The 124,502-nt window shown below is 43.2% G+C and overlaps 4 protein-coding genes across 9 annotated transcripts; 2 read left to right on the forward strand and 2 right to left on the reverse strand.

The window, feature by feature from the left end:
- Positions 1–15,274: 15,274 nt before the first annotated feature.
- On the forward strand, positions 15,275–71,793 carry MILR1 (mast cell immunoglobulin like receptor 1). 5 transcript variants are annotated; one of them, XM_074388856.1, is made up of 10 exons: positions 15,275–15,482; positions 15,573–15,614; positions 20,819–21,088; positions 30,125–30,406; positions 32,359–32,481; positions 37,141–37,230; positions 38,118–38,174; positions 38,261–38,329; positions 45,289–45,312; positions 45,467–45,622. In XM_074388856.1, the coding sequence occupies exons 1-10, from the start codon at positions 15,428–15,430 to the stop codon at positions 45,550–45,552; spliced, it is 1,098 nt and encodes a 365-aa protein (XP_074244957.1). In that variant the 5' UTR covers positions 15,275–15,427; the 3' UTR covers positions 45,553–45,622. The 5 variants fall into 5 exon arrangements, with proteins under 5 accessions (XP_074244957.1, XP_074244954.1, XP_074244955.1 ...); XM_074388853.1 differs by lacking the exons at positions 45,289–45,312; positions 45,467–45,622 and adding exons at positions 39,858–39,938; positions 63,290–71,793 and having other exon boundaries at positions 15,278–15,482; XM_074388854.1 differs by lacking the exons at positions 45,289–45,312; positions 45,467–45,622 and adding exons at positions 39,858–39,938; positions 63,344–71,793 and having other exon boundaries at positions 15,278–15,482.
- POLG2 (DNA polymerase gamma 2, accessory subunit) lies at positions 46,974–67,810 on the reverse strand. 2 transcript variants are annotated; one of them, XM_003942467.4, is made up of 8 exons: positions 67,249–67,810; positions 63,761–63,887; positions 63,533–63,638; positions 61,546–61,719; positions 58,290–58,430; positions 55,047–55,127; positions 52,469–52,569; positions 46,974–50,484 (listed from the first exon to the last, which is right to left on the reverse strand). In XM_003942467.4, the coding sequence occupies exons 1-8, from the start codon at positions 67,808–67,810 to the stop codon at positions 50,319–50,321; spliced, it is 1,458 nt and encodes a 485-aa protein (XP_003942516.1). In that variant the 3' UTR covers positions 46,974–50,318. The 2 variants fall into 2 exon arrangements, with proteins under 2 accessions (XP_003942516.1, XP_010328616.1); XM_010330314.2 differs by lacking the exon at positions 58,290–58,430.
- DDX5 (DEAD-box helicase 5) lies at positions 70,465–77,170 on the reverse strand. The gene is made up of 13 exons (XM_003942464.4): positions 76,940–77,170; positions 75,560–75,725; positions 75,078–75,174; positions 74,842–74,975; positions 74,659–74,724; positions 74,273–74,414; positions 74,029–74,189; positions 73,768–73,940; positions 73,285–73,395; positions 73,001–73,062; positions 72,850–72,909; positions 71,381–71,605; positions 70,465–71,174 (listed from the first exon to the last, which is right to left on the reverse strand). Exons 1-13 carry the CDS (start codon positions 76,981–76,983, stop codon positions 70,771–70,773), a joined length of 1,845 nt encoding a protein of 614 aa, XP_003942513.1. The 5' UTR covers positions 76,984–77,170; the 3' UTR covers positions 70,465–70,770.
- A 441-nt stretch (positions 77,171–77,611) lies between these two features.
- CEP95 (centrosomal protein 95) lies at positions 77,612–118,214 on the forward strand. Its single transcript, XM_003942463.3, has 20 exons — positions 77,612–77,967; positions 78,801–78,929; positions 80,431–80,538; positions 84,105–84,215; positions 87,179–87,284; positions 89,972–90,087; positions 92,644–92,769; positions 93,967–94,157; positions 97,053–97,165; positions 97,354–97,483; positions 98,702–98,852; positions 101,366–101,505; positions 103,855–103,947; positions 104,691–104,823; positions 105,971–106,140; positions 106,257–106,331; positions 107,694–107,846; positions 109,637–109,783; positions 117,307–117,378; positions 117,877–118,214. Exons 1-20 carry the CDS (start codon positions 77,949–77,951, stop codon positions 118,051–118,053), a joined length of 2,460 nt encoding a protein of 819 aa, XP_003942512.2. The 5' UTR covers positions 77,612–77,948; the 3' UTR covers positions 118,054–118,214.
- Positions 118,215–124,502: the final 6,288 nt, after the last annotated feature.

A 124,502-nucleotide genomic window follows, 5' to 3' on the forward strand; every position in this document is an offset into this window, starting at 1 on the left:
GTTTTGACTGGTTTCTTTGCTGCATCCTCTTTTATCACTAGGGTCTCTGTGACCTGTATCTTCTGCTGATCTGTTATGTGACAAAAAATGCCCCACCTGGGAAGGCAGTCCAGCAGGTCTCAGCCTCATTTCACCCAGCTGCTATTCAAAAGGGAGTTGCTGCGGTTCCAAAACCTCTGACGCATTTGCTAAATGGTTTAATGCCATACATTCCTTCTTTAACGTGATAATTGTTCAACTTATCTGCTTTGGAGCAACTAGATAAGTTAGCCGTGCCCTTTGGCTATGCTGAGAAGAGTCAGACCTTATCTGTATTTCTTGGTTGGAGCCCTAGGCTCCACACCTGGTACATACGTAAAATCACTTACTTGTCAGGATTTTCACCAAAAATGAAAGTTACTAAAAGTTAATATTGTAACAGATGTAGTTGAGACTAATAGAGAAACAGTTGTACATGCAAGGTATATAAGGAAAGTAGAATGTGGTTTCGGTAGAGAAGATATGGGAATGTGGGTTTTTTGGTCTAATTTAGAGAGTTAAAGGATTGTTTTAAGTTTGATAGGATAAAGCTAAAGATTTGAGCAAGTTGTGAAAGATTTGTGAAAGATTAATCTTATAAAGGAAATTCTGTGTGTGAACATATTGGCTAAAGTTAAAGGAGTATTATTCAGTTTTTCCATAAACTGAACATTGAAAGAATAAAAGCATAACAGGGTTTTCTTAGGGCATTGATTTGGCCCTTTTGTTTTTTGTTTTTTGTTTTTTTGAGACAAAGTCTCATTCCGTCACCCAGACTGGAGTGCAGTGGTGTGATCTTGGCTCACTGTAACCTCCACCTCCCAGGTTCAAGCAATTCTCATGCCTCAGCCTCCTGAGTAGGTGGGATTACAACTGTGCACCACCATGCCCAGCTAATTTTTGTATTTCTAATAGAGATGGGGTTTCACCATGTTGGCCAGGCTGGTCTTAAACTCCTGACCTCAAGTCTCCCTACTCCCAACTGCCTACCCCAGTCTCCCAAAATGCTGTGATTATAAACGTGAGCCATTGTGCCCCGCTGATTTGATCTTTAACAGAAAATTGTAAAGGGTTATAAAAGGTTTATGAGAGGCTGGGTGTGGTGGCTCACTCCTGTAATCCCAGCACTTTGGGAGGTCGAGGAGTTCGAGACGAGCCTGGCCAACATGGCAAAATCCTGTCTCTACTAAAAAATACAAAAATTACCTGGGTATGGTGGCAGGCACCTGTAATCCCAGCTACTTGGGAGGCTGAGACAGGAGAATTGCTTGAACTCTGGGAGGTGGAGGTTTCAGTGAGCTGAGATTGTGCCATTGTACTCTAGCCTGGGAGACAGGGCAAGACTCTGTCTCAAAAAACAAACAAAAAAAAGTTTATGAGAATCTTACCTTATGATCAAACTAATTAAAATTAAATAAATTCGTCTATAGGTTTTATAAAGAATTGGGTTTGACACTAACAGTACATTAATGCAAAGGTGAAATTTGGCTTTCTCTCTTGAACAAAATTTTCATGTAATATTAAAAGACAGTGAAAGATTTTTGCTTGCCTTTTGAATAAACTACCAGAATAAGAAGGGAAATAAAAAAGACCCTTTTTTTTTTTTTTTTTTTTTGGAAAGATATGGCTTCCTCTAACAATGAGTAAAGGTTCTTGCCTTTTTAAAATCTTTGAGCCGGGCGCGGTGGCTCAAGCCTGTAATCCCAGCACTTTGGGAGGCCGAGGCGGGTGGATCACGAGGTCAAGAGATCGAGACCATCCTGGTCAACATGGTGAAACCCCGTCTCTACTAAAAATACAAAAAATTAGCTGGGCATGGTGGCGCGTGCCTGTCATCCCAGCTACTCAGGAGGCTGAGGCAGGAGAATTGCCTGAACCCAGGAGGCGGAGGTTGCGGTGAGCCGAGATCACGCCATTGCACTCCAGCCGGGGTAACAAGAGCGAAACTCCATCTCAAAAAATAAAATAAAATAAAATAAAATAAAATAAAATAAAATATTTGAGTTATTCTTTTGGCTAAGTAAATGACTTGTGGTGACCTAGGATTTTATTTTATAATATCAGTGTTTTAAATCTTTGATATTTGACAAATTTTCCAAAATCAAATTCTAAATTATGTCTTTTTCTGACTTGATTAATCCTTTTAGATATTAAGTCCTGTAAAATCCAAAAATGACATATTTGGACCAGGTGCAGTGGCTCATGCCTGTAATTCCAGCACTTTGGGAGGTCAAGGCAGGTGGATCACTTCAGGCCAATAGTTTGGTACCAGCCTGGCTAACATGGCAAAATTCCATCTCTACTAAAAATACAAAAATTAGCCAGGCATGGTGGCACGTGTCTGTAGTCCCAGATACTCAGGAGGCTGAGGCACAAGAATCACTGGAACTTGGGAGGTAAAAATTGCAGTGAGCCGAGATTGCATCACTGCATTCCAGCCTGGGGCACAGAGTGAGACTGCCTCACTTCACTCCAGCCTGGGGGACAGAGTGCGACTGTCTCAAAAAAAAAAAAAAAAAAAAAAAAAAAGGCCGGGCGCAGTGGCTCACGCCTATAATCCCAGCACTTTGGGAGGCCAAGGCGGGTGGATCACGAGGTCAAGAGATCAAGATTATCCTGGTCAACATGGTGAAACCCTGTCTTTACTAAAAATACAAAAATTACCTGGGCATGGTGGTGCATGCCTGTAATCCCAGCTACTTGGGAGGCTGAGGCAGGAGAATTGCTTGAACCCAGGATGCGGAGGTTGCGGTGAGCTGAGATTGCGCCATTGCACTCCAGCCTGGATAACAAGAGTGTAACTCCACCTTAAAAAAAAAAAAGACATATTTGGTCTATTTGGCATATTTAAATCATACTAGAAGCATTGTCAAATATGAAGTGGTGTTTGCCTTTCCTTGGAATTCATTTGCATATGTATGTTTTTGATACATAGTGCAAAATTACGGGAAATTCCTATAGTTCTGATATGAGTTAGTATAAGTTATGAGTAATGTGGGAAGTAAAAAAGTTCCTCTTTAAAGTTTTCTTTCTTGTTAAAAAATAAGTGTGCTATAAGCCCTATCCTATGTAGCTGTTAAACACGCCATGCTTACAGGCACATAATATATTCTATGTCCTCGTAATTTAACCCAGATATCTGTGCTGGACGTGCTCACAGGCATGCCCCAGCTCTCTATTGCTTTTACCTGTTTAGAAAAGTTTTAAGTTGTTAGCCAATCGGGCTTTAGTTTAGACTGTGAGGTCTGGTTCCTGCCAACAAAAATCAAACATAGCAATAAGGACACCCCAAATGAGTAAGGATAAATGTGTCTGTTTTCCTTTGTTCATTGTACTCTTGTGGCAAGATGGCTAGTGAGAGCACCCTTCCTGCAGTCCAGAAAGTAAAAATTGCATTACTAAAAAAATGCTTTGTCTCAGTGCTTCTTCTTTGCAGCACCAAGCATCTATTTCCAACAAGTAATAACTATAATCTTTATGCAAAATTGTTACATAACACTGAAGTGACCAAATTTTGTTGTCAATTGTGTCTTTGAATGTGGCTGCCCTAAGACCTTTTGTCATCCACAGACAATTGTTGTCTTGTTTTGATCCTGTTCAAAGGACATTTTATCATTAGCTATAGGACTCTGACTCTTAAATCCAGGTCTCTGATAACTTTTGAAAGTGCGCCATTAAAGCAGAGAGGAAAACATTTCCAGGACTCTCTTGGAAAACTAATGTGTTAATAAATACCAAGCAAAACTGGAATTAATTGCATAGAATAAATTAACAAAAGACCAAAATAATCTTCTTATGACTTTCTGCTTAAAACATTGCCGATCCTTTCCGTTTTGCTTTTCAGAGTCAAGAAAACTCTTCTTTTGAAATATTTACAGCTTTTAACAATTGAGTAAAGTATATTCCTATGAGAAAAATCTGGAACATATAACTTTTTACCTGATTTTTTAAGAATCTGGAAAGTATTTGTGTGTATTCATGAGTAGTTTGTTTGTTTTGAGACAACGGCCTTTCTCTGTCATCCAGATTGAAGTCCAGTGGCTTGATCATAATGATCACAGCTCACTACAGCCTCAGCCCCACGGGCTCAAGTGATCCACTCACCTCAGCCTCCCACATAGCTGGGGCTACAGCTGTGTGCCACCATACCCAGCTAATTTTATTTTTTGTAGAGATGAGGTCTCACTATGTTGTCCAGGCTGGTTTCAAACTCCTAGGCACAAGCGATCCTCCCACATCAGCTTCCCAATGTGCTGGGATTGCAGGTGTGAGCCACCATGTCTGGCCTAGTATTCTTAATTTATGGCAATATAATTATTTGCGTAAATGCAATAGGAATCTGTTTTTCTTTTCTTTTCTTTCTTTCTTTTTCTTTTTTATTTGAGACAGAGTCTCGCTCTGTCATCAGGCTGGAGTGCAGCCAAACCAACATGGTGAAACCCCATCTCCACCAAAAATACCAAAATTATCTGGGTGTGGTGGAGGGCACCTGTAATCCCAGCTAGTCAGGAGGCTGAGGCAGGAGAATCACTTGAACCCAGGAGGTGGAGGTTGCAGTGAGCTGAAATCACGCCACTACACTCCAGCCTGGGCAACAAGAGTGAAACTCTGTCTCAAAAAAAAAAAAAAAAAAGGCCGGGCGCGGTGGCTCAAGCCTGTAATCCCAGCACTTTGGGAGGCCGAGGCGGGTGGATCACGAGGTCGAGAGATCGAGACCATCCTGGTCAACATGGTGAAACCCCGTCTCTACTAAAAATACCAAAAAAATAAATAAATAAATAAATTAGCTGGGCATGGTGGCGCGTGCCTGTAATCCCAGCTACTCAGGAGGCTGAGGCAGGAGAATTGCTTGAACCCGGGAGGCGGAGGTTGCGGTGAGCCGAGATCGTGCCATTGCACTCCAGCCTGGGTAACAAGAGCGAAACTCTGTCTCAAAAAAAAAAAAAAAAAAAAAAAAAAAAAAGAGAGATCGAGACCATCCTGGTCAACATGGTGAAACCCCGTCTCTACTAAAAATACAAAAAAATAGCTGGACATGGTGGCACGTGCCCGTAATCCCAGCTACTCGGGAGGCTGAGGCAGGAGAATTGCTTGAACCCAGGAGGAGGAGGTTGCGGTGAGCCGAGAGCATACCATTGCACTCCAGCCTGGGTAACAAAAGTGAAACTCCGTCTCAAAAAAAAAAAAAAAAAAAATTAGCCAGGCATTGTGGTGGGCACCTGTAATCCCAGCTACTTGGGAGGCTGAGGCAGGAGAGTCACTTGATCCTGGAAGGTAGAGGTTGAAGTGAGCCAAGATTGTGCCACTGTACTTCAGGCTAGGTGACAAAACAAGACTCCATCTCAAAAAAGGAAAGAAGTTTAATTAAGTTGCACTTCCTCATGGCTGGAAGGCCTCAGGAAGCTTGACAATCATGGCAGAAGTGGAAGAGAGTACCTTTTTCACAAGGTGGCAGGGGTTGGGAGTAACCACCATACACTTTTGAACCATCAGATCTTGTAAGAACTAACTATCACAAGTACAGCATGGGAGAAAACATCTCCATGATCCAATCACCTCCCACCAGGTCCCTCCCCTGACACTTGAGTATTACAATTCAAGATGAGATTTGGGTGGGGACACAGAGCCAAACCATATCATTCTGCCCTCAGCCTCTCCCAAATCTCAAGTCCTTCTCACATTTCAAAACATAATCAGGCCAGGCATGGTAGCTTGTGCCTGTAATCCCAGCAATCTTGGAGGCTGAGGCAGGTGGATAACTTGAGATCAGGAGTTCGAGACCAGCCTGACCAACACAGTGAAACCCTCTCTCTACTAAAAATACAAAAATTAGCCAGGTGGTCGGGCACGGTGGTTCACACCTATAATCCTAGCACTTTGGGAGGCTGAGGCGGGTGGATCACAAGGTCAAGATATTGAGACCATCCTGGTCAACATAGTGAAATCCCAACTCTACTAAAAAAAGTACAAAAATTAGCTGGGCATCATGGCACATGTGTGTAGTCCCAGCTACTCGGGAGGCTGAGGCAGGAGAATTGCCTGAAACTAGGAGACGGAGGTTGTGGTGAGCCGAGATCACGCCATTGCACTCCAGCCTGGGTAATAAGAGCAAAATTCTGTCTCAAAAAAAAAAAGAAAAAGAAAAAGAAAAAAATTAGCCAGGCATGGTGGCATGCACCTGTAGTCCCAGCTACTCAGGAGATTGAGGCAGGAGAATCGTTTGAACCCAGGAGGTGGAGGCTGCAGTGAGCCGAGATTGCACCACTGCACTCCATCCTGGGCAACAGAGTGAGACGCTGTCTCAAAAAAACAAAAACAAAAACAAAAAAACTCACAATCATGCCTTCCCAACAGTCTGCCAAAGTCCTAACTCATTCCAGTATTAACCCAAAAGTTCAAGTCAAAAGTCTCATCTGAGACAAGGCAAGTCCCTTTTGTCTACGAGCCTGTAAAATCAAAAGCAAGGTTTTTACTTCCAGCATACAATGGGGATACAGGTATTTAGAATGGGTAAATGCTCCCATTCCAAATGGGAGAAATTGGCCAAAACGGAGAGGCTACAGGCCCCATGCAAGTCCAAAACCAACAGGGCAGTCATTAAATCTTAAAGCTCCAAAACAATTTTCTTTGACTCCATGTTTCACATCCAGGGAATGCTGATGCAAGAGGTGGACTCCCAAGGCCTTGGGCAGCTCCACCCCCGTGGGTCTGCCAGGTACAGTCCCAGAACTGCTTTCACAGGTTGGCATTGAGTGCCAACAGTTTTTCCAGGCACATAGTGCAAGCTGTCAGTGGATCTATTCTATAGTCTGGAAGATGGTGGCTCTCTTCTCACAGCTCCACTAGGCGGTGCCCCAATGGGGACTCTGTGTGGGGGCCACCAAGCCCAGTTAATTTTTTCAATTCTTTTTTTTAGATATGGGGTTTCACTCTGTTGCCCAAGCTGATCTCAAACTCCTGGGCTCAGGTGATGCTCCTACCTCCTACTCAGCCTCCCAAAGTGCTTGGATTACAGGCATGAGCCACCACGTCTGGCTTATTAATATTATGCCACTTTTGACAAATCCCTTTTTTAGGACCTTGCTAAAGCACTCTTAGCAATGTTTGCTAACAGTTGTAAGCAGTAGTTCCACAATTTCATCTCTTGTCTTTGGGTCAGATCTGCGGTCAGTAAACTTCCTCCTTGCAGCAGAGACTTTCAGATATGTCAGCTTTTCTGAAAGGCCCCCGGTTCCTCCCAGGCACGGTAGATCTCAGGGACCCTGTCCCTCCCTCTCCCCAGGTAAGCGTGGAGGACACACTGGTAGGGAAAGTGTCAAAACTGTCATGCTTGCAAAACCTCCAAATCCCTTTAGCCGAAATTCTAGCACTGAGAGTTATCCCACCAGAGAGTAAATCTGCGGGTTTCTTTCCATCCCTGCTTCTTTGGTGAGAGAAATTGCCACTGATGTCACAGTATGAAAAGCACCATGTCGCCAGGCGTAGTGGCTCTCGCTTGTAATCCCAGCACTTTGAGAGGCCGAGGCGGGTGGATTACCTGAGGTCAGCAGTTCAAGACCAACCTGGCCAACAGGGTGAAACCCTGTCTCAAACAAAAAAAAAAAAAGCACAATGTCTTCTCTTTAGAAGGAAAGTGCCTGAGGTGTAATTTTGACTGTCAGAGGGAATAAAGGCCTTTTGTGAACTGAGGGTTCCAGATGATTTGCTGCCAGGCAGTGGTGACCAGATAGGGAGGAAGTAGGGTGAGAGTGGCAGACCCCTGGTGGTGGTAGGGTGTGGGCCCTGGAGTGGTTGACCGCTATGGGTGGGGCCTGGGGAGCCTGGAGTGAGTCAACCCTGGATGGGGAGGATGTCCTAGGAGAATCTGTACGTGGGCAGGGAACTGGCTTCCACACAGAGATGACATCTGTCTCTCTATCTCTTTTTTTTTTTTTAGACAGGGTCTCACTCTGTTGCCCAGTCTGAAGTGCAATGGCATGATCTCAGCTCACTGCAACCTCTGCCTCCCAGGTTCAAGCAATTCTCATGCCTCAGCCTTCCGAGTAGCTGAGATTACAGGCACCTGCCACCATCCCCGTCTAATTTTTTTGTATTATTTAGTAGAGACAGGGTTTTACCAGGTTGGTCAGGCTGATCTCGAACTCCCGAGCTCAAGTGATCCACCTGCCTCAGCCTCTCAAAGTGCTGATATTACAGGTGTGAGCCATGGCACCCAGCCCATAATAAGAATATTAATGTGAAAATAAATAATTGAAAGAAGAGTTAGAATAAGAAAACAAAAATAAAATTCTGCTCTCCAGATATGGCTATTGTTAACATTTTGAGAAAATATCCTTCCAGATAGTTTTCCCCCTCCCCCAACTCCCCTTCCCTTTTTAATTTAGAGACAAGGTCTCACTATGTTGCCCAGGCTGGTCTTGAACTCCTGGGTTCAAGTGATCTACCCACCTCAGCCTCCCAAAGTTCTGGTAATACAGGCATGAGCCACTGTGCCCGGCCTCCAGATAGTTTTTCTATGTATATAAATTACGCACTTTCTTGTTTAGAAAAACGATTTATGATATTACAACTGTTAATAATAGTTTTTCTCTTTCCTTAAGTATGATTTTCTTACCACATCATGAAATGTTCTTCTACATCACCATGAAAAAAAATTTTTTTTTGAGATAGGATCTTTCAAAAGTGCAGTTCTGAATCAAGGGAGCCTTGAGGTCTTGTTATTATGGTAAGCCCTCCAGTGCCAGGAGAACAGAGGTAGGAGTAAACTTAGATCAGCCTTTGAAATAGAATGTGTGAGGCTGGGCGTAGTGGCTCATGCCTAAGGTGGGTGGATCACTTGAGATCAGGAGTTTGAGACCAGCCTGGCCAAAACCATGAAACCCCGTTTCTAGTACTAAGTTTTAAAAATTAGTTGGGCGTGGTGGCATGTGCCTGTAATCCCAGCTACCTGAGAACTTGGGAATCGAAGGTTGCAGTCAGCCAAGATCGTGTCACTGCAACTATTACTCAAGCTTAAAAATACTGGAAGTTGCCAATATGATTTTTCATTTCCAAAGTCTTATCTGCTATTTGTACTGGATCTGAGAGAAAAACTATTTCTGCTGGGCTCAGTGGCTCAGGCCTATAATCTCAGCACTTTGGGAGGCTGAGGTGGGCGGATCACCTGAGGTTAGAAGTTTGAGACAAGCCTGACCAATATTGTGAAACCCCGTCTTGAAAAAAAAAAAAAGAAAAGAAAAACCATTTCCACAGGTCTATATGAAAATGTGGGGCCAGGCACGCTGGCTCACACCCATAATCCTAGCACCTTGGGAGGCTGAGGAGGGCAGATCACCTGAGGTCAGAGTTCAAGACCAGCCTGGCCAATATGGTGAAACCCCGTCTCTACTAAAAATACAAAATTTAGCCGGGTGTGGTGGCACACACCTGTAATCCCAGCTACTCTGAAGCCTCAGACAGGAGAATTGCTTGAACCCAGGAAGCAGAGGTGGCAGTAAGCCGAGATAGTGCCACTGCACTCCAACCTGGGGGACAGAGTGAGACTGTCTCAAAAAAAAAAAAAAAAAAAAAGAGAAAATGTGGGTGTGGGGAAATGATCCTATGGTTGTCTGCTCTTTTCCAGCTGGCTATCAGTAGTAGCTGAAAAGTGACAGGATGCTGATCAAAAACATCTCAGATGTGAATAAAAGAAAAAGTTGATGATCGAGTTTTGTGTGTGTATCTGATAGTTCACCCATCCAAACTTCTTTAAAATGCCGTAAAACTAGGCTGGGCATGGTGGCTCACACCTATAATCCCAGCACTTTGGGAGGCCAAGGCGGGTGGATCACGAGGTCAAGAGATTGAGACCATCCTGGTCAACATGATGAAACCCCGTCTCTACTAAAAATACAAAAATTAGCTGGGCATGGTGGTGTACTCCTGTAGTCCTAGCTACTCGGGAGGCTGAGGCAGGAGAATTGCTTGAACCTAGGAGGCAGAGTTTGCAGTGAGCTGAGATCACGCCGTTGCACTCCAGCCTGGATAACAAGAGCGAAACTCTGTCTCAAAAAAAAAAAAAATGCTGTAAAACTGTTGTAGTAAGGGCTGGGCATGGTGGCTCATGCCTGTAATCCCAGCACTTTGGAAGGCCAACCAGGAGGACTGCTTGAGCCCAGGAGTTCAAAACCAGCCTGGGCAACATAAACTTCGTCTCGACATAAACATCAAAAAACTAGCAGTGTATGGTGGTTTGTGCCTGTAGTCCCATCTACTAGAGAGGCTGAAGTGGAAGGATAGGTTGATTCTGGTCAGTGAGCCAAGATGGTGCCACTGCACTCCAGTTTGGGAGACAGAGCGAGACCCAATGTCAAACCCACTCCCCCAAACCCCCCCCACACACATGTACACACACACAGATGTATACACACACACACACACGCTGTAGCCACAAAAAGGCAATATAGAAGAAAATACCATTAATACAGCAGGAAGGATTTATAATTAGAAAGTTCCACACAGGGCCAGGCATGGTGGCTCACGCTTGTAATCCCAGCACTTTGGGAGGCCAAGGTGGGCAGATCACAAGGTCAAGAGTTTGAGACCAGCCTGACCAACATAGTGAAGCCCTGTCTCTACTAAAAATACCAAAAAATGAGCCAGATGGGGTGGTATGTGCCTGTAATCCCAGCTACTCAGAAGGCTGAGGCAGGAGAATGGCTTGAACCCAGGAGACAAAGGTTGCAGTGAGCCAAGATCGTGCCATTGCACTCCAGCCTGGGCAACAGAGCAAGACTCCATCTCAAAAAAAAAAAAAAAAAAAAAAAAAAAAGAAAGAAAGAAAGAAAGAAAGAAAGTTCCCCACAGTTATTCATCAATTATATGCTGCACCATCATTGGCATGATCAGGCTTAATCAACCGACATCTTTTACGCTATCTGCTGTGAAACAGAGAGGTCGATAAGAAAGTCCTTGCTGCTCTTCTCAGAATTTCTTCTTGTCTTTCGTGGCTGAATTCCTTTCCCTAACATTCATTTTCAGAATTAGATAGTAGAACTCTTTGGGGGAAGAAGTGGGAGCAGTGAAAGTTGTCACATCACTTATTATTGAACACTTAGCATTGTTTTCTATTGCTAATTATTATTATTTTTTTAATTTTTTTTTTTTATATGTAAAGACGGGGTTTCACCATGTTGGTCAGGCTGGTCTTGAACTCTTTTTTTTTTTTTTTTTTTTTTGAGACGGAGTTTCGCTCTTGTTACCCAGGCTGGAGTGCAATGGCGCGATCTCGGCTCACCGCAACCTCTGCCTCCTGGGTTCAGGCAATTCTCCTGCCTCAGCCTCCTGAGTAGCTGGAATTACAGGCACGCGCCACCATGCCCAGCTAATTTTTTGTATTTTTAGTAGAGACGGGGTTTCACCATGTTGACCAGGATGGTCTCGATCTCTCGACCTCGTGATCCACCCGCCTCGGCCTCCCAAAGTGCTGGGATTACAGGCTTGAGCCACCGCGCCCGGCCGTGGTCTTGAACTCTTAACCTCAGGTGATCCGCCCACCTTGGCCTCCAAAGTGCTTGGATTACAGGCGTGAGCCACTACGCCTAGCCTAATTTTTTTCCCTTTTTTTGAGACAGAATCTCACTTTGTCACCCTGAGATTCTGTCTCAAAAAAGGTTGGAATACAGTGGTGTGGCTCACTGAAACCTCCGCCTCCCAGATTCAAGTGATTCTCCAGCCTCAGCCTCCCAAGTAGCTGGGATTATAGTGCCCACCACCACAGCTGGCTAACTTTTGTATTTTCAGTAGAAACAGGGTTTCACCATGTTGGCCAGGCTGGTCTCAAACTCCTGACCTGAGGCGATCCACCTGCTTCGGCCTCCCAAAGTGGTGGGATTATAGGCATGAACCACCATGCTCAGCCTATTGTTAATATTTTGAATAAACTTCAATGAACATTCATGCAACCACACTTTTGCAGTTACCCATAATGGATTAAGAGGATTTTAAAAGTGGAACTGGTGGTATGTTAGCGATTTCCACAAACCCTTACCGGGCAGTGGGCCTGCTTAGGCAGCAGAATTTTCTTTTCTTTTCTTTTCTTTTTTGAGACTGAGTCTCACTGAGTAGCCCAGGCTGGAGTGCAGTGGCATGATCTCGGCTCACTGCAACTTCCACCTCCCGGTTCAAGCGATTCTCTTGCCTCAGCCTCTTGAGTAGCTGGGATTACAGGAGCATGCCACCATACTTGGATAATTTTTGTATTTTTAGTAGAGAGGAGGTTTCAATTTGTTGGTCAGGGTGGTCTTGAACTCCTGACCTCAGGTGATCTGCCCACATCGACCTTCCAAAGTGCTGGGATTACAGGTGTGAGCCACCATGCCCAGCCAACAGCAGAACTTTCTAAGTGCTCAGGGTTCTTGGAGATGGCTGAGAATGGGCTTCTCCCGTGTTTGGGTGGAAGAGGATGCTAGCTGGGTGACCCCGAGTCAATAAGGAGGGATTTGGTTACACCTTGGGACCTAAGGCACAGAGATGAATGTCCCAGCTCAAGGCTGCCCCCTGCCATTCCACTCCATGCTTCCTCTCTTCGTAGACCTGTCAACTCTTGCACCTGTCAACTAGCTGTCTTGCCCACCTAGCCCTACAGTCAGGCTTTCTATCCCTTTGGTGATCTCCACTCCATCAAGAAGTGGCTCTGGGCTGGGGGTGGCGGCTCACGCCTGCAATCCAGGCACTTTGGAGGCCAAGGCGGGCAGATCACCTGAGGTTTGGAGTTCAAGACCAGCCTGACCAACATGGTGAAACCCCGTAAAAAAAAAAAAAAAAAAGTGGCTCTGTACATTCTGTTTCAATTGACTTCTTTTTTTTTTTTTTTTTGGAATGGAATCTCCATCTATCACCCAGGCTGGAGTGCAGTGATGCAATCTCAGCTCACTGCAACCACCTCCCAGGTTCAAGTGATTCTCCTGCCTTACCCCCCACTGAGTATGGGTTTCGCCATATTGGCCAGGCTGGTCTCGAACTCCCGACCTCAGGTGATCTGCCCACCTCGGTCTCCCTAAGTGCTAGGATTACAGGCACCAGCCACCACACCTGGCCTGCACATTCTATTTTTATTTATTTATTTATTTATTTATTTATTTATTTATTTATTTTTTGAGACAGAGTTTCGCTCTTGTTACCCAGGCTGGAGTGCAATGGCTCGATCTCAGCTCACCGCAACCTCTGCCTCCTGGGCTCAGGCAATTCTCCTGCCTCAGCCTCCTAAGTAGCTGGGATGACAGGCACGCGCCACCACGCCCAGCTAGTTTTTTGTATTTTTTTTTTTAGTAGAGACGGGGTTTCACCATGTTGACCAGGATGGTCTCGATCTCTCGACCTCGTGATCCACCCGTCTCGGCCTCCCAAAGTGCTGGGATTACAGGCTTGAGCCACCGCGCCCGGCTATTTTTGTTTATTTTTTACTTTTTAAAATTTACTGCCAAGGTCACCAGAAAGCATGTTCTATTTTAAAGGCTGATCTAAGTTAATTCCTACCTCAGTTCTCCTGGCACTGGAGGGCTCCCCGTAATAACAAGTCCTGAAGTCTCCCTTGATTCAGAAATCACTGAGGCAGCAGCACCTGGTACTAATCTTTCTCAGACTTACTGTGCCTAAGAATTGCTCGAGGCAATTCATGTTAAAAAAGAAAAAATTGCCAGTCGCGGTGGCTCACGCCTGTAATCCCAGCACTTTGGGAGGCCAAGGAGGGTGAATCACGAGGTGAAGAGATCGAGACCATCTTGGTCAACATGGTGAAACCCCGTCTCTACTAAAAATACAAAAAACTAGCTGGGCATGGTGGTGTGTGCCTGTAATCCCAGCTACTCAGGAGGCTAAGGCAGGAGAATTGCCTGAACTCAGGAGGCGGAGGTCGCGGTGAGCCGAGATCACGCCATTGCACTCCAGCCTGGGTAACAAGAGCGAAACTCCGCCTCAAAAAAAAAAAAAAGAAAAAGAAAAAGAAAAAAGAAAAAATCAGAGTCCCAGACTTCAAATCCAGTAAGTCTGGAATGGGGTCTAGGAATCAGCATTTAACAAAAGCAGGCATTTTTGGCCAGGCATATTTGCTCACACTTGGAATCCCAGCACTTTGGGAGGCTGAGGCAGAAGGACCACTTGAGTTCAGGAGTTTAACACCAGCCTGGGCAACATAGTAAGACCCCTGTCTCTACAGATAAAAATAATTAGCCAGGTGTGGTGGTGCACACCTGTGGTCCCAGCTATTCAGGAGGTTGAGGTGGGAGGATCACTTGAGCCTCGGAGTTTGAGGCTGCAATGAGCTAGGATTGCAACATTCTACTCCAACCTGGGTGACAGAGTGAGGCAAGTCTTAAAAAAAAAAAAAAAAAAAAAAAAAAAGCAGGCATTTTTGGTATAATATTTGTATGTATCTGCTTAAGACAGTTTGCTTCCAAAGACAAAATCAAACTTCCACCCAACTCCTTTTGGCATAGACTGAGTTCAGAGCGAGGAGATCAGATGAGTTTACACAGACAATGTAACAGTCAGGTTATTTTTTCTTTTTAGATGGAGTTTTGTTCTTGTTGCCCAGGCTGGAGTGCAGTGGCGAGATCTCGCCTCACTGCAACCTCCTGCCCAGGTTGAAGCGATTCTCCTGTCTCAGCCTCCCGAGTAGCTGGGATTACAGGCATGCACCACCATGCCTGGCTAATTTTATATATATATATATATTTTTTTTTTTTTTTTTTTTTTTTTTTTTTGAGACGGGGTTTCGCTCTTGTTACCCAGGCTGGAGTGCAATGGCACGATCTCGGCTCACCGCAACCTCCGCCCCCTGGGTTCAAGCAATTCTCCTGCCTCAGCCTCCTGAGTAGCTGGGATTACAGGCACGCGCCACCATGCCCAGCTAATTTTTGTATTTTTAGTAGAGACGGGGTTTCACCATGTTGACCAGGATGGTCTCGATCTCTCGACCTCGTGATCCACCCGCCTCGGCCTCCCAAAGTGCTGGGATTACAGGCTTGAGCCACCGCGCCCGGCGCTAATTTTATATTTTTAGTAGAGGCAGGGTTTCTCCAAGTTAGTCAGGCTGGTCTCAAACTCCCGACCTCAGGTGATTCGCCTGCGTTGGCCTCCCAAAGTGCTGGGATTACAGGTGTGAGCCACCAGCCCTGCCAACAGTCAGATTTATCTCCTTTTCTTTTTCCCAGCCAGTGTGAGGGAGAGGTAATCTACAAAATCTCTCTCTTCTTACAGGAACTCATAGAGGAAGACAGATTGGCCCAGCGAACCAATCATAATACGAAAAGGTCATCCAAACCCTCTGATTTCCTTAACTTGTCTAAGAAAAAGAGGAAGTTCTCTGAGTGACTCACCACTGTGGTGCTACTATGCCTTTTCAACCCTGTGCTGGACTTCATCTCGGAGAATGTGGAGCCATTTGAACAAGCTCCTCTTCTGGGCCATGCTTTCTTCTGTCACACGTAAGCCCCACTTAGCACTTTGAGGCTTGAACCTCCAAGCCAACACGTCACGTGGAAAGTGAGCTTTATCCTGTTCCTTTTCTCTTTCAGGTAAAACAGCTGTGTTGGATTGTAAGGCAATGAAAACAAATGGTAAGTGTCAGTTACTTCTTTCTTACTGAAACTATTTTCATTGAAGTGGGGAGACAGTCTGATTGCAACATGAGCATACGTTCAAAAGTGTTTCTGAGGTTTTACATGAACAACCAAAGAATAGTCTTTTCTTTTTCTTTTCTTTTTTTTTTTTTTTTTTTGAGATGGAGTTTCACTCTTGTTATCCAGGCTGGAGTGCAATGGCACAATCTCGGCTCATCGCAACTTCCGCCTCCTGGGTTCAGGCAATTCTTCTGCCTCAACCTCCTGAGTAGCTGAGATTACAGGCAAGTGCCACCATGCCCAGCTAATGCTTTGTATTTTTAGTAGAGACGGGGTTTCAACATGTTGACCAGGATGGTGTCGATCTCTTGACCTCGTGATCCATCTGCCTTGGCCTCCCAAAGTGCTGGGATTACAGGCATGAGCCACCACGCCCAGCTAATTTTTGTATTTTTATTAGAGACCGGGTTTCACCATATCAGCCAGGCTGGTCTCGAACTCCTGACCTTGTGATCCGCCTACCTCGACCTCCCAAAGTGCTGGGATTACAGGTGTGAGCCACAGTGCCCAATTGAAATTGTTTTCACAATGAAAGTTTTCTAACTTTTCTTGTTGTTTTGTGATTGTTGTATTTTAATTAGAAAACCAACACAGGGTGGGCGTGGTGCCTCAGGACTGTAATCCCAGCACTTTGGGAGGCTAATTGGGTAGGATTGCTTGAGCTTAAGAGTTTGAGGCCAGCCTGGACAACATAGTGATACCTCGTTTCTTAAAAAAAAAAAAAAAAAAAAAAAGACAGAAAAAATTATTGTGAAATAATTCAAGCAACACTAGAAATATACATTGGGAGGTGGTCTAGCTCTGGTTTTACTAGTTACCAGCCAGCAGCTTGAGCACATGACATACCCACTTTGACCTTAATTTCTTCCATCTGTGAAGTGGGTTAATAAAAGCACCTACCTGGTAGGGTAGTATGCAGATCAAATGAGACAATCCCTGCCCGTCGACACAGTGGCAGTCATATGGTAAACCATCCAAAAGTGACAGCCAAGGTGGTGGTTGTTACTGTCTAAAATGTAAACATGCTGTTATAGCCTCTTCCAATCCTTCTCTCCTCCCTACTTCCAAAACCAGCCGCTCCCAATAGTCATTTTGTATTTGGTATCATAGTAAATAAACTCACCTGTGACTTTCTTTTAACTTAATATATTATAGACATCTTTTCCAAGGAGTAGATATTGATTTAGCTCACCTTTTTCCTTCCTTCTTTCTTTTTCTTTTTCTTTTTTTTTTTTTTTTTTTTGAGACGGAGTTTTACTCTCGTTGCCCAGGCTGGAGTATAGAGGCACAATCTCAGCTCACTGCAACCTCCGCCTCTTGGGTTCAGTGGGATCCTCCTGCTTCAGCCTCCCGAGTACCTGGGATTACAGGCACGTGCCACCATGCCTGGCTAATTTTTGTGTTTTTTTTTGTTTTTTTTTTTTGGTAGAGACAGGGTTTCACCATGTTGGCCAGGCTGTTCTCAAACTCCTGACCTCATGATTTACCCACCTTGGACTCCCAAAGTGCTGGGGTTACAGGCATGAGGCACCACACCCAGCCTTAGCTCATCTTTTTCAATAGCTGCATGGTATTTTATGACTCAGCCATGATTCATTTAACCATGCTTATTTATCGTTTCACTTTTGGGGGACAATATAAACAATGCTACAATAAACATCCTTGTACAAAAATAAAAAATAAAAATATAAGAAAAATAAAAATAAAAGAACAAACATCCTTGTACAAAACATCCTTTGTGGATGCATGAGAGCTTGAGAGCATCTCTGTAGAATGAAATTCTAGAAGTGAAATTGCAAGGTCAGACGGCATACATGTTTAAATTGTTACAGACCTTGCTAAGTTGCCCTCCCAGCAAGGCTGATCATATCCTATTTGTCACCAACGGTGGGTGAGTTTCCCTACCTTCCTCTCCAGTTGTGGACATAATCACTTTTACTTTTTAAATTTTATTTAGGGTTTTTTTTTCTTTTTCTTTTTTTATTTTTTATTTTTGAGACAGAGTCTCACTGTGTCGCCCAGGCTGGAGTGCACTAGTGGCCTGAGCTTGGCTCACTGAAACCTCCATCTCCCTCCCAGATTCAAACCATTCTCCTGCCTCAGCCTCCCAAGTAGCTGGGACTATAGGGGCCCATCACCATGCTCAGCTAATTTTTGTATTTTTTTTTTTTTTGAGACAGAGTTTTGCTCTTGTTACCCAGGCTGGAGTGCAATGGCGCGATCTCGGCTCACCGCAACCTCCGCCTCCTGGGTTCAGGCAATTCTCCTGCCTCAGCCTCCTGAGTAGCTGGGATTACAGGCACGCGCCACCATGCCCAGCTAATTTTTTTGTATTTTTAGTAGAGACGGGGTTTCACCATGTTGACCAGGATGGTCTTGATCTCTTGCCCTCGTGATCCGCCCGCCTCGGCCTCCCAAAGTGCTGGGATTACAGGCTTGAGCCACCGCGCCCGGCCTAATTTTTGTATTTTTAGTAGAGATAGGGTTTCACTATGTCAGCCAGGCTGGTCTTGAACTCCTGACCTCATGATCCACCCACCTCGGCCTCTCAAAGTGCTGGGATTACAGGCTTCAGCCACAACACCCAGCCTGGGTGTTTTTTTGTTTGTTTGGTTTTTTTTTTTTTATTTGAAACAAGTCTCTGCTCTGTTGCCCAGGCTAGTGCTATCTGGACTCTCCACAGTCTCGACCTTCCAAGCTCAACTGGTCCTCCCACCTCAGCCTCCCAAGTAGTGCCATACAGGTACCTTGCCACTATGCCCAGCTAACTTTTGTATTTTTAGTAGAGACAGGGTTTTGCTCTTTCCCAGGCTGGTCTTGGACTCAAGAGATCTGCCTGCCTCAGCCTCCCAAATTGCTGGAATTACAGGTGTGAGCCACTGTGCCTGGCCAATCATTTAAAAAATTTGTGCAGTGCTGGGCGTGGTGGTTCATACCTGTAATCCCAGCACTTTGGGAGGCCGAGGCAGGCAGATCACCTCAAGGTTGGAGATTGAGACCATCCTGGCTTACATAGTGAAACCCCATCTCTACTTTAAAAAAAAATTAGCCAGGCGTGTGTCGTGGCACGTGCCTGTAGTCTCAGCTACTTGGGAGGCTGAGGCAGGAGAATCACTTGAACTCAGGAGGCAGAGGTTGCAGTGAGCCTAGATCAAGCCATTGCACTCCAGCCTGGGTGACAAAGTGAGACTCCCTCTCAAAAAAAAAAAAAAAAAAAAAAAAAATTTGTGCCAATCTGATAAGTGAAAGATGGTATCTCAGTGTTGTTTTGATTTGCAGTTGCCTCATCGCTTGTGAAGTTGAACATCTTTTTCATGTGTATTGGCCACAAAAGCTCTAGAATTCCTATATAAAAAAAACTTAGGGATGGCTATTTGGTTGGAAAGGTAGTTTAGGTCTTAAAGTTGAGTTTATGTGGCAGGGCACAGTGACTCATATCTTAATCCCAGCACTTTGTGGGGCTGAGGCAGGCAGTCACTTGAGGTCAGGAGTTCAAACCAGCCTGGCCAACATGGTGAAACCCTGTCTCTACCAAAACTGCAAAAATTATGGGCCTATAGTCTCAGATACTCAGGAGGCTGAGGCTGGAGAATCAATTGGGCCTGGAAGATTGACATTGTGGTGAGTCAAGATTTTGCCACTGCATTCCAGCCTGGACAACAGAGTGAGACTGTCTCAAAAAAAAAAAAAAAAAGTTGAGTTTATATAAGACTGAGAAAATGTTAATTGTCCAGATCAAAGACTGGGAGGAAAGTTTATGGCATTTTTTTTTTTAAACAAGTTTATGACTTTTTTTTTTTTTTTTTTTGAGACGGAATTTCACTCTTGTTACCCAGGCTGTAGTGCAGTGGCGTGATCTCGGCTCACCGCAACCTCTGCATCCTGGGTTCAAGTGATTCTCCTGCCTCAGCCTCCCGAGTAGCTAGGACTACAGGCGTGCGCCACCATGCCCGGCTAATTTTTGTATTTTTAGTAGAGACGGGGTTTCACCATGTTGACCAGGATGGTCTCGATCTCTTGACCTTGTGATCCACCTGCCTCAGCCTCCCAAAGTGCTGGGATTACAGGCTTGAGCCACTGCGCCCGGTCTTTGTTCTGTTTTGTTTTTTAAAAATTAGAGATGAGGTCTCACTATGTTGCCCAGGCTGTTCTCGAACTCCTGAGCTCAAGTAATCTGCCCACCTTGGCCTCCCAAAGTGCTGGGATTACAGGCGTGAGCCACTGCCCAGCTTCAAGCACTGTTTAGTGAGCATCTGCATCTCTTCCTCTGGGAATGACTTGTTCATCCTATTTGCCCATTTATTTTGGGGTTTGTCCTTTTTTCCTTGGTTTGTAGTTGATTTATATGCATAAAAGGAATCTTCTGCTTCTATTTATGTCTTAAACATTTTCTTCTAAGCTGTCACTTGAATTTTAATTTTGTCATGGTGAAGTTTTTAATTTTAAGATAGTCAACGTTTTCAATCTTTTCTTTATAGCTTCTAATTTTTGTGTCTTACATGGAAGATCAAACCTTACCTGATATACACAAATCTTTTCCTGTATTTCTCTTAATTCTTTCATAGTTTAAAATATATATATATAAAAAATAGATTTTCTTTTCTTTTTTTCTTTTTTTGAGACCGGGTCTTGCTTTGTCGGCCAGGCTGGAGCACAATGAAGAGCTGATCTTGGCTCACTGCCACCTCTGTCTCCCAGTTTCCAGCGATTCTCCTGCCTCAGCCTCCTGAGTAGCTGAGAATATAGGCACAGGCTCTAGGCCCAGCCAATTTTTTTGTAGGGTTTTTTTTTTGGTTTTGTTTTAGAGACAGAGTCTTGCTCTGTAACCTAGGCCGGAGTGCAGTAGCACAATCTTGGCTCACTGCAACCTCCGCCTCCCGGGTCCTGGTTCAAGCAATTGCCCTGTCTCAGCCTCCCAAGTAACTGGGATAACAGGTGCCCACCATCACGCGCGGCTAATTTTGTATTTTTAGTAGAGACAGGGTTTCTCCATGTTGGTCAGGCTGGTCTCAAACTCCCGATCTCAGGTTATCTGCCCGCCTCAGCCTCCCAAAGTTCTGGGATTACAGGCATGAGCCACTGCACCCAGCCCTAACCAGGATTTTAACAAGGACTTTTTTGTGTATTATTTTGTTTTTCAGAATTTCCTTCTCCATGTTTGGACTCAGAGACTAATGTGGTCATGAAGGGTCAAAATGTATCTGTGTTTTGTTCCCATAAGAACAAATCACTGCAGATCACCTATTCATTGTTTCGAAGTAAGACACACCTGGGAACCCAGGATGGAAAAGCTAAACCCGTGATTTTTAATCTAAGCATCACAGGACCCCATGAGTCAGGCCCCTACAAATGCAAAGCACAAGTTTACAACTGTTCAAAATACAGTCCTGACTTCAACTTCATAATTGCCGGTAAGTAGAGCATCTGTTCCTTAGAGCCCCTATAATTTATGGGGTCCTTTCTTGTTCTAGGAGGGGCTCTCCATGCCCCTTATCAACACTTGCTCAAGAACCTGGAAAGTATGTCACTGCGATCTTTTTTTTTTTTTTTTTTTGTGACAGAGTTTCGCTCTTGTTACCCAGGCTGGAGTGCAATGGCGCGATCTCGGCTCACCGCAACCTCCGCCTCCTGGGTTCAAGCAATTCTCCTGCCTCAGCCTCCTGAGTAGCTGGGATTACAGGCACACGCCACCATGCCCAGCTAATTTTTTGTATTTTTAGTAGAGACGGGGTTTCACCTTGTTGACCAGGATGGTCTCGATCTCTCGACCTTGTGATCCACCCGCCTCGGCCTCCCAAAGTGCTGGGATTACAGGCTTGAGCCACCGCGCCCGGCCGTCACTGCGATCTTTATTCTTTTTTTATTTTTTATTTGTAGACCTGGTCAACAGGAAATGTCTTTTTTTTAATTTTTGAGACCTCCATTGTTTTTTTTTTTTTTTTTTTTTTTTTTGGAGACAGAGTCTCACTCTGTTTCCCAGGCTGTAGTGCAGTGGCACAATCTTGGTTCACTGCCACCTCTGCCTCTGAGGTTCAAGGCATTTTCCTGCCTCAGCCTCCTGAGTAGCTGGGATTACAGGCGCCCACCACCACATCTGGCTAATTTTTAAATTTTTACTAGAGACAAGGTTTCACCATGTTGGCCAGGCTGGTCTTGAACTCCTAACCTCAGGTGATCCGCTCGCCTCAGCCTCCCAAAGTGCTGGGATTACAGGCATGAGCCATCATGCCCAGTGAAATCTCTATTCTCAATAATTCCTTTTCACCTTCTCTTTCAAAGACTTTGATTTTGTCAGATAATAGTCATATCTTTAGGCAAAAGTCATGTATCTCGACAATAATTGTTGAGTTTTTTCTTTTTTTTTTTTTTTTTGAGACGGAGTTTCGCTCTTGTTAACCAGGCTGGAGTGCAATGGCGCGATCTCGGCTCACCGCAACCTCCGCCTCCTGGGTTCAGGCAATTCTCCTGCCTCAGCCTCCTGAGGAGCTGGGATTACAGGCACACGCCACCATGCCCAGCTGATTTTTTGTATTTTTAGTAGAGACGGGGTTTCACCATGTCGACCAGGATGGTCTCGAACTCTCGACCTCGTGATCCACCCGCCTCGGCCTCCCAAAGTGCTGGGATTACAGGCTTGAGCCACCGCGCCCGGCAATTGTTGAGTTTTTTCTAGAAGCTTTATTCTATGATTCCCATTATGTAGGCAAAAATCACTTTTCTTTTTTCCTTGAAGCTTTGGGCCCCATGGAGAGGGTCTTCAACGCCCCAGGCCTTTCCCACCCTTCCTTAGTGGCCCCATCCGCCAGCACTCTCCCTGCCCAGCCAGGTCTCACTACTTCTGTGTTTTTCTCTCCCATTTTCCCACCCAAGCCTGTTACTGCCTAGTATTTAGGGCCTCATCCATGAAGGTGACCTTGATAATGAACTCCTGGGATAAGAGAGAAGGCTTCTAGGTAATACATGTATGTTATACCTTGAGTCTTCTAAGCACAGGGACTGTGACTTCCCGATAACTCTTTCTTTTTTTTTTTTTTTTTTGAGATGGAGTTTCCCTCTTTGTACTTAGGCTGGAGTGCAATGGTGAGATCTCGGCTCACCGCAACCTCCGCCTCCTGGGTTCAGGCAATTCTCCTGCCTCAGCCTCCTGAGTAGCTGGGATTACAGGCATGCGCCACCATGCCCAGATGATTTTTTGTATTTTTAGTAGAGACGGGATTTCACCATGTTAACCAGGATGGTCTCGATCTCTTGACCTCGTGATCCACCCGCCTCGGCCTCCCAAAGTACTGGGACTACAGGCGTGAGCCACTGCGCCTGGCCCCGATAACTCTTGAGTGGTTCTCTAGGTCTATGCTATCCAGTATGATAGCCACCAGCCACATGTGACTTTTTATATGTTATTTATTTTGTTTTATTTTCTTTATTTCTTTATTATTATTATTTTTTGAGATGGAGTCTCATTCTGTCACCCAGGCTGGAGTGCAGGGGTATGATCTCAGCTCACTGCAACCTCCATCTTTTGGGTTCAAGCAATTCTCCCACCTCAGCCTCCCAAGTAGCTGGGATTACAGGCATGCACCACCATGCCTGGCTAATTTTTATGTTTTTAGTAGAGATGGGGTTTCACCATGTTAACGAGGCTGGTCATGAACTCCTGACCTCAGGTGATTCATCCACCTAAGCCTTCCGAAGTGCTGGAATTACAGGAATGAGCCACCGGGCCTGACCAAAATTTATTTAATAGCCTCACTATGCCGCCCAGAGGCTACTCACAGGCAATTGAAGCCCACTGCAGCCTCAAACTCCTGTTCTTAAAAGATCCTCTCACCTCAGCATTTTGAATAGCTGGGATTATAAGCACATGCCATTGTGGCTTGCACATTTAAAATCAAATTAATTAAAATTAGATGAAATAAAAAATTTCACTCTGCAGTCTCATTAGTTACATTTCGAGGCTTCAGTAGCCACACCTGTAGCTGGTGGTGGCCACGTTGGACAACACAGATGTAGAGCATTCCCATGATCACAGAAAGTTCTACTGGGTGCCATTGATGTAGCGCAGTGATTCTTAGCTTTTTAGGTTATAACTGTCTTAATAATCTAATGATAGCAATGAATACCTTTGCCAGAAGAATGCTCACAAAACCACAGATACAAATTTCTGCATAAGGTTTTAGAAGGTGCTACGGACTCCAGGTTAGAACCAATTAGCCTGGCCAGGTGCAGGCTCACGTGTAATCCCAGCACTTTGGGAGGACAATGCAGGAGGATCACCTGAGCCCAGGAGTTTGAGATCAGCCTGGGCACTATATGGAGACTGCGTCTCTACAAAAAGTTAAAAAAAAAAAAAAAAAAGCCAAGCGTGGTGACGTACCTATACTGCCAACTACTCGGGAGGCTGAGGTGGGAAGATCGCTTCAGCTCAGGAGTTCAAGGCTGCAGTGCACCATGATTGCAGTGCACTGCACTCCAACCTGGGTAACAGAGAGAGACCCTGTCTCAAAAAAAAAAAAAAAAAGACCCAATGATCTTTGGACATAAACTAAGTATATTCCTTGTGAAAGGAAAATGAAGAAGGAGGGAGAAATCCCTGCCAACATAGTACTAGAATACCATGAATAAATGAGGGCAGAAACACAGCTGATAGCATTCCCTAGCGGTCAGACCTGCTGCGCTGGGCAGTAAGCCCATCTGCACATGTTTTCTGTGCACGACCTTCTTGCAATTTGTTAGAGTAATGACACAGTCTAGTAATAAAACTATCTTGGTAGATTATAAAACTGTATCCTCTTCAGTTAGGTCAGATCAATAGGCACGACTGAGTGCCTACTCCGTGCAAGCAATTGTACTACTGAGTTTTAAATGAGGCCTAAAACATAGTCTTGTCCCCAATAAAGATTGAACGTATGAGCCATAAACACAAATTCATTAATTGCTGATTCCCTCAACAAATGTTTAAAGAAAACACAGGCCCAGCTGCGGTGGCTCATGCCTGTAATCCCAGCACTTTGGGAGGTTTTGGCGGGCGGATCACTTGAGAACAGTAGTTCAAGACCAGCCTGGCCAACATGGTCAAACCCCCTCTCTACTAAAAATACAAAAATTAGCCAGGCATGGTGGTGAGGATCTGTAATCCTTAGCTACCTGGGAGGCAGAGGAAGAAGAATTGCTTGAACCTGGGAGGCGGAGGTTGCAGTGAGCCGAGATGGCGCCATTGCGCTCCAGCCTGGGGGAGAGAGAGAGAGGCTCATAAAATAAGAAAATATTTTTTTGAGAGAGACTCATAAAAATTAAACAGATGTGCCAATCCCTGTATTGGTTCTTGCCCTGGTGGGGCATACAGTCCAGTGTTTGCAGACAACAAACCCAAGTACACAAACAAGCACATCACAAACTGTGTTGAGTGTTGCAAAGGAAAAGAAACTGGCACAGAGATGGAGAAAAGTAGATGGGGGAGGGACCTGCTCAGATGGGGTACTTAGGGAAAGCCTTGCAAGCGGAGGGCTTTAAGTAGATCCCTGGAGGATGAGGAGTTAGCTCTATGAAGAGACAGGATAAAGCGGGGCTTTAGTCAAGGGAGTGCAGCATGCTCAGGGGCTCCATCTTGGGAAAGAACTTGGCTGGTTCCATGAACTATATGGAGGCCTGTGTGGCTGACTGGATGAAGGGAGTCTGACCTCAGATGAGACTGGAGGGAGAGGCCGGTCAAGTCAGGCAGGGCCTGGGGCCACAGGAGGCGTTTTAGACTCTTCCATGAGCAGTGGGCAGGCAGGGGAGTGCCAGTACCCAATTAATCATCCTCAAGTCAGTTCATTCAGCAAGCATGCAGGGCAAGTTGGAGATGGGTTGGGAGGCTCTTGCAAGTATCCAGGAGAGAAATGATGGAGAGGTAGGGACAGATGTGGAAGGACTGAAGAAATATTTTAGAGAAAGAACCGACAGAACTTGCTGACTGGTTAGATTTGGAATCACAGGCAGTGAAGGTGGAGAAAGAATCGAGAATGGCTTCCAGATGCCTAGATGTCTAGCTTGATCGACCCGTGAAGACTGGTACTATCTACTGTGATGGGGAAACATGGAAGGACAAGATTTTATTTATGTATTGGTTTTGAGATGGGATCTCCCTCTATTGCCCAGGCTGAAGTGCAGTGGTACGACCCTAGCTCTCTGCAGCCTCAAACTGGAGTCAAGTGACCCTCCCACCTCAGGCTCCCAAGTAGCTGGAACTACAGGTGTGCACCACCACACCTGGCTAATTTTTGTATTTTTAGTAGAGATGGGGATTCACCATGTCGGCCAGGCTGATCTCGAACTCCTGACCCCAGGTGATCCTCCCACTTTGGTCTCCCAAAGTGCCGGAATTACAAGTGTGAGCCACCACATTCAGCCCTGAACAGGATTTTAAAATGGTGTTTCTCTGTCTTCCTAGTGATTGATTCATGAACTAGCATATGAACTAGAGTTCAGTTTCAAACGGTTACATCTAAGGTGACCATGAGACACCTAAGTAGATCATGTAGTAAGAGGTAGTAAAAGTAGCATGCGGATGGGACCAAGGGCTAGAGGCTACAGAGAAGGAGAAAGCGCTTCTCCCTGGAGGATTCAGGAAAGGCCTTCTGGGGAAGGTGGCAGAGAGGACTCCTTGAAATTTGAGAAATATAACTGATTTATTGAAGAGCTGTAACTCACTGAAGCTTCCTTCCTCAGACCATCATGACTCTGTGATGACGTACCACTCCTCCTACGAACTCTCAGGGAAGTCTACATCTTTCTAATCTCTTTATATCAATCCTTGGTCCAGTTGAAATCATCCCATCTCAGAGAGGAGTCTATGCTCTCTGCTTCCTCATGAATGTTTCAACTCCTTCTTCCTGATAATTACAGGAGATAGATTTCAGTTCAATAGGAAGAAACTCCTATTGGTGCTATGCTCTCTCGCTGTCTTTTCTTTCTTTTTTTTTTTTCTTTTAGAGACAGTGTCTTGTTCTGTTGCCCAAGCTGGAGTGCAGTGCTGTGATCACAGCTCATGGCAGGAGACTTGAACTTCCTGGGCTCGAGCAATCCTCCTGCCTCAGCCTCCCAAGTAGCTGAGACTACAGATACATGTCACTACACTCAGCCATTTTCTTTTTCTTTTCTTTTTTTTTTTTTTGAGACAGAGTCTCACACTGTTGCCAAGTGCCAGACTGGAGTGCAGTGGCGTGATCTCAGCTTACTGTAACCTCCACCTCCCAGATTCAAGCAATTCTCCTGCCTCAGCCTCCCGAATAGCTGGGACCACAGGCGCATGCCACCATGCCCAGCTAATTTTTGTATTTTTTTTAGTAGAGACGGGGTTTCACCATGGCCTCAATCTCTTGACCTCGTGATCCACCCACCTCCGCCTCCCAAAGTGCTGGGATTACAGGTGTGCAACACCGTGCCTGTCCTCTATACTCAGCCATTTTTTTGTTTGTTTTGCAGAGACAGAGGGGTGTCACTACATTGTCCAGGCTGATCTTCAACTCCTTGCCTCAAGTGATCCTCCAGCCTCTGCCTCCCAGAATGCTGGGATTACAGGCATGAGCCACAGTGCTCAGCCTCCATTGGTGCCATTCTCCAACAAAATTGCCCTCTGAGGCCACCATCACTAGGTGCCATTCTGTGAAGGATATTGTGACAGGGGTTACTGTTCACGGGGGAGATGGAGCAAGGAGATTCTAAATTATTTTCTTTTTTTGAAATGGAGTTTCGCTCTTGTTACCCAGGCTGGAGTGCAATGGCGCGATCTCCGCTCACTGCAACCTCCGCCTCCTGGGTTCAGGCAATTCTCCTGCCTCAGCCTCCTGAGTAGCTGGGATTATAGGCACGCACCACCATGCTCAGCTAATTTTTTGTATTTTTAGTAGAGACGGGGTTTCACCATGTTGACCAGGATGGTCTCGGTCTCTTGACCTCGTGATCCACCCGCCTCAGCCTCCCAAAGTGCTGGGATTACAAGCTTGAGCCACCGCACCCGGCCTAAATTATTTTCTTTCATGTAATAATACCATGGTCCTATACTGTATTGTTTCCATACCAAATTGAATATTGTTAAACTGCACCTCAGCACTTTAGCACTTTGGGAGGCTAAGGTGGGCAGATCACTTGAGTTCAGAAGCTGAAAGCTGCAGTGGGCTATGATAATGCTGTGGCACTCCAGCCTGGGCGACAGAGCAAGTTGCTGTCTCTAAAAAAAAAAAAGAATTTTAGTAGTCCGGGCTAGGTGGCTCACACCTGTAATCCCAGTACTTGGGAGGCCAAGGCAGGAGGATTGTATGAAGTCAGGAGTTGGAAACCAGCCTGGGCAACACGGCAAAACCTCATCTCTACAAAACATACAAAAAAGTAGACAGGTATGGTGACACATGGCTGTAGTCTCAGCTATTTGGGAGGCTGTGTTAGGAGGATTGCTTGAGCTGGGGGTGGTTTTTGGTGGTTTTAGGGGGAGCTGAGGTTGCAGTGAGCCATGATCACACCATTGCACTCCAGTCTAAAAGAGAGAGTAAGAACCTGTTTCAATTTTTTTTTTTTTTTTAGATGAAGTCTCGCCCTGTCACCCAGGCTGGAGTGCAGTGGCGCAACCTTGGTGCCCTGCAACCTCCGCCTCCCAGGTTCAAGCGATTCTCCTGCCTCAGCCTCCCAGTAGCTGGGATTATAGGCGCTTACCACCATGCCCAGCTAATTTTTATATTTTTAATAGAGACTGAGTTTCACCATGTTGGCCAGGCTGGTCTCGAATTCCTGACCTCAGGTGGTCTGCTCGCCTCATCCTCCCAAAGTGCTGGGATAACAGGTGTGAGCCATGGAGCCTGGCCAAAAAAAAAAAAAAAAATTAAAGAAAGTAAATTAAAAAATTTTTTTTTTTTTAGGTGTGGACTCTTGAAGTCAGTCTGACTCTACCATTTACTAGCTGTGTGACCTTAGGCAAATTTCTCAGTCTCTCTGAAGCACAGTTGTTTCATCTATGGAATGGTCATGATACTATCTACACTGCAGGCTGTCATGAAGGTCAAATGAGGTCATGTGAATGGCATGCCTGGCACATGATAGATAATCAACAACTTCCTTTCCTACAACACTATCTTATTAATATGTTCTATAATAAAACATAGCTGTTTTTTTTTTCTGTTAGGTCATAGCATATTCTCTGTTGAGAGTTTCTCTTGAATCTATTTAGCAGGGTTACTTTCTGCTCTTTGGAGGAAGTGAAAGGTAATTGTGCAGCTGAGTTCTATAAATAAAAGTACAGTTAGAGAAAATGGTATTTTTGGAGCTGGGTGTGGTAGCTCACATCTGAAATCCCAGTTCTTTGGGAGGCTGAGGTGAGAAAATCACTTGAAGCTGAGTTTGAGACCAGCCCAGGCAACATAGTGAGACCCTGTTTCTACAAAACATTTGAAAATTAGCCAGCGGTGTGCCCTTGTAGTCCCAGCTACTGGGGAGGCTGAGGCAGGAGGATCGCTTGAGCCTAGGAGTTTGAGATTACAATGAGCTATAATTGTGCCACTGCATTCCAGCATGGTTGACAGAGCAAGACCCTCCCTATCTCTAAATAAATAAATAAATTGAAAATAAAATGATATTTTTGGATTTTAAAAAACCCACTGTAAATTTACAAGGATTGAGAATAAAAGCACTTCTTGGGCTGGTGGGATAGCTCATGCCTATAATCCCAGCACTTTGGGAAGCCGAGGTGGGAGGATCACTTGAGGGCAGGTAATACTGCATGTCTGTAAAAAATAAATATTAAAACCACTTCTAGGCTGGGCTCGGTGGCTCACGCCTATAATCCCAGCGCTTTGGGAGGCCAAGGTGGGCAGATCACGAGGTCAAGAGGTTGAGACCATCCTGGCCAACATGGTGAAACCCGTCTCTACTAAAAATACAAAAATTGGCCGGGCATGGTGGCACGTGCCTGTGGTCCCAGCTACTCGGGAGGCTGAGGTGGGAGAATCGCTTGCACCCAGGAGGCGGAGCCTGCAGTGAGCCGAGTTTTCCAACCTGGCGACAGAGCAAGACTCCGTCTCAAAAAACAAAACAAAACAAAACAAAAAAACCACTTCTTAACTTCACACTTAGAATTGGATCATTGACAAAATTATATTCATTATTAACAATAAATAGATTGTGAATTCTAGGAAAAGCAAGCTTGCACCCCAGTTCCTCAAAGCAGAGAGATGCCCTCCACTCTCTGGCTTTCTCAGTACTGGGCTGAGAAACTCGGCTAACCCCACATTGTGCAGGGTTAGCCACATACCCAGTGGCCTTTCCCAGTGGGCCCTGAGCTTCTTGACTTCTTGGGAAGCGGGGGGTCATTCATCTTGGTTGCACAGCCGGAAATGGAGGAAGGGTTCCACCCGTGTTTGTGGTCCGAGTGAGTGCACCCAATCTGTTTATCCTTTTCACATTCAATTTCATTCTTCTAGACCCAGTGACTGCCCCAGTGCTGAACATTACGGTCATTCAAACAGAAACAGACCAACATATAACATTACTCTGCCTCTCGGTCAGCGGCTCACTGCCCATCAATTACACTTTCTTTGAAAAACATGCTGCCATATCGCCAGTTATTTCCAAGTACAACAGGGAGCCTGCTGAATTTAACTTAACCAGGAAGAACCCTGGAGAAGAAGAGTATAGGTGTGGAGCTAAAAACAGATTGCCTAACTATACAGCATACAGTCAACCTGTCGTCATGCCTTCAACAGGTAAGAGTGACTGAGTTCTTTCAACCAGGTCTGAACTCGCTTCCAGAAACTGCAGGTACTCCTCTGCCCACTCATTCCCCACCTTGAGCCCAGGAGTTCGAGACCAGCCCAGGCAACATGGCAGAACCCCTGTCTCTACAGAAAATTCAAAAAAATTAGCTGAGGGTGGTGGTGCACGCCTGTGGTCTCGGCTACTTGGAGGATGAAGTAGGAGGATTGCTTGAGCCTGGGAGGTCGAGGCTGCAGTGAGCTGTGATCATCATGCCCTGCACTTCAGCCTGTGCAACAGAGTGAAACCCTGTCTCAAAGAAAAAATAAAAAGAAAAGGGGAGGGGAGAGGAGGGGGAGGAAGGGGATGGAAGGGGAGGGCAGGGGAGCTAGGTTAGCAAAGGCAGAAGGCACACTCAGCCACATCCTCAGAATAGAGTCCACGCCCTGGTGTTCAGGGAGGGAGCCTGCTGGAGTGGGCACTTGGCTATGAGTCACAGCCCTTCCGTTTACTGGCTGTGTGATCTTAGGAAAGTCATTTCACCTCCCTGAGCCTTACACACCTCATCTTGATGTTGGCCAGGCGTGACGGCTCACACCTGTAATCCCAGTACTTTGGGAGGCCAAGGCGAATAGATCACTTGAAATCAAGAGTTCGAGACCATGCTGGCCAACATAGTGAAACCCCATCTTTACTAAAAATACAAAAATTAGCTGGGTATGGTGGCACGTGCCTGAAATCCCAGCTACCTGGGAGGCTGAACCAGGAAGTCTGAGGTTGCAGTGAGCCAAGATCGCGCCACAGCACTCCAACCTGGTTACAGAGCGAGAATCAGTCTCAAAAAAAAGGAGTGGTGCCAATGAGATAAATAAGACAACACAGGCAAAGTGCCTAACACAGCATCTGGCCTGCAGCTAAAACACAACAACTGGCAGTTGTTTGGGTGACACGAAACCTACCAGCAGGGCTCAGGGCTTTGCCCAGGAAACACCCCGGCCTTTCTGGTGCTGATGAGCCCAGCGATGTTGTTGGTAATCGTTCTGTTAAATGCTGTGTTGCTTTCCTCTTCTTTGAATACCCCCTGCGGAAGATGTGCTTGGTCATGACTTTTTACACTTGATTACTTTATTTTATTATTTATTTATTTTTTGAGATGATGTCTCACTCTGTCACCCAAGCTGGAGTGCAATGGCACAATCTCGGCTCACTGCTACCTCCGCCTCCCAGGTACAAGAGATTCTCATGCCTCAGCCTCCCTAGTAGCTGAGATTACAGGCATGCACCACCATGCCCAGCTATTTTTTTGTGTTTTTAGTAGAGATGGGGTTTCACCATGTTGGCCAAACTGGTCTCAAACTCCTCACCTGAGGTGATCTGCCCAGCTCGGCCTCCCAAAGTGCTGGGATTATAGGCTTGAGCCACTGCGTCTGGCCTATTTTTATTTATTTATTAACTTATTTATTTGTTGAGACAGGCTCTGGCTCTGTCATTCAGGCTGGAGTGCAGTGGCACAATCATAGCTCACTGCAGCCTCCACCTCCTGGGCTCAAGCAATCCTCCTGCATCAGCCTCCTGAGTAGCTGGGATCACAGGCACATGCCATCACGCTTGGCTAATTTTTATTTATTTATTTATTTATTTTGTAGAGAGACAGGGCCTCACTATGTTGCCCACACTGGTCTCAAACTCCTGGCCTCAGGCGATCCTCCCACCTTGATCTCCAAAAGTGCTGGGATTACAGGTGTGAGCCACCACGCCCAGCCAATAACTTTATTGACTAATAAGCCAAGAACTTTATTGACTAATAAGTCCCATGAGTTGCAGCTGTCATGACCGTTTGGGAACCTGGGTGCATAGTACATTGGTTAACTTGGGAGACATTGCCTTTTCTAGAACACTTACCTGCTTACTGTCATTGGAAAAGAAAGTGCTATGGTCACCAGTGAATGCTGTCTTCTTCCAGGCGGGGACAGCTGTCCTTTCTGTCTGAAACTACTGCTTCCGGGGTTATTACTGCTGCTGCTGGTGATAATGGTGGTGATAATCCTAATTCTGGCTTTTTGGATACTACCCAAATACAAAGCAAGTAAGTTCTTTTAGTCACTTTACCACCGTTTTCCCATGGGTTTGGGATACAGACAGCAGGGCAGAGGGTGAGGAGGAAGGGAAAATGGGATCAGAAACAGAATGGGGAGAAAATGAAAATAGGAGGAAAAGATGAGAAAAGGGAGCAGGAATGGAATGGACTTCCTGAACGGTTCATGCAAAGGATAATTCTTCTTTCTCTAGGGAAAGCCTTTTCTGATTGAGAGCAAGCAGAGCTGGCTTCATAGGTGTGCAGCCTGTGAAGTCACACAGGCCCCTGCGCCAAGAAGAATTCCACATTTGGGTTAAAAAAAAAATTTTTTTTTGAGACAGTTTTGCTCGTTTCCCAAGCTGAAGTGCAGTGGTGCACTCTTGGCTCACTGCCACTTCTGTCTCCCAGGTTCAAGCGATTCTCCTGCCTCAGCCTCCCAAGAAGCTAGGATTACAGGTGCCCACCACCATGCCCAGCTAATTTTTTGTATTTTTAGTAGATACAAGGTTTCACTGTGTTGGCCAGGCTGATCTCGAACTCCTGACCTCTGGTGATCTGCTGCCTCAGCTTCCCAAAGTGCTGGGATTACAGACGTGAACCACCGCACCCGGCCTTCCTCATTTGGTTTAATGCTCTGCTGTTACCATCTTGAAATTATTTAATTTTTTTTTTTTAAGAGACAGAGTTCCACTATATTACCCAGGCTGATCTCAAACTCCTAGGCTCAAGCGATCCTCCCATCTCAGCTACCCAAAGTGTTAGGATGCATGAGCCACTATGACTAGCCACCACCTTGAAATTAAATTCTTTCCTTTTTTTTTGAGACAAAATCTCACTCTATTGCCCAGGCTGGAGTGCAGTGGCACGATCTTGGCTCACTGCAACCTCTGCCTCCTGGGTTCAAGCGATTCTCCTGCCTCAACCTCCCACGTAGCTGGGAAGACAGCCGTGTGCCACCACGCTTGTCTAATTTTTTCTTCTTTTTTTTTTTTTTTGAGATGGAGTTTCGCTCTTGTTACCCAGGCTGGAGTGCAATGGCGCGATCTCGGCTCACCGCAACCTCCGCCTCCTGGGTTCAGGCAATTCTCCTGCCTCAGCCTCCGGAGTAGCTGGGATTACAGGCACGTGCCACCATGCCCAGCTAATTTTTTGTATATTTTTTTTTAATAGAGACGGGGTTTCACCATGTTGACCAGGATGGTCTCGATCTCTCGACCTCGTGATCCACCCGCCTCGGCCTCCCAAAGTGCTGGGATTACAGGCTTGAGCCACCGCGCCTGGCTTGTTTGTTGTTTTAATACGGAGTTTTGCTGTTGTTGCCCAGGCTGGAGTGCAATGGAGTGATCTTGGCTCACCGCAACCTCCGCCTCCTGGGTTCAAGTGATTCTCCTGCCTCAGCCTCCTGAATAGCTGGGATTACAAGCATGCACCACCATACCTGGCTAGTTTTTGTATTTTTAGTAGAGACAGGAGCTGGGCGCGGTGGCTCATGCCTGTAATCCCAGCACTTTGGGAGACCTAGGCGGGTAGATCACCTAAGTCAGGAGTTCGAGACCAGCCTGACCAACATGGAGAAACCCCATCTCTATTAAAAATACAAAAAATTAGCTGGGCATGGTGATACGTGTCTGTAATCCAGCTACGTGGGAGGCTGAGGCAGGAGAATCGCTTGAACCTGGGAGGCGGAGGTTGCAGTGAGCCAAGATTGCGCCATTGCATTCCAGCCTGGGCAACAAGAGTGAAACTCTGCCAAAAAAAAAAAAAAAAAAAAAAAAAAAAAAAAAAAAAAAAAGAAGAAGAAGAAACGGGGTTTCTCCATGTTGTTCAGGCTGGTCTTCAACTCCCGACCTCAGGTGATCCACCCGCCTCAGTCTTCCAAAGTGTTGGGATTACAGGCGTGAGCCGCTGAACCCGGCCAAGAACTTGTATTCTTAATTTAAACACAAGTTGAAGTAAGCCACGTGAACAAGTGTTTGTTTCATGCTGGGTGCTGCACGTGGCGCGGCTGCTCCTGACTGCAAGTGCCTCAAGCCAGAGCTTTGCCTTGCGTGACTCAGTGTCCTCACTGGATCTGCCACGTAGGGGAAGCTCAGTGCACGAGGACTAACAAGCGTCATCCCATTAGCACAAAAGACACCTTCGAAAGATTTACAATTGTTTGAGGCTGGAAGTATTAAAAAATATTAGGTTGGTGCATAAGTAATGGCAGTTTTTGCCATGACTTTTATGGCAAAACCCGCAATTACATTTTTTGTTGTTGTTTTTGAGATGGAGTCTTGCTTCGTCGCCCAGGCTGGGGTGCAGTGGTGCAATCTCGGCTTATGGCAGCCTGTGTGTCACAGGTTCAAGTGATTCTCCTGCCTCAGACTCCTGAGTAGCTGGGATTACAGGCGCCCACCACCATGTATTTTTAGTAAGGACAGGGTTTTATGATGTTGGTCAGGCTGGTCTTGAACTCCTGATCTCAGGTGATCTGCTCACTTCAGCCTCCCAAAGTGCTGGGATTACAGGCCTGAGCCTGTGTGCCTGGCCCACAATTACTTTTGCACCAACCCAATATATATACATATAAAAATATATATATACATATGTGTATATGTATATTCTTTGTATGTTTCTATGCTTTCTAGATTTTCAACATAAAACTATAATCTATTCTGCTTTACGATTTTTTAAAAAGTTTACTAAACACGCCAGATTCAAAAAAACAAAAACAGAAACCAAAAAGCATCATTTCTCCCTTCCCCACCTTAAGTGCTACATCCAGCAGAAAACTTGTCAATGTTATTAGAAGCCTCAGTTACAGCCTTTTTTAAAAATGCTTTTTAGAGAAGGGGTCTCACTATGTTGCCTAGTCTGGCCTTGAACTCCTGGGCTCAGGCAGTTCTCCCACCTCAGCCTCCCAAAGTTCTGGCATCACAGTATTTTTTTTTTTTTTTTTTAATTACAATTTTTTTTTTTTTTTAGAGACAAAGTCTCACCATATTCCCCAGGCTGGCCTTGAATTTCTGGCCTCAAATAATCCTCTCACCTCGGCTTCCCAAAGCACTGGAATTACAGGCATGAGCCACTGCACCCTGGCCCACGTCTCCTGCCTTAAAAGCATGTTTCCCCTTCCTATAAATAGCCCAGGTTCTTGCAAAAGTGGCATTAATATTCTTTTTTTTTTTTTTTTAAATGGAGTTTTGCTCTTGTTACCCAGGCTGGAGTGCAATGGCGCAGTCTCGGCTCACCCCAACCTCCGCCTCCCGGGTTCAAGAAATTCTCCAGCCTCAGCCTCCTGAGTAGCTGGGACTACAGGCATGCGCCACCATGCCCAGCTGATTTTTTTTTTGTATTTTTAGTAGAGACGGGGTTTCACCATGTTGACCAGGGTGGTCTCGATCTCTTGACCTCGTGATCCACCCACCTCGGCCTCCCAAAGTGCTGGGATTACAGGCTTGAGCCACCGCGCCCAGCGGCATTAATATTCTTGATTACTGGCTAAAGCTACAATAGAATTCAGCAGGCCAGTCTTAGTGGCTCATGTCTGTAATCCCAGCACTTTGGGAGGCCAAGGTGGGTGGATCATGAGGGCAGGAGTTTGAGACCAGCCAGGCCAACATGGTAAAACTCTATCTCTACTAAAAATACAAAAATTAGCTGGGCGTGGTGGTACATACCTTTGTCCTTGCTACTCAAGAGGCTGAGGCAGGAGAATCACTTGAACCTGGGAGCGAGAGGTTGCAGTGAGCTGAGATCGTGCCAATGCCCTCCAGCCTTGGGTGACAGAGCTAGTCTCTGTCTCAAAAAAAAAAAAAAAAAAAAAGAATTCAGTGAGGCTGGCCAGGCACAGTGGCTCACGCCTGTAAATCCAGCACTTTGGGAGACTGGGGCAGGCTGATCACCTGAGGTCAGGAGTTCAAAACCAGCCCAGCCAACATGGTGAAACCCTACCTCTACTAAAAATACAAAAGATTAACGAGGTGTGATAGTAGGCGCCTGTAATCCCAGCTACTCAGGAGGCTGAGGCAGGAGCATCACTTGAACCCAAGAGGTGGAGGTTGCAGTGAGTGGAGATTACACCATTGCACTCCAGCCTGGGCAACAGAGCAAGACTCCGTCTTAAAAAAAAAAAATTAGCCAGACATGGTGGCGCACACCTGTAATCTCAGCTACTTTGGACGCTGAGGAAGGAGAATCACTTGAACCCAGGAGGCAGAGGTTGCAATAAGCCAAGATTTCGATGGCGCCACTGCACTCCAGCCAGGGTGACAGAACAAGACTCTGCTTCAAAAAAAAAAAAAAAAAAAACAAAAAAAAACAAAAAACCGAGAGCATAAATTCAGTAGGCCATTTACGCTCTCTTGAAGATATTACAAAGCTTCCACAAACTGTTCTCTCAGCAAAGGAAAGAAAATAAGTCTGGCTAGTTCAGGCATTATCTGATAGGCAAAGCATATTCCTCTGAAAGCCAGGATAAGAAATCAGAAGAGCCCCTGGCTTGGAGAAGCCGTGTCTAGACTCCCTGTTGAGTCTATAGTTTTCTTCATCAGACAACAGTTTGGGCCATAGGAGCATGTTACTCTTTGTTTCAGAACTTTGGGGGAATTCTGCTCCTTGGCTGAAGAGATAAGAAAAATGTGGCTGAATTGGTTTAATTTAATGATTCTGTGCCAATTTATGCAGGAAACGCTATGAGAAATAATTTGGCCAGGGACTGTGGAGCTGCACCCATGGAAGCTGGAATCTATGCAAATATCCATCAAAAACAAGAGAGTAAGAGAACTTTGTTGCATGTTTTGGGTGGTTTCAGGTTTTTGTCCTTTTTATTTTGTTAAGGGTGTATAGACATACGGGGCGATGGCAGGGTGGAGCAAAAGGGATAGAGTTCAATGTCTATTGATGCCCAGTCCCACTTTCTAGGGGTAATAACCAGTCTTTTTAGTCCTTTCACAGATATTCTCTGTATATAATAAAATAAACAAATGGTAGCGATTGTAGCATATCGTAGGTATGACTTTCTACACCTGGATTTTTTTTTTTCACTTATCTTGGAGATTTTTCACATCTGTTCAGAATGATCCGCACCGTGTCCCACAGTCTTTCGTGGTCACCTCCCAAAGCAGGCATCGCGCATTCCTTCACAGTAAACAAGACCCAGGGCTTTGGCTGATGTATTAGTACATTCTCATGCTACTATAAGGACATACCTGAGATGGGGCAATTTATAAAAGAAAGAGGTTTGACTCACTGTTACACAGGGATGAGGAGGCTGCAGGAAACTTACAATCATGATGGAAGGGGAAGCAAACACATCCTTCTTCACAAGGCAGCAGGAGAGAAGAATGAGAGCCGAGTGAAGGGGGAAACCCCTTATAAAACCATTAGCTCTTGGGAGAACTAACTCACTATCACTAGAACAGTATGATGGAAAACACCCCTATGATTTAATTATCTCCATCCAGTCCCTCCCATGAGATGTGGGGATTATGGGGACTACAATTCAAGATATGATTTGGGTGGAGACACAGCCAAACCCCGTCATCAGCTGACAATGGAACAATCCCAGTCAACACAGCCACATCGCAGGTGCAGTGCTGAGCAATTTACCCACCTTGTCTAACACAAACCAACCCCCAATTTATGTCATTCTCATTTTACAGAGAAGGAATCTGTACCAGAAGTGGGATCCAGACTGTGTGTTTCCACAGCCCAAGATGGTGAGCACGTTTTGCAGCGTCTTTCACACTGCCTTCATGTGGTCAGATAACTGCCCAGTAACTCCTATTTCTTAACTTTTGCCCAGGGGCTGGACACTCCCAGGAGCTACAGTATGCCACCCCCGTGTTCCAGGAGGTGGCACCAAGACAGCAAGGTGAGCCACAAGTTGGGATAAGAGGTGCTGGTGAAATGAGACAGGTGGTCCCTGTGATGTCACCATACTCAGGGGCTTCAGGAGCTCGAGAATGGGGTGGATGGCAGCAACACAGGCACACTACAAGGAACCAATGGCAACCAGCACCCAGCTCCTAAAAAATCTCATCAGGGGATGGAGGCTGGGGAAGAGGGAAGGATGTGGTGGTGCAATGTCATGGAAAAAGTCCAGAGGAGGATGCAGGATCATGAGTCAAACATTTCCCTCCCTCCCTCCCTCCTTCCTTCCTTCCCTCCTTTTTTTCTTTCTTTTTTTTTTTTTTTTTTTTTTTTTTTTTGAGACGGAGTTTCGCTCTTGTTACCCAGGCTGGAGTGCAATGGCGTGATCTCAGCTCACCACAACCTCCGCCTCCTGGGTTCAGGCAATTCTCCTGCCTCAGCCTCCTGAGTAGCTGGGATTACAGGCACACGCCACCATGCCCAGCTAATTTTTTTTTGCACTTTTAGTAGAGATGGGGTTTCACCATGTTGACCAGGATGGCCTCGATCTCTCGACCTCGTGATCCACCCGCCTCGGCCTCCCAAAGTGCTGGGATTACAGGCTTGAGCCACCGCGCCCGGCTTTTCTTTCTCTTTCTTTCTTTCTCTCTCTGTCCTTCCCTCCCTCCCTTCCTCCCTCTCACTTTCCTTCCTTTCTTTCTTCTTTCTTTTCCTTCTTTCCTTCCTGCCTTTTTTGTTTTTTGTTTTTTTTTTAATTTTTTTTTTGAGACGGGGTTTCGCTCTTGTTACCCAGGCTGGAGCGCAATGGCGTGATCTCGGCTCACCGCAACCTCCGCCTCCTGGGTTCAAGCAATTCTCCTGCCTCAGCCTCCTGAGTAGCTGGGATTACAGGCACGTGCCACCACGCCCAGCTAATTTTTTGTATTTTTAGTAGAGATGGGGTTTCACCATGTTGACCATGATGGTCTCGATCTCTTGACCTCGTGATCCACCTGCCTTGGCCTCCCAAAGTGCTGGGATTACAGGCTTGAGCCACCGCGCCTGGCCTTTTTTTTTTTTTTGAGACATGGTCTCACTCTGTCACCTAGGCTGGAGTGAAGTGGCCCAGTCTTAGCTCACTGCACCCTCTACCTCTTGGGCTTAAGCAATCCTTCCACCTCAGCCTCCCAGGTAGCTGGACTACAGGTGTGCACCACAATGTCTAATATATATATATTTTTTGGTAGAGACAGGTATTTTGCTATATTGCCCAAGCTGGTCTTGAACTCCTGGGCTCAGCCAATCTTCCTGTCTCAGCCTCTCAAAGTGTTGGGATTACAGGGATGAGGCACTGTGCCCAGCTAACATTTTCAAGAATAAATTATTTAACACAGTCCAGGAAAAAAGTAGTTAATACCTGGTTCTGTCAGTCCACTACTAGAAGTAGTTAATACCTGGTTCTGTCAGTCCAGCTACTAGAAGTAGGATTTTTCAAAACAGCCTCTTTGGTCACATATCCTAAGTGAATTATTTTCCCTCTTATATTTCAGAAGCCTGTGATTATTATAAACCTGGATATGTCTATGCTGAACTCACCTTCTGAAATTTACAGAAACAAACTACATCTCAGGGTAAGATGCTTTTTATGAGGTTGATTTCCATGAAAAAGAAAAGCAAACTTGAGGCCGAGGCAGGTGGATCATGTGAGGTCAGGAGTTCAAGACCAGCCTGGCCAACATGGCAAAACCCCCATCTCTACTTAAAATACAAAAATTAGCTGGCCATGATGGCACACGTGTGTAGTCCCAGCTACTCGGGAGGCTGAGGCAGGAGAATCTCTTGAGCCTGGGAGGCAGAGGTTGCAGTGAGCCAAGGTCATGCCACTGCACTCCAGCGTAGGGGACAAGAGCTAGACTTCATCTCAAAAAAAAGAAAAAAATTTTGATGTTCTTTGATGTTCATGATTTAGGTACCCCTCCAGACTTAGCTAACGCTGAAGTTGTGCCTTTGGCTGGTCATGTTTACCTTTCCTGGTCATGTTCCAGGGAGAGAACCCCCTCAGAGTTGAGTTGTGGGGAGGGAGAATATTTTAGTCCTCTAGGGCTGCTGCCACAAATGACCATACACTGGTGGCTTAGAGCAACCGTTTCACAATTCTGGAGGCCAGAAGTCCAAAACCAAGGTGAGTATAGAGCCATGCTCCCTCCAAAAGCTCTGGGGAGGACCTTCCTTGCCTCTCCCAGCTTCTGTGGCTCTAGGAATTGCTTGTGGCTGCTTCAGTTCACCTTCTTTCTGCCTCTGTCTCCACATTGTTGTTTTTTTTTTTTTTTTTGAGACGGAGTTTCGCTCTTGTTACCCAGGCTGGAGTGCAACGGCGCAATCTCAGCTCACTGCAACCTCCGCCTCCTGGGATCAGGCAATTCTCCTGCCTCAGCCTCCTGAGTAGCTGGGACTACAGGCACACGCCACCATGCCCAGCTAATTTTTTGTATTTTTAGTACAGACGGAGTTTCACCATGTTGACCAGGATGGTCTCGATCTCTTGACCTCGTGATCCACCCGCCTCGGCCTCCCAAAGTGCTGGGATTACAGGCTTGAGCCACCGCGCCCGGCCCTCCACATGATTTTTTCTGTTCTCTCTTGTCTCTCTCTCTCTCTCTTTTTTTTTTTTTTTTATTGAGGTGGAGGCTCACTCTGTGGCCCAGGCTGGAGTGCACTGGCACAGCTCACTGCAACCTTCGCCTCCCGGGTTCAAGTTATTCTTGTGCCTCAGCCTCCCAAGTAGCTGGAATTAAAGGCACCTGCCACCATGCCCAGCTAATTTTTGTATTTTCAGTAGATACAGGGTTTCACCATGTTGGCCAGGCTGATCTCAAACTTCTGACCTCAAGTGATCCACTGCCTGGGCCTCCCAAAATGCTGGAATTACAGGAATGAGCCATCATGCCAGCAATATGAATGCTTTTAATGCCATCGAATTACACACCTAAAATTGGTTTAAAAGGCACATGTCCTTCAGCAAGAGGGCTTGCAAGCATTGCAAGTTTCATATTCTCTCTCTCTCTCTCTCTCTTTTTTCCTTTTTTGAGACAGAGTTTCGCTCTTCTTGCCCAGGCCTGGAGTGCAATGGTGCTATCTTGGCTCACTGCAACCTCCACCTTCCAGGTTCAAGCAATTCTTCTGCCTCAGCCTCCTGAGGAGCTGGGATTACAGGTGTCTGCCACTGCACCCAGCTAATTTTTGTATTTTTAGTAGACACAGGGTTTCACTCTGTTGGTCAGGATGTCTTGAACTCCTTACCTCGTCATCCGCTGGCCTCAGCCTCCCCAAGTGCTGGGATTACAGGCATGAGCCGCTCCACCGGCTGAGTTTCATATTCTCAAATGTCCACATCCCAAGGCCCACCCCGTCCCTTTCAGTGTCAGAAGTCAGTAGAGCAGAACTGCTAGATGTACTCATTCCATCTCCTCCATGGTTGTGCCACCCTTGTTTAAATTGTACTTTAAGTTCTGGGTATATGTGCAGATCTTGCAGGATTGTTGCATATGTACACACATGCCATGGTGGTTTGTGGCCTCCATACCCCCCCCCGTCACCACATCAGGTATTTCTGCCAGTGTTATCCCTTCCTAACCTCCCCATCCCCCGCTGTCCCTCCCCTAGTCCCCCATCCCCTAACAGACCCCAGTGTGTGACGTTCCCCTTCCTGTGCCCATGGGTTCTCATTGTTCAACACTGCCTATGAGTGAGAACATGGCGGTGTTTGGTTTTCTGTTCTTGTGTCAGTTTGCTGAGAATGGTGGTTTCCAGATTCATTCATGTCCCTTCAAAGGACGTGAACTCAGATCCTAGAACTGGCTTTCAGCGCAGCCTTCCAGCTGCCTGTGAGAAACGAGGGTGGCTTAAACCTGGCCCTCAGGTTCCACAGCTTGCCCTGCACCCGGTAGCCTCTCATTTTCTCCTCACAAAGCTTCTAACACAGTTAAGAGAAGCCAGCTGACTCCGCAGTCCACATCATCAGGATTGCCTCAAACCTTTCAAGTGCCAGAATGCTGGTGTCTGTGAGTGCCCCACTTCTTCCTAAACCTCCTTCCCCATGGCGAGAGAAGGTCTTAGGAATTGCAGAGCTGTGGCGTCCTAAGGGTTCTCACCGCCTACCTATCACCAGCCAGGGAGTCCTTGTTGCCACATTCCGGAGGGGGTGGTTTTGTTCTCTGAGGCTGCTCTCTAGGGCCTTCTGGTCCCTTGTCTTATCCTGGGTTAGACCTGAAAGCAGAGCCTGAAATAAGGCCTTCTGCAAAAATCATTTATGTAGGAAGCAGGCCCAATGCGCCACAGGAAAAGCCAGTAGCAGGGAGTTTTGCTGAGGTGGGCACTGTGGTGGGCAGCTGGCTGTGAGCCCACTGGAATCTTCTGAAGAGCCCAAGAGCCTCTTCTCAGTATTGCCTACTTGAGGATCGACAGTGAGAGGCATGTATCCATTGGTGTCCAGCCCTCATAGGTTGAGGGTCACCCCAGGAAGTGACACCTCACCCACTTCTAGACCAGCATGTGGGTATTCCAAGCAGGCCTCCATCAGTGTCTCACCCCAGGCTCTGTAAACACAGTGCACAGAGAGTAGGCCTCAGATGCAGCTGGGTCAGAGGGAAGGCCCGGGGATATGACGCAGGACACAGAGGTGGCTGATGTACCACCTGTCAACAGTTCCACTATCGCAACTATAACAATGACACTAATAGGGCTGGGTGTGGTGGCTCACACCTATAATCCCAATGCTCTGGGACACCAAGGCAGAAGGATTGCTTGAGCCCAGGAGTTCAAGACCAGCCTGGGCAACATGGCAAAACCCTGTCTCTACAAACAATGCAGAAATTAGCCAGGCGTGGCTGTCACTAAAATTAGCATGTCTGTAAGTGCAGCTACTCAGGAGGCTGAGGTGGGAGGACAGCTTGAGCCTGGGAGGTCGAGCCTGCAGTGAACCTTGATTGTACCACTGCACTCCAGCCTGAGCAAGGGAGTGAAGCTCTGTTTCAATAGATAAGTAAATACATTAATTAATTAATTTAAAATGACAATAATAATATCTGATATGTGTTGAGCTTATAGCATGTTCCAGGTATTATTATTATTATTATTTTGGAGTTTTGCTCTTGTTGCCCAGGCTGTAGTGCAATGGCACAATCTCAACTAACCACAACCTCCCAGGTTCAAGCGATTCTCCTGCCTCAGAATCCCGAGAAGCTGGGATTACAGGCATGCACCACCACACCCAGCTAATTTTTGTATTTTAGTAGAGACAGGGTTTCTCCATGTTGGTCAGGCTGGTCTCGAACTCCCGACCTCAAGTGATCTGCCCACCTCAGCCTCCCAAAGTGCTGGAATTACAGGAATGAGCCAGTGCACCTGGCCTCCTGGTACTATTATTAAGTGCTTTGTGTACCTGTCCTCATGTAGCCCCACAATACCTCTTTGGAGCAGGTACTCTTATTTCCCTCTTTTCATACAAAAAGAAACTGATGCACAAGGTCACTCAGCTAATACCTGATGGAAACAGGAAAGGGACTCAGGTCTGAGTGACACCAGAGCCCACACTTCTTTTCTTTTCTTTTCTTTTCTTTTTTTTTTTTTTTTTTGAGACGGGCTCACTCTCTTGCTCAGGTTGGAGTTCAGTGATGAGATCACAGCTCACTGCAGCCTTAACCTTCCAGGTTCAAGCAATTCTCCCACCTCAGCCTCCTGAGTAACTGGGGTAACAGATGCAACCCACCACACCTGGCTAATTTTTGTATTTTTGTAGAGACAGGATTTTGCCATGTTGGCCAGGCTAGGCTCAAGCTAATCCTCCCACCTCAGCTTTAAGCCCAGGCTTAAGCTACTGGGCTCAAGTAATCGTCCCATCTCAGCCTCCCAAAATGTTGGGATTACAGGTCTGAGCCACCATGCTGGGCTAAGCCCACATTTCCAGGCGCTACCTCATTAACGTTCCAAGACAGACACCTGGATATTGAGGTCAGGGCTTGCGAACCTGATCATTGGATCAGAAAAGTCATCAGGTAAAAATCATCAAGATCAGCAAGGATTCCTGGACCTGTGGCCCACACACACTCACTTAAGATGCCCCTGTGTCAAGGGGCAAAGCCAAGGGAAGGAAAGTGGGAGAGAGATCAGCCAGGCAGGCAGCAGGAAGCACCGTCATGCGTTGATTAATGACAAAGATAGGTTCTGATAAATGTGTGTCATTAGGCAATTTCACTGTGTAAACATCAGTGTATTTGCACAAACCTAGTAGCATCCACTACTCCACACCTAGGCTATATGGTGTAACCTATTGCTTCTAGCCTACAAACCTGCAAGGCTTGTTACTGTACTGAATACTGGAGGCAATTGCAACACAATGGTTTTTTTGTATTTAAACATAGAAAGGGGGCTACTGTCACATATGCGGTTTGTGGTTGACTGTAACATTGCTATGCAGTGCATGACTGCATCTGAAAAATGTATGCAGAGGAGGAATGGGCATTTGGGCAATGGTTATGAACAAGGAGGTGGATTGTGTGAGTTTCGGGCCTGTGGGCAGGAGTCATGATTGTGTGAGACCAGGGGACATCCAGGCAGGGACAATGTTGGAAATAGATGCTCAGTGCCACAATGAAAAATTAGCATTGAGACAAAGGATTTTTCAGCAATGCAATTTTTACTTCCTGGACTGCAGGAAGGGTACTCTCGCTAGCCATCTTGCCACAAGAGTACAATGAACAAAGGAAAAAACATATTTCTTTCTTTTTCTTATTTTTTTGAGATGGAGTTTTGCTCTTTTTGCCCAGACTGAAGTGTAATGGTGGGATCTCGGCTCACTGCAACCTCCACCTCCAAGGTTCAAGTGATTCTCCTGCTTCAGCCTCCCAAGTAGCTGGGACTACAGGCACGTGCCACCATGCCCAGTTAATTTTTTTTTTTTTTTTTTGTATTTTTTTAGTAGAGATGGGGTTTCACTATGTTGGCCAGGCTGGTCTTGAACTCCTGACCTCGTGATCCGCCCGCCTTGGCCTCCCAAAGTGTTGGGATTACAGGCGTGAGCCACTGCACCTGGCCCGACATATTCTTTCTTTCTTTCTTTCTTTCTTTTTTTTTGAGACGAAGTTTCGCTCTTGTTACCCAGGCTGGAGTGCAATGGCGCGATCTCGGCTCACCGCAACCTCCGCCTTCTGGGCTCAGGCAATTCTCCTGCCTCAGCCTCCTGAGTAGCTGGGATTACAGGCATGCGCCACCACGCCCAGCTAATGTTTTTGTATTTTTAGTAGAGACGGGGTTTCACCATGTTGACCAGGATGGTCTCGATCTCTCGACCTCGTGATCCACCTGCCTCGGCCTCCCAAAGTGCTGGCATTACAGGCTTGAGCCACCGCGCCCGGCCAAGTTACGCTTATTTTTTGTTTTTGTTTTTTTGTGTTTTTTTTTTCCTTTTTGTGGAGAACGGGGTCTCGCTATATTGCCCAGGCAGGTCTCGAACTCCTGGGCTCAAGCTATCCTCCCGCCTCTGCCTCCCTAAGAGCTGGGATTACAGGCGTGAGCCACAGCGCCCGGCGAGTGTTTCTTTACTTTCTGGCCCAACAACATATTCCAGGTTCATCTTGTCCTTGTCCTCATCCGGCTCTGGAGTCAGCTGTATTTCCAGGGAGCTCTGGTTCCTTTAGGAAGAGCCCTGTATTTAGAAACAGAGGCTGAGCTCTAGCTGTGACCATGGCGCTTAGGGTGTTCGTGTTTCTAGACCCTTCCAACTATCAGAGGTTAGGAATGCGTTTATACATACATTAACATCTATACCTATTTCCATCTCTACAGCTATCTGTATGTGCCTCAGCCTCCCCAGTAGCTGGGGTTACAGGCACCTACCACCACACCCGGCTAATTTTTGGATTTTTGGTAGAGACGGGGTTTTACCACGTTGGCCAGGCTGGTCTTGAACTCCAGACCTCAGATGATCTGCCTGCCTCAGCCTCCCAAAGTGCTGGGATTACAGGTGTGAGCCACTGCGCCAGCCAGTTTATGGAATTTGATTAATCCCCTTGCATATAATAAATCTCCATGCAGACCCCCTTCTCACCCCATTTGGACTCAGATCCGGATATTCCCTACATGAATGTGCTCCTATGCAGAGCCCCACACTCTCAGACTCCGACACCTGAGCCACCCTCCCCCCTCCCCCAGCATTTCTCCACCCTGCTCAGGCTCTAACACCCCACCTTTGTTAGCCCTCCCACCCAGAGGCCCTTCCTGACACCCACTCAGGGCTCCATCACCACCCTCCTCCCTCATTCAGATAGCCCCCCTCCCAGACTGCCCCTCCATGAGAATATCCCATTTGCCCCACCTTGGTGAGGACACCTGCCCCAGCCCATGTCCCCACCCCCACCTGCAGGACACTCCTTGCCCCTCATGGGCTCCAGCACCACATGCTGGACGGACTCATCACCTTGTGGACACCCAACCTCCTGCTCTGGGACCCACCCCTAGGTGGACTCCCTCTTCATCCCAGAAGGGCTGGTCGCCCAGCTCCCTGGCCTTGTGGCTTCCCACTCCACTTTATCCCCGTGCAGAGGCTCAGCCCCACCCAGTGGCCTTTGGGTTGAACTGTCCAGGAAGGGCGGAAGAAGAGGATCTGCTGAGTTTCATTTCTTTTTTTTTTTTAGTTTCATTTCAATAGCCACATTTTTCATGTCAAGAAGTTTCACTTTGGTTATTTTGCAAATCTACACATTCTTTAAATTTTTCATGGTGAAATAGAGTTCATGTTATCTGAAAACACATTAAAAGTATGCATATAGGCTGAGCGCAGTGGTTTTTGCCTGTAATCCCAATTTGGTAATCCCTTGGTTCTTGCCTGTAATCCCTTGCTTTGGGTGGCTTAGGCAGGAGGATCACTTGAGCCCAGGAGTTTGATACCAGCTTGGACAACACAACAAGATCCTGTCTCTACAAAAATTTTTTTAAAAATTAGCCAGGTTGGCTGGGTGCGGTGGCTCAAGCCTGTAATCCCAGCACTTTGGGAGGCTGAGGCGGGTGGATCATGAGGTCAAGAGATCGAGACCATCCTGGTCAACATGGTGAAACCGCGTCTCTTTTACTAAAAATACAAAAAATTAGCTGGGCATGGTGGTGCGTGCCTGTAATCCCAGCTACTCAGGAGGCTGAGACAGGAGAATTGCCTGAACCCAGGAGGCGGAGGTTGCAGTGAGCCGAGATTGTGCCATTGCACTCCAGCCTGGGTAACAAGAGCGAAACTCAGTCACAAAAAAAAAAAGTGAGACATTTTGTCTAAAAAAAAAAAAAAAAAGAATCCAGCATTTATCCTACCTTTCCCATACCTCTAGATAAGCAAATACTCAGTGAGAAGTTTTCCTATAGAAGTACTCTAGCAAACAAAGAAGACAGACAGAATCAGAATATCACCACTTTACAATCTTTAATGAACTCACCAATTGAGGTATTAATCAATGGTTGCTGGCAACCCTAAAAGAGAAACAACCAGACAATACTACCACCACCATGGCTGGATAATTTTTGTATTTTTAGTAGAAATGGAGTTTCACCATGTTGGCCAGGCTGGTCTTGAACTCCTGACCTCAAGTGATCTACCCCCATCAGCCTCCCAAAGTGCTGGGATTATAAGCATGAGCCACTGTGTTTGGCCAAGACACTACCGTGTCTTAATCTTCCTAATGAAAGTATACAACAATCTATGAAATAAGCTTGCCAAAAAAATTAAACTTGAAGCTAATCAAGCCACTGCATTCAACTACCATTCTACAAGAAATACAGAAAGGAACACGTTAAACTCTACTACAAAGATGCAATAAGCAAAATCCAGACAGTGGAAAACCCCGCAATAAATAACAAGTTTCTTAAAGAGAGAGACTGTGATTTTATAGAATAAGAAAGGCTAAAAGACCTAACTAATCTCAATGTATGGACCTTATTTGGATCCTGATGAAAACAAACAGTACAAAACTTTATGAATTTATGAGACAACTGGAAATTAAGTGACTATTTGATAGTAAAGAGTTTTTGTTTTTATTATGAAAATTCTCAAAATGGCACATACTATGAACCCTGCGGTCTATGTGCTAATCACCTAGCTTCAACAACTCAATGCTATTCTTACTTCATCTCCTACCACTTACAAGTCTTTTTATTTTTTTTATTTTTTTATTTTTTATTTATTTATTTTTCATGTTAATTTACTGAGCAAAGATTTCTCACGTTTTCCTTTATTAGACTGATGTCAAGATAGATTTCTTATTGGTAGCTTAGCTGTGCTATGGCTATATACTATGTTGCATTACCTGCCTAAGTCATTATTCTCAGTTGCTGAAAAAGTAGCAAGTCTTTTTAAACACAAGAATTATAAAGCAAGTCTCAGATACCATATAATTTCACCCCAAAATACTTATGTATCTGTCAGACAAGGATTTTTTTAAAAAGAAAAATATAAACATACTATTATCACACCCAAGAAAATTGTCAATAATTCCTTGGTATCATCTAGTGTTAATTCTTTTGAATGTGATAATAGTGTTGTGGTTATTAACAAAATATCCTTAAATATTTGCGGATGAAATGGTTATCTGCTATCTGCCTTGAAATCAAATGGAAGGAGGCCAGGTGAGGTGGTTCACGCCTATAATCCCAGTATTTTGGGAAGCTGAGACAGGAGGATCACTTGAGCCCAGGAGTTTGAGACCAGCCTGGGCCACATAATGAGACCTTGTCTCTTAATTAATAAACTTAAATAAATAACTGAAATAATATGGAAGGGTGGTATTAGATGAGGTGGGACTGGCCAAAGGTTGATTGTTATTGCTAGGTGATCAGTACATAGGATTAATACTATTAATTATATGTCTGTTTTTAAAATTCTCCATAATGAAAAAACAAGCACAAAATAATCAAAACAAGCCTAGGTGCAGTGGCTCACAACTGTTATCCCAACACTTTGGGAGGTCAATGCAGGAGGACTGCTTGAGGCTCAGAAAAAAAATTAAAATTAAAAAAGAAAAACCTACCAAGTCAAGTCAATTAAGACAAATTAGCCAAACTTTTGAAATATTTTACAGGCATGATCAGTTGGAATTTTTGTCAAGTTGTTAATAATGGGATATTTTATACAATCATATCAACACATAAAAGTTTAAAGATTTCTTATAAACATAGATATAAGACAGTAAGTAAACAATAATGTCAACTATTGCAGTTTACTTCCTGTCTTATATCTAACATACATTTTAGTTTGCTTTTCAAAAATCCACAAATGTCTAGTTTTAAGTTTTAGGTTAATTTTTGATATCCAACAGTATAGATGTGGCAGATTCCATAAAGACCTGATAACGAAGCCCATTTCTGAGAGAGTAAGACACTATTGCAGCCTCAAGGGATAAATTGTGTTTGATCTAAATCAGATCATTTTCATTCCCTTGGATAATGATCTGTCTAGAATTTATCATGTGATTTAGTTCTGACCAATAAGATGTAAAGACATCTTCCCAGTGGGATATCTGGAAAAGCTTTTACCTTTCTAATTTAAAAGGCAAGAGTCTTGGCTGACTAGCTCTTATCTCTTTAACTCTTCTCCTAACTAGAATGATAAGAAGGCTGGAAATACAGCAGCCATCTACCATCCTGAAGCAACAACTGTAAATGCCAGCGTACTAAAGATGGCAGAACAGAAATACTATTAACTATAGAAATGGTGATACTAGCTTTGGACAGTCTACCGTCCAGATTTCTTGTGTATGAGAAAAACAAACTCCAATTTGCTTAATCCAATAGATTTTTGTTTCTTGTAGCTGAATATTTTCCTGATACAATGAAAGACATCAAAAATATAAACACTTAATGAAAGCAAGCACCACAAATGTCCACTTCATAAGTGCAAAGGGGCTAGAAAAAAATCTAAGTGAACCTAAGACAACCAAATTAGGAAAGAAGAATATTTATTATACAAATATAAAAACCTATACATTCTTAGCCGATGATATATACTTGAACAAAAAGTCTTTTAATTTGGATATATGCATCATTTCCTTCATTGTGGTGTCTCTACTTCTCAGATGTATTAATCCATTCTCCAAAGTAGTTTCAGTAATCAAAACTGTGAAGAGGATACTCATTTCATCATACCTAAGAAAAAGTATTTAAACAGACACATGAGCACAAACATAAATGATAAATTATCCCACATTGCCAGCTATAATTCAGTGTCCATGCCCTCTCACGAGTCATAAACTCAGTCAGGGTGCTTCAGGGCTGGACAAAAAAACCCCGACATTTTTAAAGTTTCTGAATCATATTCAAAGTAAAATTTTCAGACAGTTTCTAACTTGTTGCTAGAGCTGAAAAGTCATAAAAGAAAATAAAATCTGAGAAATAAACAGCCATACCTCAACATATCATTTTGGGGTGATATCACAGATGAACCTCAAAATAACCTCAGCTTTTTGGTTCTTGGATGCAGTCTAAGAACAATTATTTTAGATCAACATCTCTTACAATTAACAGTATTATTAAAAAGATGCAGTTTGGTATAACAAATTATACCAAAATCATGCTTCATTTATAACTGAGTATGCTAACTTACAGCTTCTAGTTCAGCAATAACCAAACAGACAGATGCACAGCTGACCTTCTGTATACTTGCCAAGGCACACTATCTCATTACTGTTTATTTCCTTTGTAGGACTCCATCAGAAACCTTTTATATCTTTGTTTACTCGTTTATTGTCTATTTTGTCCTACTAGAATATATGCTTAAGAAGAGTAGGAAATTTTTCTATCTTGTTCACTACTATATCAAAGTGCATAAAACAGAGTAGGGGTTTAATATTTTCATTAAAATATCCTGGTACAATAAAACCTTTACCATATAAAGAACAACTGAAACTTGATAATGTCCACATGGCTCAAAGGATAAGATTTTAGAACCTGAGAGGACAAGAAAGTTCAAGTGCTGCCCCTTCATTTTATACATAATAAAACCATTAGATACTCTAATTATAGAAAATTACTTTTCTTTGGACATTATATGGAAGGTGTATTTTTTTTTTTTTTTTTGAGATGCGGTCTCGCTTTGTTGCCAAGGCTGGAATACAGTGGCTTGATCTCAGCTCACTGCAACCTCCACCTCCTGGGTTCAAGCAATTCTCCTGCCTCAGCCTCCCAAGTAGCTAGGACTACAGGCACAAGCCACCACACCTGGCTAACTTTTTGTATTTTTAGTAGAGACGTGGTTTCACCACGTTGGCCAGGCTGGTTTTGAACTCCTAACCTCAGGTAATCTGCCCACCTTGGCCCTCCCAAAGTGCTGGGATTACAGACGTAAGCCACTGTGCCCAGCCTGGAAGGTGTATTTTAGCAAGTTTTCAGATAACTGAAGATCAAAACACAAAGCTTCACAACTTTTAACCCAAAAGATATGTATTCAACACAAAAAGTTTAAAAAAATAACAAGAATGGACTACTTCATTTTAAAACAACAGTTAATGAAATGGCATGGGATAAGACTAGACACAGAGAGCTCAATTAGAAGATTATTTTAAAAATCCAGGCAAGAGATATTGGTGACTCTAACGGGTAGTGGCAGCGAAGACAGACAGCATTTGGTGATGGACTGGATGTGGAGAATAAGGAAGAGGGAGGAGTTACGGATGATAGCCAGTTTCTGTCCTGAGCAATTGCGTGAAAAGAAGTGCCAATCCCTAAGAAACTAGAATAGACTATCCCTCCAGAATAGAATTCCCCTCCACTCAGTCTCAGAATGGACCACAATGCCAGCAAGGAAAGGCATTCCACTCATGTGCTTTCAGTCTTGATTCAACACATGCTCTCTACGTACATACTTTCATCCATAAGTGGATAAGCTGAGGTATACATACTTCATGACATTAAGTATTGGAAGTACACATAGCATGTGCTCAAACATACTTGCTGAATACTGTTCACTGCTGTAGCAATTAACTAAGTACACATAGTTCTGTAAAAGGGAAAGTGAGGAATAATTTTAAGTTATATTTTATATTTATATTTAGAAGAAATTTGTTTCTGTTATCAGAAAGAAACATAATGAAAAACTCTGGGTACATTTTTTTAATGAAAATACAATTCTTACTTTGAATAAAGTTGTTCCAATGAGACTTGCATCGTTTCCAAATAACCAGGCCACACAGAAATCCCACTTTCTAGTAATTCATTAAACAGCCCTTGACAAACCTAGAAAGAAATAGAAAAACTTCAATATGAAAGAAATAACGATAGCTAGAGTGACTGTCCTATTTTTGTGAAGCCACAGATCACCCTCTTCAATCTCTAAAATGGGTATGTTTAATTATGTGATATTAATGTTTATAACTTCCATATCATATACTTTATAAATCATATACTTCTGAAAATGAAAAAATTAAGCACTGCAAAGCTGAGTACTAACTGCTAATCTTCTGAGAAATTTGTATACCAAATAAGAATTTTTATTACCCTTGGTATCATTCAAAACACAAACAAATTACAACAGATTCTATCAGAAAAAAAGCAGGAGATCCAAAGGGCTGTATGAACTCAGAGCCCTCATCTGAGACGTGAGACCTGAGCCCCAGGTATACCACCAAGTCAGGATGAGGCAGAAGAGCCAGGAAAGAAAAAGGATGAGGAAAAGGAGAGCAGGACTCCAGAAGTCAGCCAAGAAAAATGTTCCAAGAAGAGACTGATTGACCAAATTAATTGGAATGCTGGAGACAAAGGCTTAACTGGAAACTTTACTGTTTTCTTAACAAGCAATGGCTGCGCACGGTGGCTCAAGCCTGTAATCCCAGCACTTTGGGAGGCTGAGGTGGGTGGATCACGAGGTCAGGAGATTGAGATCATCCTGGCCAACATGGTGAAACCCTGTCTCTACTAAAAATACAAAAAAAATTTAGCTGGGTGTGGTGGTGTGCGCCTATAGTCCCAGCTACCCAGGAGGCTAGGCAGGAGAATTGCTTGAACCCAGGAGGCGGAGGTTGCAGTGAGCCGAGATCGTGCTACTGCACTCCAGCCTGGCACCTGGTGACAGAGCAAGGCTCTGTCTCAAAAAAACAAACAACAAAGACAAAACAAAAAACAAGCAATAGGGAAGCAAAACAAAGCAAAATGTAAAACCCCTTTAACAGTCAAGCACTGACACTCCAGAGCAGGGTTCCGTACCCTGGCACTGCTGACACAGGGTGTTTAGCAGCATTCCTGGCCTCCATGAGAGGCCCACAGCACCCTCCAACTCCATGACAACCACAAATCTCTCCAGATATTACTAAACACTGAGCTATAGCACCCTAGGAGCTTCCTAGCTATAAGGGTATCGGAGACACTGCCATACCCTGGGAGGAAATGTGGGACATGAGCCATTATCTTCTTCTTTGAGTTCACTATCTCCTATCTTCCCAGACCTCTCCAAAGGAGCCAGGGTCAGAAAGCTGGGGGACTCTCAGAGTCTGTTTTTAGTGTCTGCATTCAGGTCTGGGCTAGGTCTGAATTACCCAGACAGAAATGATGACTGCTGAAGGAGTCTCTGGAATGAAATGAAAGCCATTCCCCTTGGCCTTTCTTAAGAGTAATAATTAGAACAAATTAGAAAAATCAAAACAAAATTATAGATCTCGAATATTTGAATATAGTCAGTTACCAAAAGTGTTTAAGTTCAAAGGGGAAAGGCTGGGCATGGTGGCTCACACCTGTAATACCAGGACATTGGGAGGTTGAGGTGGTCAGATCACTTGAGGTCAGGAGTTTGAGACCCACCTGGCCAACATGGTAAAACCCTCTACTAAAAATATAAAAAAATTAGCCAGGTGTGTTGGTGGTGATGTGTGCCTGTAATCCCATCTACTCATGAGGCTGAGGCAGGAGAACTGCTTCAACCCAGGAGGTGGAGTTTTCAGTGAGCCAAGATCGTGCCACTGCACTCCAGCCTGGGTGACAGAGCAAGACTCTGTCTCAGACAAGAAAAAAGTTCAAAAGGGAAAGAAATAATTCGCTAGCATCTGTACAAATATTTTCATTACTATGTATACTCAGCTCACTAATAAAATGAAACTATGAATGGGCATGAATAGCAAAGCCACTGCATTCAGCTTAACACACTTCAAATTATATATAATCACAGTACTTACTCACAGTTCATTATTTAATTAAAGCCTTTTTTTTTTCCCTCCTCTTGAGACAAGGTCTTGCTCTGTCACCCAGGCTGGAGAGCAGTGGTGCAATCTCAGCTCACTGCAACCTCCGCCTCCCAGGTTCAAATGATTCTTGTGCCTGCCTCCTGAATAGCTGGAATTACAGGCACACACCACCATACCCAGCTAATGTTTGTATTTTTTGGTAGAGACCAGGTTTCGCCATGTTGGCCAGGCAAATCAAAACATTTTAAAAAGGAAATGAATCAAAATAAAATTTTAAATGGCAAGCTATCAAGTTTACTTAGAGTAATGGTTAGGTTGAACATCCTTAATCAGAAAATCCAAAATCCAAAATGCTCCAAAACCTGAAACTTTTTGAGTTCAAAGGAAATGCTCATTAGAGAAGTTAAGATTTTGAATTTGGGGATCAGAGATGCAAATATACCCAAAAAATCCGAGATCCAAAACAGTCCTGGTCCAAAGCCTTTCAGGTAATTGTCAATCTGTAATTAAAATCATGACATTTAAACTCATTTAACTCACCTGTCTTAGTTCCAATGTAGGGCCTCTTCCTACATCCAAAGCAACCTTAATAGGGACTAAAGAAGGGTGAAGTTTAAGTACCTAAGGCATTTAATAGGGGAAGAAAGGAAAAGGTGAAAAAGCATTTTGTTTAAAAAAACACAAGTTTAAATGTAACACAAATATTAACAACACAGTTTCTTTTTTTTTTTTTTTGGGAGACGGAGTTTCGCTCTTGTTACCCAGGCTGGAGTGCAATGGCTCGATCTCGGCTCACCGCAACCTCCGCCTCCTGGGCTCAGGCAATTCTCCTGCCTCAGCCTCCTAAGTAGCTTGAGCCACCGCGCCCGGCAACAACACAGTTTCTTAACAGTTTCAATTTTCTGTGTGAAAATAGAAGTTAGCTGAGGTCATAAAAACACCATATAGTAACATATTCAGCTGCCCCCAGATTTCTCCAGTTAGATGTTTGGCAGAAAGAAATTAATTTGGCCGGGCATGATGGTGCACACCTGTAATTCCAGCACTTTGGGAGGCTGAAACAAGTGGATTCCTTGAGCTCAGCAATCCCAGACCAGCCTGGGCAACATGGTGAAACTTTGTCGATACCCAAAAAATTTAAAAAAATATTGGCTGGGTGTGGCATATGCCTGTAATCCCAGCTACTCAGGAGACTGAGGTGGGAAGAATGTTTGACCCAGGAGATTGAGGGTACAGTGAGCCAAGATCATGCCATTGCACTCCAGTCTGGGCAACAGAGTGATATCCTGTCTCAAACAAAAAAAAAAGAAAGAAAGAAAGAAAGAAATTAACTTGAGACCCCCTCCCATTTTCTGACAACTCCCTCAGTCAAAATACTTTTTCCAAACATCACTTTGGATCCTACCAGCCTTAGCCACGAGGCTTAGCATTTTGACTTTTTTTCTCTTCTCAAAACCTACTGCTCTTCTCTTTTTACATATATTTTTTGAATTAAAATATTTTTAAACTTATTTTGTTTGCTTTTTTTTTTGAGACAGTGTCTGGCTCTGTTGCCCAGGCTAGAATGCTCCACTTACTGCCTCACTGCAACCCTCATATCTGGGCTCAATCCATCCTCCCACCTCAGCCTCCTAGGTAGCAGGGACTACAGGTTCATGCCACCATGCCTGGCTAGTTTTAGTATTTTTTTGTAGAGACGGAGTTTTGCCATGTTGCCCAGATAGACTGGTCTCGAACTCCTGTCCTGAATGATCCACCCACCTTGGCCTCCCAAAGTGCTGGGAATACAGGTGTGAGCCATTCTGCCCAGCCTCCTCTTCTCATTCATTAATCCATCCAACGAACATTTTAATGCCTCTGATACCAGAACAGTTCTGGGTGCTAGGGGCAAAAAATCTCTGCCTCTCATGGCAGTAAATAATACATGTGAAGGTGGTAGGTGCCAAAAAAGGAAGAAGATGGGAGATACTGGCAAGGGACAGGCTGGCTAAAGTTAGTAAGATGGTTAGAGAAGGTTCTCTCCCTGAGGTGACACTTGATCGAACACTCGAAAGGAGGTGGGGGGACAAGATGTGGGTGATGGAGAAAGAGCACTCTAGGCAATGGAGAATACAAATGACAGGGCTCTGAGCTGGCAGCATCCCTGGCATGTTCTAGAAACAGCAAGGTCATTGCTGCTGGAACAGACTGAGTGAGGTGGAGAACAGCAGATCAAAAAGAGGGCTTCCGTTTTTCCTGAGATGAGAAGGCTTCCTGGAGTGTTCTGAGCAGAGGAGTAACATAACATGTACCTTTTAACAGGGCCACTCTATTGGGGGAGGAGGGATGGTGGTGGCTTATAGCAGGGTGGTAGTAGCTGACAGGCTAGGAAGTGGTCAGACTCAGGATATGTTTTGAAGTTAGAGTCAAACAGGATTTGCTGATGGTTTGGAAGTTGAGTACAAAAAAAAGAAAGGATCCCTTTATTGCTGTATACCATTTCTAAACCCCATCCCTGAGAACAATTATATAATCAGACTTCTCTATAGCTATTGCAGGCTAAATGAACACTGTATAATAAATCACATAAATAAGCAGAGTGGTTTCCTACAAACTCATGGTTCCCAATCCCAGCTGAAAACTCAACATTACTTGTTAAAACTTTTGATTTGGGGCCAGCTGTGGTGGCTCACACCTGTAATCCCAGCACTTTGGGAGGCTAAGACAAGCAGATCACAAGGTCAAGAGATTAAGACCATCCTGGCCAACATGGTGAAACCCCAGCTCTACTAAAAAATACAAAAATTAGCGTGGTGACGTGTGCCTGTAGTCCCAGCTACTCAGGAAGCTGAGGCAGGAGAATCGCTTGAACCTAGGAGGCAGAGGTTGCAGTGAGCTGGAATCGAGCCACTGTACTCCAGCCTGGCAACAGAGTGAGACTCCGTTTCAAAAAAAAGAAAACCACAAACTTTTGATTTGGGGCAGCTTCCTTTTATGTTCAAAGGGTGTATGACTATTTCCCACTCATGCCATTTAAACCCCACTCATCCACATTTAAAGTAATAATAGTCTTCTAACTCCCTGAGAAAATAGAGGGTATCAAAATATCCTTTAAAGGCCAAAAAGTCCCAGTAGCCTTTTTATATCTCACTATCCTTTTCTTCTTCCCTGATGTTTCAAAAAACTCCTTTTCAAGACAAATTCCTCTACTTGGGCTCTTGATCCCATCCTGACCCCTCCTGTTTCCTTCACCTTGCCCCTTAAGTCCTTTATTTTCTCTCCTATAACTTCAACTTCTCTCTCTTGATTTTCTTTGACTCATAAACATGCTCCAACTGCATGTTCATGCACTAAAACCAGCCTTTCTAGGCCCACAGCTAGCTCCTCTGATCCAGGGACCAGCCATGTGGAACAAGACCAGAAGCCAGATTCCGGGGTGGCAGAGAGGTCAACAGCACAGGTCTCCCTGATCCGGGTCTTTCTTCCTCCTATGTACCAATGCTTTGGCTTCTGATACAAACGGAAGCCACCAATGGAAAGGTTCAGGGGCTAGAAGTCATAGAGACGTCTGTCTGTTCACGATTAAACAGAAATGCCTTTGGGATTACTCACTAGGGATGCCTTGTTCTATTCTGTGAGAACCTGATTCTTACTTCTGTGGCCAGATTCTAAAAAAACTGAGAAATACTTACACTACATGCACTAAATTTATTATTCAGAGTTTATGTTAGAAACCAAGCATACTAACATTAAAAAAAGAAAAAAGAAATTAGTTTCTTAAGTCTATCTCGGAAATATCAGCACCTTTCTCTGAAGATTTTTCTTTCTTGTAAAGGAATTCTCCGTCAGCTGGAGAGAATCATAGAGGTAGGCCAGCACACCTCGGTCTAGATTCCCACTTACAGACAGAACACAAGGAACCACATTTTTTCGTCCATCTCGGCCCTTCGTAGAAAAGCGGAAGAAAAATAATCATTTCAAAGGACTTTCTTTTTTTTTGTTTTTTTTTTGTTTTTTTTGAGACGGAGTTTCGCTCGTTACCCAGGCTGGAGTGCAATGGCGCGATCTCGGCTCACCGCAACCTCCGCCTCCTGGGGTCAGGCAATTCTCCTGCCTCAGCCTCCTGAGTAGCTGGGATTACAGGCACGAGCCACCATGCCCAGCTAATTTTTTGTATTTTTAGTAGAGACGGGGTTTCACCACGTTGACCAGGATGGTCTCGATCTCTCGACCTCGTGATCCACCCGCCTCGGCCTCCCAAAGTGCTGGGATTACAGGCTTGAGCCACCGCGCCCGGCCGGACTTTCTTAAAAGTACCTATTTTAGACTTACAAAATCAGAATACAAAAGTAGTATTTCATTTTACAAAGCACTCACTCTGTGCCAGGCCTGTGCTAGGCATTGGGCCCACAAAGACGATCAAGATGTATTCTCTGCTCTCAGTGAGCTCAGGGTTTAATCAGTGAGGCTCAAATGTGAATTTTCAAAGTATAGTGCTTGGTTGGGCTCTATCCCAGAGATTCTGAACGAACTCAACTGGAGTGGGACCTAGGCATCAAGTTTTTCCACCGGCCTAGGAACTATTTTTTAAATTATAATTATATAATTTAAAGTATTAGTTAATTAATACTAATTCTCTAGCTGAGAACTAGTATTTAGAAAGGTAACACTTTTAAGTAAAAATTGCTGACTATTGATAAAAGTTCTAAAGAGGCCTTAGGGAAAAAAATGGTGTGCTTTAGGGAAAGGGGTCTGGAGTATAATTTTCTGAAATGTAAAGTTATTTTCATTAAAAATATCTTTTAAAAACTTACTTTTTGCATTAAAGCCATAATTATGAAAATAAACTACACCATAGTACATGATATAAATTATTGATAAACAGACTTCTCCTCTAAACCTGATGAGAAATTATTTCCAATTTCTTAAAAATTTCAGTTGTAGAAATTTTTAAAGTTTTGGATAAAAACAGTTGCACTTTCTTCTTTCTTTTTTTGTAAATCATTGTTAACCTGGATATTCATGTAATTTTTTTAATACTGAAAAAAAAATCACCTTTGGCTAGAGTTGCAGAGCCAAAAAAAGAAAAAAAAAACCCCACACATTTAAATCCTCAACCTCTATTATTCAACCAGTCTTCATTAATACATATATGTTCAAGCACTCATTAATACATATATGTACTGACATTTTAAACCTATTTGAACTGCATAGGATACTTTAAAGATTCACAAGAATTTGCTTTCAAAGGCAGTAAACTTTCTGATATCTGGGACTCTATTCTACCAGTTTTATTTCGCACAGTTATAGAACTGATATTTAAAAAGATACACTGGGCTAGGAGCAGTGGCTCACACCTATAATCCCAGCACTTTGGGAGGCCAAGGCGGACGAATCACTTGAGGTCCAGAGTTCGAGACCAGCTTGGCCAACGTAGTGACACCCCATCTTTACTAAAAATACACAAGTTAGCCGGGCGTGGTGGTACATGCCTGCAGTCCCAGCTACTCAGGAGGTTGAGGCATGATAATTACTTGAACCCAGAAGGTGGAGGTTGCAGTGAGCAGGGAGCAGAGATCGTGCCACTATACTCCAGCCTGGGTGACGGAGCAAGACTCCATCTCAAACAAAAAAAAAAAAAAGAGAAATTTGAGTACTGAAAGATTCTGTGGTATGATTTAAATCAAAGTCTAAATCTGAATCTTTAAGTATGAAGATGCTTTAGGCCGGGCATAGTGGCTCACTCCTGTAAGTTCAGCACTTTGTGAGGCCAAGGGAAGGGGATCACTTGAACCCAGGAGTTCGAGACCAGCCTTGGTAACATGGCAAGATCCCATCCCTATTTAAAAAAAAAAAAAAAAAAAAAGAGAGAGAGATTGCTTTAATGTTTTCTAATTTTTTGAAAACTGGACATCCATCAATGTCAAGACATCTGGTGGCAACTCTAAGTATCTGATTTCTCACATCATCCAGAACAAATTTTTTCTATCCTGTTTTTCAGCCTTTATTGGTCTGCTTCACAGTTCTCTAAAACTTTATTTGGACATTAACCGTAAAATCAACTAAAAACATACACAAAATAGCTTAAGAGGCGGAGTGCAGTGGCTCACGCCTATAATCCCAGTATTTTGGAAGGATGAGGCAGGAGGATCGCGTGAGCCCAGGCAACACAATGTGACCTTGTCTCTACAAAAATTAAACAATTAGTTGGGTGTAGTGATACACACTTGTAGTCCTAGCTACTTGGGAGGCTAAGGCAGGAGGATCAAGAGTCTGAGGTTGCAGTGAGCTATCACCACACCACTGTATTTCAGCCTGAGTGACAGAGTGAGATCCTGTATCAAAAAAAAAACTTAAAAAAAAATCACCATTTGGCAAACCTCATAGTAATAACTGATCTGGGCAAGAATCATTGATGGATGCTGCAACTAGCAAGGCAAAATTTGGTGAGAAATTATCTGCATCATCTTAAAGTGTCTGCCCACAACTTATTACTAGCTAATTAATAAGTACAAAATATTTATTCACTCTACATTGGAGAAATCTGGTATACACCATCTTAACTAAGAGATAAAAGTTAGCATCACCAGTAACACTCTAATATGATGCACTGAGAGCATCACTTCTGCAGTGCTCCCAGCAAAAATACGTAAGTCATGTGCAAACGGCAGACAGATCCCAACCAAGGGATGTCCTGCAGACTAACTAGACTGTACTCTTCAAAAATGTCAAGGTCATGCAAGACAAGAGGAATTGTTCATCTGAAGGAGAGTAAAGGCACATGACAACTACATCAAAGATATGATCTTGGACCTACAGAGGTTATCATTAAGATAATCACTTAAATGTATAGGGCTCTGTGGTAACAGTGGATTACTGTTAATTTCCTGATTTTGATGGCTGTATTGTAGTTACATAGGTGAGTGTCTCTGCACCTGAGAAATACACAATGAAGTAAGAAGGGGTAATGAGGCACCATGTTTGCACCTTATTCTCAAATGGTTCAGAAATTATAGAGAATCTGGGTAAAAAATACATAGGAGCTTGCGGTAAAACATACATGTAATTTAGACACATTGCCAGGATACAAGCGTAAAAGTTCACGATCTCCTAGGTTCCACAGGGTTTCTATTGGCTCCTTTCCCCAGGGAAAATTGTAGTAAAGTTTGTTTCCTTTCCGGCCTTCTTCATCCTGACAGTCACTGCTGCTGAAGTTAGATGGACTCACAGCAAACTGGAAAAGAAAATTTATGTTTGTCTTAACATATTTAAATAACTGCTAATTTAACTCTACTTTCATAATTATCTGTAAGAATTTAAATCATCTGATACTTTTTATGCAGCAAATGTGTGAAACTAGTCAAGTCCCAAATACAAATGTTTAAATTTAGTTTATTTTTTTGAGATGGAGTCTCACTGTTGCCTAGGCTGGAGTGCAGTGGCTATTCACAGGTGCAGTCATAGCTCACCGCTGCCTCCTACTGCTAGCCTCAAGCAATCCTCCTGCCTCAGGATTCAGAGCAGCTGGGACCACACAGGTTGCTGAAATTTAATTTTTAAAAAGTGAAAATACTGGCTGGGTGCAGTGGCTCACACCTGTTGTCCCAGCTCTTTGGGAGGCCAAGGCAGGCAGATCACCTGAGCTTAGGCCTTCAAGACCAGCCTGGGCAAGAGAGCAAGACTTCATCTCTACAAATAATAAAAGAAGCTGCAGTGAGCTGGGATCATGCGACTGCACTCCAGCCTGGGCAACAGAGTGAGACTATGTCTTTAAAAAATATAAACAAAAGCCGGGCACGGTGGCTCAAGCCTGTAATCCCAGCACTTTGGGAGGCCGAGGCGGGTGGATCACGAGGTCGAGAGATCGAGACCATCCTGGTCAACATGGTGAAACCCCGTCTCTACTAAAAATACAAAAAAATTAGCTGGGCATGGTGGCACGTGCCTGTAATCCCAGCTACTCAGGAGGCTGAGGCAGGAGAATTGCCTGAACCCAGGAGGCGGAGGTTGTGGTGAGCCGAGATCGCGCCATTGCACTCCAGCCTGGGTAACAAGAGCGAAAACTCCGCCTAAAAAAATAAAATAAAATAAAATAAAATAAAATAAAATAAAATAAAATAAAAAGTGAAAATACTGAGTATATTGCTTAAAATATTGTTTTTTAGTCTGAAAGAACTGTTGATGTTATCTAGTCTTTGTATAGCCAATGAATAAGAGGGGAAGTTAATCATAAACTAAAATGGGATAAAGAAGAAAGTATCATGCAGTCTCATTCTTATCCTTCTGGGAAGTTCTTAATTACTTGTGATTATTTCACACAGTTTAAATGGGTATTTGGGAATTTTTGAGTCGGGAAAAGGTAACTTAACACATGGCAAGACAAAAATGCTTACTTCGACTCTTTTCTCTTCAGTGTACTAAAACTTGATTATCAATTACAGAACCATTTTGATTAATATGGAAAGTTCATGGAGGTAGGCAGCAAAAGCTGAAGCTGTAACAATGGTTAAGGGTCAAACTCTACATCAGCAAGGAATGTTAGGCGAGGGCTTAGAATTTTACCTAATACAGAAAGGCTAATTAACAAACACATCCGAGCCCAACAAATGTTTTTGCCAAAGTAACTTCGTAATCTGGAACAATGAAAATCATGACAAAGAGTTTTTTATTTGTGTAACATATTGATAGCTATATACATCAAACAAAATTTCATGTATGTCATAAGAATTACCATTGACACATTAAGACTATCTATTAACTATTAAATTTTTTTTCTTGAGATGGAGTCTCTCTCTGTCACCCAGGCTGGACTGCCTGCTGTGACGCGATCTTGGCTCACTGCAACCTCCACCTCCCAGGTTCAAGCGATTCTCCCGCCTCAGCCTCTCGAATAGCTGGGACTACAGGCGCATGCCACCACACCCGAGATGGGGTTTCACCTCCTGACCTCGTGATCCTCCCACCTCGGCCCCCCAAAGTGCTGGGATAACAGGTGTGAACCACTGCTACAGTCTGAACTATTAAATTAAAGGTGATTATTGTAGTACCTTTCTCCACCACTGGAGTCGATGACGTAACCAGAAATCAAGCCACTGGTTTGAAGCTCTCACAGGAGTAAACCATACTAATGAAGCCTCAGTCTTCTCACCAATTCTTTAGATATCAAAAATATCAGAAAGTTAGCTTATCTGAAAAATATATAATCTATCCCAAGTGGAAATGACTAGTTCTTGACTATTTAAATACAAGGCCAAGTTATTTGTCACTTTTTGTACCTTTTACCACCATTCAGTATCTGCTTAGTGTCAAAAACAGGATGAAAACACACTCCAATCTGAGCAAGGCCATAAGGTAGCCTCTTGTTTACCAGATCCAGGCAATTCACATAGTGTTCCAAGGCACCTGTCAAAAGATTAATCAATTATTGTATACATCTAGTCCATAAACCCAAATCATTTTTGTCAATAGACAAATTAACAGGAGTAATAATGTTAATACAGCAGTACAGGTAGCATGGAGCTACAAAGACAGATCTTGGCTGGACGCAATGGCTCACGCCTGTAATCCCAGCATTTTGGGAGGTTGAGGCCAGAGGACTGCTTGAACTCAGGAGTTTTAACACCAGCCTAGGCAATGTGGCAAAACCCCATCTCTAAAAATATACAAAAATAAGCCAGGCATGGTGGTGTGTGCCTTGTAGTCCCAGCTACTTGGAAAGCTGGGAGGTGGGAGGAACACTTTAGCCTAGGAGGCTGAGGCTGCAGTGAGCTGTGATAGTGCTGCTGCACTCCAGCCTGGACAACAGAGTGAGACCCTGTCTCAAGAAAAAAAAAAAAAAAAAAAAAAAAGACAGATCTTATTGAGCACCACATAATTCTAGGTAGTTTCACCCCAACTGTTTAGAAGATTTTCAAATCAACGAGAAAGTTAAAAAAAAAAATACCCTTTACCTAGATTCATCAATTATCAACATTTTGCCACATTTTCTTTTTGTTCACTCCCAAATACTGCAGCATGCTTCTCCTAAAAATAAAAATATTTCCTATATACTGTTATAACACCATAAAAAGTTAACCATGATACCACAATATAATCTAACATATGGCTAACATTTTATTTGTTCCAATTTTCACCTAAATATCTTTTACTGTTCTCTTTCTTTCCAATGAATATTCATGTACTACATTCTGAGTAGGTGTCTGTCATCTCTTTCAATCTAGAACATTTCCCCTGCCTCCTTTCCCCCTTAATTTTGCTATTAATGACATTGACTTTTGAGTCCAAGTTAGTCATAGATTATCCCACATTTGGGATTTTTCTGATTGTTTCCTTGTGATTTATTTTGGGCTAATCATTTTTAGCAAAATACTATTTGATGTGTGTATCTTATTGTATCATAGCAGAAGGAAAATGTTATCAAATTATGCAACTACTGATGACACCAAATTTGATTACTTGGTTAAAGTAGTAAATATCCACTCCCTAATAATATCCTGCTCCCCAACAGTACTTCAGCCAATATTTTAGAATCCACTGATGATTGTTGCTTGAATCAATTATATCAGGGATTGTAATATCATGAAATGGTGAATTTTCTATTGTGTCTTTCCTTCTACATTTATTGCATAGCTTCTGTAAAAACATAAGCTTTCTCTGTCTCTTCCCCCCACCATCGCTAGCCTCAATTATGTTTTTTTTTTTTTTTTTTTTTTTGAGACGGAGTTTCGCTCTTGTTACCCAGGCTGGAGTGCAATGGCGCGATCTCGGCTCACCGCAACCTCCGCCTCCTGGGCTCAGGTAATTCTCCTGCTTCAGCCTCCTGAGTAGCTGGGACTACAGGCACGCGCCACCATGCCCAGCTAATTTTTTGTATTTTTAGTAGAGACAGGGTTTCACCATCTTGGCCAGGATGGTCTCGATCTCTTGACCTCGTGATCCACCCGCCTTGGCCTCCCAAAGTGCTGGGATTACAGGCTTGAGCCACCGCGCCCGGCCGCCTCAATTATGTTTTTGATGAATCCTATTGACTGTTAGATTTTAGTCAATTGTGTTATAATCCATTACCATTAATATTTACCTTACTGTTCAATTTGTCCTAAACGTAGACAGTGACAGCCCTCCTCAAGACAGCATCTGTGACCCTTTAATATGACCCATTAGTCTTCAAGCAATTCTTTGCTTTTGGTTTTTTGTTTTTTTTGAGACAGAGTTTCGCTATTGTTACCCAGGCTGGAGTGCAATGGCGTGATCTCGGCTCACCGCAACCTCCGCCTCCTGGGTTCAAGCGATTCTCCTGCCTCAGCCTCCTGAGTAGCTGGGATTACAGGCACGTGCCACCATGCCCAGCTAATTTTTTGTATTTTTAGTAGAGACGGGGTTTCACCATGTTGACCAGGATGGTGTCGGTCTCTTGACCTCGTGATCCACCCGCATCGGCCTCCCAACGTGCTGGGATTACAGGCTTGAGCCACCGCGCCCGGCCCAATTCTTTGCTTTTTAGTAACATAAAGTGTTTCCAACTCACCTTGGACTTTCCCTAACCCCAGACCTGGAATCAGCCATTTCTACCCGTACTGTTTCATCTTAGACACCAAAATCTGGGAACTAGGTGTACTCATTGCTACTGAGGGTCATTGCTTCTAGGCCCTTTCAATGAAGAAAGTTAGGAAATACATTATTTTTAGAAACATGAAGCTGGGCACCATGGCTCACACCTGTAATCCCAGCGCTTTGGGAGGCCAAGACGGGTGGATTGCTTGAGCCCAGGAGTTCAAGACCAGCCTGAACAACATGGCAAAACCTCATCTCTACAAAACATACAAAAATTAGCCGGGTGTGGTGGCATGCGCCTGTAGTCCCAGCTACTTGGAAGGCTAAGATGGGAGGTTCACTGGAGCCCGGGAGATAGAGGCTGCAGTAAGCCATGATCACACCACTGCACTCAAGTCTGGGTGACAGAGTGAGACCCTGTCTCAAAAACAAAAACACGAGTTTATGCTGATATTCAATTTTAACTCACCAATTCATATTTAACATACCTTCTTTTACATTTATTATCTCTTCTTTTACAATGAAAATCTTGGTTCCTAATAACACTAACCCAATTTTTTTTTTTGAGTCAGAGTTTTGCTCTTGTTGCCCAGACTGGAGTGCAGTGGTGGGATCTCACCTCACTTGCAACGTCCCCCTGTCGGGTTCAAGTGAATCTCCTGCCTCGGCCTACCAAGTAGCTGAGGATTACAGGCGCTCACCATCACACCCGGCTAATTTTTGTGTTTTTAGTAGAGACGGGGTTTCACCAGGTTGGCCAAGACTGTTCTCTAACTCCTGACCTCAGGTGATCTGTCCGCCTAAGCTTCCCAAAGGGCTGGGAACAGGGGTGAGCCACGGCGCCCGGCCTTGATTTATTCTATAATATACATGAAATGGTTTCGGAATTATAACTCCAACATTTCTACTTAGAATAAATCTAAGAAAAGTTCAAAATGTCTTTGTAGTTCCTTATGCACTTACACTACATGGCAATAAATGACAGCGCTGTGTTCAAAAGCTGCCCCGTGAAATTGAGGGCCTTCCCAGATTCTTTGAGGACCAGTTTTCTCCAGGGTAGAGTACTGTTAATATACTCGACTACTTCAAAAACAGGAGAACTAGCTAACTTCCTTTGCATGGCAATAAAGGACCAGCTGCAATCCCCAAGACCCAGCAAGAGTGCCTCGCCTTTCCACACACCACTTGTTTTGAATGAAATCGTGAAGCATACCGTGAAGAAGGCTCTCCCGTAGTTTCCCGGAAGTTTTTAATACGTTCTCAAGAAATGCTACTAGCTGTTCCTTACTCAGCTCTTTGTCTTGCAAGATTTCGCGTAGAGTTTCTGCAGAAACTAACCTGAAGCCACTGTCCCCGGGCAGCGAAGGGCCTGGTTCGTGGTGAAGGGCGTCCACCGGGAAGACCTGCTCCCTGAACACCACCACCGAGGTCCACCATTCTGCGGCCAGGTTCTTCCGCAACGCTACGCCCAAGGGTCCAAGGCCGGGGTGGCACCCGCTCAGAAGAGAATCCCGGCTGTGCTGCTGCCTGCTTCCACCTAGGAAATGCCTCCTCTGACAGATCTCTAACAGCGCCTCGCCTCCCTCTCCAGACTCGGGGGCTTCTGGGTGCTCGCCGTTCCCCTGGAGCTCCGCGTGCGACCTCAGGTGCCCTCCGTGGGGGTCACTCCTTTCCGTCAACAGCTCCGGCTGCCCAGCATCTACTCGACCCCCGAACCCAGACAGCAGGCACCTGCACACCTTACGGCAGGCCCTGACGGATACAAGACAGCGCATCTCCCTCAGAAGTTAAAGAGCACGCTCTCCCATCAGCCAGCGGCTCCCAGGAAGCCGCCACCGCCGTTACAACCCGGGGTGTCAGAGCGCAGGCGCGACGACGAAGAGCGTGCCCGCGGGCAGCAGGCCCCACCCCGGAAGCACATCACTACGTTCCGGCCGCGGCCATCCCCCGCCCACCATGGCGGACGCCGGTCCGGATGGTTCTTTGATAGTTTGCCGTTCTTCGCCTCGAGCCCCTCCCCTCACACTCCCAATTGCTAGTATTTTCCTCGTAAAGCACCAGTAATGGTTATTCCCACCTATTTATAACTGCCGTAGCCACTTAAGTCGGCTTCACCTTCCTTCCCCAGTTTGGCAATCCAGAAAATTAAAGTATTTCCGTGTTGTCCAAAACATCTATAGACACATCTCAGTCTGAAAGCACTTCACCTTGAGGCATATACAGATGGTGATTTGGACATCAAATTTGGCATTTAGTTCTGAACAGTTTTAGTCCTCCATGTGGTTAATGCCCAGGCCTTAACTCTTAAGCGAATGCCGCCCCCTGGGGGCCTGGGCCTAACCCCAGGGCCGTTGTCTTGATGCTTAAGTACCCAGGCTGCCGTGAGGCTTTGGGACGGGTAGTGGTAGTCACTTTATTGCAGTGGCTTGCCAAAGGCAGTGCCCAGGCAGCAGCATCTGCCTCACCTGGAAATACACGAGAAGTAAACCAAGGGGCCCACACACGTCTTAAGCCCTCTTGGTGATGCACAGAAAACCATTAACGTATCAGCGACTTCTTCCAGGAGCCCCCTTCTACGGGGTCATCAAAAAGTGAGACTTGTGACTTTTTGACCCATGATTACATCACAGGTTTCTGACTTTACAATTTCTATTTAAAATAGGGAAGAACTGCCCAGAAAGTGGAAAAGTTGTATACCCAGACTAAGGAAGAAATTTGATTCCAAAGCCCATGATTTCTTGTTACCAGTTTCACTTACAGAAACGTTTAAAGATAGAGGTACAGAAGAAAAAAAACCACCTCTATTTCACTAGACTACCAAATTACCATTTGATGAAGAGTGGCTCACAGCTTAGCAATTAATATAACTTAGAAGTAAAGTTTTTTAATCATTAGTAAAGTGCCGTATACCAGTTTCAGGAAACAGTTCTTTACAAGTGTGTACAAGGGTTTAAAAAGAGGCAAGCTAGAAACTGAACAGTATTGCTGGAGAGCAAATATAGTAACCAGCTGCAAAGCTGGGTACTATTGCCAGGTGTTTTCCACTTTTGGGAACTCACACCAGGTAAGAGGCCTATACGCAAAATAAATAAAGGAGAGAATGGGGAGAAAAATCACATTTATTAGTTAAGACAACCACAGGCTGGACACAACACACATGCTAAAAAGAGGACTGTCTTTTAAAACTTCAAAGGTAAATAGGTAAATGTTTTCCACAGTCCCACAATCATTTCAGTAAGTGTTTACAAATTAAAAGGCCCACGGTTAGACATTAAACAGTAAAATATGTAATAAATGCTCCAACCTACCCGCCTCCCACAAAAGCTGCTTCTAAGTTTAAAACCATGAATTTGACTAACCATGCCATTGAAAACCATCCAGGTTCCTAGAGGCTGAATTAGTTTTCAATGTCTAAGTTCTAAAAATATCACTCCCCATCCCAGACCTAGCAAAATCTAACTTTACATTTGACATAAGGCATTAACAACAATTAAAGCCTCAGTTCAATAATCAGAATTTAAATGAAGTCTCCTTGAGACCTCTCTTCTGGCAAAAGACACATTATCTCAGACTCTGGGAAAACATTCAGACCCATTTCTAGCTATTACTGAAATAAATGATCAGAAAGTAAGGTTGGTGAGCCAAAGTTAAAGCTATCCCCTGGGTCTAGCAATAAACCCGTTAGATCTAACATGAAAACTTGTATTCACTGTGCTTTTGGTTATGTTGCCTCCTGATTAGCCATTAATTTTAATGAGGTTTTTTCCTTGTGTTAAGAGTATGAATAGACCTTACAGTTTGAAGATCTCTAGAATTCCCTGAATTATTGGAAAGACATTCATGACTCCCAGTGTGACTCAAGTGAAAAGAGCCCCAGGGAGCCTGTGAAAACTAGAATCTACGAGTAACCTGCACTAAGGACACATCGTGCAAATTCAATCAAGGAGACTCAGGCTTAGCTCTTGGTCATGTTCTAACGTCTTTCCCAGGTTCATTCAACATTTCAGTAATTCACAGTATAGCCAAGAGCATGAATATAAATCTTGTGAAAACGCCAGTTATTTGGAGCTTTTTAAATTATAAATCTGCAAAACAAAGTCATCCACGTTCTCACATTATACAGATGACTTTGTATCTATTTTACTATTTTCTCATTTAACCATATTAGCAAATAAGAGGCTATTAAATGACTCCCCTGATATTGGAAGCTAACAAAGCTTTTATCCAATTTATCCATATCAAAAATTCACCTAAATCAATTCATTTTGACTCCCGCAATATGAATAGCTCATTGTAAAGAAGGGCCTTCTGATTCCCCACCGCCTCCCAAATTAAATAAAAAGGAGCAGTCATATTAAAAAAAAAAATAATAAATCATCTAAGCAAAGTTTACATGACATATGTAAAATAAAGTACAATTTCCACTTAATTCAGTCTTCAAATATTTTTTATTGGAAGGCCATGCATTGCCTTCATTTATTGTATTTCAAATCACTGTACATTTACTTTTGTGAAAACACTGCCTGCATTTTCTAGTACAAAAAAAACCTAAAAATTGTTTCAGGAATGTAGAGAAATACCCAACTTAAATAGCGAAAAAGTGCACCATAATTACTGCTGCACTGCAGTCATTTCTGCAATTCCCATGTTTCTTAAATAACTATCATCTTGTCTGATAACACACAATATAAAGAGCAATTATGAAAAACAGACATTTACATATACTTCTAAAGTCTTATTGAGAATATCCTGTTGGCATTGGATAACCAATCATAGGTGCAGCTGCAGTAGCAGGATATGCATATGCCTGTTGGTTCATACCATTGTGCATATTTGGAACATTACTTCCGTATTGCTGAGTGCTATCATAACCATTCTGGTAAGTCCCTGTTGGATTACCAGTCCTAAAACTGGTCTGTATACCAGCAGACACAAAATTACTTCCAAAGCTCCCATTGGTGTAATTTGCAGCACTGTAAACACCGTTCTGAGTTTTTGCCCCAAAATCTCTTTTAAGCAGGCTAGAGTAACCTCTGTCATAATTTTCCCTGTCTCTAAAGGTATTAAATCCACCCCTTTTGCCCGCAGAGTATCTGTCCCGACGGTCATCCTTCATGCCTCCTCTACCCCTGGAACGACCTGTCAAGAAAACAATTGCAAATTGATCAATTATGTCTATGACAGAAGTCATTGCGGAAAGAATTTTATCTATTCATTGTAGGTTTGAAATGCGTTTTGCAAGTTTTCACATTCAAGGTTTTACTCACCCTCCAATACCATTTAAATGGATTTGTAGACAATGATGTGACTCACAACTACCAACATTTCCTATCAGTCATCCTTACCTGAACCTCTGTCTTCGACCAACTGAAGCAACTTGGGATTAATTGCTTGATTAGCTTCACGAAGCACAGAGATAAGGTCGCTCACTTGCTTTATGTTATTAGGTGTAAAGAAAGTGTATGCTGTGCCTGTTTTGGTACTGCGAGCAGTTCTTCCAATTCGATGAATATAATCCTCTGAGGAGTTAGGGTAGTCATAATTGATGACAAATTTCACATCTTCCACATCTGTAAGGTGTTGCAGTGTGGCAAAATAGCAATGTACGGAGTTTTGCACACCACAACAGCCAGACCAAAAATAAAAAGTTAGACAATTGTATTCCCAAGAAGGTACGGGCTGCAAAAAATACAGTTAAAATGGTTATCCATTCCCTGTAGGAATACCATTTGAGATTGAAAAAAAGAAAAAAAAAGCACATGTCATCTGTGTTAAGTCTTCACCCACCCAATGACAGACCCTGTCAAAAGGAATGTGTATTCCCTAGCACATTCCCAAATCAGCACGTTCCCTTACAGATCATCAAGTGACATCTGAATGCTTCTGCGCAGTAGGGCCACTTAAAGTTTCACAGCAACCTCTTCATGTGCTCATTTTGAGGACCTTGAAACAAAAAAATGTACAAGGTCCTTTGCATTACACATTTATCAGAAGTTCAAAATTCTCTGGCCACACTGCTTGTCTTGCCAAGACCTTACAACCGCAGCTGCAAGAAAACATACCTGTCCCCCAAAAGTTGTTTTTATGCACTGTGTCTCGTCTAGGCAAGCGCTTCGAAGAAGCCAGGATTCACTTGAGAATGTGTCTCTCTCTGGCAGGTCTCGACATGACGACTACTGTGTAGGTGAGGGAGGAACTTTCAAAGCACTTTCTTTTCCCACTGAGTTAAGTGTGAGAAGTTGCTCCTGCTCTACATCTCATGTGCCAGTACTCACCAATTTGTAAAAGGCTTTAGTACCTTTTAAAGCTGCTCTCTCCATTTCAAACTTGAACAAAAATTTCATTGAACATTGAAGTTTGGAAATATTTCTTCGACATTTCAGCAAACTCACTGAAACTCAAAGACCCACAGATCACAATGAACAGTTTGAAACAATGCTGTACCATGGCAGTCATGCAAAGCATGGGACAGAAGAAACACCACGGCAGTGAACTGTGAGGATAACTTCCTTATTTTCCCTCGGAGAGAACAGTTTACGGGGCAGAGGTGGTATGTTCTGCCTTTTGAAGATTACTGGCACACGTTCAGCTTTTCACCTCTCTAATCGACTGGAAGCAGCCAGCCGATCACTAGTCCTCCATCCCCCTCGAGTCCTCCGATTGTCATGCCTAGGCCTTGCCACAAAGACTGCACCTTTATGTGAAAAAAAACTTAGAAAAAATGCAGAGGTTAAAGAAAGCAATAAACTTTCTTTAAAAAAGTTAAATGGAGATCTTCTGGGAAACCAAGCCATGAATGCGAGTTTGTACTAACCTAGCCCTCTGGAGGCCACATCTGTAGCAATCAGAATAGGAGCTTTTCCATGTTTGAATTCTACAAAAAGGAAGGCATACAAATGATCAATTATCTGAGAAGAATTCTAGCTAGATTAAGGAGGGGAAAAGGCTTCATTTGAAATATTTACCATTTAGAACCCAGTCACGTTCTTGTTGACTCTTGTCACCATGGATACCCATGGCAGGCCACCTAAGTCAAAAGACAAGTTGTATTATTAAACTCACATTGAAAATCTCAAGACTCAACTGCTTAATCACTTTATTCACAGATCTATTTAATGTCACAAGTAACATATATCGTTTTATCTATGCTATCAGATAAGAAACTTAAATCAACTGTTCCTGATCCAAGTTTGCCCTTTCCTAAGCTCAGTTCTAGTAAATCTGCTTCAATGCAGGAGCCCACACATACCCATCTCTCCTCATTTTTCTGGTAAGCTCATCACATCTTCTTTTGGTCTCAACAAAAACAATGGTTTTATTCTCCTTCTCACTCATGATCTCTTCCATTAGACGAATAAGTCTAGTAAGAGAGAAAAAGGAAAATCCTTTTTTTTTTTTTTTTTTTTTTTAAAATTTACCCTCCCCCGGAAAATCGTTGAGTTTTAAAAGACCATCGCTATGGTCACACATTTACGGTCAGCAAAACATTAGATTTAATTTACATGGCTGGAAGAAGTCAAAGAAGAAACACCTGCTAACCCAAGCAGTTATCAAGCACTTGGACCCTTGGTGCTTAAGTCAACGAGGGGACACATGAATTTCTTCCATAAAAGGATTAACAGGCTAACACTAAATGAAGTAAATCACACCAACTGAAATAACCTAACAACATCAATGATCTCTCAATTTTACAGCGAACTTGTTAAACATAGCAGAGTTGATTAAAACTTACTTTTCATCCTTTTCTACATCATGACACACATCCACAATCTGAAGAATGTTGTGGTTTGCACTCAGTTCAAGGGCACCAATGTTTATATGAATATAGTCTTTCAGAAAATCTTCAGCAAGCTGTCTTACTTCTTTTGGCCAAGTCGCACTCCACATTAGAGTTTGCCTATCAGGCTAATGGATTGGGGTAGGGGAGAATTAGCATTGGAGTTAAAAGCCAAAACAGAATTGAATTTGATCACATATTTAGAAGGACACTTACTCTTATCTGATCCACAATCTTCCTTATTTGGGGTTCAAAGCCCATATCAAGCATTCTATCTGCTTCATCAAGGACAAGGTAGGTTGTTCTTCTCAGATTGGTCTTCCCACACTCTAAAAAGTCAATCAGTCTTCCAGGTGTTGCAATACAGATTTCCACACCTTTAATCGTTAAACACACAACTGTAACTACAATACCTAGGATATTTAGCACCCACTAACAAAAAACCTTTTTCATTATCTACCTCTTTCCAAATCACGTATTTGTGGTCCCTTGGGAGCACCACCATAGATACAAGTAGACTTCAAGCGACACGCTCTACAATATTCAGCAGCTACTTGCTGCACCTGTTGGGCCAGTTCCCGAGTTGGTGCCAGCACCAAACACTAAGGAAAGAGAAACAACTTTCAGCACAAACTTGGATACTAGTTTTTAACTACTAACTTATAACTACTAAGTTATGCTTGCAGATCCTTTCTAAATATGTGTTGTCCAATACCCAAAGCAGCTCCAACTAAATAAGGTGAGCTAACCTCTACATGAAACTACCACAGATGAGTGTCTTTTGCTATGCAGTCTAAAAATCTATACATTATATGCTTTAATGAAAAGATAAAAATATATACTTACAATAGGCCCATCGCCTCTCTCTAGGAATGGCTGATGATTGATGTGGACAATGGCAGGAAGCAAATACTATTTCGGGTGAAGGTGGGAACAAACAAAAATTATATTAAAATATTCCAGTTTTAAAATTACCATTCCATCCTTCTTGCATACATCAGATCAACTCAATAATTCCCTTAAACTTACAGACAATGTTTTCCCAGATCCAGTCTGTGCTACTCCAACCATATCCAATCCACTTAGAGCAACTGGCCATCCCTGAGCTTGAATAGCAGTAGGCTCGGTAAAGTTCTGTCTTGCAATAACATCCATGACATTTGCTATAGTGATAGATATTTAGTAAAAATTAGTAATGACAAGTAAAAGAGGATGTGGGTGGGAACAAAAGCCCAGTGGTAGGAAGAACTCAAAACTAGAATTACCAGGGAAATTGGCTTCATAAAAATTTAGAACTGGCTTCGGGCAGTTGTGACCTCTAACTGTAATCTCCTTGCTTCTTCTATATGTTTCCACCTCTTGCTGCAAAACAAATTTTAACAGTCTTAAAGTTCATGGCAACCACCCCCAGCTAAATGTAACTGGTAAGCCTCTTAATTCGTAATTGAGTAACTAAAGTAGCTTTCGTTTTTATCTGATCCACATATGAAAACACTGTATGGCAAAAAAAGTTTATTCTGTTATTCTCAACCTAATTAAGTAAAAACAAAACAAAGAACAGAAACAAAAAAACAACCCCCCCCCCAAAGCCACCTATTTCCAAAAGGGAGTCACAACCTTTCCAATTATGAAGTCAGAAAATGTAACTCTATCAAAATTGAATCATTTGCAAAACACCTGTCAGATTTTCATTTACTAGAATCCATTACTAAGTTACAGCCTGATGAATCCACATGAATTTACTCACTGCTGTACGCCTAGCCAAATCAGGGTGCTCCTGATAAAAATTCTTCTCAAATTTGGGCAGCTCATCAAGATTCCACTTCTTTTTAACTAGTTTCTCCCCAGGGTTTCCAAACTTCTTTCCAGATAAAGGCCCTGCCCTGCTTCCTCCAAATCGGGGTGCACCAAACCTGAAATGAAGAAAAAACGTTATTCACATTTTCAAATACTTCAACACAGGTTTCTGTACAGATTTGTTTACCATCCCTTGACACAAGATACAGATCACTGAAAAACGACCTCAAGAGGTTCAGTAAACTTAGCACTGTCTTGAGCGGTAGTCTTTCTCTTAGCCACAACTAACATTTCTAGTAGTCCCAAGTACACACTACTTAGGCCATGTAAAAAGCCCGGGATTTATCATGTCGGAAACTTGCCGCCCAGATGCCATAATTTCGGATACACACCACTTCTTGTGGTTATTATAATCTTCCCCACCGGTCTAGCAATTAAGTATCAGGGATAACAAGGACACACGAACCGAAGAGCAACCCAACGATGTTACTCATATGGCCGTTTTCAAGCCAACGAGCTTTGGAGTTAAGAATCGAGACAGTACAGACACGGAGACCAGAACAAGAGTTTTCTCGCACACTTCTGCTAGCAAACCGAGCTGGGGGGACGCCGCGGCAGAGCTCCCGATCAACGAATCAAAATTATATAACGCAGGAAAAAAGAAAAGGAGGAGCCGGCGACTACCGGGGGAGGAGTCCCGGCCCGGGCGGAGCCGGCCGGGCGGCGTTCCCGCTGGGGCGGCGCTTCCCCCTTTGTCTCGCATTTCTCTCTGCGCCACATTTTCTCGACGCTGCCATTTTGAGCTCCTCCGCCGGGCGGGGTAACAAAGGCGCCGCCGCCATGTCCGAGGCCGGCATTTTGTACCCACCACTCAGCCACATGGCTGATGCTGGCACTGCCGACCGCCCTCCTACCCCCACAGCATCAGTGGCTTTGGAAGTGGTCCTCTCGCTCCCAAAGAACGCCTGGCCACCCCAAAAACACCTCCCGAAAGGCAGAATCTAACATCTGCTACTTCGTCCTACGCGAAGCGTCGTGCTTTCCTCCGCACAACACGCTCCCTCCGAATTCCTCCAACAGCTACCAAGTGGCAGCGGCCCCGACGGCTTCCTAATCCCCACACAAAAAGTGAGCTTGAGGACACTACGCCGGTAAATCTCTCCCAATCACTGTTACGTGATTATCAAAATGGCGCAAGTCTTCGAGAGACGAGGCCCCAGGAGAGTCCGGAAAGGCCGAGTCCGAGCTCCGAAGTCCCCGCCGGCCGCCTCCCTCACCCGCCGTCCCATCCCCCACCCGCTAGGCCTGACAGCTCGGCTTCCACACTCACCCTCGATCCCGGCCGCGGTCTCGGTCACTCGAATAACCCGACATGGCGTCAATGGTTGCGGTTGGCGGGGAACGAAGTACAGAGAAAAGGGTGCGACGAGTCGCTGGAAATGGCCTCGACAACGGCGAAGCCCTGCGGGGGCGGCAGCGGAGGAAGAACGGCGATGACACAAGCCGGAGCTGCACGACCAGAGACCGGTGAAAATGAATGAGGTGCCGGCCGCTTTCCGGCAGCCGCTTTTATAGTCTGGACCGCCTCCTACGCCGCAAGGAACGCTGGGATCCGCTCTATGACCTAATCGCCCCGCCCCTCGCACAGAAGCCGCAACGCCAGCCGGCGCTCCGGGGTAGCCTAGGGCCCACCCACCACGGGAGTGCCTCATTCTGCACTCTTTGGACCTCACCTTCTTCTCGTCTTTCCACACCTCAAATAAGCCACTCCGCCCTTTCCCAGGCCCAGCCAGATGATAAAACAGCCAGCCCAGACCAGCCAACTCTCCCCACTCAGAGATGTTTACGTCTCCAAAGAACCCTCACGCCCGTAACCAAATGGCAGGCGGGAGGGGGGGGGGGCGGAGAACTGGCGTGTCACGTGACTGCACCACCCCGCCCACTGGTCAGCGGGCCGCACTACTTCTCCGTTGACGTCGGCGGAGGGATACCTAACGAAATAGCTCACCGGAAGTGCGCTCTCAACGCCCCAGGACCGGCCTGGGCAGCCGGCTTACTTGGACCGTCCGACCCATGGGTCTGACAATCACCTACCGGGTTCTGGCCGGCGGAGAATGGTCTCTAAACTCCGCAAACCGCCGTCCTGGCACGTGCTGTGAAAGGAGTGACCAATAAGCGGCGAGCAGCCCTTTTGATGTTCCTCCCTCTTTCACGCTTCCTTCCCCGAGCTTGGGTTCGTTCACCCGCCTCCCAGCGTCGAGTCTGTGTGGATAGGCCCTTCCAGGACACCGTAGCCTGCCTGGCAGTGTCGGAGTCCGGGGGTGTACTGACTCCAGGACATGGCGGGCTCGGAGGCTGGTGAGTGTCGGCCTGGGGTCTCGTTTGGTGTAGACTGAGGCCGTCCAGCTCCAGGGAGGCCTTGGGCTGGCCAGGACTGAGTCTAGGCTGTCGGCGGGAGTCGTGACTGTCAGACGCCGCGTCGCGGTGGCGGGGTCTCTGGATAGGGTGTCTCAGCTTTTCTCCTTCGCTTTGAGGCTGTGGAACAGTGATAGGCGGTGGGGGAGAGAGGCACTGGGGCGAGCCTGGTAGTACACTTGGGTCCTGGGTGCAAAAAGAGCCACCAGAAGGGTCGTCCCCGGACTTGTCCTTCTGTGGGGTTGTCTGCCGCTGTCCGTGTGCCCTCCGCCCTTGCACTGTGGGCGCTGAGGTCGTACCTACTTTTGTATTGGTCTTTAAAGGAACAGCAGCTTAAGATTTGTTGATGCCCATGTCGCAGTAGAATAGTGGTGCTTTTTTCTCTTCAGTGCCCTCTGAAGTCATTGGCTTTGTCTAGCACCGCTTTTGAAAAACGAATTTGGTTGTCTAGGACGCTTTCATCCTTTTCGCCAGTGCTTACAAACCAGTGCTCACGGTTTGGCCAACTGTGAGAAATGGGCGTGGGGAGGGGGATTATGTGCATGGAAGATACACACACTCATTTCTTTCCAGAACGTTGTGTCCAGAATATAGTGGAGACATTTGCCTTAGAAGAGTCTTTGAAATTCTATAACAATCAAATTCCTTATCTTCCACAAAGTTCAGTGTCTGTTTTTTTTTGGGGGGGGGGCATGGTGGTTGGATTTTTTTAAAATGTGTGAGTGATTTTTTTCTGGTGGTTTTTAAGACTGATCTTTTCCTCTTTTTCCCAACAGAGTGGGTAACCATTGCCAATAACCTTCTTTTTAAGTGTCACATACATCTGAGAATACGTGAACTTGAAGACTGTGATGCTAATGTTTTTATTGCTCTTTATCAGTCTATTTTGGGAGAAAAGGTACCAGGTAAGAATACTAAACGGAGTAATTTTGCCTGTATCTTAGGTCAAAAGTTTTTGGTCCTTTAGAGGCTTTGGTATTTATAAAATTTCACTTTCTCGTTGCTTACATCTTTATTTTAATGTTGTATATTAAGTTACATTTAATTTTGTATATTATATAATTTAAATATTCCTTAAGGAATACCCGATGGAACCCACTTATAATAATGGCCTTGAGCAGATCTGTTTGAGGGCTCTTGATAATCACAGCTTAATCCAATCATACCTAATGCCTTGTGAAAGTCACATCCTTTCTGTAAATGTACCTTCATCTAAAATTGAGTGAAACTTGGGAATTTGTTGGATCCTGTTACTTAACCATTACGAGGGGTAAGAATTGATGTTTGTACCTGATGTACCTAATTTCCCAAGACAGTTAAGCACCTACGTTTTTTCACCTTGCTCACCATCTCACTTTGTTCAAGACCAGGGCGGCCTCCAACTCCTGAGCTTAAGTGATCCTCCTGTGTCTACCTCCCAAAGTGATAGGATTACAGGCATGAGCCACCACACCCAGCCTGTGCTGACCTTTTGAGTCTTTATACCAATACTTCTAGTTGGGTATTTAAAAGGACTTACAAGGGCCAGGTGCGACCTTTTAAATCTTTGTACCAATACTTCTAGTTGGGTATTTAAAAGGACTTAAAAGGGCCAGGTGCGGTGGCTAACTCGTGTAATCAAAGCACTTTAGGAGGCTGATCACTTGGAGTGGGTGGATCACCTAAGGCCAGAAGTTCAAGAGCAGCCTGGCCTACTTGGCAAAACTGCATCTCTGCTAAAAATAGAAAAATTGCCTGTAGTCACAACTATTGAGGAGGCTAAGGCCAGAGAATTGCTTGAGCCTGGGAAGTGGAGGTTACAGTGAGTCGAGATCATGCCACTGCACTCCAGCCTGGGCAACAGAGGGAGACCCTGTCTCAATAAATAAATAAACTTACATATATACATGTATGTAAGAACCCTCCTTGAATGCCTGCTGTGGGGTGTCTGTCTCTCTGTCTCTCTCTCTCTCTCTCTCTCTCACTCTCTCTCTCTCTCTTTCTCTCTCTTTCTCTTTCTTTCTCTTTCTCCCCCACTCCCCCACAGTTATGGGTTAAAGTCTCTTGTCTGGCCTCCCTTATTAGGCTATTAGCATCTCTTGGAATTTAGGGGCCACTTTTATCTTCCTTAGCATGGTGATTTTTGTAGAGCATGTTTATATATATATATAAACATGGGTGTAATATTCAACTATATTCAACCAATCAATATCCAATACTGATAAATCAGTTTAATCAGTAAATACTCAAAGATTCTGCTGTGTAGAGTTCAGGATTTATGAACTTTGTTTGTACTTTATAGCATGTTGTGTTTGGGCAGAGCTTTCTTTTATAGCAGTTGAGCTTATCAGTAGCCTAGTCAGACAATTTGATGAAAACTTGGCCTCTCATGGATACAAAATTCTGTGATTTCCCCACCCCACACAGACCTCATAGCTATTCCTGGGAGTCAAGAGGATGATGCACACAATGTACAAGCAGTAATTGATTCTCTGGCCTTGGATTACCTCCAAGTCAGCTTGTCTCATATAACAGGTTGGTATATATTTAACTATCACATAATTATGCAGTTTATTAAAATAATTTAGTAAAACCATAGACATTGTTTACTTAACCAAATGAGTGAGCTTATGGAATAGACCAAATTGTAAGATTGCGCTAAGACAGTTAACTGATAAGAGGTCAGGTCCAAACATAAGAACTTTTCTGGGAGAGCTGAACATTGATTTTATGATTGACCTGGGTCTGAAACATAAGTATCCTAGGGTAATTTGAAGTTTTTTGGTTTTTTTTTAAATTTTTTTAATTTTTTAAAGACGGAGTTTCACCATATTGGTCAGGCTGGTCTTGAACTCCTGACCTCAGGTGATCCACCCTCCTTGGCCTCCAAAGTGCTTGGATTACAGGCGTGAGCCACCATGCCCGGCCTGAAGTATGTTTTTTTGTTTCTATGTTATGTTGTTTTATATTTTTTAATATCTTTATTTTATTTATTTTTTATATGTTTTATTTTATTTTTTGAGACGGGGATTTCACCATGTTGGTCAGGCTGTTCTCGAACTCCTGACCTCAGGTGATCTGCCTGCCTCGGCCTCCCAGAGTGCTGGGATTACAGTTGTGAGCCACCACTCCTGGTCTGTATTTTTATTTTTTGAGACAGAGTCTCACTCAGTTGCCTAGGCTGGAGTGGAGTGGCATAATCACAGCTCACTGCAGCCGCAACCGCCTAAGCTCAGGTGATCTCTCACCTCAGCCTCCCGGGTAGCTGGAAGTACAGGTGTGTACCACCATGCCTGGCTAATTTTTTTGTATTCTTTGTAAAGACAGAGTTTTGCCATTTGCCCAGGCTGGTCTGGAACTCCTGGGCTCAGGTGATCCACCTGGCTCAGCTTCTGAAATTGCTGAAACTACAGGCCTGAACCACTGTGCCTGGCCATGTTGTTTTATTTTAAAGCATAGTAATGCTGCTTGTTTGTGATAGCTAAAAATTAGAAACACCTGAATGTCCATTAGCAGGGACTGGTTAAATAAATCATGATAGCTGCCTACAGTGGACTACTCTGCAGCTGCAAAAGATGATTTGAATATGCTCTTTTGTGATTGAATGTTCTGTGTCGGGGAACGATTTCTAGCATACGCGATGTGAGAAAAATGTAGTATAATCATAATGGTAAAGTGTAAAGTATGCTAGTGTTTGTAAAAACAAAGGTGTAGAGAAGATATTCAGTCGTTTGCAATTGGAAGGACTCTTCAGAACCATATACATGAAACTCGTAATACTGATTGCCTCCAACAAAGGGAACCTCAGGGTTGCTGGACAAGGGTACAAGAACTTTCACTATATAATTTTTGCAGTTTTTGGATTTTGAAACATATTATCTATTCAAAAATTTTTTGCTGTAATTAAATCTCCAAAATAAAGTGCACTATGCTTCATTCTAAAACCAAGCATACCCAAATGTATTTATAAGTCCCTATGTTATATGTATTTAATTTATGTTTATCAATGAAAGAATATTCCAGTAAGTTATTTCAAGCTGATGAACAGCGGGAATCTTGAAGACTTGGAACTATAATGATAAAAAGATTTCGACTGTTGATTTATTCATAGGTAGTTGTAAAAGGAGATAAACATTAATCAGGCTAAGTCCTGATTTACATCTCTTAATTCGATACAAGAACAAAATGTTTGCAGAAAGAGTAAAATACTCTGTCTTAATCTTTTGAATGCAGTTCTGGATGAGTCAGTGGCTAAATCAGTTTGCAGATAATTTGAGGGATACTCCCATAGTTTCCCTCTCTTTTCGCAATTTGGAATTGCTTTATCACCCAAGTAGGACAAGTTCTGATACTTGTGCTTGTTAAATATACTATATTTAACAAGCAAGGTGATAAACATATATGTGTTGGTAAAACTTTAATGCAGAGCTGTCTTTGATGGATTACACCTACCCCGTGAAAAATTGTAAAACTGCTTGCCTTCTAAAGAAGACTGTGAGGCAGCTTTCTATTCCTCGTATTCATGTAAAACAGTTTCTCCTACATTAGGAAGCACTGCATTCTGGCTGGCAATCTAAATTGCTAAGTTGTCAGTGTACTCCCCATCCTAGAAACTGAAAAGTCTTGAGTATGCCCTTGGGATATACTTAAGTATTTTTTACCCAGAAAAACATGCCCCAAACCAATGTTTTAAACAGAAAAAAACTGTCAAAAATTGTCGTTACTAGTAGTAGTATAAAACGTCAAATCTCTGGTTTAGGTTTGTTTTGTATCTTTGCTGAGGTTATGAATGGCTAGATTATCCCAAATACCAGTTTCTACACTGTTTCTCCCATACTGGTATGAACTCATGAGAATCCAGACATGATTTCCCAAAGGACAGAGTGTCACAAGAGTTAGGTTACATCCATACCTGAGGTTGATTTGGAGTCCATTTCTGGTGACATTAAATATGTCAAGTTTCCATGTTTTTTGCCAACCCATTTCTAGTCAACATTTCAACCTAAATGTTTATATTAAAAATCTGTTATGGAGCAGGTACTGTGCTATAATCTATGAGTGTGAATTATGAATATGAAGTGGATATGGTAGGAGATGTAGCTGTAGAGGTTGAGGATGGGTGAGATTTAAAAAGGTTTTATATACTGGGCTTACATTTCAGAAAAGGATCCAGAGACAGAATTTTAATCAGAAAAATGGTATGATCTACGTAAAATGAGTAAACAAATATGGGGGGTGTGGTGGAGAACTTAGGAATTTCCGATGAAAATATCCCAACAAGTTTATTGGGTTTTTTGTTTTGTTTTGTTTTGTTCTGATATTACTCTACTGCTATAATCTTCTGAACATACCACCATTTTAGAATAGGATACCACAATCTGAAAGTGTTCTCTCCTGCCGTTTTTTTACACCAATCTGGTAAAGTTCTGTTTAGCTGCTTTATATTTTTGTATAAATCTTATTAGAGATGTTTTTGTAAGTCCAGTTATCTTGCTTCTGTAAAAAAGGAATAGGCCAGTGAATTATTAGATGCCATATTTAAAGCTTCCCTCTTTTTTTCTTCAAATATAATCAGGCAGCAGGAAATTGGTGTTTTTAATATTTATAATATAATTGTTTTGACTATATTCTTCTTCTTTTTTTTTTTTTTTTTTTTTGGAGACGGAGTTTTTGCTCTTGTTACCCAGGCTGGAGTGCAATGGCACAATCTCGGCTCACCGCAACCTCCGCCTCCTGGGTTCAGGCAATTCTCCTGCCTCAGCCTCCTGAGTAGCTGGGATTACAGGCACGTGCCACCATGCCGAGCTAATGTTTTGTATTTTTAGTAGAGACGGGGTTTCACCATGTTGACCAGAATGGTCTCGATCTCTCGACCTCGTGATCCACCCGCCTCGGCCTCCCAAAGTGCTGGGATTACAGGCTTGAGCCACCGCGCCCGCCGACTATATTCTTTTTTAAATTTAATCTCCAAGGAGCTGCAAGTTGGTGTATCACCTGTATTTTTAAATGGCATTTTCACAGAGTTACATTCAAGTTTCAAGATTATGAAGCTTTCAGATTTCATGGTTAAATTTTTTAATAGCTCTGTATTCTGTCTCCAGGAGAAAATATTGTGAAAGGAGATAAAGAATCTGTTAAGAATCTCCTAGAAATATTTGATGGTTTGTTGGAGTATCTTACAGAACACATCAGTGAAACATCTCATGAGAAAAGTAAGTTTAAGAATGGAAATTTGGTTTGGTTTACCTTTTATGGTGTGTCCCTTTGGCCTTTTATCTTTTTGTGTATTTTTCTTCATAGGGAGTAGACTCACTAATACAGTATACCTGATAACTTTAGTTGTAAATTTCAAATTTTTGTTACAGCTGGTTGGAAACTCTTAGAACGGTCATCATGTATTTTTATTAACTTAGATGTTGCTTATAAATTGCTTTAATTTATACTAGAAAGGTAAATTCCTGGCTACATTATTTATTATCCTATGATTACATAAAATTTCTCCAAAATTTCCTGTTTTAGAACTGCCATTTAGATTAAAAATTTGAATGTTACTGAGGCATCAACAGGAAGAATTGGTGCATTTCTGTCTTTAACCTGCGCTTATATTTGTGACAGCCTCAATATTTCAGATATTTATCATTGTGAAAAGTAAAGAACTTATATGTCTTAGTAATTTGAGATTAAGTAAATAATGCTGTTGGTCATGAATGGAATAACATACTACTGTTCTTATATTGAAAAGTTATCCAAAATAAATTTTCAGCAGCAACTTACAGTTTGCTTAAATTCTAAAACAAATTAAGAAAAAAAGTTGGGGTAGGCCCATCCTTCTTCATTCTCACTTTGTTTATGTTGAGACCTGTGATTATATCATTTGAAATTAATCTTAAAGTCTTTAATTTGAGATAGTTTCCTACCTTTAATCATTGTTACTAAGCTATTTAAAACCTGGGGGGGAAATTGAAAAGTCTACCATACTGGACATTTGTTTGTTTCAAAAATTGAGTGTTTTATACGCGTCTGGGTACTCTGGGAGGATTCCAAGCTGCATGTCATGTTTATGGTCTCAAACCTGTACTTGAGTCAGGGAAACAGCCATAAATTCATACAATAAAGGCATAAAGGGGGAATTTGAATTAGGGGAGAATATTGACAGGTGGAACTCACCTAATTCAAGGCTACCAGTAGGTATTTTTATGCTGTGTACCTTTTTAGTCTTTTTAGCAACAGGGTTGAGAGGTAGAAAACTACCTCTAAGTAGAGAGATTGAGATTAATTTAAAATATAAAGAGAGCAGCAGTTTTTTGTTTTGTTTTGTTTTGGTTTTTTGTTTGTTTTTTACAGTTTCACACTTGCTGGAAGGAAGGGGAAGGATGGTAGTACCTGGCTAATGATAGGGCAGTGGGGATGAAGAGGAGGGCTCAGCTGAGAGTTACTTTTATGTGAGTCTGGTGGTGGTGAAAGACTGAAGGATATTCTCAAGGGAGATCAGCAGTGTATGGTGAGCTATTGGGGAAGTAGCTCAGATAGGCCTCCCTATATGACAGTACCTTAGCTGGACAACATTTTGTTACAGTCTACTTCTCATCTTCGTAGGTATAAAATGTACTTACTTGGCAGTATTACCTAGAGCTGATCAGATTATTCAAAATGCCATTTAACAATAATGCGAAACAAATCTTTATTATCACTAGTCATGTCAGCTGTGCAGGGCAGCTTCTACTTGGGACCTGAGCTAGCATTATCATCTACCGCTGAAGAAGGAGGGCTTTGAAGGAAGACCAAGGGTTCAGTGCTGGATTCTCTCACTACATGACAGCAGCTCTAAGCCTGTTTTGTCATCTGAAATTCTTTTTTTTTTTCATTTTTTTACTATTTTTAAAACTACTTTTTTTTTTTTTTTGAGATGGAGTTTCGCTCTTGTTACCCAGGCTGGAGTGCAATGGCGCGATCTCGGCTCACCGCAACCTCCGCCTCCTGGGCTCAGGCAATTCTCCTGCCTCAGCCTCCTGAGTAGCTGGGATTACAGGCACGCGCCACCATGCCCAGCTAATGTTTTGTATTTTTAGTAGAGACGGGGTTTCACCATGTTGACCAGGATGGTCTCGATCTCTTGACCTCGTGATCCACCCGCCTCGGCCTCCCAAAGTGCTGGGATTACAGGCTTGAGCCACCGCACCCAGCCCTGAAATTCTTTCATGGTTGTTGTGAAAGTTAAGTAGATCTGTGCAAACAAACACACAGCCTAACTCGGAGTAAATTCGTAATGAATGTTAACTGATGTTACTAAAATGTTGCTTGGTGAATATGGAAATAGAAAAAAATAAAGGTGGGTGTTGGAACACTGAATCTCTAGACATGGGCATGAGAATGTCCAAAGGGGTAAATCTGAATCACGAGCGGTTTCACATACATATATTTGAAATGTATGTAGGTTAGCACTTCTTGCTAACTAAATGTTGAACATGATGCTGTATCTTTCTTTTAAAAAGCTGATTCTCAATCTTTTTTTTTTTTTTTTTTGAGAAATTATTGCCCTATTAAGTTATAGCCACTGGTAAAAGTATATGTTCTTCAAGTATGTTGGGGTAGAAAAAAGATTAATGGTTTTAAGAAAAATTTCATCCAAGCCCTGATGCAGTGTGACTTCACTTAAGGCATGATAGTCTTGGAGCTTGCATTAGGTTGACACAATCGTGTTTTCTGTCATCCTGATTTACCTCAGACATTTCTTACAGATAGGTATAAAAATATTAAATAGACATGCTACCAACTTAAAAAATAAAACATTGCTCATACATCTGTAGACCCTGTTTTTAAAGCAATGTTCTTGTTTCTTTGTTACTTGAATAATACATGCTTATTACAGGCAAAGATTTGGTTCTTCATGATTTCACTTTCACGAGAACCCTGTTTACCATGACAGGTCGGGGTGCCTTACAGTTCTTACCTCTCCCTGCGTCTTACATAGAAAAAGTAGTATTCACACCGGTCGCGGTGGCTCACACCTATAATCCTAGCACTTTGGGAGGCCGAGGTGGGTGGATCACCTGAAGTCAGGAGTTCAAGACCAGCCTGGCCATCATGATAAAATCCCCATCTTTAAAAAAAAAAAAAAAAAAAAAAGGTAGTATTCACTTAGGGGTTTTTTGGTGGTGTTATCTGTTCTGAACAGGTGAAACTGACCAGAATTTTAAAGAATTCCATCGAGGAGAACATTCAGAAGAGCCAGAAAGTACTAAAGACTCTAAATCATCATGGAAAAGAGTTTATTTTCCGAGGTAGGACTCAGTGTCTGTGAATTTAATCAAAACAAGTTATGCTTTTTGGATTAAGAATTAAAATGACACATAATATACCAAGATGGCACCGAAAAATGCTAATGTGAAACTTCTAACTTCTCTATTTTAAATCTTTCTGAGGGAGTTTTAAGAACCTTGAGTTATATATAATACCTAAATCTCAGCATTAACTACCTACTCATTTTTTTATTTTTCTTTTAATCATCAAAGTAGGTCATCATCTCTGCAAAAAACTTGCGAAATAGATATTTTGAAAAAGCAGGGAAAAAAATCTACCATCCAGAACTAAATAACTGCTGTTAACATTTTGTTAAATTTTAGTATTTTTTTTTCTTTTTTAGATTTAGTCATACGTCTATATAATTTTGTTACCTGCCTCCCACCCCTGCTTTTTAAATAAAGAAACAGGGTCTTGCTCTGACCCTCAGGATGGAGTACAGTAAAATGATCAGCGTTCACTGCAGCCTTGAACTCCTGGAGTTACACACAAGTAGCTATGGCCACAGGTGTGCACTACCATACCTGGCTAATTTTTCTCTCTCCCCACCCCCCTTTTTTTTTAAAAAAAAAAAACAGAGATGGGATCTCGCTGTGTTGACCGGGCTGGTCTTAAGTTCCTGGCTTCAAGCAATTCTGCTGCAGCCTCCCAAAGTGTTGGGATTGTAGGCATGACCCACCTCAACAGGCTTGTTTCCTGCATTTTTAAACTTAACATTAAGTGTTCTCAAGTTGTTGAATTCTTTTTTTTTGAGACAGAGTCTTGCTCTGTCGCACAGGCTAGCGTGTGCAGTGGCGTGATCTCAGCTCACTGCAACCTCTGCCTCCCTTGTTCAAGCGATTCTTGTGCCTCAGCCTCCTTAGTAGCTGGGACTACAGGCACATACCATCACACCGGGCTAATTTTTGTATCTTTGGTAAGGTTTCGGCATGTTGGTCAGGCTGGTCTTGAACTCTTGACCTCAAGTGATTCCCCACTCACCCCCCGAAAGTAGTGGGATTATAAGTGTGAGCCACTGCACCCAGGCTCAAGTTGTTCTATTCTTTATTATAATTATTAATCACTGTAACAGCAGTCATGTGGGCGTTTAATAAATTACTAAACCTTTCCTCTGAAGTCGAGGGTTTCTATTTTTTTAATATTATCAAAAACATGATACTTTTTTTTTTTTTTTTTTGAGACGGAGTTTTGCTCTTGTTACCCAGGCTGGAGTGCAATGGCGTGATCTCGGCTCACCGCAACCTCCGCCTCCTGAGTTCAAGCAATTCTCTTGCCTCAGCCTCCTGAGTGGCTGGGATTACAGGCACGTGCCACCATGCCCAGCTATTTTTTTTTTTTTTTTTTTTTGTATTTTTAGTAGAGACGGGGTTTCACCATGTTAACCAGGATGGTCTTGATCTCTCTACCTCGTGATCCATCCGCCTCGGCCTCCCAAAGTGCTGGGATTACAGGCTTGAGCCACCGCGCCCGGCCTAAAAACATGATACTTAATGTTTATTCTTTTTTTCCTCCTTGTATCTTGAGGCTAAATTCAGAGTAAACAGTACAAATGTTTTGACTCTGTTAATGAAAGTTGCCAGATTGTTTTCCAATAGGCCATGACTGCATTTACCAACGGTGATGCTGGGTTACAGGACCCTCATGAGTCAGTATCATTGACCATTTTCAGAGTTTTTAAATTTGTACTTCTTTCATAGACAAAGATGTATTGTCATGATAGGTTTGATTGTACTTCTTGCTAACTGGATGTTGAACATGATGCTGTATCTTTCTTTTAAAAAGCTGATTCTCAATTTTTTTTTAATGGAGTTTGTCATGGTTCGAAAAGCACAGGCAATGCCTTTTTTAGGTGTAGTACGTTGTGACAAATGTGTCTCAGAGAAGATCATCATAAGATGAACTTATTTTCTTTCTTTTTTTTTTTTTTTTTTTTTTTTGAGACAGAGTCTTGCTCTTGTTGCCCAGGCTGGAGTGCAGTGGCTCAATCTCGGCTTACTGCAACCTCTGCCTCCCAGGTTCAAGCGATTCTCCTGCTTCAGCCTCCCAAGTAGCTGGGATTACAGGTGCGTGCCACCACACCAGCTAATTTTTTGTATTTTTAGTAGAGACGGGGTTTCACTGTGTTGGCCAGGCTGGTCTCAAACTCCTGACCTCGAGTGATCCGTCTGCCTCAGCCTCACAAAGTGCTGGGATTATAGGCGTGAGCCACCGCGCTTGGTCTAGTGAACTTCTTTTCATAAAATTATTTATTTATTTATTTATTTTTAAAACGGAGTTTCATCATGTTGGTTGGGCTGGTCTTGAACTCCCGACCTCAGGTGAGCCACTGTGCCCGGCCATAAGATTTTTTTAAATAACAAAATAAGTGCAAATGTAAAACAATTCAAGGACATTTAATGAAAAATTAGCATCCCACCCCCTTCACTCCCACACCCTAGAGTCACCAGTATTTGCTCTTTTCATATACGTTTAATCATTGACACTTTATACACAGCTAATTCTACTGTTCATATATATCAGTCAAAACAAAACACATAAGCAGCAAGACATGCTGAGTAGCAAAAGGGAGAGTCTTTCCCTTTTTCTGTACCCAGCAGCTATCCAGGTCCTCAGAGGAAAGGGCCCTCTGGTCGGGCTGGGCCCCGAGTCAAAGAGGGAACTTTTTCAGGTGTTCCTTGTCTTCTGAGACGTTGGGCCCCTCTTGGGATGGAGATGAAGCAGAATCCACTGGTGAAATCATTAGACTTGGAGACACAGCACACACCTTTTCTCTAAGAAGTAATGGTGAGTAGCTATTATTATTCAACATATACCTATAAAAATGTAACTGGTACGTAGTAGTGTTTAAACTTGAGAAGAATAGAAAGAGCCCTAACTGGACATGGGAATTAAATTCCAGCATAGCCTGCTACCCATTAAATATAGTTAGCAGAAGTCACAGGCACATGGGCAGATAAGTCCAAGGCAAATAACTGTATGCAAGGTTATCAGGCAATTTGTGGTTCCTGATACCCTGGCAAGAGAATTATGAATGCAGCTTATCGTCTGGTCACGCTTTCAGGATACTCCTTAATTGTAGTTTCCTGAGCTGGTGGTTGACTCACTTTTTTCCTTGTTTCAACCGGTAAGTTCATACACACAGTGGCATTTTTTTTTTTTGTAGGTTTCAGGCCAGATTTCCAACAACCTATTGCTTGCACACAGCAGACCTGGATATCTTTCAAGCCCCAATTTTGACCCTCCATCCTTGCCCTCCTCCAGTCATCGTACTCCATCCTGCCCACCTTGGCTGCCATTCTTTTTCTTTTGTTTTCTCTGCTGGGATGTTCTCCCTTCCTTTCGGTTCCCAGCAAACTCACCTTCCAGTTTCCAGCCTCCCTTACCTGCGGCAGACTCTGAGGCTACAGAGTATTCCTACTTCCTGTTCTTCCTGCAGTGTGGCTTTCTCTTTCTGTAACAACATTTGACACATTGCGTGGTACCTTACAGTTTGCCTGTTACATAAACCAAGTTCCAGGGATAGTAGCCAGTCATAGTCATTCAGCAGATACTGGTTCAGTGCCTTTCCTGTGCTAGACAGTGGTGATACAGTAGTCAACAAAACACACAAAACTCTGCCTTTGTGGAGCTTACATTCTGCTTGTGGAGGCAGCTGATTAGATAAGAAAAAATGTATAGTGAAATAATTCTTAGTCATCTTAGTATTCCAACACGTAGCAAAACATTAGGCCACAAGTATTATTTCAACAGAAGGATGAGAATACTGGAGTGGAATTCAGTACATTAAATTGGGAGGCAGGTGGCCTTCGTCCTCGTCGTCTTCCAGGCTCTGCTACTGGCTTTGTGATTTTAGACAAGGCTCTTTTCTGAGCCCCAGTTTTTTCAAGTGGGAAATTAAGGAATTGGACTAACCCATCTCTGAAGTCCCATTCAGCATTAATACTCTGATTCCAAGGAATAGAGACTGCATGCATTCTAAGGAATTATCGAAGAACCTAAGTCTTGAAAGTCAAACAGTAGACCAAAAACCTATGCTTGCCATTGGAATACGCACAGTAACAGAAGGATCGGAGTCAAGCGTGGGTATTACAAGAATGTTTCTTGAAGGAAGAGAATGGAAGGGATGGTGATTGCAGAAACGGGTTCTGTGAAGTCAAGTGCTGTGTAAAATGAATTACTTGTTTGAATATTACAAGTAGTGAGGGGAATTGTGTTTAAGAGAAATGCAATTAAGGCAAAGGAAAAAAAGATTTGGAGAGATGCCTTACCAAGGTGTTTGGGTTTGATGTGATAAAAGGGCTTATGGCAGCTTCCTTTCATATTTAGATTTAAAGTGTCAGATAACTATCATATACATTCACAGGCATCTAATTTAGGCTTCAGTTTATGGATCATAAGTTTTTTTTTTTTGACACCAAGTCTTGTCCTATCACCCAGGTTGGAGTACGGTGGCGCAATCTCAGCTCACTGCAACTTCTGCCTCAGCCTCCCAAGCTGCTGGGATTACAAGTGTGTGCCACCACGCCTGGCTGATTTTTGTATTTTTAGTAGAGGTTGGATTTCGCCATGTTGGCTAGGCTGGTCTTGAATTCCTCACCTCAAGTGAGCTGCCTGCCTCAGCCTCCCAAAGTATTAAGATTAAAGGTGTGAGCCACTGCACCTGGCCTGGACCATGAGTCCTTGATTGTGGTACTAGCTAAGACCCTAACTCTGGTGTCTGTTCATACCAAGAGAGGCCCATATAACAGTCAGCGTTTCCACAACTCTGGCACCTCTTTTTCTAAAGCAGAATAATGAAACATTGTGTAAAACTTTGCTTTTAAATTGTATAAATGATTCTGGACTACAAGATGGTGTCTTTCTGATAGCAATTAAAAATTATAATTGATGCTACGACTGGGCACAGTGACTTACACCTGTAATCCCAGCAGTTTGGGAGGCTGAGGTGGGCTGATCACTTGGGGTCAGGAGTTCGAGACCAGCCTAGCCAACATAGTGAAACCCTGTCTCTACTAACAATACAAAAAATGAGCCAGATGTGGTGGTGGGTGCCTGTATTGCCAACTACTTGGGAGGCTGTGGCAGGAGAGTTGCTTGAACCTGGAAGGTAGAGGTTGCAGTATGCCTAGATTGCTCCATTGCACTCCAGCCTGGCAACAAGAGGGAAACCCTATCTCAAAAATAATAATGATGATTGTTTCGAGCAGTCGGACCAACATTACTTCTTTCAACATTATTTAATAATTTTATTTACTGAGTACAGAACTCTTGGCTTTAGTATAATGTTCAGCCAACTATTTTGATAGTTAAAAACTTTACCTTTAATATTTTCTTTCCCAGTTACCCAATGTCCTAATGAAATGCTGCCTGAAAAAGCCTCAGCCTCACCAAGTTCTACATCACATGAAGATCTGTTGTGCCCTTCTCATGTTTTGTCCAAGAATAGGACATCTTTTGTTGAAGACAGTGAGTTGTAACTGGTATTATTTCTTTACACTACTGCTGATAATCATTCTTGGGGCAATCGTTGTTGCTATTAGCCTTTTTACTTTTGTTGATGTATATGAGATCCTTTTTGGTCTTTTTTTTTTTTTTTTTTTTTTTGAGACGGGGTTTCGCTCTTGTTGCCCAGGCTGGAGTGCAATGGCGCAATCTCGGCTCACTGCAACCTCCGCCTCCTGGGTTCAGGCAATTCTCCTGCCTCAGCCTCCTGAGTAGCTGGGATTACAGGCACGCGCCACCATGCTCAGCTAATTTTTTGTATTTTTAGTAGAGACGGGGTTTCACCATGTTGACCAGGATGGTCTCGATCTCTTGACCTTGTGATCCACCCGCCTCAGCCTCCCAAAGTGCTGGGATTACAGGCTTGAGCCACTGCGCCCGGCCCTTTTTGGTCTTATATGATCTTGTAAATGTTTGCTATTAATTATGAGCTCCGATTTCTGCTTAAGATGGTCTATAGTTGCATATTTTTGTATCTACTCTTTTATTATCTAAATTCTTTCCACTCTTTTGTTATAAGACAGTGAGAGTCTCTGATACATAAGTACGTCTATTGGTGGTCTTTATATTATTAGTGAATAACAAAGTATAATAACTGGAAAAACATTCTTATTCCTTATTGTTATCTCTGGGATTTTCATATGGTAGTAATACATAAAGTCATTACTGCCTAACTAGTTTTCTATCATGTGGATGAACCATAATTCGTATAGCATTCTTCAAGCCATTTAAGTTGCTTCCAGGTTTTTATTATTTTAAAGTAACTTTCAGGGAACATTTTTATGGTAATAACATTAAAATTATATCTTGGGCTGGGCGTGGTAGCTCACGCTTGCAATCCCAACACTTTGAGAGGCTGAGGCTGGAGGATTGCTTGAGCTCAGGAGTTCGAGACCAGCCTAGGCAACATAGCAAGACCTCATCTCTATTTTTTTAAAAAAATGAAAAGATTAAAAAAGAAAATTACTATGATTTAATTAGATTCCTGTGTGCTGAGGCTGCATCTCTGGTTTAATTATTTTTTTATGTACTTTGTCTTGATCAAGTTTAAAAATATTTCTAATATGTGAAAACATGTTTATGTATGTGTGTATGTATTTATATAAAATGGTTTATTTCTTAGAATTGCATTGTAACAACCACTTTAATTTGTCTTACTAGTGGAAACCCTTTCTGTGAGGATTCCAAATGCTAGGAAGCTAGGGGAGCCTATCCGAGCAGCTATTCCTTTACATCCACCCTACCACCCTTCAGAACCTCGAGCACCCTGCCCCATAGGAAAAGAATACTTGCATTCAAATCTCTGCTCCCCAGCCATAAATTCTACTGGAGAGTATGTGGAATTTTCTGGGGTAAGTGGAAAAGCTTGCTTTCAGTTGGCTAGAAGTGCACGTGTGTGTGTGTCTGTGTGTGTCTTGGTAATTGACCAGAAGCCTCTGTGTGTGTGTGTGTGTATGTTCGTATTCTTTGTTGAGGAAGCCCTTATATTTAAAGAAGTCTCTGCTAGAATTGTCAGGCATATTGCACTCATCAAAGCATTGTACTTCTTAAAATTGCTTCTGTATACACCCGGACATTCTTGTTCTGGGAAGATAGGAGAAAGATGAATATATATAAAGGGAAATAATAAAAGTCAACATGTAGTGAATGTTTATTTTGTGCCAGGCACAGTTCTGGATACTTAAGGGATACTGAATAATTCCCCAGAACAACTCTGGAGTGGCTACTATGTTTATTTATCATGGGGAAGCTGAGGTAGAGAGGGTAAGGTTACACAACAGTTATAGAGTCAGGATTTGAACTTGGATATTCTGGCTTCAGAGTCCATATTGTGTCCTTAATTTAATAATTTCAAATTTAGAAAACAGAATGGAAAAGAAAATAACCATCCATGCATATTCCCCATTATCCAGCATGAACCACTGTTCATATATTGGCCTATTTACTTCCATTGCAGTAAGCCAAAATTGCGCCACTGCACTCCTGGTCAGTGGTCAACAGAGTCACTGGTCAACAGAGTGAGACTCTGTCTCAAGAAAAATCATTTTTATGTAGTCATCCTGTCCTTATCTTTCTACAAAGAACAGGGCTGGGTGTGGTGCCTCACGCCTGTAATCCCAGCACTTCGGGAGGCTCACTTGTGCTGCAGAGTTTGAGAACACCCTGGGCAGCATAGTGAGACCTTCTCTCTACTAAAAATAAAAAATTAGGCCGGGCGCGGTGGCTCAAGCCTGTAATCCCAGCACTTTGGGAAGCCAAGGCGGGTGGATCACAAGGTCAAGAGATCGAGACCAACCTGGTCAACATGGTGAAACCCCGTCTCTACTAAAAAATACAAAAAAAATTAGCTGGGCATGGTGGCGCGTGCCTATAATCCCAGATACTCAGGAGGCTGAGGCAGGAGAATTGCCTGAGCCCAGGAGGCGGAGGTTGCGGTGAGCCGAGATTGCGCCATTGCACTCCAGCCTGGGTAACAAGAGCGAAACTCCGTCTCAAAAAAAAAAAAAAAAAAAAAATAATAATAATAATAAATTAGCTGGGAGTGGTGGCACATGTCTGTGATCTTAGCTACTTGGTAGGCTGAGCCAGGAGGATTACTTGAGCCCAGGAGCTACTGTAAGCTATGACTGCACTACTGCATTCCGGCCTGGGCAGCAGAGCAAGACCATGTCTCAAAAAGAAAAAAAAGTAAAATAAGAAAAAACAGGCAGATATGTACACAGGGTAGATTTATAAACAGTGATAACATTCTCATTATTTAATAATTCAAAGCATTAAAAGTGCAGAGAGGAAATAAGCATTATTAACATTAGGTGACCACATTCTCAACATTCTATACATCTAAACAGGAGAGTGGATAGATAAAAAGAAGGATTAAAATGGAGTCATAAGAAAATGTTTACTTTTGGAGGAATCATAGTGGTGGTAATGGAGGCAGTTCTGAGTTGGTAATACTCTGTTTCTTGACATGGGTGTCAGTTAAATGGGAGTGTTTGTTTTGAAATATTTCATTGGGCTAGACACACTTATAAAGAAAAAAATGATTATAGTTGCTATTTACTAAAAAGTTGGTTTGCGTTTTTTGGTTTTTTTTTTGAGACAGATTGTTGCTCTGTCACCCAGGCTGGAGTATAGTGATACAATCTGCACCCACTGCAACCTCTACCTCCTGGGCTCAAATGAGTCTCCTGTTTCAGCCTCCTGAGTAGTTGAGACTACAGACACACTTGACACCATGTCTGGCTGGTTTTTTTATGTCTATATATATTTTTAGTTGAGACAGGGTTTTGCCCTGTTGGCCAGGCTGGTCTTGAACTCCTGGTCTCAAGTGATCCGCCTGCCTCCACCTCCCAGAGTGCTGAGATTACAGGCGTGAACCACCACCCCTAGCCTACTAAAAGGTACTGAATTTTACTTTAATAGAAAAAGATAATGAAGTGAAATTAAAGATCTTATTAAACATTAAATAAATGTTTCATTATCACAAGAAGTATTTTCTAGAAGATTATCTCTAAGGCTGAGAAATAAATTTAGCCAGACACTGTGGCTCCCGTCTGTAATTCCAGTACTTTCGGAGGCCAAGGTGGGTAGATCACCTGGGTCAGAAGTTCGAGACCACCTGGCCAACAAGTGAAACCCTGTCTCTATTAAAAATACACACACACACACAAATTAGCCAGGTTTTGTGGCACACGCCTGTAATCCAAGCTACTTGGGAGCTTGAGGCAGTGGAATCACTTAAACCAGGGAGGCGGATCAAGCTATTGCACTCCAGCCTGGGCGACAGAGCAAGACTGTCTCAAAAAAAAACAAATTTAAATGTTATGGGTTTATATATATATTTTGGGGAGTGTTGTCTTTGTTTTAACTATGTTAATTTGGACACCCTTTATTGACTCTTCAAAAGATAACCACTTGAATACTTTCTACTAGTAATCATTTTGTTTTTGTTGCCCTGGTGTAGTGGTTAACCTCTGAAATTTCATATTTAGAACACCTGGCCTGTCTTTTTATTTGAATGGCATCCTCAGCCACATTTTCTCTCTGAGCACAAGTTTCTAGACATTGCTCCAGTCCTTTGGTGTTATTGGGTGTCAATAGGGTCTTTTAACAAATGCACTTCAAAACATGGAGATTGAAGGGACATAGCTTTGTGCCACAGTTTCTTTCTTGTTCACTCCCAAAAAGTTAATGTTTATTTGTAGCTTTTTGAAATCGTTTTTTTTTTTTTTTTCTGTTTTAAATAGGATCTAGATGATAGAGTTTTCTTAACTTCCAAGTGGCCTAATGATAGCAAGCAGGAAGTAGATCCAGCTCAGGTCCAGGGGCCTAGGACAAGGAAGGCTCCCAAAGGAAAAAGGTAACATTACTGCAGACTTCAGTGTTTACAGTCTGTTTGCAAAGGAATTTGAAAATGAAGGGGCATAATCTCCAAATTTAGCTGTGAAGACCAATATGAAATATTTGTTAAAGCATGTATTACAGTTATTTTAGACTAAGTAATATATAGCTAGCTATTTAACTGTCACATGGTCACTTTTATTGCAGAAATGAAAACAGAGCTACAGCCTCATCCTGCAATTCACCTTTCCCCCAGAGGCCAAGAAAGAGATTAACAGAACAAGAATTACATGCTGTTTCAGAGAAACTGTCTCAGCGGCTCTCTGAACTAGATTGGGCAAGTCTTGTTTTTTCATCTATATTGAGATTCCCAAGGATTAAGTTAGAATTTAAGTAATCTCTCAATTGAAAGTGAGGTATTAGAAAATTAGTTGTGTCTTAATAGTTCCTGTGAAAATGTTCCATAAGACAAGCAGGTAGAACAGGAACAGTGATATCTCAGCCTTTCATGATGTAACTAAATTTGGAACAGATTTATCCAAATTTTATTGAATTCTGATGAAAACTAAATCATCGAACATAAATGATAATGTTAAGCCATTTTTCTTTAGATACATCTAGATAGTTTTCCTTTGTCACTAAAGACAGATCTGGGCCAGGTGCAGTGGCTCACACCTTTAATCCTGGCACTTTGGGAGACCAAGGCGGGTGGATCACCTGAGGTCGGGAGTTCAAGACCAGCCCGACCAACATGGAGAAACCCTGTCTCTACTGAAAATACAAAAATTAGCTGGGTGTGGTGATGCATGCCTCTAATCCCAGCTACTTGGGAGGCTGAGGCAGGAGAATCACTTGAACCTGGGAGATGGAGGTTGCCATGATCCGAGATCACACCATTGCACTGTAGCCTGGGCAACGAGAGCAAAACTCCCATCTCAAAAAAAAAAAAAAAAAAAGACAGATCTGGGTATAAAATTGAATGTATCACACACACATTCTGTCGAAATACAATATTACAGTTTTAAGGTATCATTGAATGAATGTTTTAAATCCCTGTGTGACTTACTCTAAAGTTTATTGAAACTTAATGCATAGCACTGATAGACACCTTTTTAAAACTAAACATATATGCCAGGCACGGTGGCTCACCCTTATTCCAACACTTTGAGAGGCTTAGGCAGGCGGATGGATCACTTGAGCCCAGAAGTTTGAGACCAGCCTGGGCAACATGGTGAAACCCCATCTCTACAAAAAATACAAAAATTAGCTGAGCGTGGTGGCATATGCCTATAATCCTGGCTACCAATGTGGCTGAGATAGGAGGATCACTTGAATCCAGGAGGCGGAGGTTGCAGTGAGCCCAGCTAGCACCCCTGCACTCCAACCTGGGTGACATAGCGAGACCCTGTCTCAAAAGTAATAAAACTAAACATGCATAAGCATCTGAAAACTTGTTATTAGTGACTGTCAAAGGAAGCTTTTTAAAGGTTTGTCTACTACAAATTTACCTTCTGCCGAAATCAGTGAAAGGTGTTGAAAAGAATTTTCTCAATAGATGTTAAAAAGTGCCCTGGGTGATCGGATTAAAGAAAAGACTGACCATAAAGAAGATACTGGAAATGAAGAAGTAGAGGATGGAACTGAGGAGACACAGTCTCATCACAGTGATGGCATCATGGAGTATGGGCCAAAGAAGTCAAGGCCAGGTACTTCCCCAGAGACGCTGAAAAGGGGGATATCCATGTGAACTGCTTAGGCAGTTCCATCTGTTTTTATTAACTTACACTCTAATTTTAAATAGTTGAGAAATATATAAAAGGATCAAAAATAATATCAAACACCTGGATCTTCCCCACCTAGAAGTAGTGGGTGTTAACAATTGTATTTGCTTTTGCCTCTTTGTGTTTAGGAAATAAAACAGTAGAAATCCCCTCTGCTCTCCCCACACATCTCTTTCCCCACCCTCAGCACAACCACACTGTCTTCAAGTTGGCGTCTTTTCTTCTTACCATTATTTTTATACTTTTAACAGCCCATACATTATTTGTCTAAACATACTATTGTTTTATGTTGTTTAAAAATTTGCATATTGTATATGTTATTCTGCAACTTGTGTTTTTTTCTGACATTGTCTTAGAAATCTATTTTATGAGGGCCAGGCGCGGTGGCTCAAGCCTGTAATCCCAGCACTTTGGGAGGCCGAGGTGGGTGGATCACAAGGTCAAGAGATCGAGACCATCTTGGTCAACAAGGTGAAACCCCGTCTCTACTAAAAATACAAAAAATTAGCTGGGCATGGTGGCTCATGCCTGTAATCCCAGCTACTCAGGAGGCTGAGACAGGAGAATTGCCTGAACCTAGGAGGCGGAGGTTGCGGTGAGCCGAGATCGTGCCATTGCACTCCAGCCTGGGTAACAAGAGCGAAACTCTGTCTCAAAAAAAAAAAAAATCTATTTTATGTTGATAATTATAGATCCAGTTCATTCATTGTACCTGCAGTGTAACTGAGTCCTTACAGTATAGCAGTTTTGTGTGAGTCTGTATATAGCACTATTCATTTCGCCTACTGTTGGACACGTTTATTGTTTCCCATTTTTATTACTATAAAAATTCTGCAATGAACAGCCTAGAATATGTGCAAGAGTTTCTGTGGGATCTCCATCTAGTAGGATTGCTGGATCATCAGGCCTACATTTCTTCACAGTTGCCAACTTGTCCACCAAAGTGATTGTACTGGTTTATACTTGTATCAGCAGTTTTTGGTTTGTCACCTCTTTGCAAATACTTCCTACTGTTTGATAGGAAGTTGTTCAAATCCAGTTATCCTGTCTTCCACCAACAAAAATCCTGCATGTTTTTCTTCTTTTTTTTTTTTTTTTTTCCTGAGACAGCATCCGCCCTCTGTCACCAAGCTGCAGTGCAGTGGAGCAGTCTCGGCTCACTGCAGCTTCTGCCTCTCAGGTTTAAGCAATTCTCCTGCCTCAGCCTCCTGAATAGCTGGGACTACAGGTGCGTGCTACCATACCCGGCTATTTTTTTTTTTGTATTTTTAGTAGAGATGGGGTTTCAGTATGTTGGCCAGGATGGTCTTGATCTCCTGACCTCATGATCCACCCACCTCGGCCTCCCAAAATGCTGGGGATACAGCTGCGAGCCACCACGCCCAGCCTTACATTTAGTTTTATCTACTTTGGTCATCCCTTGTTTCTTCAGAAATAGTTTTTTTCTGACCCAAAACTTCCTTAACTTTTTCAGTTGTTTTTTACTCCTTCAAGAATGCTCTTTCCTTCTCGTTTCATCTCTCTTCCCTTTAAAATGACTCAGCTAATTTCTAGGCAGCCTCACCCAGGGACCTTCTTCTTTTCTCTTATTATGTACGTACACATGGTATCCTATTGTGAAAACAGATTATAAATTGTTATTTCAGGTAGGTTTTCAGAGAAGAATACATTATGAGCAGCTGTCATTTAAAATAGATTATGCAAGTCAGTTTTTTAAAATACTTCTTAGAATTTAAAATGTGAACGATTTGAATTGAAAGCATGTGAAAAAAATAACAAAGCTCAGGAGAAAATTATTTATAAAGGTACCAAAGTAACTTCTTCAGTCTTAAGGCTATCTTGAAGTGCTTTTCCCACTGGACTCAAACTCTTCTTAACTAGCAGTTGCCCAGACACACCTATAGACAATGGGATGAAAAGTTTTGTAGAAAGAAATGGTTTGTTAGATCTCTTTGGTGGTGTGCAATTAGATTGCTAAGTAGTGAAGAATTGGGACCGCTTAGACAATGCTTAACACATTAACTTTGCTTATAAGCATGTATAATAAGATGGATATGTATGCTTATATCCCACCTTCTCAGGATCCATATAGGTAAAAGGATAGCAGATGCATGGCTCAGATAATTCGCCTTTTCTCTCTTCCCATCTCCAGCCCTGTCACCAAGAGCACTCTCCGTAGTCCTTTGTGCACAGGAGGCATTCCACGTGTTGAATATCCAAAGTTAAATGCAGAGCCTAAGTATTTGAGACAGTATGTATTTGTATGCATTTGTTTATTTATTTGGTGTTACCATACAAATACAAGTTAGTTACAGGAGAGAGTCCCTTTAGCACATTCACTCATCAGTCTCTTTGGATTTAGTAAAAACCAACTTTGGTTTACAGCATAACATTCTGGCTATCAGGAACTAATGTTTTATATCTTTTCTTTGTTGCAGGACTTTCCGTGTGTAGAAGGCCACCCTACAGATCCCATTCACTGTCTCCATCTCCAGTTAACAAACAGAAACAGTCCCACATGGAGAGAAAAAGGCAGCGCAAGCCAAGAGAAACAGATATTTGCCAGTTCCGAGCACAGGTACTTCCTCATCTCTTGACTACCATTGAGCAGTGGGCAATACCGTTTCCCTTCAGACAGATGCTACTGTGAACATGTTGTTGATTTAAGGCTTAAAATCATTAAATATTTATGAGCAGAGTGGATGATAGAGAGCTATATGACATAACTTATGTCCCCATTAGCATAAAATTATACTCATGAAACTCTTAAAAAAAAGAACCTGGCTGGACATAGCTTGGTGTTCCAGTGGATTAAGAAAGAGGAGATCAGGCCAGGCGCGGTGGCTCAAGCCTGTGATCCCAGCACTTTGGGAGGCCGATGCGGGTGGATCACGAGGTCGAGAGATCGAGACCATCCTGGTCAACATGGTGAAACCCCGTCTCTACTAAAAATACAAAACATTAGCTGAGCATGGTGGTGCGTGCCTGTAATTCCAGCTACTCAGGAGGCTGAGGCAGGAGAATTGCCTGAACCCAGGAGGCAGAGGTTGCAGTGAGCCGAGATTGTGCCATTGCACTCCAGCCTGGGTGAAACTCCATCTCAAAAAAAAAAAAAATAATAAATAAGAAAGAGGAGATCAATGTGGGTTGTTATTTTCAGAGTGAGCTTCAGATATGAAGGGAATTTGAGGTAGATCAAACGTGACAGGCCACTTGAGTACAAAGAAGATGAGATCAAGTACCCAAGACAGGAATGAGAGGAGGAGGTTGGTATTCAACAACAAGGAGACTGATAATGATTACCCACGGAGACTTTCCACTGTGGAATGTGGATTTAGAAATGTAGCATGGATTTAGAACACTTAAGATGTTTGCTGTAGTAGGTTTTATAATGTGGTAGGATTTATAATGGCAGAAGACTGTAACTAATTTAGATGTCTTACACTCATTTGTAACTTCCACTCAGGAGAATATCAACATAATTGCAAAAACTTGAGGAAAAAAAAATACATGATGTAAAATTTTATTTTATGTCACAATTACATATGTTAATGTAGATTTGTGGGCTGGGTGCAGTGGCCCAGCACTTTGTGAGGCTGAGACAAGTGGATCACCTGAGGTCGGGTGTTCAAGACCAGCCTGGCCAATATGGTAAAACCCCGTCTCTATTAAAAAGACTAAAATTAAGGCCGGGCGCGGTGGCTCAAGCCTGTAATCCCAGCACTTTGGGAGGCCGAGGCGGGTGGATCACAAGGTCGAGATCGAGACCATCCTGGTCAACATGGTGAAACCCCGTCTCTACTAAAAATACAAAAAATTAGCTGGGCATGGCGGCACGTGCCTGTAATCCCAGCTACTCAGGAGGCTGAGGCAGGAGAATTGCCTGAACCCAGGAGGCGGAGGTTGCGGTGAGCCGAGATCGTGCCATTGCACTCCAGCCTGGGTAACAAGAGCGAAACTCCCGTCTCAAAAAAAAAAAAAAGACTAAAATTAGCTGGGCATGGCAGCACACACCTGTAGTCCCAGCTACTCAGGAGGCTGGGGCAGAAGAATCGCGTGAACTTAGGAAGCAGAGGTTGCAGTGAGCCAAGATTGTGCCACTGCTTCCAGCCTGGGCAACAGATTGAGACTTTTAAAAAAAAGGAAGAAAAAAAACATATATTTGTGATGCAGAGTCTGAAAGGAATTTTTTTTTAAGTGAATGAGCTTAGGCTGGGCTCGGTGGCTCACGCTTGTAATCCCAGCACTTTGGGAAGGCAAGGCAGGCAGAACACGAGGTCAAGAGATTGAGACAATCCTGGCCAACATGGTGAAACCCTGCCTCTACTAAAAATATAAAAGTTAGCTGAGCTTGATGGCACATGCCTGTAGTCCCAGCACTCAGGAGGCTGAGGCAGGAGAATCTTTTGAACCTGGGAGGCAGTGGTTGCAGTAAGCCAAGATTGCACCACTGCATTCCAGCCTGGCAACAAAGTGAGACTCTGACTCAAAAAATAAATACATAAATAAGGGCTGGGCGCGGTGGCTCAAGCCTGTCATCCCAGCACTTTGGGAGGCCGAGGCAGGTGGATCACGAGGTCAAGAGATCGAGACCATCCTGGTCAACATGGTGCAACCCCGTCTCTACTAAAAAATACAAAAAAATTAGCTGGGCATGGTGCCGCGTGCCTGTAATCCCAGCTACTCAGGAGGCTGAGGCAGGAGAATTGCCTGAACCCAGGAGGCGGAGGTTGCGGTGAGCCAAGATCACGCCATTGCACTCCAACCTGGGTAACAAGAGCGAAACTCCGTCTCAAAAATAAATAAATAAATATTAAAATAAAAATAAGTGAATGAGCTTGATATTGTAGGGGTGGCAGGTATCATAGGTGAATTTTTTCCTTCATTTGTATATCTTTTTAATAACATATGACCTTTTTCCTTCTAGGCATTTACTGAAGCATTTGAAAGGGAACTAAGAAGACATAAAGTTCAAGAGAATATTGGACCTCTAGGGATACATGAGGAGGAGGAGGAAACAGTGGGTAAAAGTCTCCACTGTAATAAATGCCATTTGATCAGATGAGTGGGAAGTACAAAGATGATCCTTTTAAAAGAAGAAGGGGCCAGCAGGGCCTTAATCATTAGCTCTTTAGAAAAAGGCGGGATTTCATGTCATGATACAGGATTTTGGCTTATTAATAGGGCATTCAGGTTGCTAAAATATGGCAAGACATGGTACCAAGGAAAACTAGTGTTTTCCCCCTACTTAAAACTTCCATCAGTTTTTAAGGGTTACTTTGACTTAGCAGTTCACCAGGGCTTCATTGCCTTTCAAATAAAGGGTTACAGAAATTAAGTGAAATCATGGGGAAAATGCTTATGCTAAAATACTCGTGAACAAGACAAGATAAAAAGTACAGTATGGTTGCGACTAAACATACTGCACTTGTTTGAGAATTCTCTTAATCTACATGGAAAAAGAGAAGTACATCAAGACATTAACAGTTTTTTTTTTTTAAACATTAATAGTGGTTGTATTTAGGGTGTGGGACTATGGTGACTGAAACTTGATAAAGATTCAGTGCTTTTTCAAATTCCAAGGGATGCCAGAGACCAAAAGATGCCTTTAACTTAGAGTAGATGAATATTAACCAGATTTTACGAATTTTAAGTAAGGTGGTTTGGGGAATAGTTAGCTGTTTTTGTCTATTTGTAATATTTAAGATAAACATATGAAAGAACTATTAGACCTTTTTTTATTGTTTTATATCTGCTTCTAAGGAAAAAATATACACAGAAGAAGCTGTTCGTAAAGGAACTCCAGAATGTAGTCAGCCCTGGAAGATTCACTCTAGAAAAACCACAACTGAAAGTCCAAGAGGTGGCCTCCCAAAGCCAAATAAAGCAGTTCCAAGTAAGAACCACAGAATTGTATTTATGGAAAACTGACAGCCTTTGAAAGCGTGTGCAACATTCCAAGGACACAGCACTGAACGCTAACATCCATCGATTAGCAGAAGAAGGTTTTTTAATCACTGCCATGTGGCTGGTTTTCTACAGAGAGCTAAAACTCTTCAATAAGGAAGTATCTTAGGGAGGCCTATATATTGGCACCCAAGAAATGCCAGGAGTGCCAACCGCTGCTCCAACTTTAGCCTCATTCCTGTGTTTACTCACTCTGGCTCCCTTTTTGTCTGTTTCTGGGAAGTTGGTAGAATGAAGGGGATGCTCCAGGGCAAGCTGATGGCCTGTCCATTTCCTGTATATATATATATTTTTTGGTTTGAAGACGGAGTTTGACTCTCGTTGCCCAGGCTGGAGTGCAGTGGCACAATCTTGGCTTACTGCAGCCTCTGCCTCCTGAGTTGTAGCAATTCTGCTTCAGCCTTCCTAAAGTAGCTTGCATTACAGGCACCTGCGACCCCACCTGCCTAATTTTTGTATTTTTAGTAGACACGGGGTTTTACCATGTTGGCCAGGCTGGTCTTGAACTCCTGACCTCAAGTGATCCACCTGCCCCAGCCTCCCAAAGTGCTGGGATTACAGGTGTGAGCCACCCTGCCCAGCCACCTCCTGTATATTGACCATGCCAATGGGTGTAACGTCCTCTTATAAGGAAACAAAGTCATAGAAATGTCAGGCTTCCAGTTACACCCCAGTGACTGCTGGCCTCCCTGCTGTATCCTGCAACTTCTTTACAGGATAAAAAAGACCAGAGACTTTTTCTTCTAAGCACTTGCCTACTAGGAATGTTGAGGAGTCTTCTGTGTTACCATATGTAAGGAAGCTACCCACATGCACTGAAGCAGCTGAGGAATTAGGATAGACTTCCCAGGACCAGCATGGCATCAGTCAGAAGTATTGAGCTTATTTTTATCCTTACCAGTAGTTGGCTTACTCCAATCAGAGACAGAATGCAAATTGTTATAATAAGTACATTTAGAATTGTTCTTTTCAGGATTAAAACCACATCACTTACATAAGCTTCGATCTACCAGGGATGTTGGATGATAGTTTTGTCCAAAAGGCTTAGATTAAGAGCATCTTCTTTTACCTTGCAGTGAAAGTAAGTGAACACAGTCTCCTGCCCCTTATGCTGGAGCAGTTTCCATTTCTCTATGTTTCTGGCCCAACACTAAGCAAAATGTGGAAACAGCAAATTGCACAGGTTGAACAGCTTAAAAGAGAGGCATGTAGAGAAAATCGATCAAAGAGGAAACTCCAAGATGAAGTAAGTTACTGTAATCCTTAAGCGTAGGAATTTAAGTCAGAAAAGAGAAGAGCTTATCCTTGAGAATTGAGTGACCAGCATTATTAACCTACTTGCCTTTGTGTCCCCCCATAAAGATAGAAGAAGCCCTAAGAAGGCATGACCTTCTTACTACCCTTGTCAAGAAAGAATACGAACACAACAAGAGACTGGTATGTTGGGTATTATGATTTTATTGTTATGTTCATTGCCTTTATTTGTGCTAGCTGGGCAACAGTCCCGTAAACTCTTAACCTCTAACACCTGCATGTGGAATTTTGTCTAGGTCTTTAACCAAAATTGATAGCCGATGCCTGTAATCCCAGCACTTTGGGAAGCTTTGGTGAGAGGATCACTTGAGCTCAGCAGTTAGAGACCAGCCTCACCAACATAGTGGGACACTGTCTTAAAAACATATATATGGGCGTGGAAAAAAATGAGCCTGGCATGGTGGAGTTTGCCTGTGGTCGCAGCTACTTGGAAGGCTGAGGTGGGAGAATCACTTGAGCCTGGGAGGGCTGCAGTGAGTTGTGATCTTGTTACTGCATTCCAGCCTGGGTCCCACAGTGAGACCCTGTCAACAACAAATCACACACAGACCAAAAATAAGGCAGAGGGAAGAGCTAGGTACTTTGTATGCAGTTTCAGTTAGTCTTTATTGTAACGTATTAGAGATGTTTTCTATGGAATGAAAACCCTGAAGCTTTGAGGTCTTAAGTAGCTTGTTCTGGGTCTCACTGATAAGCAAGGGACACAGCTGAGATTTTAATCCAGTTCTGTCTATGGAACCCCATGGACCCCTCCTCTAGGTCCCAGTTGGCTGAACTTGGTGCTGTTTGCCCTCTCCCATCCTCTCAGGTCCCAAGTAGAGAGCTGCGAGACTTATCAGCCTCCATTGTAATTTTGAGTATGAATTGTACTTAGAGAATTAGGAAGGGAGAGGACAGAGGTCAGAAACAGTTTGCCAAAGGAAGAGATTTTAAAACCTTTACCTGAGTGTGAAGTAGAAATAAGTCATAAGAACTGTAATACTAAACAGTTCTGGACACATCTCAGGAACTGTGTGTGGTATTTTACTATGTGGGGAAAAAAACACAAATATCTGAAAAACCTACCGAGGAGACTTTATGTACGTGACCTCATTTCATCTTCACTCCTTTGTCAGATACTGTCTAATTTCCTTAGCTTTTGCCTAATTAAACACTCCTGACAACTCAAGCTCTGCTTGAAAGTCTGGGTGTGTCATTTTCCTACTCCTTGTGAGCCGGCATCTGGATCAGCTTTGTTAGCAGCCTTGTGGTGGCATGGGGCCATGAGCTCTCAGTTCCAGAAGAGTACCAAGGATCACTGCCACCCTCTGCCGTGGCGGGGGCTTTTTGGAACTGCTCTTCAGATTGAGGTGATGAAGCTGCCCCACACACCTGGCTTATGTAAGCCTGAAGACATCATGGTGGGGAGTGGGGCAGTTGAGAATGTTGGAGTCTGCATTCATCTTGTCCTTACCCCACTCTTCCCATCCCCTTTCCCTTTCTCAGCAAGACTTCAAGGACTGCATTTATAGACAGAGGTTGACCCAATCAAAGATAAAAGAAAATCGACAGGCAGTTGTTCGTGCTCGAAAATATTACGATGATTATAGAGTTCAGTTGCGTGCAAAAATGATGAGGATGAGGACCCGGGAAGAAATGGTAAGTCTGGCTTTTCTGTCCAGCCCTGTTATGAAGGTGAATTTGTAACATTTCAGAACCACCTTCTCGGTTTGTGACTCTTGCCCAAATTTGAATCCAGAATCTCTGTCAAAATCCTACAGTGCTGGCCTGAGTTCAGCTTGGCCATGCTTCCTTTCCTTATTCCATTGTGCATTCCAGTCTGTTCTCATTCTTTGTGTCCCTCATCTTAATGTGAAGTCTTACTTCCTCCCCACCTCCTACACGTCACAGGCACTTCTCCAGTTAATCTGCTTTAGAGGTTTGGGAACATGTTGTAAGAGAGAGGAATTTGAGGTACAATAACATGACTTCAGATTCCACATGAAATCAGGAATAGTGACAAACAGCTGTGTTATCAGGGGTTTCCACAAGGTATTTCTGTGTCATCTTAGTCAGGCTGAAATGATTAACCTTTTGTGATCCCAAGCTAGCAGTAACTTTTTATCTGTAAAATTAATTTAGTAATTATAGTTAACTAGATTAAATACTTGAAAACATTTCTACAGGAAGATACTTTTAAGGCTTTGAGGAGAGGGTAAGTACTTGTCTAAGGTAATAGATAGCTCATGAATGCATTGCCATTAGAACCAGTTTTTCTATCTAGAAGTCACACTGCTGAAAGGAGGACAGGTGGGCATATCCAAGCCCTTTGAACAGTGTGTTTTCCAGTGGCCTACCAGATGATCACTCCCCCCTCCTCAGTTATGTACATGTGTAGGTGTGGCAGGTTTCTGCTCTGATGTTCTTTCCCTGTGTACAGTACTCGGACTGTACATGGCTGCTTGAGAATGCTTCTATGAAGGCTGTAAAGAATCTGTGATACATGAAAAGATAATGAACACCTTAGTCAATAGGGAGATACAAATCAGAACCGCAGTGAGAAACACCTCTCACACTCACTAGAGTGGCTAAAATAAGGACAAGTTGGCAAGGCAAAGGGGAAACAACCCAAAGTATCCATCAATTGATGCATGGATAAACAATGTGTATTCATTCCTACAGTACGATGTTACTTGGCAATAAAACGGAATGAAGTATTCATACAGACTGCAGTATAGATAAATCTTGAAAGCAGTTGGAGTATATCAAAGAAACCAAGTATGAAAGACCACAAATTACATGATTGCATTTATAGGAAGTGTCGAGAATATGGAAATCCATGGAGACAGAAAGTAGACAGACTGGTGACTGTCAGAGGCTATGAACTGGGACAGGGAGTGACCGCTAGTCAGTATAGGGTTTTTTGGGGGGTGGTAAAAATGTTCTGTAGTTAGCGGTGATGTTTGCACAATTGACTGTAATAAAATATCCTGAATTATTGATTTTAAAAGGGTGAGGCTGGGCGCAGTGGCTCACGCCTGTAATCTCAGCAGTTTGGGAGGCTGAGGTACAAGGATAGCCTGGGCAATACAGTGAGACCTCATCTCTACAAAAAATTAAAAATTTAGCCAGGCATGGTGGCATATGCCTGTAGTCCCAGCTACTCAGGCAGCCAGGGAGGTGAGGGAGAAATGCTTGAGCCTGAAGGTCAAGGCTGTAGTGAGCTATGACTGTACCCCTTACACTCCATCCTGGGTGACAGAGCACTAATACCCTGTCTCAACAAAAGGAGGTAAATTTTATGATACGTGAATAATATCTGAATAAAACTAATATTTAAAAAAATCTTTGTGAAATGCAATCAGTGTATATTGCTAGTTAGGCAAAATTATTATATTCCTCAGTGAGAGCTCAGCATGACTTTGTTTTTCTGATTAAATAACTTACAGATATTTAAGAAACTGTTTGAAGAGGGTTTAAACATTCAGAAGCAAAGATTACGAGACCTAAGAAACTATGCTAAAGAAAAGCGAGATGAACAAAGGAGACGCCACCAGGATGAATTGGACTCCATGGAGAACTACTATAAAGACCAGGTGGGCTCCTGTCACTTGCTTATGCTATTGTGCTTAGTCCTGATCACTTGCACTTGTGGCAAAACTTGCTTAGTCTGTTGACAGTAAACCTACATTTGTTAACAGAAGTTTGCACTCTACAGATTCGAGGACCCCATTTTCTTTTCTTTTCTTTTTTTTGAAGTTCTGAGGTACATGTGCAGAACGTGTAGGTTTGTTACATGGGTATACATGTGCCATGGTGGTTTGCTGCATCTATCCCACCATCATCTACATTAGGTATTTCTCCTAATTCTATTATCTCCCCACCTCCTGCTATTCCTCCTCTAAACCGCCCCCCCACCCCCCAACAGGCCCCGGTGTGTGATATTCCTCTCCCAGTGTCCATGTGTTCTCATTGTTCAATACCTATTTTAAGTGAGAACATGTGGTGTTTGGTTTTCTGTTCGTCAGTTTGCTAAGAATGATAGTTTCCAGCTTCATCCATGTCCCTGCAAAGGACATGAATGCATCCTTTTTTATGGCTGCATAGTATTCCATGGTGTGTATGTGCCACACTTTCTTTATCCAGTCTATCATTGATGGGCATTTGGATTGGTTTCAAGTCTTTACTATTGTAAACAGTGCCATAGTAAACGTACATGTGCATTGTGTCTTTATAACAATTTGTAATTCTTTGGGTATATACCCAGTAATGGGATTGCTGGGTCAAATGGTATTTCTAGTTCTAGATCCTTGAGGAATTGCCACACTGTCTTCTACAGTGGTTGAACTAATTTAAGGGTTCCTGTTTGTCCACGTTCTCTCCAGCATCTGTTGCCTCCTGATGTTTTTTTGTTTTTTTGAGACGGAGTTTCGCCCTTGTTACCCAGGCTGGAGTGCAATGGCGCGATCTCGGCTCACCGCAACCTCCGCCTCCTGGGCTCAGGCAATTCTCCTGCCTCAGCCTCCTGAGTAGCTGGGATTACAGGCATGTGCCACCATGCCCAGCTAATTTTTTGCACTTTTAGTAGAGACGGGGTTTCACCATGTTGACCAGGATGGTCTCGATCTCTCGACCTCGTGATCCACCCGCCTCGGCCTCCCAAAGTGCTGGGATTACAGGCTTGAGCCACCGCGCCTGGCTGCCTCCTGATGTTTTAATGATTGCAATTCTAACTGGCATGAGATGGCATCTCAGTGTGGTTTTGATTTGCATTTCTCTAATGACTATGGTGATGATGAGCTTTTCTTCATGTTTGTGGGCTGCATAAATGTCTTCTTTTGAAAAGTGTCTATTCATATCCTTCACCCACTTTTTGATGGGGTTGTCTTTTCATTTTTGTTTGTATTTTTAGTAGAGATGGGGTTTCACCATGCTAGCCAGGCTGGTCTTGAACACTTGACCTCAGGTGATTTGCCCCCCTCCCAAAGTGCTGGGATTACAGGCATGAACCACTGTGCCTGACATGTTTGTTTTTTTCTTATAAATTTAAGCTCATTGTAGATTCTGGATATTAACCCTTTGTCAGATGGGTAGATTGCAAAACTTTTGCCATTCTGTTGGTTGCTGGTTCATTCTAATGATATTTTGCTGTGCAGAAGCTCTTAAGTTCAATTAGATCTCATTTGTCTATTTTGGCGTCTGTTGCCATTGCTTTTGATGTTTAGTCATGAAATCCTTGCCTATACCTGTGTCCTGAATGGTATTGCCTATGTTTTCTTCTAGGGTTTTTGTGGTGTTAGGGCTTATGTTTAAATCTTTAATCCATCTGGAGTTAATTTGTCTCCAAAAAGGGATTTACTTTCTGCTTTCTGCATATTGCTAGCCAGTTTTCCCAACACCATTTATTAAATAGGGAATTTTTCCCCATTGCTTGTTTTTGTCAGGTTTGTCAAAGATCAGATGGTTGTAGATGGGTGAGATTATTTCTGAGGCCTCTGTTCTGTTCCATTGGTCTACATCTCTATTTTGGTACCAGTACCATGCTACCATGCTGTTTTGATTGCTGTACCCTTGTAGTATAGTTTGAAGTCAGGAAGCATGATGCCTCTAGCTCTCCCCCCCCCCCGCTTAGCTATACAGGCACTTTTTTGGTTCCATGTGAAGTTTAAGGTGGTTTTTTCCAATTCTTTGAAAGTCAATAGTAGCTTAATGGGGAGAGCACTGAATCTGTTAAATTACTTTGGTTGTTATGGCCATTTTCATGATATTGATTCTTCCTAACCATGGGCATGGAATGTTTTTCCATCTGTTTGTGTCCTCTCTCATTTCCTTGAGCAGTGGGTTTGTAGTTCTCCTTGAAGAGGTCCTTCACATCCCTTGTTGCATTCCTAGGTATTTTACTCTGTTTGTAGCAATTATGAATGGGAGTTCACTCATGATTTGGCTATTTGTCTGTTACTGGTATATAGGAATGCTTGTGATTTTTGCACAATGATTTTGTATTCTGAGACTTTGCTGAAGTTGCATATCAGCTTAAGGAGATTTTGGGCTGAGATGATTCGGTCTTCCAGTTACACAGTCATGTTGTCTGCAAATAGAGGCAATTCTATTCAATTAGGAAAAGACTTCCTCTTTTCCTAATTGAATACCCTTATTTCTTTTTCTTGCCTGATTGCCCACAGGACAGAACTTCCAATACTATGTTGAATATGAGTAGTGAGAGAGGGCACCCTTGTCTTGTGCCAATTTTCAAAGGGAATGCTTCCAGTTTTTTCCCATTCAGTATGATATGGCTGTGAGTTTGTCATAAATAGCTCTTAGTATTTTGAGATACGTTCCATTGACACCTAGTTTATTGAGAGTTTTTACCATAAAGGGCTATTGAATTTTGTCGAAGGCCTTCTCTGCATCTGTTGAGATAATCATGTGGGTTTTGTCTTTGGTTCTGTTTATGTGATGGATTATGTTTCTAGATTTGCATATGTTGAATCAGCATTGCATCCCAGGGATAAAGCTGACTTGATAGGTTGGATAAGCTTTTGGACATGCTGTTGGATTCAGTTAGCCAGTATTTTATTATTTTTGCATCAGTGTTCATCATGGATATTGGCCTGAAATTTCTTTTTTAATTGTGTCTCTACCAGGTTTTGTTATCAGGATGATGTTAGTCTCATAAAATGAGTTACGGGGAGGATTCCCTTTTTTTGTATTGTTTGGAATAGTTTCAGAAGAAATGGTACCAGCTCTTCTTTGTACCTCTGGTAGAATTCAGCTGTGAACCCATCAGGTCTTGGACTTTTGGTTGGTAGGCTGCTGCCTCAATTTCAGACCTTGTTATTGGTCTGTTCAGGGATTCAGCTTCTTCCTGGTTTTGTCTTGGGAGGGTATAAATGTCCAGGAATGTATCCGTTTCCTCTAGATTTACTGGTTTATTTGCATAGAGTTGTTTGTAATAATCTCTGATGGTAGTATTTCTGTGGGATTGGTGGTGGTGTCCCCTTTATCATTTTTTATTGCATCTATATACTTTTTATTGCACCTTCTCTCTTATGTTTTTTATTAGTCTGGCTAGTGGTCTATTGTGTTGGTCTTTTCTAGACCAACCAGCTTCTAGATTTACTGATTTTTTTTAAGGTTTTTTTGTGTCTCTTATCTCCTTCAGTTCTGCTCTGATCTTAGTTATTTCTTGTCTTCTGCTAGCTTTTGAATTTGTTTGATCTTGCTCCTCTAGTTCTTTTAACCGTGACATTAGGGTGCTGATTTTAGATCGTTCCTCGCTTTTCTTGTGGGCATTTAGTGCTATAAATTTCCGTCTAGACACTGCTTTAAATGTGTCCCCCAGAGATTCTGGTACGTTGTATCTTCGTTTTCATTGGTTTTGAAGAACATTTTTATAGCTGTCTTCATTATTTACCCAGTAGTCTTTCAGGAGCAGGTTGTTCAGTTTCCATGGAGTTGTGCGGTTTTGAGTGCGTTTCTTAATCCTGAGTTCTAATTTGATTGCATTGTGGTCTGAGAGATTGTTATTATTTCCATTCTTTTGCATTTGCTAAGGAGTGACTTACTTCCAATTATGTGGTCAATTTTAGAGTAAGTGCTATGTGATGCTGAGAGGAATATATAGTCTGTGGATTTGGGGTGGAGAGTTCTGTAGATGTCTTTAGGTCTGCTCGGTCTAGATCTGAGTTTAAGTCCTGGATATCCTTGTTAATTCTGTCTCGTTGATCTGTCTAATATTGACAGTAGGATGTTAAAGTTTCCCACTGTTACTGTGTGGGAGTCTAAATCTCTTGGTAGGTTACATTAAGAACTTGCCGTATGTATCTGGGTGCTCCTGTAGTGGGTACATACATACTTAGGATAGTTAGCTCTTCTTGTTGCATTGATCTCTTTACCATTATGTAATGCCCCTCTTTGTCTCTTTTGATCTTTGTTGGTTTAAAGTCTGTTTTATCAAAGACTAGGATTGCAACCCCTGCTTTTTTTTGCTCTCCATTTGCTTGGTAAATCTTCCTCCATCCAGCCTATGTGTGTCTTTGCATGTGAGATGGGTCTTCACTCTTTATCCAATTTGCCAGTCTTTTGATTGGGGTGTTTAGCCCATTTACATTTAAGGTTAATATTGTTTTTTTTTTTTTTTTTTTTTTTTGAGACGGAGTTTCGCTCTTGTTACCCAGGCTGGAGTGCAATGGCGCGATCTCGGCTCACCGCAACCTCCGCCTCCCGGGTTCAGGCAATTCTCCTGCCTCAGCCTCCTGAGTAGCTGGGATTACAGACATGTGCCACCATGCCCAGCCAATTTTTTTTTGTATTTTTAGTAGAGACGGGGTTTCACCATGTTGACCAGGATGGTCTCGATCTCTCGACCTCGTGATCCACCCGCCTCGGCCTCCCAAAGTGCTGGGATTACAGGCTTGAGCCACCGCGCCCGGCCAGACCATTGCACAATATTGTTATGTGTGAATTTGATCCTGCCATTTTGATGCTAGCTGGTTGTTTTGCCCATTAGTTGATGCAGTTTCTTCATAGTGTCAATGGTCTTTATAGTTTTTGCAGTGGCTGGTACTGGTTGTTCCTTTCCATGCTGAGTGCTTCCTTCAGGAGCTCTTATGAGGCAGGCCTGGTGGTGACAAACTCTCTCAGCAGTTGCTTGTCTGTAAAGGATTTTATTTCTCCTTCACATATGAAGCTCAGTTTGGCTGGATATGAAATTCTGGGTTGAAAATTATTTTCTTTTAAGGATGTTGAGTATTGCCCCCACTCTCTTCTGGCTTGTAGGGTTTCTGCAGAGAGATCTGCTGTGAGTCTGATGGGCTTCCTTTTGTGGGTGAACCTGACCTTTCTCTCTGGCTGCCCTTAGCATTTTTTCCTTCATTTCAACCCTGGTGAATCTGATGATTATGTGCCTTGGGGTTGCTCTTCTCTAGGAATATCTTTGTGGTGGCCTCTGTTTCCTGAATTTGCGTTTTGGGCTGCCTTGCTAGGTTGGGGAAGTTCTCCTGGATAATATCCTGAAGAGTGTTTTCCAGCTTGGATTCATTCTTCCTGTCACATTCAGGTACCCTCATAAAACGTAGATTTGGTCTTTTCACATAATCCCATATTTCTTGGAGGCTTTGTTCATTTCTTTTCACTTTTTCTCTAATCTTGCCTTCTTGCTTTATTTCATTGAGTTCATCTTCAGTCTCTAATATCCTTTCTTACGCTTGATCCGTTTGGCTATTAAAACGTGTGTATGCTGTGTTTTTCAGTTCCATCAAGTTCTTTATGTTCTCTGTGCTGGTTATTCTAGTTAGCATTTCATCTGACCTTTTTTCAAGGTTCTAAGTTTCCTTACATTGGGTTAGAACATGCTCCTTTAAGCTCAGAGAAGTTTGTTATTACCCACTTTGAGAAGCCTACTTCTGTCAATTCATCAAACTCATTCTCCATCCAGTTTTGTTCCCTTGCTGGTGAGGCATTGTGATCCTTTAGAGGAGAAGAGGCATTCTGGTTTTTGGTGATTTCAGCATTTTTGCACTGATTTCTTCGCATCTCTGTGGATTTATCTACCTTTGGTCTTTGAAGTTGGTGACTTTTGGATGGGGTCTCTGAGTGGACGTCCTTTCTGTTGATGTCAAAGCTATTTCTTTCTGTTAATTCTCCTTCTGACAAACAGGCCCCTCTGCTGCAGGTCTACTGGAGTTTGCTGGAGGTCCACTCTAGACCCTTCTTGCCTGGGAATCACCTGTGGGGGCTACAGAACAGCAGAGATTGCTGCCTGTTCCTTCCTCTAGTAGCTTCGTCCCAGAAGGGTACCTGCAAGATGTCAGCCAGAGCTCTCCTGTATGAGTGACTCCCAATCAGGAATAAATGGAGGTCAGGGAGCCACTTGAAGAGGCAGTCTGTCCCACAGCTGAAGTGCTGTGCTGGGAGATCTGTTGCTCCCTTCAGAGCTGCCAGGCAGGGATGTTTTAAGTCTGCTGAAGCAAACCCCACAGCCGCCCCTTTGCCCAGCAAGAAGGGAGTCTAGTCACTATCTGCCTGCAGAGGCCTTGCTGAACTGCCATGGGCTCCACCCAGTTGCTGTGTAAACTTTCCTGGGACTTTGTTTCCACAGGCAAGGTTAAAACTGCCTACCCAAGCCTCAGCAATGGTGGACGCCGCTCCCCCTATGGAGCTCATATTCTCAGGCTGAGCTCCAGCTGCTGTGCTGGCTGCAAGAATTTCAGGCCAGTGGATCTTAGCTTGCTGGTCTTTGTTGGGGTGGAACCCGCCAAGCCAGATCACTTGGCTCCCTGGCTTCAGCCGCCTTTTTTACAGAGAAATGAACAGTTCTGTCTTGCTGGTGTTCCAGGTGCAACTGGGTATGAGAACAAAAAAAAAAATGCAGCTAAAACGGCTGCCCAGTTTTGTGCTGGAAACCCGGAGTGCTGGTGTTGTAGGCACCAGAGGGAATCTCCTGCTCTGCGGGGTTGTAAAGACCATGGGAAAAGCCCAGTTTCTAAGCCAGAGCATCAGTGTGTCCAGAAAAATCCCCAATGGCTTCCCTTGGCTAGGAGAGGGAGTTGTCCAGCCCCTTGTGCTTCTCAGGTGAGTTGACAGCCCACCCTGCTTCAGCTTGTCGTCCTCGGGTTGCACCCACTGTCTAAACAGTCCCAATGAGATGAACCTGGTTACCTCAGTTGGAAATGTGGAGATCACTCACGTTCTGGCTTGCTCTCACTGGGAACTGTGGACCGGAGCTGTTCCTATTTAGCCATCCTGGCAGAAGTTGTTTTTTTTTTTTTTTTTTGAGATGGAGTCTCATTCTGTCAGTTACCAGGCTGGAGTGCAGTGGCGCAATCTCAGCTCACTGCAACCTCTGCCTCCTGGGTTCAAGCAATTCTTCTGCCCCAGCCTCCCAAGTAGCATCTCCTGACCTTGTGATCTGCCTGCCTTGGCTTCCCAAAGTGCTAGGATTACAGGCGTGAGCTACCACGCCCAGCTGGACCCCATTTTAAAGATTGAAATTTAAAATCAAATAATATTGCCCTATTTCCATTACAACGATTTTAAGCCTATGAACATTAAGAAATGTTACATTTGGACTACAAACATTAAATATTTAAGATCTGATTTTTTTCTTCCTTATCAACAGTTTTCATTGCTGGCAGAAGCCATATCACAGGAACATCAAGAACTTAAAGCCAGAGAGAAATCTCAGGCCCAGGTAATAATTAAAAAGATAGGAGTCAAGTCAGATGCTGCGTGGCAACTGTTTCTGTCAACAAGGGACCTCAGACACTGGTGGTTGCAGCAGTAGGCTACACCATAAAGCCCAGGTGTGCAGTGACTGTACCACCACCTAGGTTTGTGTAAGCACACTGACATTTTGCACAGTAATGAAATCACTTAATGATACATTTCTTGGAACATATCTGCATCATTAAGTGACACACGACAATTTATTTGCATTTTTAGGAACTAGAAAACAAATGTATTATGCCTTTAAAGGGAATGAAGAGAAGACAAATAAGGAAATCCATCTATGACCCAAGACATTTTTATCCTATGATTTTAACTTTAGTTAGGTCTCTGTGGGAACTGCTGCTAGATTGTTAAAATTTTTGGAGGAGTTTGATTAGCTGGAAGGTGGAGAGGGAACAACAGTAGATGAGGGCCTGGATAAGTGCTGTGAATAGCGGGATGACATGCCTTCTCTTTTCAGACTTTATATAAGGTGAAGAGGGAGCTGAGATCTAAGATGGAGAAGGAAATTCAGCAACTGCAGGACATGATAACACAGAATGACGATGATGTTTTCTTCCGGGAACTGGAAGCTGAGCGCTTCAGATCTCGGCTTCAGCTGGCTTCCTTTCAGTACAGTAAAAGTCCCTTGCTATGAGGCAAGACATGCTCATAGGTGAGGGTTTTGGAGGCCTTTCCCAGGACAGAGCTAGAATTGACCCAGTAAACAGTGTGAGTCAGAAAAAAATCATTTTCAAATGCTATTTTCATTCCAGTACTTAAGATTTTTTTAAATAAAAACTATTTTCTAAAACCTTGTTGATTTTGAATTTATGACCTAATATCTAAAAGGAGATAATCTTCATTAGTTGTATTTGTGCTAAAGTAATTAACAAGCCTTGTTTGAACAGCCAACTCCTGAAGCCTATTGCTTTAAGTCAAAAAAATAATTTAGAATTAGCACTTGAGGATAAAAAAATACATATTTGACTCATTAATTGGAAAACAAAGGTGGGTGGTTATCAGAGGCGGGCCTTGGAGAACAGTTGACAGTACTGTATTATGTGTAGGCTTTTTTTTTTTTAAAGACGGAGTCTCCCTGTGTCGCCTATGCTGGAGTGCAGTGGCACGATCTTGCCTCCCTGCAGCCTCCCCCTTCCAGGTTCAAGCGATTCTCCTGCCTCAGCCTCCTGAGTAGCTGGCATTACAGGCATGCACCACTATGCCCAGCTAATTTCATATTTTTAGTAGAGACGGGGTTTCACCATGTTGGCCAGGCCGGTCTCGAACTCTCGACCTCAGGAGATCTGCCTGCCTCAGCCTCCCAAAGTGCTGGGATTACAGGCATGAGCCACCGTGCGCTGTGTAGGCTTTTCATAACATGGCTAGAAGATGAGAATATGCAGTATGGCAGCCAGATGCGGTGGCATGTGGTGGCTCACGCCTGTAATCCCAGCACTTTGTGAGCCAAGGTGTGCAGATCACTTGAGGTCAGGAGTTTGAGACCAGCAGCCTGGCCAACATGGTGAAACCCCATCTCTACTAAAAATACAAAAATTAGCTGGGCATGGTGGTGCACGCCCTGTAATCCCAACTACTTGGGAGACTGAGGCACGAGAATTGCTTGAACCTGGAAGGTGGACGTTGCAGTGAGCTGAGATGGTGTCACTGCACTCTAGTCTGGGTGGTGGAACAAGACTATGTTAAAAAAAAAAAAAAAGCATTAGGAAAATTAGAAACATCTTAGGTTCCCTTGCCTATCCCATGGACTGCAGCATGGCATGGTGGTGCCCACCTGTAGTAGTCCCAGCTACTTGTGAGGCTGACACAGGAGGATCTACATGAGCCCAGAGTTGGAGGCTACAGTGCACCATGACTATGCCTGTGAAATAGCTACTGTACTCCAGCCTGGACAACACTGTGAGACCCTGCCTCTTAAAAAAATCAAAAAAACAAAAACAAAAAAACACCCAAGGCTGGGATTCAGTGCCTTTCTGTGGTAGGTTATTTACTCATGTGCTCCCATCATGACTGACTGCTTTGCTGTAGAGAAACTGAGTTTTAAATACTTAAGTTTGAACTTGGCCTACAGTGAAACACAGGCTAGAAGCATTACTTTGGAAGTTCATTTCCTAACCACCATGCAAAGCTATATGGCTAGCAGCTAGTACAGAGCCTGGCATCTAGTAGCAGCACAGTAAATACTTGTTGAATGAACAGAGGACAAATCACATTTAGGGCAGACACCTTTTAAATGAGATTTAACTTTAAAATCTGGTCTATGGCTGGTGCGGTGGCTCACGCCTGTAATCCCAGCACTTTTTTTTTTTTTTTTTGAGACAGAGTTTCACTCTTATTACCCAGGCTGGAGTGCAATGGCACGATCTCGGCTCACCGCAACCTCCGCCTCCTGGGTTCAGGCAATTCTCCTGCCTCAGCCTCCTGAGTAGCTGGGATTACAGGCACGCGCCACCATGCCCAGCTAATTTTTTGTATTTTTAGTAGAGACGGGGTTTCACCATGTTGACCAGGATGGTCTCGATCTCTTGACCTCGTGATCCACCCGCCTCGGCCTCCCAAAGTGCTGGGATTACAGGCTTGAGCCACCACGCCCGGCCCCAGCACTTTTTTAGGAGGCCAAGGCAGGCAGATCACAAGAGGTCAGGAGATCGAGACCATCCTGGTCAACATGGTGAAACCCCAGCTCTACAAAAAAATATAATAATTAGCTGAGTGTGGTGGCATGTGCCTGTAATCCCAGCTGCTCAGGAGGCTGAGGCAGGAGAATCACTTTAACCAGGGAGTTGGTAGGTTACAGTGAGCTGAGATCGTGCCACTGCACTCCAGCCTGGCAACAAAGTGAAACTCCATCTCAAAAAAAAAAAAAATCTGGTCTGTCTAGTTTGCTAAAAGTGTTAACATAGCAATGTTACACTTTTCCTAAGTAATTACCTCCTCTATCCTGTTACTAGGATCTTGTTCTGTTGTATATATCCTATTGTATACACATATATTGTAAATACATGGGATATAAAATACAAATCAATACAGTGGGTAACATGGTTAACCTTCATTACAATGGAGGGACACTTTTCAGGTTAAACTTCCAATCATTAGTCAAACTTTTGGATAATTTGTAGACTATTATACTAAAAAAGATAAAAATTGTTTTTGACCATGATTGTACCACTGTACTCCCAGATTGGAGTACAGCTCACTGCAGCCTAGGCCGCCAGGGCTCAAATGATCCCCCCATCTCAGCCCCACCTGCAGTAGCTGGGATCAGGCACATGCCACTAGGTCCAGCTGGTTTCTGTATTGTTTATGGAGATGGGGTTTAGCCATGTTGCCCAGGGAGGTCTCAAGCTAGGCTTCTGAGATTCACCTGTCTCAGCTTCCCAAAGTGCTAGGATTACAGGTGCAAGCCACAGCAGGCCTAAAAATCTTTTCCCCCCCCCCCCCCCCCCCCAGGCTGGAGTGCAGTGGCATGATCTCAGCTCACTTCAACCTCCACCTCCCGGGTTCAAGTGATTCTCCTGCCTCAGCCTCCCAAGTAGCTGGGATTACTGGCGCACGCCACCATGCCTGGCTAATTTTTTATTTTTAGTAGAGGCAGGGTTTTACCGTGTTGACCAGGCTGGTCTCGAACTCCTGACCTTTTAATCCACCCACCTCAGCCTCCCAGCAATTACAGGCAGGAGCCACCACGCCTGGCCCAAAATCTTTAATGTACTAAAACTTTACAAATTTTAAATAAAACTAGTAAACATAGTACTGAAGGACAAAGTAAAACAAAAAACAAACATTTCAAGAGAATATAAAAAAAACAGCATGCTCACTTTTTGAACACTGCTACTACTTACACATTTCCCAGGTGTTCCTTCTGTCGTATCCTTGCTGTGTAGAGATTTACATAGACCATATTCATTCCTTTTCCATCCATGGAGTTAGCCGGACTTTAGAGTAGTGAACTATAAACCTTAAAATCCACAGCTTCTAGAAAAAATTTGAGAATTTTACTGCACAATACCAAGGTAGGGCTGGCAAATATGAGCCCCTATCATAGCCCTGCCCTCCAGAGCAGAGATGGTTTTATAACAAAGGTGGTCGCAGACTGGTGACAGGACCAAGACGCTCTTCCCCACTAACCCCTGACCACCCTCGGAAATCCATGTATGCATAGCCCCCAACAGCTACTGCCAACTGAGCAGTCACCCGCTGGAGAAAACGGGCACCTTCCATGCTCTGCCTGGAGACAGGAGGCCTGAGCTCTGCAACATTACGGAGGCATCAACTAAGGATGGCATGTGTTCCTGAACTTTTCATTTTGTGACTCATGCCACCCTCCATAGAGCCAATCAAATGTTTTCAAAACAACTAATTACAAACTCAGTATTCTTTAAAAATGTTGATGCTGTGACAGTGCAAACAGCATTGATTTTATTGCTCAACTTCGGCATGGGCACATACATAGTTAATTTTCAAAAACCATTTATACAGATGTTATCGATAAAGCTCATGTAACAAATGAGTGAAAATACAAAGGATATCAAAGCTAAAACACTCTGTAATAAATACAAATACAATGAAAATGATAAAACTTTGTTTTTTAAAGTCAGTTTGAGAGAAGGAATAATATTACATAAAGTGAACTAATTACATCTAAAAATAAAACAACCCAGCATTTGGAACAATCATCATCCTAACATAATGTTAAATACCACAAACGGCACCCGTTGACTGTATGCTTAAAACAAGCAGAAGGAGCTGCTCTACCAAACTAAGGATGGCTAGAACACCCTCTAACTCCGGACAATGCATCTGTCCAATGCACTGGAAGTTCAAAGCCCAGATTTAGTGTTGCAAAGTAAAGTGAATTACATTGTATTTGGAAGAAGAGAATCTTGTGCTCCAGGCTATAAATACACAAAAGAAGAAAGGCTTGGTAAAAACCCATTCAGGGCAACAAACTGTGCAAAACAAAATGTACACTATACACAGCACTATTTAAAACCTACACCAAGATACAAGGCCCTTGGAGACAAAACTCACCTCTCTGTACTGCCTGTGAGCTCTACAAAGTAATCTCTGTTCATAACTAAGCATTCATGATGGAAAGGCAAGAGTATGAAAACAGATACCACATATCTAAATAATACAGCTAGAAGGAAGAGAAGAAAAAGCCAGTTAAGAGGGACATGGAAATAAATATTCACATTAAGCATGAGGTGCAAGTCCACGGTTCAATGACACATTGGGGGGTTTTGCTTAGCATCTATTTGGAAGTAAATGGGTAATGTAACTTTGAAATAGAAATTAAATCATGTTTTTATATGTGTTGGTGATATCACAGACTGTTATAGAGAATAATTTAATTTTTTGGGGGGACAGTCTCACTCTTGTTGCCCAGGCTGGAGTGCAATGGTGCGATCTCGGCTCACTGCAAGCTCTGCCTCTGGGATTCAAGCAATTCTCCTGCCTCAGCCGCCCAAGTAGCTGGAATTACAGGAGTGTGCCACTACACCCAGCTAATTTCGTGTTTTTAGTAGACATGGGGTTTCACCATGTTGGCAAGGCTGGTCTTGAACTCCTGACCCTCAGGTGATCAACCTGCCTTAGCCTCCCACAGTGCTGAGATTACAGGCTTGAGTCACCGAGCCCGGCCAATTTTTTTTTTAAAAAGCTCTATTAAATCATTAGTATAAAGTTTAAAAGGCACTCAAAAAGCAATGGTATTTGCCTGCTTTATAAAATGGTATATTAAAATAAGTGATAGTAGCATTTCATTATTACTGCATCCCTGTCAATTATGATATCTATAAAGTATCCATTATGTACTTATTTTTTACTGAAAGACTTTAGAAGTAGGCACAATTATAAACTGCACTAGTGCTTTAATATAAAAGCAAGATGGGCCTGCAACCAATAAGGTAGTAGCATGACAGCTGAAAATTACTGATTATCAAAGAACACAGACACCACTTCCATACATTTCAAAATGTTCTTCAGTACTCAGAATGCAATGTAAAAAAACTAAATTGAGAGGAAAAAGGTAGGCATAAGCATATTATCACTGCACAGTTATAACTATGACTAGCTTACTTGTGACAATTGATTTGGCCAAATGAAACACATTGAAATACTTTACTACGTAAGTAGTTCTCGACTTTTTTAAAGCAGCAAAATCTCCCCTTCTTTTATCCCACCCATTCCTCCCTGCTTTGCTGCACCCCATGAAAGCTTACTTGAAATTTCAATATATAGAAAAAAACGAACTGTTCTGGGTAAAGGGCTGGGAATATGGAGCCTGAGGCCCCTGCTCGAATACCAGCTAGGCCTGCCCCCTTGCTCCCTCTCTCTGCCCCTCTTCTCTGCAACCATCACTCCTGAGGCACCCCTGAGGAACCGTTTGGCTCCAAGAACACAGACTGAAACCCACTCAATCACAGAACACAGAAGAACAATTTACTTGATAACTTTAAATTCTGCAGCTTAATTATCTCGTTAAAAATTTGCTTATTTCTTCACCTGGAAAAAGAAAAAAAAATTGCTTATTTCACATCAATTTTGTAAAAAAAAAAAAAAAAAACCAAATAGAGCATATTTTTGATGGTTGAATTTAAAAATCCACCTATGATTTCAGATTCTTTCACTCCCTCTCCCCAGAGTTTTGGTTGCTTCTGGATCATACAACATGCCACACACCTTGAAAGCTAAATCTGGACATTTCAAAATCAGATGCAGATCTTCAACACCAAGGGAAGTAGGATTCCCTTACTTCCAAAATGAGCTCTTCAGTTTCAAAGTAATTTGTATCATAGAGTTAGAATCACTGTTTCTTTAGTAATCACATCCCCGTACTACTGCCCCCTCAACCCCACTTCATTCTGTTAAGTAAAAGCTGGATTTTCTAAGCGTATTAATAATCTTTAGAGCAAAATTCTTCCTTTTTCATAGTTTTAGCCAATTAAAATTATGAGGAGTTAACACTTTAGGATGGTTTTGTGAATGGAAACTTACACTGTAATTAAAATACAATATAAATTAGGTGCACTTGTCAGAGGCTTTGGTTTACAGAAATAGTATATATAAAGATATGCTGACCCA

The sequence above is a fragment of the Saimiri boliviensis genome, chromosome 17, assembly GCF_048565385.1.
Source record: "Saimiri boliviensis isolate mSaiBol1 chromosome 17, mSaiBol1.pri, whole genome shotgun sequence".
Classification (NCBI taxonomy): domain Eukaryota; kingdom Metazoa; phylum Chordata; class Mammalia; order Primates; family Cebidae; genus Saimiri; species Saimiri boliviensis.

What these genes read in the sequence shown, in the direction of transcription:
- CEP95 (XM_003942463.3), top strand. An exon ending in GGCTCTCTGAACTAGATTGG is followed by an intron (nt 97,484 to 98,701) that starts GCAAGTCTTGTT and finishes TTTTCTCAATAG; the next exon opens with ATGTTAAAAAGTGCCCTGGG. An exon ending in AGAACTACTATAAAGACCAG is followed by an intron (nt 109,784 to 117,306) that starts GTGGGCTCCTGT and finishes CCTTATCAACAG; the next exon opens with TTTTCATTGCTGGCAGAAGC.
- POLG2 (XM_003942467.4), bottom strand. Translation starts at nt 67,810, where the DNA reads ATGCGCTGTCTTGTATCCGTCAGGGCCTGCCGTAAGGTGTGCAGGTGC. An exon ending in ACGGGAGAGCCTTCTTCACG is followed by an intron (nt 63,888 to 67,248) that starts GTATGCTTCACG and finishes ATCTTTTGACAG; the next exon opens with GTGCCTTGGAACACTATGTG. An exon ending in TTGGAACAACTTTATTCAAA is followed by an intron (nt 50,485 to 52,468) that starts GTAAGAATTGTA and finishes ACTTTTTCTTAG; the next exon opens with GTATGATGAAATGAGTATCC.
- DDX5 (XM_003942464.4), bottom strand. Translation starts at nt 76,983, where the DNA reads ATGTCGGGTTATTCGAGTGACCGAGACCGCGGCCGGGATCGAGG. An exon ending in TTATGAAGCCAATTTCCCTG is followed by an intron (nt 74,976 to 75,077) that starts GTAATTCTAGTT and finishes CTATCACTATAG; the next exon opens with CAAATGTCATGGATGTTATT. An exon ending in AGATTGTGGATCAGATAAGA is followed by an intron (nt 73,941 to 74,028) that starts GTAAGTGTCCTT and finishes CCAATCCATTAG; the next exon opens with CCTGATAGGCAAACTCTAAT.
- MILR1 (XM_074388856.1), top strand. Translation starts at nt 15,428, where the DNA reads ATGTGGAGCCATTTGAACAAGCTCCTCTTCTGGGCCATGCTTTCTTCT. An exon ending in CATGCTTTCTTCTGTCACAC is followed by an intron (nt 15,483 to 15,572) that starts GTAAGCCCCACT and finishes TTTCTCTTTCAG; the next exon opens with GTAAAACAGCTGTGTTGGAT. An exon ending in GGTGGCACCAAGACAGCAAG is followed by an intron (nt 38,330 to 45,288) that starts GTGAGCCACAAG and finishes TTTTTAGTAGAG; the next exon opens with ATGGGGTTTCACTATGTTGG.